At 42.3% G+C, this 144,179-nt stretch overlaps 2 protein-coding genes across 3 annotated transcripts in view; one reads left to right on the top strand and one right to left on the bottom strand.

Moving 5' to 3' along the window:
* Positions 1-7,062, top strand: part of SRPX (sushi repeat containing protein X-linked) — a 25,776-nt gene extending 18,714 nt beyond the window's left edge. The window contains exons 6-8 of the mRNA XM_026650264.2: positions 2,622-2,755; positions 4,373-4,494; positions 6,638-7,062. Coding sequence (XP_026506049.1) covers positions 2,622-2,755; positions 4,373-4,494; positions 6,638-6,818 — 437 coding nt within the window. The 3' untranslated portion in view covers positions 6,819-7,062. The remainder of the gene's footprint in view (positions 1-2,621; positions 2,756-4,372; positions 4,495-6,637) is intronic.
* Positions 7,063-24,853: 17,791 nt separating this feature from the next.
* Positions 24,854-120,403, bottom strand: LOC112104192 (synaptotagmin-like protein 5). 2 transcript variants are annotated; one of them, XM_026649994.1, is made up of 17 exons: positions 120,285-120,403; positions 98,568-98,783; positions 83,852-83,967; positions 79,324-79,456; positions 73,302-73,427; positions 65,670-65,826; positions 59,297-59,429; positions 55,094-55,200; positions 47,284-47,376; positions 42,124-42,189; positions 40,765-40,943; positions 38,428-38,530; positions 35,596-35,757; positions 30,696-30,804; positions 29,214-29,349; positions 26,773-26,981; positions 24,854-25,499 (listed from the first exon to the last, which is right to left on the bottom strand). In XM_026649994.1, the coding sequence occupies exons 1-17, from the start codon at positions 120,401-120,403 to the stop codon at positions 25,357-25,359; spliced, it is 2,307 nt and encodes a 768-aa protein (XP_026505779.1). In that variant the 3' UTR covers positions 24,854-25,356. The 2 variants fall into 2 exon arrangements, with proteins under 2 accessions (XP_026505779.1, XP_026505782.1); XM_026649997.1 differs by having other exon boundaries at positions 59,297-59,426.
* Between the last annotated feature and the right edge of the window lie 23,776 nt (positions 120,404-144,179).

Below are 144,179 nucleotides of genomic sequence, written 5' to 3'. Positions count from 1 at the left end.
TCACAAGTCTCTTGGTAATGCTTTGGAGCATATTGTGTATTGGAGAGGACAGAGAGAAGCCAACAAGCTCTGTGGTTAATTACCTGAAAGCTTCTTATTCCCCTCGCATCAGTTCTATCACATCTTTTTGTAAGTTTGACTCTCTCTTCTTTTTCTTCCACCGGTATCAGTGTGAACAGATTTTCTTACTCTGGCTTTTGAGTTTTCTTTCTTTCTCCTCTAGTTCTCATTCCACAGTGCTCTTTAGATACCAGTTCTTTGCCGATAAAATTGATTATCCAGGCTCATTGGATTACTGAATGCCCTACATTCTACTACTGACACTGGGCCCAGGCAGATTTTACAAACTGGATCCCACGTGGCATCTGGAATAGGTGGTGATTTTTACTGGATTGAGAGTGGGAGGGTAAAGCCACATTTTTTTTTTATCCATTAGAAATAACAAGTGCAATATTTTACCTTTCCTCTTCCCACACATCATTTGCCTCCTTTTGCAACGTTATCCTTGGATGAGGATAGTGTCTTACAATTATATAGTACCTTTAATCTCAAAGCTCTTTACAGGCTTTGCATTCTGGAGTCGTTACAGACAGCACTAAAGTAGAACATTGCAGCAACTGTTTAACTGCACCCAACATTTCACAACAGTTTTTTAAAAAGGGAATGGAAAACAAACTGATGACCAGTTGAAACCACATTAACTACAGAGGGTGAAATTTAAAAAATCACCTAAGTGACTTAGGCACATAACTTAGACACCAGAGTTACTCATGCACGAGTGAAAATTTCATCCAAAATCATGAAATCTGACAGCTTTAAAAAGCATTCTACATAATGCTTTGCTGGCTTAGGGGCAAAATTTCTCCATTACTGCTTCAGGGAATAGAATGAATAATAGATTCCTAAAGACTCTTTCAAATAAGTTCTGTTTAAGCTATAGAAACGTGCCCAGCATTGTGCAGTCCTCAGTATTAACTTGTGTTTTAAAAACTCAGGGAGGAGTATCTTCACATAATTCTCCAAATTAGATCACGTTCTCCAATGTTTTGTCCAGGCCAAATGCTGGATCCCTCAAGCAATCAGGATTCCACCATTTTCCAAACAAAACTATTCTACAATCTGAGAGATCTTGCCATCAGGAAAAAATATTTCTACTGCTCAACCTAAATTTTTTCCGTCCATGATGTGGTGCCTCTGTATACAACTCAAAACTGCACTGGTTATTTTTGCTATCATATCACTTTGCAAATGCAGATCTAGTCTGCTGTTCCTTATCTCCCCTCACCCTGTGTGAACATGACTCTTTCCTGGTTTCTATTCTTATTGTAGGTCTGTGTTTCATGTCTTTTTTATCTAGATGTATTGCCTTACATTTTCCCCAGCTGAATCTTATCTTATTTTCTGTCCATAATTCTAATCTCTCTAGATGCCATTACACTGGTTCATGCTAGCACAGTTTAGTGGCATCTCTAACGTTAATTAATGTGCTACTTGCATGTCCTCATCCAGATTGTTACTGCGGAAGCTGTTAAATATGATAGAATCCTGTGCCAACTCCTGCAGCCATCCCCTGCTGAGGGTCACTAAAAATCTTTAACCGCCAATTAGCTACCTTGTTGTCTATAATTACCCTTATTTATGGTCCTTCGGACAGTTTTCAGGTCACGACAGTGCTCATTAGCCAAGCTGATTGGCTCTAATTTGGCACATATATTCTCTGACTGTTTCAAATGCTCAATACTAAAAGCTAAAGTTTATTACACCTACCACTTTTCCACTTATTTTCTTATTCTGAAACAACCCCCTTCCCTCACCAATGTTGTTCATCTTGCAAGACTCCCCCTGCCCCCCAATAACTCCATGCTGCTTGTCTTTCATGGTCCATTTACTCTCTCGATGTTTAGAAAGTATTTTCTCTTAGCCTTGGCTCCATTATTGTACTCACGATAGAAGCTGGACCTCAGGTGCAGAGATTGTCAGGTTCACTCTTCCTTACCTACGGTTTCTTTTGTGTGGGGAGGGAGCACTATATGCTAGTTCTGTTTACTGAGGAACCTGATCTTCTTCGTTGCAGTAAAAGTTAAACAAGCTTTCACAGCTTTGGGTGGCACTAAAACTGTGTCTACACTTGGAGACATACTTGTGCTAGCTCTCATCCAGCTAGCAAGCTAAAAATAGTCATGTAGCCATGCAGCGGTGAGCAGCAGCATGGGCTAGCAGTGCGGAGTACAGACCCACGGGGTCCAGGTGGGTTTGTAGTCGGGGGCAGCTAGCCCTGCTCACTGCTGCCCGGGCTGCGATTTTGAGAGCACTCGCTCGATGAGAGCAAGTACGAGTACATCTGTTCGAGCTGCAAATCACACCCCCAGCTCCAAGCTTAGATAAAGCCTTAGAGAGAGAGGGGGACTGCTTGAAATCCTGGCCCCACTGCAGCCTATGGCAAAACTCCCATTGATTTCAGTGGGACCAGGTTTGCACCTTTTGACTTTGGCCCTTTAACATCCATACCCAGCCCCTGCATACCTCTCAGGGCATGCCTGTCCAGCTGAATAGTTGTGCCTGCTGAAGTCTGAAAAGGGTCTGTTTCTGGGAGCTCCACGGCTTTTGTTTTTTAATTCCAGCTATGAATATTAATGTTGCTGTGAGAACTGCAGCGGCCCTCTTGGATCAGTTTTATGAGAAACGGAGACTACTAATTGTATCAACTCCTACTGCAGCCAATTTTTTCTACAGGTTGCAATTGGGAATGCTGCAGGTAAGACATGGTCATTTTTTCCATTTTTTCTTTTTAAACTCGAGAGCCAGATCCTCAATTGGTGTAAATCAGTCAGTCTTCATTGACTTGCCCTCTCCCTGCAATGGAGCTATGCCCATTTACAGCACTGAGCATTTGGCCCAAGAGCTGCTAGTTTTGTAGTAAACGTGTTTGCAAGGCTCTGAAATATCATCAGTGTCAACATTGCTCCAAAGTGGACCGCTCTAATTCACTTTACTCATGGGTATAGTAGAGTTCAGTGGGGTAAATGAACCAAACACTGGCCTTCACGTGGCTCTAGTTTGACCCTATTCTATCTTCCCAAGAGAAATTAATGTTGTGCTCATAACCAGCTAATACCAGCATCACCATCCAGTTCTTAGCAAACTCCTGAAGGACTTTAAAGAAACCTCCAGTCGTTCTTGTTGGTAAGCTGTTCATCCATGTCAAGCTTGTGTTGGCTGTCTGCAAAAGTAACTAATACACCAGTAACCAAAGGAGCACAGAATCCAAATTAATCATCAGCCAAAGAATTGTTTTCTCGCTAGTCCTGAATGTAGCCTCAACGTGGTCCTGTTTCTAGGACTTGCAGAAAACGCTCCAAATTATTTAGTATAAACTCCAATAGTATTTTTTCTCAAGGTAAACTAAGACCAGTCTTTATAGAAGAGACACATCTTTGTGGTGTTTGCTCCAAAAACATGGAATGACGACAACAGTCTTAGTTATTCCCATTGAAATTAATGGGACTCAGGTGCCTAAGTACCTTTGTGAATCCCACCCTCAGGGCTTATCAGTTTATCTAACTGTAAACTTTACTCAGACTGTTGTCAGAGTTAGTGGCATGCAATAGGGGTGCACAAGTGCCCAGAAGAGAGAGAGATTGTTTGCCAGCCCAGGTGGGAATGGAGCCTTGATTGGTGGCCGTGAGGACTGTAAATTTACTGCCTGCCACCACTGGAACAAAATTCAGCAGTGATAATTATGTGTCAGTTGCAAATCTGGACTCCTGAACTTACTCTGATTTCCCCCCATATATTCCAGAAGCCAGTTGCGTAATGTAAAAAAAAAATTTTTTTAAATGGTGTTTCAGCATTTTATTTTTAAAACATGAGTGGCTTGACCAATTAATACAACCAAATTCTCAATTCCTAGGTGACTTTTTGACCAGGTTAAATTTAAGTGTTGCAATCCTTTCCCCCCCTCTGCTCTCCATGATCCTCAGACAATTTGGCATAAGAGAGCACTTTTCTATAGCGGGCTCACATTTCACATTCTTTGTTTGGGTGCCAGATTAAAGTGCTGGCACAATTTTTAATAGACTGGCATCTTTTCAATTCATTACCAAGACATCTAAATTGTACTTGGGTGGTCTCCCCCCCCCCAATAATCAGCTAAAAATCCATTAATGTAGCAGAACTGCCGCCTTCATGACTCCAGAAAACATTCTCAAGTTCCCACTGCTGACGTCTAAATTAAAATAAGAAAGCATTTAGAGAGAGCAAAGATTTGGAGCTCTGTGTAGAACATCACCTTATTGTGCATTTAATGTAAACAACTGTTATAATTAAATCCAATCATGATATGTATTCCTGGTTTTTCTCTTGACCCCTTTAGCCAGAGCAATGTGGTTTAGACCTCCGACATGTTACAGTGATCGAATTGGTTGGTGTCTTTCCAGCACAGATAGGAAGAATAGGAGTGAAGTTGCTGCCTCCAGCACTTGCTTTGCAACTCAGGTAAAATGAAAAATCTCACCATCATTCAGTTACACCTCAGCAGCTGTGGGTGTAATGTAGTCTTTTTTGTTTTTTGGATCCTTTTTATAATAGAACCTTGTTTATCCCAATATAACATTGGCAGTGAAATGTATTATGTGTATTGTTAGATCCTCTTCACACAAAGTGACTTATTTCCAAGAATGAATTTTATATAGACAGGGTGGTACTGAATGATATCGGGGAGGGGAGCAGGGGGTTGCTATCTGTTTTGTAAACGATTTGCAGCACAGCTAAGCCTCAGAGTTTGTTTGGTCCTGATTGTGCTCCAGCTACTACACAGTCACTGTAAGCTGGTCTTTGCTCTCTGTAAAAGGAATGTCGACAATTTTGCACAGATGAACTAGCACTTCAAAATGTTTCCTATTGAAACACGCTGTGAGCATTTGACTCTCACAATGTTCTCAGTTTTGTTGCCACTTGTGATAACTAGGTGGTTTGAGCAGCCAGGAAGACTCTTCCCACCTCACTTTCTCCTGCTAGTGGATTCCTCACAGAAGCAGTCATGGCACTAGTGTGCCTCTAGTCCTTTTCAACTGCAACAGCCTAGAATGTACAGAGCAAGCAGTGTGTATGTCTGTGCTGCACCTGGCCCAGCGATGGAGGCCTGTGAGTGCTACTTCCTAGTCTACGTAATAGACGTGTTTGGTTTCCCCTTGATTTCACAAATTACGTCGGGAGGATTGCACTCAAGCAGCAGTCACAGTCTGCCCCTCTCTCCCCCTCCCACCCCTCTGCTTCTCTTTCAGGCAGTGACATATGTCCCAAAGGGAAAACGGAACACCATTGTGGGGCTGCGCAGAGCCGCTCACTCGAGGCCACCCCCCCATCTCACCTCCCCATCTCACCTCCCTGCGCAGGGCTGGCCTGAGCCGCTTCCCTTAGCCCTGCCCCGTCCCTGCGCTGCTGCCTGAGCCCGTCCTCCCCCCGCATGGGGCTGGCAGTGCCGCTCACCCCCTCGCACGTTCCTCTGCACCCTACTTTTTTGACCAAAGCAGCCACTTGTCCCGTTTGCTCTTGCCGACTGATCAAGTTGGTTAGAGCAAACGGGACAAGTGTCCACTTCTGCCAAAAAAGTTGGGACAGCGGGACAGGGCTTAAACAAGGGCCTGTCCTGGGCCAAACGAGCTGTCTGGTCACCCTAGGCACTTGGGGTCTTTATCTGCTGCCAGCCCACCCCAGCCGAACCAGCCCTGCTATCTGTGTAGTGCTACTGAACACTGCAGCCAGGCTAGAAGTGGTTTCCCTTTGAAGTCCCCCTTTTAGGACTGCTACAGGCAGGGCCGCTTCAGAAGGGAAACCACCATGGCCTTGCCCAGCCTGCTTGTGGCAGTCAGCAGTCACACAGGCGCCTAGGCTGCTTTAATGGCACTAAGGCTGGACTGGGAGTGGGTTAGGCTTTCTCCCTTGCAGTAAGGGGGACTCGAAGTGCTGGGGGGGGAGGGGAGGGGGGAGTGCCAGAGCCAGCTGTGGGGGAGAGAGGCAAAGGGGCAGGTGTAAATGATTTCTTCCACACACGGACATAGGGGGCTTTTCTGTCATGCCAAATTAGGACTGATCCCTTTGAAGTCCACTGGCAAACCTCTTAGGGAGCAGATGCTTAAGGTACCGCTGTACAGTCCTTTCAGCAGCATGCAGAGTACATACACTACACTTCCCCCCAGCCCAGGTGTAAGTAGCAGTGGAGCTGGCGAGGCACTGCTTAGGCAAGTAAAGATGCCCCTGAGCCCTGTGGATACGTACCTGGCTTGTACCCCACCTGGCTCTCAGACCCAGCATAAAATGAAAGATTGCAGCTGCCTTGACTGTCCTTTAATGTAGTGGCACAGCCTGCAGCACCTGCAAGTCCCTGCAAGTGCCACCTGGCCTCCTGCTCTGAGAGGAAGAATATGGTGCTGGGCCTGCTAGGAGCTGTAGTCTCTGCAGGCCTCACCTCCCAGTGAAGCACAACTGTGGGCTGCATTTTGGAACTCTGGCTCCTGTAGCTTGGCCACCCCGGCCTTCCATCTCCTCCAACTCTTTCCTGCTTTTCACAACAGTGTTAGACGTTCACGGGGCCTTATGGGAATAAGGCTGTTCAAAAACCGATTTCCGAATTTTTCAGGTTGTTGCTGCGCATCCCCCATTATAACTTCAGTGTGGTGGTGATGGACAAGCACGGCATGGACAAAGAGCGTTACTCTTTCCCACCTACACCGGCGCAGCTCTTTGCGCTCATTGACACCTTCCCCTTGAGAAAAGAAGAGATGAAATTGCAAGCAGAAACTGGCCAGTCATGTACCTGATTCAGAATCATGGCGTTTCCTCTGGTAGTGAATTGTATGATCATCCCTAATCTCCCCCGGGGTGCTACACCACGCATGGCTTTTTAAAATCACTGATGTACAGATTTTGTGTGTGTATTTTTAAGTCTATTTTATTGTGTAGCTTCTCTGCATAGGACAGATGCATGATGCTTTTTTGAACTTTCAGCCATCTTTAGAGAAATTTGTACTTCGTACTACTCCCCTCTGGAAACCCTTGTACAGCTGTTAAGGAACCTAGTTCATGGCTCCAGAAATTATTTTGGACGTTTCATGCAGTGAAGTTTCTTTCTTACTGTTTATAAATCTTTTATTAATAAAATATTGTTTTGCAAACTCAGATAGTTTTGTTTAAAGGTCCTTGTGTGTATAAAAGCTGATCTCAAAACTAGGGGTCAGCCCAAACCAAAAACCCAGATCCAAATTCTTCTGGACAGTGCAATGTTGAAAATTTTGATCCAAACTTTGAAGCGTGGGTTTTCAATGCAGAATCCCTCAACATCACTAGTTATTCTCTGCTCCAGTTGTACAAAGCAGCTCTGAAGTGTAGTGTGCTTCATGCAATCTTTAGCTCACTTTCCGGAGTTTAATACAATTACAGTCATAAATGGTAGTTGACAGACAGATGACTAGGCAATGCTGAACAGTTGTCTTTTCCACAGAGTTGAAATTAAATGGAAAGCGATGGAAGGCTGTTGCAGATGGCAGGAGCTGCAGAAGAGAAAAGGAGGCTCCTGTACTGGCTGTCATCTGATTGTTTGGGGAGACACATGAGGGGTTGAGAGAGAGCAGTAAGAAATCCGGGAAAGTAGAACTCCAGCTGGAGGGTTTGTAAATCAAGGGCAATTTTAACTGGATCTTGAAATGAACAGGAAAGGCACTGGATTTGGGAGAAAGGGAGGGTGACGTGTTTGCACTTCATGGTGTATGAGTGAATGGAAAAATGTGTTCTCTCCGATAGACTTTGTTCATGTCCAATGAGCCTGTTAGAAGAGTCCTCTCATTCCTTCAGCTTGGAGCCAGACCAAGCCTTTGATGTGATGACGGGGATGCCAGACCGCCCACACTGCAAAACCTCACACAGAAGTGATCATTGCCAGAGCTGTGAAACCACTAAACTACAAATTATCAATTTAGGAATTAAACCATTCAGGAGTTTTATTTTTTCAGCACTATTACTCCTTCCTTAGGAGGGCTGGGAGTGTTAGACAAAGTTAATATAAGGTTTCTGCTTTTTAATAGGTGTCCCACAAGCCTGATAGTAGGATGCAAAGAATATCATTCCCATGGAGGCCAAGTGAGTAAAGCAGGAAAGTATATATACACAAGTTAGCTGAGGTACATCAGGAATACTCGTGCATTCCCTATAGTCCCAATGACGCAACTGATGATGCCTGAATGTCCATTTTATAATATCTTAACCTACAGCCTGAGGGCTAATTGCCACTTCCCAGTCTTGCATGCTAACAGAATGTGCTGTAATCTCTGGTGCTGGAGTAGATCCTCTTGTTTTATAAGCTTCTGTTAGGCCTGGTCTACACTACGACTTTAATTCGGATTTAGCTGCGTTAATCCGAATTAACCCTTCACCCGTCCACACTACAGAGCCAGTTAATTCGAATTAAAGGGCACTTAAAATCGATTTCTGTACTCCACCTCGACGAGCGGAGTAGAGCCTAAATCGATTTTGTTAATTCGAATTAGGGTTAGTGTGGCCGCACACCACCGAATTACTGTGTTTAAATTAATGGGGTAGTGTGGCCGCACACCACCGAATTAATGTGGTTAAAAACCGAATTAAGGTGCTTAGTGTGGCCGCGCACAATCGAATTTATACAACCTGTTTCCCAAATTCGAATTATCTAAATTCGGATTAATCCTGTAGTGTAGACATACCCTTATATGTGCTGAGATTCGGATTTGCCTTTCCACTAGGCTTCTGCAGCTGAGAGAACAAAAAGGGCAGTAGCATGTCTGTACCTAGCCTGTACAGGTAAATGTGTAACAGTTATCCGACATCTACGACGTGCCATTATCTTCTTTTTCTGCTTCAGCTCACAAAAGGAGAGCACCCAGCTTTCCAGGGCTCTTTGAATTACACGCTGCTGCAACTCCCTTTTGAAGTAAATACAGATGCTATTCATACAACCACTTAGTCAGGCTCTGAGGTTACGGCAATCCAAAACGTGACATCACTAGGCTCTAAAGGAAAATTGATTGAAGTGGTTGAAAATGTAGGTGCGCTCCTGATTGAAGCACATAAGTGTAGTTCTACATGGGCCATCTATGGCCCTCTTCTGCCTGATGAAAGCAGCTGCTCTTTCGCCCCGGATCACATAGAGATAAGGGACAATTGTTACTTGTTTGACATTTTGTACTGTGCTTGCTAATGCAAATGTGTGGGGGAGTTGGGTGCCTATTGTGCTCACCTTTGGCATCCGCTCCAGCCCCCACGTTCCGGGACCTCTGGTCTGCTGTTAGATAGCTCGTCTCTGCATTGACTGGAAATGCTGCCAGAAGGCAATGGTTTGGTCTATATCTTGAATTGCAGCCTCTCTGGAGAGAGCTTGGATTTGAAGGCCAGAAAGGGGTGTGTGGTCTCAACTTCACCACACCAAGGCTCTGAAGACTCCAGAAAGGTTAGTAGACTGAGGGGAAGGTCCTGAGCCTAGATGTGAAGACAGTTATTAGCAAGTGAGCAGAATTCCCTGTGCTGCTTTCCCCTTAGGAATAGGCACTTACACGTCCTTGAGATGTAGAAGGCAGAAATCCCAGGGAACAATTTGTGTAAATATAATAGAAACTGAGATCCGTTCCAGTACCCACACATTAAGTTGATCTACGCAGAAATAACATTGTGCAATGGTTCCGAGCATTAGAGAAACCGGTCTGACTCTAAATACCCATTTTGGTAGGCAAGATAGTTCACAAGCACCAGGAACAGAAAATTCCTCCCTCCAGAAACAGCATAGACTTGTATCTTTGCTCTGATACTTGCACATCTGTAGGAAATTTAGTAGGTTTGGCAGAAAAAGACATCTGCTACAATGAAAACTCTCTTTTAAAACATGGATGTGTGGTAGAGGATAGGGATGGTTTCCAGAAGCAGGACCCACGGAGATTTCCCGCCTTTTACTGAGGTTGGTTGGTTGTTTCATACAACAAACTCTGGAGCATAACCAGGGCTTCTACATCAACAGTACACTAAATGAGAAACTTATTCCTGTTCTGAACAGTAGCATAATAAAACAAAACCGAACATTTTAAACCAGGAAGACAGTTTACTTTGTCTGTAATCAGGGCCGGCTCCAGGCACCAGCTTCTCAAGCAGGTGCTTGGGGCGGCCGTTCCGGACAGGGGCGGCAGTTCCAGGTATTCGGCGGCAATTCGGCGGACGGTCCCTCACTCCGCCTGGGAGTGAAGGACCTCCTGCCGAATTGCCGCCGCAGATCGCGATCGCGTCTTTTTTTAGATCGCGGCTTTTTTTTTTGTTTTTGTTTTTTTTTGTTTTTGGCTGCTTGGGGCGGCCAAAACCCTGGAGCCGGCCCTGTCTGTCATAAACTAACGCCAAAAATCACAGCTATAATTGGTTGCGTTAGACAGCAATTTTTCTTAAGCTCAGAGCAATTTGTGGCATAATTTCCCCACACATGGTGGGAATCTAACTAGCTCTTTTTTAGGAAGAGAAGCCCCACACAGACACTTAGTACTTGAAATCTGAAGGGGAAAATGCAATGTGTGTTTCCTTATTGTTGAAGTCTGCTCCTCCCTCCATGAGGCCGGAAGGTTTTATATTTTGGATAATTTAAAACACAAATAACTTGTTGCTCTGATGTTGGACAACTCGCTAATAAAATCAGTTTGCAGATTTATTATAGCTCAGTACTTAGGCCTGGTCTACACTAGGAGTTTATGTCAAATTTAGCACCGTTACATCGAATTAACTCTGCACCCGTCCACACCACGAAGCTATTTAGTTCGACATAGAGGTCTCTTAAATTCGACTTCTGTACTCCTCCCCAACGAGGGGAGTAGCGCTAAATTAGACATGGCCATGTCGAATTAGGCTAGGTGTGGATGGAAATCGACGGTAATAGCTCCGGGAGCTATCCCACAGTGCACCACTCTGTTGACGCTCTGGACAGCAGTCCGAGCTCGGATGCTCTGACCAGCCACACAGGAAAAGCCCCGGGAAAATTTGAATTCCTTTTCCTGTCTGGGCAGTTTGAATCTCATTTCCTGTTTGGACATCGTGGCGAGCTCAGCAGCACTGGCAACGATGCAGAGCTCTCCAGCAGAAATGGCCATGCAATCTCAGAATAGAAAGAAGGCCCCAGCATGGACTGATCGGGAAGTCTTGGATCTGATCGCTGTGTGGGGCGATGAGTCCGTGCTTTCCGAGCTGCGATCGAAAAGACGGAATGCAAAGATCTACGAGAAGATCTCTAAAGCCATGGCAGAGAGAGGATACAGCTGGGATGCAACGCAGTGCCGCGTGAAAATCAAGGAGTTGAGACAAGGCTACCAGAAGACCAAAGAGGCAAACGGACGCTCCGGATCCCAGCCCCAGACATCCCATTTCTACGAGGCACTGCATTCCATCCTAGGTGCGGCCGCCACCACTACCCCACCACTGACCGTGGACTCTGAGGATGGGATATTGTCGATGGCCGCTTCCTCGGACATGTTAGCGGACGGGGAAGATGAGGAAGGAGATGAGGAGGACGAGGCAGTCGACAGCGTTTACAACGCTGATTTCCCCGACAGCCAGGATCTCTTCATCACCCTTACAGAGATCCCCTACCAACCGTCCCCAGGCGTTAACCCGGACACAGAATCAGGGGAAGGATCAGTCAGTAAGTGTTTTAAACATGTAAACATTTATTTTTAACAGAACAGGAATATTAACAATATTAACAATGGGTTTTGCATGATTACTTTGCCCTAGGCGCTTAACGTTTCAGTCCTTGGCAGTGCAACTACTGAAAAAAAATCTAACAATGTCCGGTTTAGCATGATTGTTCTGCCTGAGCCGGTCTATATGTCCGGGGATAGAGCTGAAATCCTCCAGGGACATCTCCACGAAGCTCTGCTGGAGGTAATTGGAAAGCCTTTGCATCAGGTTCCTGGGGAGAGCGGCCTTATTGGGTCCTCCGTAGTAGGAAACGTTTCCGCACCAGGAGACAAGCAAGTACTCCGGGATCATTGCCTTGCAGAGCATGGTGGCATACGGCCCTGGTCTTTGCAGGCTTTCCCGAAGCATCCTTTCTTTCTCCGTCTCTGAAATCCTCATCAGAGTGATGTCACTCATGGTGACCTGCTTTGAATTAGGTAGGGGAATGTTAGTATTGGGACTGCTTGCCTGTTCCTTTACAGAACTGTAACCGGCGGTTTACAGCCACACGGTGGAGGCGGGAGAGGGGCAGCATACAGGGATCTTTCCCTGGGACAGCCGCGAGTGGGTGGGACAGGGGCAGAGTTGATGCTTGCCGGATTGCTGGCAGCAGGGACTGGCATTGCTTTGAACGTGAAAGGAGGCCAGTGCTATTATTAAAGTTTTAAGCAGCCACAAGTCTACGGCTTACCATGTCGGCCTGCTACACAAATTCCGGTGTCCTGCCCCGCTTCTCTGATCTGCACTGCAAGACCCCAGGCACTGAATGCGAAGGCCGAAAATTCGACCTTGTCCTGAGTGCGCATGTGATAGGTGCTGTGCATAGTCTTGTTCACAGAGAAAGACTATGTTCTTTGTTCACAACGAAATTTATCGTTCTGAGGAATTCACTCTCTTTTTCCCATCCCACAGCTGCGACTGTCTCCCGACCTAGCCTGGCATCACACTCCCAGAGGCTAGCGCAGATTAGGCGTAGGAAGAAGAGGACACGGGAGGACATGTTCTCGGAACTTATGGGCTGCTCCCGAGCCCAGGCAGCCCAGCAGACCCAGTGGAGGGAGAACTTGTCCCAAATGCACCGATCACACATGGAACGGGAGGAGAGGTGGCGGCAGGAAGAACAGCAGGCGACTCAAACGCTGCTTGGACTAATGAGGGAGCAAACGGACACGCTCCGGCGGCTTGTGGGTGTTCTGCAGGACCGGAGGCAGGAGGACAGAGCCCTGCTGCAGTCTATCTCTAACCGCCCTCCCCCGCCACAAAGTCCCATACCCCCCTCACCCAAAGTCCCAAGAAGGAGGGGCGGCAGAGTCCGTGAAAACTCTCACTCCACCCCTGCAGACTGCTCAAGTACCAGAAGGCTCATTCCCCAAAATTTGATAAGTCCTTTCCTTCCCACCTCACCCAAGCCCCCGTCCAAGTTTCATCCCCCAGTTTCATGTGTAGTTGCTAATAAAAAAGAGGTTTCTGTTAATTACTGTTTCCATCATGTTCTTTTAGAGGAGAGTCTGTCTGAAGGGGGGGTAAGGGGTTGGTAATTGGACAGGACAGTCACCTTTACCAGGGTACAGAGGCGGGGGCAGGTTCAGCAGCAGGGCACACACACATTGCAGTCACTAGTTACCCTGGTCAGTCTGGGAGGTGGTTTTCATGTTATGTGTGGGGGGGGTGGGCTATGTGACTTTGTGGCAGAGGAGGACGGTTAGAGATCTTATGCAGCGGTCCTTATCCTGGATCACAGAGCCACGCAGCAGGGGATCTGTAACCGTCCTCCCCCTGCCACAAAGTCACATAGCCCCCACACACAGAGTCCCGAACAGGAGGGGTGGCAGGCTCCGTTGAAACAACCAGTCCACCAGTGCGGAGCCTGTCATTCCTGGAGTTTAGAAGCGTCCTTTGCATCACTACACTACACCCGCTCCCCACCACAGTCTGCGTCCCAGGTTCAACACTTTACCGAGAAAACAGTAATAAAGAAAACGGTGTTCATTAACAAAATTGAAGTGATTTTATTTTTAAACGTGTGTTGGAAGGGGGGGAACGGGGTATGTAACAGGAGAGGATAGTGAACATTTACTGGGTAAAGAAATGGGGGCAGGTTCAGCTTCTCTGTACACAAACTTAATAGTCACAGGTTACCCTGCTCACTCAGGAACCTAGCTTTCAAAGCCTCCCGGATGCACAGCGCGTCCCGCTGGGCTCTTCTAATCGCCCGGCTGTCTGGCTGGGCGTAATCAGCAGCCAGGCTATTTGCCTCAACCTCCCACCCCGCCATAAAGGTCTCCCCCTTGCTCTCACAGAGATTGTGGAGCACACAGCAAGCTGCAATAACAATGGGGATATTGGTTTCGCTGAGATCACAGCGAGTCAGTAAGGTTCTCCATCTCCCCTTGAGACGTCCAAAAGCACACTCCACCACCATTCTGCACTTGCTCAGCCTGTAGTTGAAGAGTTCTTTTTCAGTGTCCAGGGCTCCAGTATAGGGCTTCATGAGCCAGGGCATTAGCGGATAGGCTGGGTCCCCGAGGATGACTATAGGCATCTCCACATCCCCAAGAGTTATTTTGTGGTCCGGGAAGTAAATACCTTCCTGCAGCCGTCTAAACAGACCAGAGTTCCTGAAAACATGAGCGTCATGAACCTTGCCCGGCCATCCAACGTTGATGTTTGTAAAACGTCCCCTATGGTCCACCAGTGCTTGCAGCACCATTGAAAAGTAGCCCTTTCGGTTAATGTACTGGCTGGCCTGGTGGTCCGGTCCCAGGATAGGGATGTGAGTTCCATCTATAGCCCCACTGCAGTTTGGGAATCCCATCGCGGCGAAGCCATCTATGATGACCTCCACGTTTCCCAGGTCACTACCTTTGAGAGCAGTAGCTCAACGATTGCGTTGGCTACTTGCATGACAACAACCCCCACGGTAGATTTGCCCACGCCAAAGTGGTTCGCGACTGACCGGTAGCTGTCCGGCGTTGCAAGCTTCCAGAGGGCTATGGCCACTCGCTTCTGGACAGTCAGGGCTGCTCGCATCCGGGTGTCATTGCGCTTCAGGGCAGGGGACAGCAACTCACAAAGTTCCATGAAAGTCCCCTTCCGCATGCGAAAGTTTCGCAGCCACTGTGATTCATCCCAGACCTGCAGCACTATGCGGTCCCACCAGTCCGTGCTTGTTTCCCGGGCCCAGAATCGCCGTTCCACAGCATCAACATGACCCATTGCCACCATGATGTCCTCGGCGCGGGGTCCCGTGCTTTGTGACAGGTCTGTGCCACTCTCAGACTTCAGGTCCTCACCGCGCTGCCGTAGCCTCCTCGCCCGATTTCTCAGCATCTGCCTCTGGGAAAGGTGGATGATAAGGTGCGAGGTGTTGACAACGGCCATAACTGCAGCGATGGTCGCAGCGGGCTCCATGCTCGCAGTGCTGGCGTCCGCGCTGTCACTGACCAGAAAAGTGCGCGAACTGATTTCCCGCCGGCGCTTTCAGGGAGGGAGGGCGAGAGTGACGGTTGGATGACGACAGTTACCCAAAAGCACCCTCGACACATTTTTTTTACCCAGAAGGCATTGGCGGCTTGACCCACAATTCCAATGGGCAGCGGGGACTGCGGGAACTGTGGGATAGCTGCCCACAGTGCACCGCTTCCAATGTCGACGCTTGCCCCGTTAGTGTGGACTCACTAAGTCGAATTACTGTCCTTAGTGTGGACACACACGTTCGACTTTGTAATATCGATTCCACATATTCGATTTAAGTAAAATCGAACTACTCTCTTAGTGTAGACATACCCTTAGATGAGAGCGTGTCTCAGATTATACAGCATAAATAATGAAATCGGAGTAAAATAATTTCAAAAGAGAGTCCACTAGTAAGGTGCAGCGTTCTACCCTTCTTACTACTAACACACCATTTTTACACACACACACATTGTAACAAAGACAAAGGCTAAATTGTGAAAGTTGAACTCCAGGTTATTTAGTTTTAACACCATGTAATTTCTAGGCTCTGATCCTTACCTCAACCTTTTGCTCCCTAGATTGGCAGGGTTTCAGCACTGCAGGTGTGCCACACAGAGTAACTCCTTCATGTCATCTATCAGCACAGCCCCTACAGGCCACTTTGGCTGGAACAGGGAGAATCAGCTACTGCCAAGTTGGTGCCTTGTTCCTTGAAGAGGGAGTGGGATAGTCACCTTCAGGGGTGCAGTTCAGACCAGTGAGAAGTTGTGTCACCACTGGTATTGTAACCCTGAGTGCCACAAAATGCTGCTTCTACTTGGAGCTTCCTGCCTGGGGGAGAGAGACAGTCAGCCAGCAGCCGGCATACACTTCATGTTCTGTCTGTGGGACAGCTTTGATTCAACCTCTTTGAATTCAACAGCCTGCCAGCCGTTATCACAGACACACTCTTGTCTTTACCAGACTTGGTTGATGTTAGCAGGTGACCCCAACGCACCCCTAGTCCTGAACTTTCCTAAACCTGTGTGCTCTGCAATGCCCAGCTCTTTCCTGCAACATTCAGAGGAATAAGAAGCTCCCTTTGCTCCTTTAAAGAGAAAACCAAACAGCTTGCCACATCAATTGGAGTTAACATTCACTTTAATTCAAACACAGCACTGTTGGTATAGACCAGGGGTGGGCAAACTTTTTTGCCAAGGGCCACATCTGGGTGGGGAAATTGCATGCAGGGCTATGAATGTAGGACTGGGGCAGGGGGCTGGGGTGCAGGAGGGAGTGCGGTGTGCAGGAAGGGGCTCAGGGCAAGGGGTGGGGCAGAGGAGAGGTGCGGGGTGTACAAGGGGGCTCAGGGAAGGGGGTTGGGGTGCAGCAGGGGGTGCACAGTGCGGGAGGGGCCTCAGGGCATGGGGGATGGGGTGCAGGCAGGGGGCTCAGGTGCAGGGGGGGTTCAGGGTGCGGGCTCTGGCCTGGCGCCACTTACCTGGAGCGGCTCCGGGGTGGCAGTGGCGCACACCGGGGCCAGTGGGAGCTTCAGGGGAGGTACTCACAGGCAAGGGCAGCATGCGGAGCCCTCTGCCCCCCATCCCAAAGGGGCCGCAGGGATGTGGTGCAGGCCGCTTCTGGGAGCGGCGCGGGGCCTGAGATGCCACGAGGATGGCAGTCCCACAGGCTGGATCCAAAGCCCTGAGGGGCCGGATCTGGTCTGCAGGCTGTAGTTTGCCGACCCCTGCGTAGATTAATAGTAACAAAGTTTATCAATAAAAGAAGATAGGATTTTAAGAGAGTTCAATTATAAGAGAGAAAGTTAGAAATGATCAAGCAAATAAAAATGAAAACTTAACCTAGCAAGGTACAAACTTTGTTAAAGATGGTTTTCTCACCCATAGTCTTCCAGCAAGATGGTGGCTGACCCCACACTGCCTTGGGCAGAATCTCCTTCAGAAGCCCTAAAAAGCTGGTTCCTTTGTCTTCTTAGGTGAAAGAGAACTTTGGGTTCTCTGCCCCTTTCTTTTACAGTCCAGTGAACCTCAGAAATGGATTCATCTGAAGAATACCCCTTAAAGTAAAGTTTAGTCAAGCAGTGAGGAAGGCAACATGGAGTCTGGTGGTAAAGGAAACTTCGGGCTCTTTCTTACCCTGCTGGTGTTTGCTAAAATGCAAATTGTTCAGTTTCCCGCAGTCTCCCGTCTCCTTGTTAGTTTGATGGCCTTCTTTACTGCTTCTACGTAAGTTGAGGTAAACACACATTCCTTTGTTTAGGATAGACCTGTTTAACAACTCCCCCTGACCTGCTCGGCTTAAACACACTTTAGTCATAATTCCAGCACATATCCATAATTCCTAATACACATCACATAAGAATATTACTGACCAGTCAGTAATTAGTTTTTAAATGATACCACACAAGGCACATTTTGTACAAAGATTATTACAATAGTGTGTAGGGCGTGGACACGGGGGTTACAGACACTCCTATGGTTCTGTGACCTGTTAGAAAGGGAACATCAGCAGCAAGGCTACATGGCTTCAAAGGAGACCATTTTAAAACCTGCACATGGTGTCTCTCTATTGTTTCAGGTTAATTCCCAATCGCTGGGCCCCTCATCCACATCACACAAGAAATGATGGCCTTGGAGAATATTTTGATGTGTAGCTAATCACCACCCACTGCTGCTACAGCTCCCAAAGGAAACCATTTACAAGCAGAGAGGCCTGTAGCTCTGAAAGGAGTAAATGAACGAAAACAACTCTCACTCCAAAGCCAAACAAGCAGCCAATTACATCTGAATACAACTAGGCAGTAATACACAAACGTAGTGCAATACCACAGTGAAACAGGAGCTCCAGGAATGATGGTAGGTATTTATATTGCGCACAAAGCACTTGCCGTACAGATTAGTACTTACACGAGCACCCAGGTGCGACTTTTTTTTTTTAATGGGTTCAGGTCAGTGCATATGTATTGGGATTTACCCAGATAAATTGCAGTCTGGGGTATCCAGGGCTTCAGGTTAGGAAAAAGGAGAGGAAGTTATACATAGGGATCTGCAGGCAATATATTTGCCAAACAGACATGTCAGGTTATGTTTGCAGAAGCTGTTGGAGCCAGAGTGGGGCTGGAAATGGCTTAGCAAAGATCCCCTCTGTCATAACTGCTGCTAGCTTTTTATTTGCGGACGGCTTGAGGGTTTTGGAAGCCAGGCTCCCACTTCCACAAAGGCCTGAGCCAGCAGTGAGCACTAGTTCGAAAGGAATGGTGAGAAGAAAGAGATCGGCCACTGAGAAGCAGAGGCTCGCTGTGGAGTGACATATGTGAGCCACGCCAAGACGTATGAAGCTGACAGACTAGGCCTAGACTGCTGCGATAGCTCAGAACCAGGTGAGCAAGGCAGGCCCAGAGTGTCTCATCAGAAGATGAAGCTTTATTGGGGGTGGGAATTCTTTGCCTTGTCTAGTTTTTCAGTCAGATCAGAAGAACAAACCCCACTAACCTGGAAAAGCTAGCTGGGCAAAATAAGAGAACATTCACCTGGGCAAGCCAGAGTGATACTGAACAATCTAGGATGATGCAATTTCATTCCTACTGGTTTGTCCTGTGATGTGGCTGAAAGTGTGAATTAACCTGAAACAGAGTAGTGTTGCTTAAAAAGACATGTAATGATTAGTAATAACACTAAGCTGCAAGGTTAACCCTTTGAACACAATTGGACTTCCAGGTGGATGGCACCTTGAAATTGGACATATTTAGCAGGTTGGGGAGGGAGGGAGGGACTGGGTGCTTGTCAGAATGAGATAGTAGAGGATCCTTACAGAGGATTTAGGCCAAGATTTGTTCTGGTGGGTAGTGGAGAATAATGTATTCCTGGCTCAAACCAGCACTTTTAGACCTTCCTTTTCACAAACATTAAATCTACTCATAACAAAAATATAAAAATTAACATAAAAAGAGTAGCTAAGGGAGGGAGAGAAGACAAAGCAATAGCAGGAAGGAGAAGAGAAAAGCACACAAGAAGTACAGTGACATTACACCTATCAGGTCTTAGATCATAGCATACATTTAGTATTACTGGCTGCATGTAGATGAAGTCCCTTGTTCATCATTGTTAGAAAAGGGCAACAGCATGTTCGCTGTAAGGGGCCCAAGGGATTTGATGTAACGCATTTTAGCAGAGACGGGAACACAGCATCATGTTTAATTAGTTTTATTGTAAGAGAAAGAACATTGTATTTTACAATAACTACAAATGGGTTCACCATCAACCTTCTTCCACAGTCCACAAGTCTGAATGTACAGTACACAGGAAAGGACAAGAGCAAGCTGGGCAGGAAAGTTTTGGCTCAATTTTGGCGTAGCTTCTTATAATGCAATGTTGTTTAATGCTAATAGTGTTCATTTCCACTCTAATTGTACCAAATGGAGAGCGAGCAACAGAGAGTTTGAACAGGAAAGAATTCAGAAGAAGAGGACACGTGATATTCTCTAACCGTTGCAACAAAGACTAATTTTGTTGTTAAACAAACCCCAAAAGTAAGTAAAAGGGGAGCTCAAACATGCTGTCCAAAGCAGCCTAAGGCTAAAAAGCATCAAGTTCTCCAGAAGAGGACTAGAAGTATGCAGCTGTGTATAATTCATGGTCACAAATAAGAGCTATTGCAATAGCTAATCTAAATCATGACACCAGATGTGGGAAGGATAGATTCTCAAAAACAAACCAAAAGCCACTTGTTCACAAGTTCAGGCTCACACACTAGCATTAATATACACTATTTAGCTACATGTCCATTATCACCACCATGTCAGACAGCACCCCTCACCCACTGGGCACAGTGTTTGGAATCCGCTAACATGGTCTAGCGCATCTCATGGACAATGAAGGAAGAATACACCATTACTACTTAGAGTTTGCCATCCCCTATGGGAATTGCTCGGATCCAACCCCTTCCCACAGCCTGTATCCCAGGCCTCCTAAATCTTGCCCTCAGCATCTTTGAATATATATTATTTTTTTAAATCTAGGGAATAAAGTTCCCAATGTATTATTACCATTCTGCATGCAGGTCAGCTCTAAGGAAGAATCATTTGTTTGTTTTCTGGTGTTGGGTTGTGTGTTGGTGTTGTTGTTTTGCTATTGTTGCAAAGAGCTAAAAACCAGTATCCCAGGCTGGGAAATAAAACTTCAGTTCTCCTTTATAATGAGGAAAAGAAGTAGGGCCAGTATCAAAGTGGGCCTATGACTGCTGCGCACTGCCCAGGGTCCTTGCCATCTGAGGCCAGCATTTAGACGCAACCATGAATTTAAGAATTTGACATATCAGATGTGATCCTTAGTGGAGGATTTATTGAAGGCTACATGGAGGGGTGAGTGGGAGAGGGAGAACTATGGGAAGATTCAGGTGCAACCTTTATTGTAGCATGTGAGCTGATAGACAAGGTGACTGTGGTACTATGACTTTGAACCCCCTTTTTAATGGTGGACGTGATCCAGAATTAAAAGGAAAAGAAGATGGGATTGGGGAGGGGACACAGTTTCAACTGTCATCCTCCTATATTTCAGTCTTTTCAATCAATGATTTAGGATATTCAAAGCTTGCTTTGCTGTTGTACTTTTGTAAACTTCTTCCAGAACACTACTCAGAAGCGTGGCAAATTACACAGGCTAACCAAGCAGGGAAATATAGAACATGAGTCTACACAATTAAATCTTTCCTCTGAAAAGCAAGGGCTAGTTTTATGTCTCCCTAGTGTAATCTTTATCGAAAGGGCATGATGTGGTAAGGTTCCGACTTAATCAATGCACCATGATAAACGGCACTTGCCACCCAGAACCCTCCTCTCAGGTTTGCCAGCAAAAGCCCCTTGAGAATGGTGGCACAAAATCACTTTGCTGAGATGCCAACTGAGAAAGTGATGTTGGAACTTCTTGCAATGGGGTCACGGAAAAGCAATGACAGCGTGAGTCTTGAAGGACGATAAGGGGGTTCCCTCTATGCCTTTGCGATGCCCCTCCCATGGCCCATTAGCAAAGAAAAGGGGTGCGTTGATAAAATGTCAAATCGCATTAGAGACAAGATGCCTGGGCAATGGGCAGTGACAAGGCAGTATAAGGAGATGTTTATTGCTCTGGCTCAAGATTTTACAGTGATATTTGTATCTTTTATTATAGTTTTTAATGTTTGTAACTTCATGCTTTTTAAATAAGTCAAACCCACTGATTATTAGGGGAAGAATAAGGTAGAGAATGAAGCTTTGTAGTTAAATTGTTAGAAAAATACATATTTTATTATACTGCATTGTGCTTGACTTGTTTTATTTTTAAATCAATACTGTTAAAAATAGATTCTTCTTGTTCCCAAGTATTGTAGCTATATAAAACTGTGCTAAAGAATAGTTTAGAATTATCTACTGTGTCAAGTTTTATTATTCAGGACTAGAATTTATAACTCAGGGTTAAATGTAAGAGTAATTAGATTGAGATTTCTGTAGAAATCTGCCTTGAGTAATTGTTCATGTACTTTCAGTGCCACAAATCTATACACAAGGGAAGTTTTAACTTGGTCCCTTATTGGTAGGGTGACCAGATGTCCCATTTTTAAAGAGACAGTCCCTTTTTTTGGACTTTTTCTTATATAGGCGCCTATTACCCCCCATCCCCTGTCCCGGTTTTTTCACAGTTGCTATCTGGTAACCCTACTTATTGGCCATTTTAGTGCTCAGTCTGGTGACACACAGTACATAATGGCACAGAATTCTAAGCAATTAATCAAATATCTGGAAAACAAAAAGTCAGATGTGCAATCAGTTATCTTGTACTTTTCCCACCCCATACACCATTTATATAAAGAAGAGAACAAGTACTTAAAGGGTATTATTAATGTGACAATGTTTTCCACACACCAAATGCTTTCTACAAATGTACTGATCACACCATTGAAGATCAAAGCTTTCTAAATAGCTGCTGGGGTTTACAGCATTGATTCATTTAGCCCATGTGTGATAGGCATACATTAAAATAAAACAAAAACTAAACTGTCTGTAGTAAGCTGTGAGACACTCACTGCACTGCCCAGATCCCATCCATAAAAAACAGCAGCCTCCTAACGGAAATACTTCCCATTTGGAATTTATTGTCTTATTCCATATACTTAATATAAAACTACAGATAATGGATGGAGCCTCTTTATTATCTGGCCCATACTACTCAACCTTTTAGGCTAAGACTCAGGGTGAAATCCTGGCCCCACTGAAGTCAATGGCAAAATTCCCACTGTCTTCAATAGGGTCAGGATTTACCCTCAATCATTTTCTTTAGTTTAATAACTGTTACTTTTTTAAAATTTGGCCAAACACATAAATGAAAACAGAGCTTGAGCCTCCATGTCAGTGTAATGTAAACGCTCCTAAAACAAACGTATCTCTGTGATTTAAACCCCTTAGGAAATCCAGACTCTAAGTCCATTAAAGAGATGGGGTAGTTTAGGCCCCAATTATAGGGTATTTTTTGAGGGGACAACTGTTGAAGAAAACCCATTTTTAAAAGAATTATTGTGAAACTAAAAGAAACATTTAATAAAAGAGTGCATCGGGGTGTGTTTGCGTGTTTGGTTTCTGTGCTTAAAATTATACATTCCTCTGGGCTTTTGTGAACAGAAGTACTCCCACTCCCATGAAAATGCATGAGAATAGGAGAGTAAATTTGACTAGAAACAGACTAGTCTCTTTTCACTGCCCTAACTGAGTGAAATTCCAAAAGTAAACAAATGTACACAGCCAAATGGAATAAAGAAAATTACAGCCAGGATCTTCTAAAAGCAGCTACTGATTTTGGGTGTCCAATCTGAGCTGCTTTAAAGGGGTCAGATTATCAGAGGAGGTGTGTTCACCTTCCTGAAAATCAGAGCCCTTTAAAGCGTCTCTAATTCGGCACCCAAAATCACTAGTCACTTTTCAAAGTCTTGTCCTAGATTTTTAGAAATCTGTTTTAGTAACCTATGGTGTTCTTTGAAATGCAAACAAAGGAATATTTAAAAACATATATATTTTCCACCTAACATTACTACATTATTATTTTAACAGGTAACTTGTAACATGTTCAGCAGTTTCATGCCACTCAAGCCAAACCCAGAAACAGAACAGGTGGAAAAAATAAGATTATAAAGGAGAGAAAAGACATACAATTTGAAGGTTTTGGCCTCAATTGTAAATGGGAGATATAACGGTAGTGGACAGGGCATTTCTTCAGTTTCAGGTACAAAACTCAAGCTGTAGTTATTTAGCCATTAGTACTTCATGTCATAAAACCTGGGGCTTCAGCTGTTGCTGCATTGTGAATGGTGGGATTTTTACCTCTCAAATAAGCATGATTGTGGTAACTCTTCTTCAGAGAAAGCTTTAGGTTCTGAATTTTGACCGTATGAGAAAAAGAACAGAGAGAGAATCTGTACTTATATATGGGGTGGAGGTGACAGAGTTTTTTTATTGGTTTATTTTGTTTGTGGTTGCTAAATATTTTTCACAGTGATACTGTCTTGCTCCCCAAAGTAAAATGCTTGAAAAATAATTAAGGATGAGAATAGCAGTAGATGTATTTACTGTTGATGACAGGGAGCACAATTTTAATTATGTATCATTGAGATGAAATGTAATTTACCCAATTTATTGCTGTTTCTTAGGTTTGTATAAGGTACCTATCACCATAGCACACGAGTGCTGAACTTAGTGTATCACATAAATCTGCAAATACTGTACACGTTATATTTGATAAGGATCAATTATTCCTTGCTATGGTTCTGCTGCTGTATAAACACATAAGCAGGTATAGAAAACATTGTGCTCTGTACACATGGGGGTGTAGTTCTTAGCGGGCAGAAAATTTAAGCTTGGTGCTATTGAGACAAGGACAGATCTCATTACACACAAAGCAGTCTTTAGGAATCCAAATTAATATAGAACAACTATGCCATTTAACATGGAGTAACTGAAATCATAAGACAACATTTTTATATTAAAATGCATTAGTACTATAAGTGCAAGGACTCATATTAGTAACAGTCAGCAGCAAAATCTCATTCTAAATCATATCATGGTTAATAATTAATAAATCAGCAGGATATGCTTGAATAGGATTCCAACCCATTCAGAAAACTTCCCCATTTAAACCCCAATTCAGCAAAGCAGTTAGGCATACGCTTAATTAAATCATTTCCTTAAATGTTTTACTGAATTGGGACTTAGTCCATTAAACCTGAAACAGCACGTGTGGGTAAACGTCAGCAGCTCATCAGTTATGACAGATGTTTGAACTTCTCTCCTCTTCTGCACAGTGATGTCTGAATTATTAAATGAGTTATAAGCAAAAGTTATAATGCAGCCATAAGTAACGGTGCTTAGTTCTGGAAGCTGCTTAGGGATGTATAATAATCTGTTTTCATAAGAGGCTCTTTGATCTGGGGGAACCGTAGCTTGCATTCTGAACTGTGCACTGAAATACACAACACACGCATCACTGCAGAGTAGAGCATTCCTGTTATTTTATATCCACACATCTGCTGCCTATTTCTAAATACCCAAATAATGGCTGCTGTGTGCAGTGTATCAGCTTTTCTTGCAGTGATGCTTGTTGCAAGGCTTGCTGTCATGCACAGTTCAAATAACTGAACACGTAAACAGGGGGAAGGGATGTTGCTAATTATTCTTTCAGACTGCTTGGAATCTGGTGGTTTCTAATCTCATTTCAAATACCAAACTTTTGAGTTGCTTCAAATTGGCTTATACCATAAATAATTAGTCATCAAATGACTAAAGAATTTGCTTGCTCCATATTCTTCATGGATGTTGACACTAGTAGACCATATTTCTGTCTCTGAGACAAAGAAAGCTCGATTTATATTCTATATTCAGGTATCTTTCTTACTGACTTCAGTAGGAGTTTCACTAGGGTAAGGAGCATTGTCTTAAGAATACGGATGCACGAAAGTGCAGAATGCATTATAATCCAACTCTGGAGCCTTAAAATCCAAGGCAAAGAGGAGTCTTTCTTCCCCACTTTCGCATATGCAAAGTTACAACAGACTGAATTCCACTAACGCCAGGCATCCTTGTGGTACCCCACAACAGTTAAGAGTCACGTCAGCAAAACAGCTGGAGTTTATCCTTGTGCAAGCCATTTGTTCTCAGAGTCTGCGTTTTCCCATGCTAGATCTCAGCATTAATATACCTTCCACAGAAACTCCGGGATTGTCCATCATCGTTTGCCAGAGGTGCTGCTCTTCCCCGTGAGAATCCATCCAATCAACTTCCTTCCCGTTACTTACACCTGGCAATTGCAAAAACATGGAGAGTTTTGGCATGCTAGTGAGACATAACTTAATATGGCTCCTTATCTGTTTCAAGAAGGTATATGCAGTGTAGTTGTAGCCCTGTCAGTCCCAGGATATTGGAGTGACAAGGTGGTTGAGGTAATATCTTTTATTGAACTAACTTCTGTTGGTGAGCGAGACAAGCTTTCGAGCTTACACAGAGCTCTTCTTCAGATCTGGGAAAGGTACTAAGAGTGTCACAGCTAACTACTTATGCTAAACTATCTGTTTAATCTTCTATTTAGCTGTGACACTCTTAGTACCTTTCCCAGACCTGAGGAAGAGCTCTCTGTAGCTCCAAAGCTTGTCTCTCACCAACAGAAGTTGGTCCAATAAAAGATATTACCTCACCCACTTTATCTCTCTCAAGAAGGTACAGAAAGACAGCGTCTTCCTTCACTGCACTACTGTGTGCAAGACACTACTATCAAGCATGTGCCTTACAAAGTTTATGGATTTTTCTGGTGAGGAAGGTTTACACTTATCTATTGAGGAAAAAAACCTGGCAGACCATAAAAGGAAAATAAAGAACAACAAAGAAACCAGAAGTATTTCATACGTAAATGAACAAAGTTTTTTAGAAATATCTCAAAAAGAATGATGCAATAGAAACTGTAAAAGGTGATTTGTCAGCCTGGGTTTGGCTGGGTTTTTGTCTGGTTTTGCTGTAAATTCAGCATCTCCCCATTATAATTTTTAAAAAGAATCTATATAAGCTTAAAAAATAAATAAGTAACATATGTATCTGATTTCCTGAAAGACGTTGGATTGTCATCAATTAGCTGAACACTAAAGTCCTTTTGGTAGCCACAAAATAGGCATATCATGGGCAGAGGCCAGCAAAATTTCCCAACATGGCTCTATCCCACAACTACTGTCTTCCTAGCTGAGAAGGAATGGACGACTCTCTCTTCATAGCTGCCCCTTCATCAGCCAGAAGGGTTGCTGTGGAGTAACATGAAACTCTCATTTCTCACTCAGATGGGAAGAAGTGTTTCCATAATTCTCACAGTCCCAGTTGGCTTCGGAAGCATCGTTACAACAGGGTAGCAAACTAATGTCTCTCACTGGGTAGCACAAAGAAATAAGTTGCCTCTAGACTAGTAAGCCACCCTTTTTTCATTTCTCATAGTTCCTCTGTGCCCCATAGTCACAGCATTCCCATCCTTTATATGGCTATGAGCTATGTGCTGAAGAAAGTGAAGATTCCCAGTCAAACACGGCCCTTACCGCTTCCAGTGCTCAAACGGACACCTCCCAAAAAGATGTTACTGGAGAGTGACTCCTTGTCCCAGACTGTCAGTTCTAGGCATACGTTGTGTAGATCCGTAGGATTCAAGCTGCTGAAAGTGAAGCTGTGATTCCAGTGGGGGTTAACACTCTTCTTTATTACAGGAGTTTTATGTTTTGTTGCTTTGTTGTTATCTGGGAGCAGATATCTGAGGGGGACAGAAAGAAAGAGAAGGGAAAAAAACAGGTAGATGAGACTTCACATCAGTCATATTTATCATTTGTATTACTGTATCACCTAGAAGTCAACCAAAATCAGGGCCCCATTGTGCTGAGTGCAGTACAAATGCATAGTGAGAACTGTCCATTCCCTGATGACCTTTCCTTCTAAGTAGACAAAACAGAGAAAGGATGGAAGAAAAGAAGCAGTATTATCCCCATTTTACAGATGGAAAACCAAGGCAGAGAGAGATTACAACCCCAAATCAGCAAAGAATTTAAGTACATGTTGAAGTCCCATTGAAGTCAAGTTAAGCATATGCCTAAGTGCTGTGCTGAACTGGGACCCAAGTGACTTGTCCAGGTTGTCTGGCTCAGAGACAGGAATTGAATCCAGCTCTCCTGTATCCCAGGTTAAGGCACTGACCTTAACCACAAAACTCTCAATTTCAATGGGATTCCTCCTGGAGAACAACGCTTCTCCATGTAAATAAGGGTTTCAGATTCATGGTGAGAAACAACACTATTACATGATGATACACACATCTAACCTAACTTGGGCAAAAATAAGTGAGTGGTAGGGAAGGAACATTAGCAGCTTGTCAGTGGATGGTATTATCCCCTATGAATCGAAATAAGCTTATGTTTACATTTACACCAGAAGCCTAATTCCTCACTAAAACACAGAGCCTCTGATGCTCTGAAGTCTGACAATTTTTTCAATTCCATAAGCCTTATATTTTTACCAGAGTACTCTTTTCTTGAAACTCTGTAAACACAATATATTATTTTCAAAGTCAAAGTAAATCTCCCTAATCTGTACCTACCCTTCCCCCAGTACAGTTTATGGGTTCATCTCAGCTATAGAAAATATATTTTGAAAAACCGTGTAACCTGATGGAAAATAGTTTGTCCAAGGGAAATTGGTTCAAGCTCCACTTACATAAAACAACCCATGCCAGCAACAACAGATGTGTGTGATGAGCTAGCCAGAGACAGTTCACAGTGTCAGCAACAGCAATGTGCTGCCAATTCATAAACAAGGGGATCCAACAACAAAAATTCCCCTTAGCCTGCTGTAAACTCCACATCTCAAGTGTGTACAAGCTGCAGAGAGGAGAGTGAGGGACCAGACAATCTGTTTCTTTGTTTTCCTATTTTAACAAAAATGCTTTTCTCATAGTTGTAGCCAACCATAGAGAAAACAGCACCTGGCAAAGCAATGTAAAATAAGCCTATGGATTGCTCTTTGTGCCTAAAAAAAAATGTACTCAGTACATTGATAGTACAGCACTTGGATCATGTGAATGGGAGGTGCAGGGTGAAAACCTTACAATGAATTCTGGGTATATCTGCCCCAGGAAAACTTGCAAAAATACATTTGTCACTTGAGACAATTTGAGCTACAGCAAAAGCAAAACATTTTTCCTTCAGAAATATTTTTATAACCTCAGGAACAATTGACCACTCTTAGCTGGTCTGGAGAGGAGGTGAATCCATATGGGGCATCAGGTTAGTGGTGAAACTTTATCAAGGGGTTCACTTCAACCAAAACATGCAGACTATAACCAACACAACTATATGTAAAATAGGCAACTATGAAAGCTTTTATTGACAAGGACAATGGCAAGGAGAAACACTCTTGTCAGCTGTCCATATTTCACTCATTTACCACCTTGAGTGCCATGCTCACATTTATGATGAATCTAGTATAATCAGTCATGCAGGACTATGGTTTTTATACAAATATAAGTGTGTTCCTACAGCAAATATTTTCTGCTTATTCAGGGATACTAACTTCAGACTAACTGCTAAAAAATAAATAATATAATGAGGCATATGTATATAGCAAAAACTGACACATTATATATATGAAATCATACTCTATTACATAAATGTATATATAGTATGTATACATATATCACATACTCATCTTTTTTTTTAAAGTTTTACCTTTAATGTCAAATTTCAAAGCCACATTTTGAAGTCTACAAAGTAAAATTAATGCTCTGATTTAAAATCACATATTATGACCTAAATTTAAATATAGTGGACAAAGAGAATTTAAAGTAAAAATCCATTTTGAGGTGCAAGTTCTTTTTCAGGAGTAAAGTTCAGTAGCTATCAGACAAAAATGATATTGATCAGATAAACTAGGATTCAATGCAAAAGCTAGTTTTACTCTTGATGTGCTATGCAAAATATGGGAAAGTAAAAATTACCCTTTAACAAATGTGTCAGAAGTGCCTCCTGACTTCACAGCTGTTAAATTCTTGGCTTCCTTGATGAGGACCTCCAACATACCCCCAGAAGGCAGCTGTGTGTTTCCTTTCTTTCCTTTTTTTAAACTCTTCTTTCCTGTACATAAAACAAACCAACAACAAAATCAAGAACTTAATACTGCATAACCAATTTGGAAATGTAAGCCTTTTTGGACAGACTCCTGCCACTTGTTTACTTCAACAGGACCATTCGTGGAGTGAAGTACTGCTTGTGTCTACAATCTGGCCCTTTATCTGTAAACACAGTGGGGAAAAAGGAGGAGATCACCCAACACCTGGTAAAAAAATTTGACTCAAACATGGTCAATCCCTGACAGACATCACAGGGCTGGGCTATCCTAAGTCTCCAAGTACAAATATGGTAGTACTAATACATTGAAGGGAAAAGGTCAAGTTTTCTTTAAATCCTCTCCTCTTCTCTATTACAGATGACAAATAATACATTCTGAGTTGTGGCGGCAAAGAGACGCTCTTATCCAACAGTCTCCCCCCATAGGCAGAATCTGAAACATCTCTCTTAAAGCCTGATATAAAGACGTATATGGTACAAGTTCACTCCAGAAGAGAGACCTTGCTGCATGGAGTTTTTTAAATGATTTAATTAAAATCTAGATTAATGAATATAAAAATTGCTCAGATCCATGTGCTGTGAAGGCCATTCATTCACACCTCTGTTGTCACTGTGCTTTCTGAGTAAAATTAATACTTAAGAACTCAAGAAATCTGGGGCATACAAATTACAATATGGAGCAACTGGTTTCCTCAGACCAAAGACTATCAGATTATAGCAGAGGGCCTTGGAATTTACTGCTAATAAACTGAATGTAATTCATCTGAGAAAAGAGCCTAATATGCTACCCATGCTTGCAAAGTAGTATTGTGTCTTTTGGCATAAATTCCTCTTGTGCTCAAATCTCTCTGCCTGTGGTCTGTGTGTATACTGTGTGTCCAAGGACAGAATTACTATCTGGTCATAGCTACCTCTTTGGACCATCACTTCTCTGGACACTACTGCAGTACATGTAGTAACTAATAATATTTTCCTCCACAGAAACACTGCCCATTTCAGAGGACTATAATGGACCACCCTAGACAATTCTAATAGGCGCCTAAGGGATATAATTACAGTAGGAGTAATGGGATGAAACTGAGCAAAGGAAATCGTAGACTAAATCGTGTAAAAAGGTTCTGAACAGCGAGAGGAACTGTGCTAGCCTCATTACTCTGATCATCCATGTACTGTTGTTGTGCACAAAGCACAACAACAACTCTGGATTAGAGTATTGCTTTGGATAATGACCGTCCTAAACCATGGCTATTGACCAGCTGGGTCTTTTTAATGATGTCACAGCTGTGCAAGAACTCCTAATGGTGCATAAATGGCATCTCATTACTGGACGCTGCCATCAATGATCATTTTACCTTGAAACTGTCCGAGGGGAAGCATTAGGTTTTTCTCAGGGGGAATGTAGTGTAAAACAACTATCAGCTCTCCTTTATACTGAAGCCCGACATCTGCTGCAACCTCCAGCTGACGGAGAGGAAAGAAAAACAGAAATCCATCTAAGCTTAATTATTTACCCATTCATTTTCAATTATTTCTATTGTACAGGTAAGCCATGATATATGCTTAAATAGGTCATGCCACTGCACAGTGCTCATAGCTAATTAGCCCTCACTGATTGAATATAGACAGCCACATTTTTGAAAATTTCATAGTCGAGGGAGTGCAAAAAGCTCAGAAGAACAGACGTCATATGCCCTGCACTAGATGCTGTTCAGTAAACATAAACGGGAGAGAGAAATTCGGTTTATTAGAATGAAGAAAAATTCCAACCCATGTCAAGCACTGATTTACAGCAAACAAACAGATCCAAGTAAGCTGGATATATAAACTGTAGATAATTTAGGGCCAGATTCTGATACTAATCAACATGAATAAGGGTACCTTACTCCATAACTAGCCCCCATTGATTTCAATTGGATTATTCTTGGAATAAGGGGGCATAATCTGGCCCTGAAACAGAACAGAAATTTACAGATATAAATATTACTTCCCAAATATCTTTTCCTCTTCTTCCCAAACATCATTTCTCAACATTCTGCACCTCTTTTTCCCCATTACATTTCTAAATTCGTTCCAGAAGGAGTGTGCTCTATGCTTTTTTATAACATTAATCAAAAGCAATATTAGACTCATGTATTTTTTAATTTAAATAAGAAAATGGGTTATAAGGTCATTTTTAAAAACTAACTGCTTTTGTAGGCCTCCCCTACCCATAAAATTAATAAATCATATATCAGTAAACAGTGATTTCTCCTAGAGAAATGGAATACAATGGAGAAATTGCTCATGAAATACATTAAGTTCCCAATCCTGTGGAACATTTAAGCATGTACCTAACTTTGCTCACACAGGTAGCCCCATTGATGTCAATGGGACAACTCATGCAATCAGAATGTGCTTCATAAGCTTGGAACTTAAAGGTGTGTTAGATCCAGATACCTAGATCTCCTGGGCTTAATCTGCAGCAAGGGAGATTGAGATTAGCTATTAAGAGAAGCTTTCTAACTATAAGGAGGGAAGGCTCTGAAATAGGCTTCTAAGGGAGGTTGTGGAATCCCGATCACTGGAGGTTTTTAAGAACAGGTTGGACAGACACGTCAGGGATGGTCTAGGATTATTTGGTCCTACCTCAATGCAGGGAACTGGACTTTCTGACCTTTCAAGATCCCTTTCAGCCCTACAATTCTATGACTATGATACACGAAGTGCTGCCCAGTATGACAACACTGAGTGATTGGGCAATATGCTATGCCTGGAATTATATTCTGAGCACTGCATCAAGATACTGCACTGCTTATGAAATAATTGTATTGGTGAGAACTTACAGCCGAAACTTGTTCAACTTGCCTCCTGATCCCAATAACTAGGTGAAGAATTTTACTTTCAGGAAAAGAAATAACCTCAGAAAGATGTAAGGTGACATACAGAAGCTCAGCCTGCCTTTAAAGTTATACTGCAGGTTAAGACACTATCACCTGATGAATAAAAATATTTAGGGCTAGATCCTGCCATCTGCTCATACACAGGGAGGGGATTCAGAGGAAGGTGCAACAAACTCTATAGTGGACAACTGCAGAATAACCTGCCCATAGGGGAAAATTTCATTTTAAGACGAACCAAGGGATGCACCCCACCCATGTACTTATTCGAGACACTGATACTGACTTGGACTCTTTATACATTCCATGGGTGGCGTACCCGAGCCCACTTATCCACTGACGCTTTAAAAACTCCCGCACCCTAATCTGGGTCTATGCTGGTTATGTGATATGTATGTATCTTGTGATCCTTGTAATGGATACCTGTAATCCCTCATAATTCAAGCCGGACCCCAGATGTACAGTACCTTCCCTCTTAGCTTGTCTACATTTAATTTTAAACATTAACTTTAATAAAAAACTTAAATCCCTGTCTGCCAGGAAGCTTTATTATGCCTTGAAACATGTGAGTTTAGTCTCACAACTTCCCTGTGAAGATGGTCAGAATAATTTCCCCCATTTCACAGATGGGGGAAGTGAAGCACTGAAGTTAAAGCCCTAATTTTTAGAAGTGACCTGCTCAAATTACCCAGGAATTAACACACAGGTCTCCTGACTCCCAGCCCTGTGCTTTAACCCTAAAGTTATTCTCCTGACCATTCTGATCTAACCACTCTCCCCTTAGAGGACTGACCATCCAGCGCTCAGAGGACAAATGGATCTTAAAACCCTCAACTTTTTTATTAAAACAGCTGAATAGCTTCAGATTACAACAAATGTCAACCCTTAGCAAAGTTTAACTGGCGCTCTTGTCAGAGACATGGAGTTCATATTGTAGGACAGTATTCTGCCTAGCATATATATAAACAAACCAGATCTTTAATTCTGTTTGCAATAATTTGTCATTCAGAAAAAAACTCTTTTCTTTGCTTACCAACAAACTGAGCTACACTTACAGAATAAGAGAATCATAGAAATGTAGGGCTGGAAGGGCTCTTGAGTGGTCAACTAGTCCAGCCCCCTGACCTGAGGCAGGACCAAGTAAACCTAGACCAACCCTGAAAGGTTTTTGTCCAACCTGTTCTGAGAAACCTCCAATAAGGATGATTCTACAAACTCCCTTGGAAGCCCAGCCCAAAGCTTAACTCCCCTTATAGTTAGAATTTTTTCCTAATATCCAACCTAAATCTCCCTTGCTGCATATTTAAACCATTACTTCTTGCTCTACCTTCATTGAACGTGAGAAACATTATTTCTGAAAACATTATCCAGATCATCCTAGCGAGCAAATGAGACATATTCTAGTTCTCTTTTATCTGATAATAATGAAGCAGAATTAATAGCTCTTATAATGAGCTTGGAAATAATCAGACAGCATTTCCTAGTTGGAATGTCTGAAATGCTTAGACCTGATTACTTTTTGATCTGAGTGAAAGTGCTCCATCAGTGCCTTTGTTGTTATGATTTAAAAAAAAAATTAAAATGATGTGAAGCTGAACAGAGACTGAGCAACAAGTCTTACAGTCCAGTAGTTTTCACAACGTAACATTATGATCAGCCTGAACACAAAATGTGAGTGTATCTCATGTAAAATTCTCAATTCTAAATAAGAGCTAAACCCTACACTAGCCAGTTCTGCTACAGAGAAATAGGAATGCTGACAAATATGCCCTCTGCTCCAGGAATTGAGCCAGTTTTGGTCCCTCCACTACAGAAGGGATGTGGACAAATTGGAGAGAGTCCAGCGGAGGGCAACGGAAATGATTAGGGGGCTGGGGCACATGACTTACGGGGAGAGGCTGTGGGAACTGGGGTTATTTAGTCTGCAGAAGAGACGAGTGAGGGGGGATTTGATAGCAGCCTTCAATTACCTGAAGGGGGGTTCCAAAGAGGATGGAGCTCGGCTATTCTCAGTGGTGGCAGATGACAGAACAAGAAACAATGGACTCAAGTTGCAGTGGGGGAGGTCTAGGTTGGATATTAGGAAACACTATTTCACTAGGAGGGTCTCTTCCAACCCTAATATTCTATGATTCTATGAACTTCTCCAAAATCAAAACAAAAGATTTAGTTTTGGGTCAAATGAAATGTTTTGTTCAACCCAATACTACATTTTTCAACTTGAAAAATCTGAAAAAAGTTGTTTCGGGCCAACCTGAAATGATTTTTGATTTTTTTTTTTAATTTGGTTTGGTGGCTGAACCAAAAAATTGGTTACTCACACAAGCTCTACTCATAACCACCTTCCCCCAGCCTGATCTCTGCATGCTTAACGAGTTTTTGCTCCCTTCTTTGTGGTGAAGGGGAGCCTAGAAGATTAAGATGCTCACTTACTTTAGCTCCCTTGCTCAAGTGTAACAATCGTAAATCACATCATTTATTTGACAGATCTGAGTGAGACTGTTTCATGCTGCAGCAGCTGTCCCTGGTCGTGCTAGTCCGGGAGCGTGCGAGCCAGTGAACCTGGTGCCCGCTCTAGTGGTACAGCCATGCCAGAGAAGCTGCCCGCACAGGGCGCTGGGTCCTGTGAGTGGCGGCCTAGCGTGCGGCTGCTTTTGCCACTGCCATTCCCGATAGAGCCCTGCAGCGCCTCGGATATCCGCAGATATAAAGCGGGTGTCTGTACAGGGCTCTAGGATTCTGATTAGTATAACAGCGAGCATTTTAGAAGCATATAATCTTAACGTTTATAAACAGCTCTTTAAAGTTGTTCCAATTCCAAAAACAAACACTTTAGCCCTCTCCGGTGAGGGATACCATAAGTGCCAGAAGACATAGCACATTAGTTAAGCACTATAGATGCCATATTCCATAGAATTACTGTTTTGTGTACCAAATAGTATGATGCTATAACCTACCTGTTAATTCAATATGAATAAAAGAGCAATGCCGAACCTCACTACCACAGAAAATTGTTAAATACTTAAAACTGATGCATGAAGAAAGGTCTATTCCTTTAGCAGTGATTGTTTGAGAAAGATCCATTGTTTCATGTGCTATTTCTTTAACAGGTCCCTTTTGATTGTGTCTACTACTGGATGCATGTGTATGTTTATTCTTTTAATAGGTTTGGTTTTGAATAGGCATTCATATATACTGACATAGACAATATGTGTTGGTTTGTTAGAAGTGTTATTCCTTTCACAGGTCCATCCCAGAAGCAGTTTATTAGAAATATATAATTTTACAGCTACACTTCAGTGGGAAAAAACAAAACAAAAACAAAACCTCATTGATCTTGCTTTACTGTTATGCCACTAAAACTGGAGAGCCTCACCTTGGGTTGAAGCACAAACCATTCATCTGTCTGATTTTCAAAATTCCAGGAGTCCAAAGGAATTTCCACCTCCCCAAGAAAGCTGTTGTGCCCAAATCTGTCATAGTGCCAGACAGAAAGCTGGAGGGTCCTGGTCTCTAGCTGTGTATGGCTGATGACATACTATTGAAAGACAAACAGAGTGGAGGATCTATTTAATGAGAGTCAAGTCCAGTTCCATAAGGGCACTATATAAAAAACATACAACCTTATCTTCATAAAGTACATGGTAGCTGACAAATGAAGCACGGAAGAGACATTTGTTTTCTTTCCAAGTGAAGATCAATTCAATTGCAGAAGGCTATTATTCAAGAGAGATCTATAAAGGATAACTGTTCACTTTACAGCCTGCATTTATCTTTTTACATTATTGTTGTTGTCGTCACTTGTCTGTATTATTTCTTTACCAGATTATTTTAAGAAGTTCCCTTTGCAGTAAAAACTATCTTTATTTAATTCTTACACAGTAGCTTCCATGGTAATTAAATAGAACAATTAAGATAAAAGTCTATTCTATAACAAAGAGCCTTTATAAAAAAAAAAGTTGGCAGCACCGTATTGAACTTTCTAAAGTGTCCCCTCTTCTCAGTAAAGTATCTCCACATTTTTTCAAAAGCCCAAATGGTTACAAGTGATAATAATTAAAATATATATTAACTAGCAGATTGTAAGAGGCCAGCAGTTACCCCATTAGAATGATGAGACTTTGCCTTGAAGGTCTGAAAAGGCCAAAAGGATCGATTCTAAGATAGTTTTTAAATGATAGTAATGGGAACAGTTAGGACAAACAGTTCTTCTGCTATTGAATCTAGCTATTTAGCTCTTACTCACAAGTCTGATAAGCCATCTTTGTCAGAATATATATATATGAAATTTCATCAGATTGCGTAGATGGGGCCTAACAAAGTTTGGAAGGCATGTTAGGATTGTCCTAGAGAACAGCGTTAAATGTGATCTTTGCTAAATGGATACTAACTCACTTTTTCCCAGTGCAGACCAGACGCAACTATACTATAAACCATTTTACAAATGGTGCTATAAAACAGGTCCCCCCCTTGGTAAACAATCTGGCCAGAACAGGTGCATTTAGTTTGTGAAATGATTTTATAGCCAGATTAGGCCAACTACACTGACCAGAGAAGTTATATTAGCCCCTCTAACAGGAAACTTGTTTGAGCATATTTTTATTAGCCGCTATAGAAAAAAAACCACCCATGTTTAAGTATCTGGGGTGGGATTTTCAAAAGTACCTGAAGGACTTCGGAATATAAATGGGATTTGTGAGGTAATTAAGCTACTTTAGAAACTCCCATCACCCTTGGTTCCAAACTCATTGTAGAGGGTGTGACGTTACGCCCCATATCCTTCATAGAGATATTGTTATGAATATGGCATAACTAAGATGTTTTATGCAAGATGGGTCATGTGAGGTATCACTGAAAAGATTACTATCTACTGAATGTGTTTATCCAATTTACATGCATGTATCATTTCTGTATCTGAAGTCAGGAATATTGACTATGTAACAATTACAACTGTGTGTACTTGGGGGAACGCCTACAAGACAGTATGAAATCAGCCTCTATGAGTCATTAGGAAGAACAATAAGACTTGGAAGATACTAATCTCCCACCTTCCTGAGAAGCTTCCTGGGTTTCTGCACTACAAGGTTATGTGATAATGTCACCTGGTACGCAGTACCACCTTGGACACTGCTAGTATTTTTTCACTGGAAACAAAGAATTCCCGACTTATGTAAATTCTATTTAAGGCTGGGAAGTGGGTCAAACAAGGCTTTTCTCCATTGCCTCCCTGCCCAAGAAGGAAGACTGCTAAAAATACCTGAAGGAACAAAGGAACTAAGCAGGGGAAAGGCAAGGGCTGAGTCCAGGCTGAGACAGGGGTCTGGCCTGTAAAGAGACAACTGGAACTCTGAGCTGCAGAAACTCTGCAACCTGCCTAAACAACATTTAGGGTGAGAAATTAGTATCTGTAACCTGTTTTTGAGTGGTTTGTTTTATTTGCTCAGTAATCTGCTTTCTTCTGTTTGCTAACCCTTATAATCACTAAAAATTTACCTTTTGTCGTTAATAAGCTTATTTCTTGTTTATTCCAAAACCCAGTTTGTGCAATTCATATCGGGGGGGGGGGGAAGCTGTGCATATCTCCCTCCACATTGAGGGAGGGGGCGATTTTTATGAGCTTGCGTTGTACAGCTCTCTCTATACAGCGCAAGACAATATTATTTTGGGTTTACATCCCAGAGGAGGTGTGCACAGGAGTGCTGGCCATTCCCCTAGCTGAGCCCTCCCACAGAGAGCTGATCGCAGACTCAGTGTGATTCTACAGTTGGGTGTGTCCCTACTTGTGTGTGTGCTGGAAAGGAGCTTGAGAGCTGGTCACAGTAACACAGAGTGAGGGAAACCCAGGCTATGAGACAGGCGGGCTCAGTGGCACCCCAAAGGGGGGGTCCAACCCGTCACAGAGGGGATTTCAATGATTCTGAAACCGATCCCCGAAAGTAAAAATACAATAGTTGATTATCAAAAGTTATGTTATACCTGGAAAGGAAAAACAAAATAAAAACTCTCCCTCAATACTGAGAAGTCAAAAGCTACAATCACTATGACAGCTAGATATTTTAACTCAAATATTTCCATTTTTAGCATCATTTCCCAGTGTTTAAAATCAATTTCCCAATGTTTGGTTTATGGTATAAATAAATGAAATAAAAACCAAATTAAATTTAATGGCAAAGTTCAGCATGGATTACAGGCATGGCAGTGTTCTCACCTTTAGTGTTTCATTAAACTCTGGATTGGTGGTGTTGCTTTTGATTTTGGTCTTGCGTTTACTTTGGCGAGATTTGTCTGGCAGGAGGTATGCTTTGACATAGCTGCAGATCAAGAAGTAAATTATTACCAGAGAATAAAAACAACCAAGTCTGAGAGGGCCACCTGGCAAAACTACACCAGAAGTGTTCGTCAGGAAATCAATTTTTGCAGAATAATCCATGCATAAATATTAGAGAGAATACACTCAACAGGCAAAAGTGAGCTACATATCTACAAACACACAAATGCACAGAGGATTCTGACGGCATCAAAATAATCACAAGAGCAAAGATTAAGTAATTTGACAGTCCTGAGAAATACGTATAACTTTATTAGCAATTTCCTGTGTTGTAGTTTTTACATTTTTGATTGACCATATATGCTAATAGGCAAAACTTGAAATTATACAAACTCATCCTTTGGCCTACCTTCATATATTTGCAGGGTTAGAGAATTTTAGAAATTATTATTATTAGAGCTTGATTAATACATAAAAAAATTCTTAAATATTTTAGGCTTTTTTTAATTCATATACTATCATATAGTTTACCAAAACACTGGGTAGAAATAAGACATAAAAATATGGGTGTCAGAGGGAGAAACAAAAAAGACTGACCAAGCTTGGCACCTCCTCATTGCATTGCTTAGGCAATCAGATATTAAATTTGTTAACTTCCAGTTGAAGTCTAAAATGAATTTGCTTTGGTCATGTTCATCTCTTTTTGTGTTCACTTTCTACAAACATTCATGCAAATGAGTTTTACTAGCATGAATATTTTGGGGAAAAAAACCCACATTTTAAGTTTGCATTCTTAAATATTGGTGGCAGGGATTGAATTGTAATAGATCATTAATTGCTGAAAACTGATTGTGACAGTTGCAGTCCTCCAGTGAAGTAAAATAAACAATACCACGTGGTTTATGTGAGCAATCACAACTAAGCAGCATACTCAAATAGCAAAACAGAGTAAACAAAATTTGGTAAAGTTTTGTCAAGTAACTTTGAATAGCAGATTTGAGAAAGTCACGATCTGTCGATGGATATTCAGGGGGGGAAAAAAGCAAAATCATTCAAATAAATTACCTAGTTTATTTATGACAAATATTTGCAGAAACTATTCAAAATGAACAACATAATAGCCAATTGTTCTCTTGGCTCTTGTTCTATTTAAGGATAGTTGTGGAAACAGCTCATTGTTTTGTGGTAAGACTGACATTAATAGGGACTTCTCCTAGGACCATACAATTAACACTAGTTTGTTTGTACAGTGTCATGCTCTTGGCCTGGATCAGCATTCACGTCACACTCCCTGTCAGTACCTGCCCCGGGCTGGGGAAGCTAATGTTACAACCAGCAGACCAAATTCAGTGATGAATCCTGGTCACACTAAGAAGATGCTATTGGCCAAAAAGGCAAATTACAATTAATCCATGAGTGATTACTTTCTGTTGTCATCGCATAGGAGCTGAACTTTCCCCTACTTTGGAGAGCAGTAAGGCTGTGTATGCAGACTGGGCCCAATTCACCATAGTGTTATTCCAGTTGTACAGCAGTTCCACTGGTGTAAAAGTGAACTAACAGTGGTAAATATGGACTATTGTTCATATTACACTATTTTCCAGTAGTGGTGCAGTATCTATTTTTTTTAATTATAAAAAAAGAGCAATGAATAAAGTGGAACTTAGGATTTACCGGTATATTTGATTTTAGAAAGAGGCATATTTGGAGTGAGGGATGAAGGATGCAATTTCTTTCTCCTCTATAGGTTGTTTTTTCTGGCTGTGTTTTTATTACTAGGAAATGGCTATTTTAAATTAAGGGAATGTAGAGTTCTATAAAGGCGCCACACTAACACCTCTGGCAGATAAAGTCTTCTATCAAAGGCAGAGCAAACCTTCCCAACATTATCCCTCTAAAGGACTTCAACCTTGACTCTAGCAGTAAGAAATTAGTTCAGTTTCTGTGTCCATTCAGATCCCTTGCCCTTGTGCCCAAATTGCCAATAAAAACATGTCAATTATTTCCAAGTGTGATAATGGTTGTTAATCATATGAACTCTCGCCCATTACGAAACACACTGAAAACACTAACTCATTTCACATGGGATTCGAAGCAGTCAGAGTGTTATGGCTTCTGATCACTTGGGACCTAGAGGTGAAAGGCTTCATATCCCGTTACCAGTCCACATAGTGTAGGGCTACAATAAGTTCTCACATGCAGTCTAGAGATTCAAACTGTGCAGTAAGACTGACAGCACTTCTAGGAAAGGGTAAGAAGAAAATTCTCTATGCTTACGGATCTGTTCTTTGCTTCTTTTCATCTGCTATGGCCAGGTTTCTGCAGTTTTTTACCAGGATGTTGAGGGCACCCGTTTTGTAGCTGTAGCTGAGGTGGAGAAGTATTTCCCCACTGACCTTCACGTTGCCATAGTCCCCAGTTTCACTGTAAACACTCATCATGCTGTTAATGCTAGTCTGAAATAAAGACCAAAAGAAGACGACTTGGAAGCTCAATCATTCTCTTTCCAGAACCAGCTTTTTTCAAATAATGAGAGCCTTACAATTACTGTTCTGCTGAACCTGCTATGAAAACTAGGATATCAAAGGACGAACAGAATTACCACTTACTTGATATAGAAAGTTCTCGTTTGAATATTTGCTACTACCACCAAGATCTGCACCTGCGGCGGCTCCACCCGGGCCCGCGCCCTAGGCTTCAAGGCGCACCGCAGCGGCCCTCCTACTCGTTGTGGCGTAGCCCCCGCGGCTCTCATTGCCAGCGACGGCCGGGTATGGGCCCAACGCTCGGACGCCTCGCGGCGCCCATCTCCGCCACTCCGGATTCGGGGATCTGAACCCGACTCCCTTTCGATCGGCTGAGGGCAACTGAGGCCATCGCCCGTCCCTTCGGAACGGCACTCGCCTATCTCTTAGGACCGACTGACCCATGTTCAACTCAAACGAGAACTTTGAAGGCCGAAGTGGAGAAGGGTTCCATGTGAACAGCAGTTGATATAGAAAGGTATCACAATATCTCAAATGCCTACACAGTGTTTCTTCATATGTTGAACTCAAAATGATTTATAAAGGTGGTTAAGTTAGTACGATCACCATTTCCAGTGGGGCAACTGAGTAACACAGAGGTTAAGTAAATTGTCTACGATCACATAGCAAGTCCCAGGAATAGAGAATTGCCATACTGGGGCAGACCAATGATCCCGCTAGGTTAGTATGCTGTCTCAGACAGTGGTTAGTACCAGGTGCTTCAGAGGAAATAATATGATACCCCATAATGGAAATGACACAAAAACATATACAGTTTCATGGGCATTTCTAAGAGCATAAGCACGTGTCACAAATTTTTAAATTGTCCCTTATACAACTACTGGGAAAGAATTAAATCTTTGTAAGACAAAAATTAGTCAGTTTGTACATTGCAGAAACCCAAGGCATTTTAAAACTCTGGTGTACATTTTTTTGCTGGTTTTTAAATAATATTGATCAAAAACATATCTAACTTTTGGTGTCTTTAAATTGATGTAAAAAAAGCCTGTGTAAACCACCGAAAGAGTTCTCAGCACAAAGAAGGAATAAGAGGGAACATCAGAAAAGCAGAATGTCAGAAAAGCAGTTCACAGGAAGCAAGAGAACTCACAGTATCACCATCTGCGTCAGGTACATTTAAGTAGGAGCATTTCCTGTCAGAGCCTTCAGGAAAGTTCTTTCAGGAAGACAATGCAAAGGTCAAAAGAAAATAGCATTAGATAGCTGCAGTAAGAATTCAGAAAAGAAATGACAAGTTCTACAGACTAGGTGGTAGGTACAGTAGTGATGTGCTGTTAAATCACAGTGATACAGTACTTATAGCAGTGAGGCACTAAGCCATACCTAAATCCCGCTCCAATAATGAATTATATAATTGTGTAATGAGTGAAAAAGTGTCTCCTGCTTGTCTGCAGGAATACAGGTTAGTGACAAATGAAGACAGAATCTGCTGTATTAAGGTAGCACCAAACAAATTAAATGTGAACACCGACTCAGATTTTCATTTTGGTCAACAATACTGCAAACGCTAGTTAACTCTGTATTTGAATATTCCAATTGAAATTAGCGGTCTTGTGTGAAAATTTAAGCATGCATGCAAGTGTTTGCAGCACTGGGGCCTTCAGAAAAAACTAGAATTGTGATTAGAGCAAGCTTCTCTGAACACTTGTAGGTTGAGAGGTTAATTCGGTGGAGTTTTTAAGGGTATATGTAAAACAAAACCAATTTTTTTTCTGGTTTTCCCTTTACTATTCCTTTAAAATTGGCCTCCAAATTTTGTGGAAAAAATGCTTTTGGGTTTTTGTTTTTTTAACTGAAGTATTAAGATCAGGGGCCCGTTTTCCTCTTGTTGCTGAAAGACCTTGGGAAGATGTCTGAAGGATCTCACCAGTGAGGTCACAGGAGTTTATAACTTGATCACCAGCTCCTCTTCTAAACAACGAAGGGAGAATGTATGAGCCACAACTTAAGCTATAACCTCTTCTGACATTACTGGTTGGACCCTCCAAACATCTTGCTAAGGTCCTGCAGCAAAGAAAGGAAAGCAGGGACTAGTGTGGTTATTCTTGATATCTCAAATCTAAAACCAACCATTAGGAAATGTCTCTCTCTCTTTTTTTGTTTAAGAGAAAAAAACAGAGGTTAATTTTATACATCATAAAAGTGCTTTGGCTCTTATTGCTATTGGTGTGTTCTGTACTGCAGTTCAGCTTTAACACTATGGGGGGTACGGAGGTACCACCTTCCAACCAAAACCAGCTATTTGTAGCAATTCATACAAATTGGCTCAAACTTCTAGGCTAGGACTGGTTCAAGTCACCACGCAAGCATCAATCTACATTACTGCACAAATTAGATTTTCCTCTAGTCTCAATACACTTAGGGCTACATTTTCAAAGGGTGTTGCCTAAGGTGCACCCCTAATATTTACACACTTCTATCTGTTATGCACATAAAATGGGGTTATTCAAATTTGAATGAAATTATCCATTGTGTGCACGAAAATGTCCATTTACCCATGTAGCAGAAGTGTAACAATGTAAGTGACAGCCTTTGAAAAACTGTTCTTTACTTGTTTATGTTAAAATCAACACTTTGGGCGGGGGGGGGGAAGGACTGTTCTTTGATGAATCTGAGCCCATTCTTGAATTTTTTCCTGTGTTGAGGGGAATGAAAATAACTAAAGCAGTCACAGTGGAGCCCGGAAATCAATCAGAACATCCCTACATTGCTAATAAATCTTTAATAAAATAACAAAGACTAATTTAGAAAACATTTTATAGCAACTGAAATATTTCACTTCTTACAATAAAAGCCTTTTGTTTTGTGGGATTTACACTGGGAGTTGTGTTAAATATGATAAATGTGGCTGTTTAAAGAAAACTTACTCATGTAATGACTGTAAGTCTCAAATACCACTAAGAGTATCAGAGTGCTGAGCTTCATTTTACTAAACATCTGAGGCCTGTATTTATCAGCTTAGCATTTTATATCTTACTGGTAAAATATAAGACACTGGAACAAGGAATCATACTGATGCAATGGTCTTGACAAGTTGCTGTGTCCAGTGGAGGAACCCAAGAAAAATAACATCTCTTTTCTTTTAGCCCAAATACTGTTGTTTTGATTTTCAGGGCACTCTTAAGTATCTACACTCTAACCTCCTTACTCAAATTTCTATAAAATTAGGGCTCATTTGACATTTATAATATTATTTTGTGCCACAGTACGAAGTCATTAGTTTCACTATCAGAGGCTAAAATTCAGCAACAAGCAAATTACTTGCAGAATTTGTACAATGCTGAAGGATGAGATGCACAGAATAAACTAAATAAAATCAGAAAAGTGTGAGTATTAGAGATGGGGAATATTAGCAACAACATACACTCAGAGTAGGTCAAAACAGACCAGTAAAACTGATCCACTCTGGGGGGGGGAAGAGGGGGGAGAAAAGCTGCTTGCTGATAGAAGCTTTTCCATTAACATAGCATGCAGTGACTTTAATAAGCATGCTGGGGTGGATGTGAAGAGGAAAGGAGCACTGAGGCATGAGATCATCTCAGTTCTACTGCAGCAGGAAAGCTGCATTTAGATTAGGAGAAAGGTCAAAAGGAATCTATATAGAAAGACAAAACCTACTGCTGAAAGTACTATGGAAAATGCTCATTAAATACAGTTACCACCTAAGGGCCCTTACCAAGGGAAGTATTGAGCACCTACAACTCCAGTCTCAGTGTTCAGACCAAGGAAAGGAATTCATTTATAAAACCTATAGACTAGCAAGCTATAGGTTTTATAAATGTGTTGGCAATGAGTCAAATTCAAATTTGGTTAAGTGGGTATAATTCAACTGATTTTGATGGAGTTACAGTTGCTTACTAGGGTTGATTTGGCCTGACATGCCCAAGTCTCTTTTAACTCTGATTCCTTGAATTCCTTGAGACCCTGGAATAAAAGGGTTGACCCAGCTCTTTCTCCTTCCAAAGCAACAAGTTGAATTCCATGCTCACTATTGAATCACGTCTTTTGGAGGTGACCTTTACTGGAATTCTGTCTGCTTTGTGTGAAGCATTAAAAATACAATAGCACATTCCACAAAATAGAGTTCATTTCCTAGTGTCATGGCCCAAAACTTTCCTTTCCTTTATATCAAATGTCCTGATCACTAGTTCACCTTGCTACCACCCTCCAATCGAGAGATTGCTGCACTCCATTGGCACTGTGTATATTTGCTGCAATCTTGGGTCCAACAGAGCTACTCTGGCACAGGACCTAAGGCTGGGCAAGGATGGCTGTATGCCCCTTTTGCAATCCCCCATCCCTGGAACAGCTGGGGAGTTAATTAGTCAAATCTCAGGAGTGAGTTAAAACAGCCTAAGGATGGCTCTAATTTATGGTGCCTGCAGTGTGCACCACTCACGCCCCTTCCCCTCAGCATGCCTCCTATCTCAGGGAGTATAAATTGATTATGTAGTGCTGGTTACACCAACTCTACCCCATCTGGGATTCCCCTGCTCTAAGGGGATCCACAGCTAGCCACTTCAAACAAACTTAAGGTTGCTTTACACTGCTCGAATAGCACAACGCAGCCTTCTTAGGGCTAAGGATGTGGTTCACTGTCTATAGTTTGGGAAGTGTCCTCGGAATGAAAAGCTGTTGCAGAAATACACAATAGTTTACATGGAAAGCAGAAATGCTTTCAGCAAACCTGATCCCCAAATATCTTACTCTATGCATATGAAATGACTTGAAACATATGAGCCACACTGGGATTGTGTTGCATAGAGAATGGAATATATGTGGGGAGTCGGGGTCACCAGTGTACCAACTCCATGTGGGTTATGAAGCTACTGACACATAATGCAAATACATAAAATGAAAGCACTTGTATGTTGCAGGGAGCTTAAAAGGATGTTCAGTTTTTTCAAAGTGAGCCCAACCATTCACAACCCCTTCAAAGGATGCAATGAGAAGGAACAAAAGACAGAACACGGTGGGATCCTCTTCCAATGAAATGAAGAGGCTTCAAATCAACCACTTCTCTAGTCTAACTCTGAAAAACTGAGCTCGTTGCACACTATAAATCCCTATTTTTAATCTCTCCAGGTACAGAGAGATCACTTCATCACTTAGCAGGAGCTAGGGCTGCCAATTTTGGTTGGACATATTCCTGGAGGTTTCATCACACGACATACTATTTAATTAAAGATTAATCTTTAACTCCTGGAGACTCCAGGGCAATCCTGTAGGGTTGGCAACCCTAGTCAAGAGCCCGTGAGCAATGGCTACTGTTTACTCTCTTCTACTGTCACCCCCAGACAAGACCCCTCTCCCCCAACTATCAATAAAAAACTTTTCTATCGTAAGGATAAATTGTGCCCCTATCCGCTTCCCAACTCCTCAGAACTCAGGGAATTTCCACTGCTACACTTCAGCAAAACTATTAAAAAAGAATCAAGTCTGAGCATTTTCTTTCCGCTGTCTGGCACAATTTAAATAAATATAGACATTTGCTATCCTTGGTGTCTTGTGAAAGATGTTTTATCTTCTGAATAGGCTTGTCGGACAGTGGCCAGAAGTCAGGCATAGTGGATGGAAATCACACAACCTTCCGATAGTGGGACTGTCATTACAAGTGACAGAGGATTTTCTTTTAAAGCCACATTATCTCCTCATATCAGTACCAGCTATTCTAGGTTTGCTCATTTTGACAGAGCATCTAGATTGGCCAGATGTTTCAGGTTTCCTCCTCTCATTTTTTTTCATGTTGAAATTTCTCACTGTGCACATACAGCATCAGCCAAACAGATCACAGTTACGATTAATTACAGTTAAGAGCCTGATACTGAATGCCCCCTCCACACCTTCTTTTGAGTTCATTTCAAGGTGAGGGCACTCAGCACCTTGGGCAAAGTGCTCAAAACCGCTGGAGATCAGGTCCCAAGTCATTAGTATGCAGGGAGGACAGCTACACTATAAACAACAATGGATTTCTGCTTCAGTACTGATTGCAGAGAATGGCTTTTTAGCTTTACGGATAGAGATACTAAAAACACAATAACCAGAAAAATCACCAAGAAGTCAAAGTTGCTACTAAACAGCAGTAGGAAAGGCGGTCTGGATATGAATCATTACAAAAAATATCTAGTGAATGAAATGGAATGCTCAGTGTGTGTGCTGTGTCATTAGCCCACATCTACTTCAGCAAGAAACTGTTTGCTTAGTGACAAAGAATGAAGGAATTCTAGATGTTTTCCAATTGAGACCTTACTGTTGATAATCCAATTGCCAAAGGTCCACGATGTTTTAGATAATGAGAGGCCACTATGTCATCAGGGTCTTCCTCTATCTCGTCCAGGTAATCCTAACCGCAAAGAAAGAAAGTGTCATTCAATTACTGTAAGTCTGACTCCTTCCTTGGGTTTTATTCCATATTTTTCTGTTTAAGGAAGATTATGTCAACACACCTCCCAAACTCAAGTCTCCAGAGGCTTTTGATTTACACTTTCAACCACTTTACACAGTCACAATCAGTACAGCAGGAATAAAGGGCACTTCTGGCTCACCTTTCAGCTGTTTGAAAACTGTAAAACCTCCAGGCTTCTATGTCCCCAGAGTAGGAAATGGATTGTTATCTTACATGGTGGGGCACTGTGTTACGAAGTCAATTTCCAAGCACCCTATGTTCTCAGTAGTACACCTGAATTACCTTATTCTGCTATTACTGCTAGGCATCTTCACACACGCATTTAGGTTGGGAGATGAGGGACGGGGTAGGTGTTTTTCAAATCTTAAGAAAATAAATATGAAAACTGGATGGCTTTGGATACAGTAATGGGTTATGGAGGCTTCAACCTTTAGATCATCAACTAAGTTCAGCCCAAATCCATAGTGACCAAAAATTATTATTACCATTAACTAGCTATTCAGTGAGCTGAGTTTCTGATCTCAGTCCAGTTCCTAATGGACATGTTTACATAACAACTAATCCGCACCACTAGTACTATTAATTTGCATCCTTGTTGGCAGTCATAGCAGACAGACCAAGGACAGACTAAATATTAAAAAACAAAACAAAACAAAAAACTACTTTTTGACTGGTACTTTGAATGCTCCGAGTCATGGTTGGGGACATTGAAAGAAACGTGTCCTACCACTGTCTGTGCTGAACATAGCTGCTGAATAAACAGAAAAATGTGGCTTCCAGAAAAGTCAATTTGGAAATTTTCAAAAAGATTAAATTCACGGTTCTCTTTTATTCAGCATTATAAAATTTTAACAAAGAAATTATATTTTCACAGGGGTGTGCATACATATAAATTTGCATTTTAGTAAATTACCTAATTCTTATACCTTAGGCACATGGGTAGAAAATACAATTTGGTAATTATAAACTAAAACTATTAACTGAAACTTCAAAGCAGATGATTAACAGGAATGCTAGCTTTTGATAAAAAATTTAAAAAAACCCAAACAGAAAGTTACCATTCTATTATGAGTGGTGTGGAGACTTCACGGGTTTTAACAAACATTATAGATGTAACCAGAGTCTGAATGAGTTCTCCCAACACCTAGCTGGGAGGAGGAGAGACTTCAGGAGCAAACTGTGTTTACATGAACACACCCATTCTGCCTAAATATCCAGCAGATAGAGTGGTGTTGCTCAAAGTGATCAATTTTGGCTGGTGTTGGGTTACAAATCACTTTCGTACTGAATGCAGAGGTAGTGAAATGTTATCAATGTTGTTGTCTTTATTGTATGAATAAAGGGGAGCAAAACTGTGCTTAGCCTGTCCCAAATGAGGGGGTCACCCTCAGCTGAAAGAACCTTGTTAAACCAGGGGCTCGAATGCCAGACCTTGTGAAAGTAAGAGGGGTGGGGACAGGTGTCCCAGCCAGGAGATGTGGACGCTCCCTAAGGGTCCCTGGTCTGGTTTAACCTGTTCCTCCCCACTGTTCTAATGGAGCCTATTTAGCTCTATCTTTGAAGCCTTTGGTATTTTAAGTGCTCAAAAAAGCTGACTTGTGGGGACAGTGTTTCTGCCCAGCCTAAGAGCTGAAAAATCACTAAGCGCTGGGTGGAAGCTCAAGAGACTGACCTGCAGAGGTCATAGCAGAGAGGCAGGCGACTGGCTAACAGAATGAGTGGCTGGCCAGTGGAGTGGAAGTGCTCAGGTGGTGGAGCAAGCAAGCAAGCTGCCTTCTTCTTGGGTGGGCAGTGAACTCACACAGATGCACCTCTGAACCCTGGGTCCTCACTGACCAAGGACAACCACTGTGAGTGGGGTATGGTGAGGGAGCAGAGAGGGAACTTTTGGTTGCAGAACTCAGGAACATGAGGCGGAAGGCACTGTCCCATGGACTGCGCAGGGTGGGTGTCCTGCTCATAGGTTTATGAATCCTACTTGCGGCATTTCCCCTAATTAATGTTGGGTGACTTCCTTCCTTTCATTAAAAGTTTCTTATCTACACTCAGACTCTGTGCTTGCGAGAGGGGAAGTATTGCCTCTCAGACACACCTGTGACGTTATGAGTGTAATATAATATTTCATTGGAAGGTGACAGGGCCAGAAAGAGTTAATTAATTCACAGACTGACCTGACCCATGGGTGAACCTTAAGGACTAGTTAGGAAGATAGGTAAATGAATAGAGTTTTGAAATGCAAGTCTGCATTGTTAGAGATCTCAAGGGTGGATGTTTGCTCAGGTCTTGTGATGTAAGCAAACAAGTCTTGTCTATTGCTATAACTTTAATTCAAAGATCTAAAAAGGAATATTAACATTTATGATGATACTTGAGTGAAATAGTATTATTGTCTATATGTCTCTTTGAAGGTTGTGGTAACCTGTATCTGAACTGTTTAATGGATAAATTACCCTGTGCTAATTGCCAGGATGTTTGGAAGGAGAGTTAAGCCTATTGTTTTCTCAGGCCGAAAGGCTGCTGGAAATGTATAAGAACCCTGGGACATGATACTACTTCATCTCAGATCTGCTTTGGGTTTCAAGAGGGGGAAACCTTAAGCCACAAGGATTGAGATCCCCAGTCATTGACTGGAGCCACCCTGAATATGGACATTGGACTATAACCTTGGACTATATCTAAAAGCTTGTCAACTACAAGCTCACCTCTTCTATGTATCTGAACCTCAAGAATTGAATTCAAGTCTGTATGTATATTGATCTTTTAACCAACACTCTCTCTCTTTTCTTTTTTAATAAATTTTAGTTTAGTTAATAAGAATTGACTATAGCGTGTATTTTTGGTAAGATCTAAGTTATAATTGAACCTGGGTATGTGGCTGATCCTTTGGGACTGGAAGAACCTTTCCTTTTATATGATGAGATAAGAGTTTCAGTGATCATCATCATATCTGACAGGTGTGTCTGGACGGAGGCCTGAGGCTGGGTACTTTAAGGGAACTGCGTTGTTTGGACTTTTAAGTAACAGTGAGGTACCATAGAAGCTGTTTTGTGCTGGCTTGGTAAATCTAAGTATTGGAATAACCACCAGCGTTTGGGGTTTGTCTGCCCCGTTTTGTTTGCAGTTCACCCTGATTGAGTGACCTCAGCTGGCTCCCACAGGCAGCACCGTCACAACACCCCAGGGTGGTGTGTAATTTTCCCAGGTTACTGGGTGGGGACTTAAACCCCTAGATATTGAACCTGACACTGGCTGCTGCTGCTGGCTCCACCTGGCAGAAGGGTTACATAAAGGTTATGACTGACATTTTCAAAGCTGCTGCCATTAGCTTTAATGGGAATTGACCACCCACATCTCTTAAGCAGAAGTTTTGAAAATTGGAAGACAGCAACCAAATTCCCCTTAGGGCTTTGAGAATCCCACCCTACATGCTGATCTAAACTACTGTTGTCTTTCTTCCAAACCAAACAGACGCTTCTCTCCTCCAAGCTCAAGTCTCACGGCTTTTTATGCAGGCCAGGAGAACAGAGTGGTAACTGGGCATGTAGGGAAGTGTTGTGGGTTAGAACTGTTAACATTTGTCAATAGATTCCCAGTTATTGCATGGGCACCTCAATTTCAGACAAAGGGTATATGTCTGACTGCAGCTAATAGTGAGCCTCCCAGATAGACAAGCTTAAGCTAGCTTGGCTCGAGCTAGCATGCTAAAAGTAGCAATGCAGATGTTGTAGCACTGGCAGAGGCTTGAACTAGCTACCCAAGCTCAGATTCATGGCATTGGGTGGGCTTGAGAGCCTGAGCCTGCCACCCATGCTGTTAAGTTCACACTGCTATTTTTAGCATGCTAGCTCAAGCCAAGCTAGTGTGAGTATGTCTACAAAGCTCACTGCCAATGGTGGTGAAGACAGACCCACAGAGGGCCAAGTCCTTCACAGGTATAAATCAGGCTAGCTCCCTTGACTTTCCCTCTCCCCACTGACTTCAATGGAGCTACACTGCTTTATACCAACTGAGAACCTGGCACAGAAATAAGCAGACTCCTCCAAAGGAGGTATTCTTATCTCCTGCTAGTGCAGGAGTTATATTGAAGGAGCAAATACAGAGACACAGCCAGAACTATTTTCTCCCTCAAAGTTATATATAATACTGTGACGTGCAGTCTATACGGTTTTATAAAAATATGACAATAAGTGAATATAATGTAACTGGGATATGCTTCATGCAAAAGGTCTCTTGTAAGGTATCATTACAAAGCTTATAATCTACTGAGTGTGATCATCCTATTTGTATAAATGTACCACTCTGTATCTAAAACTAGAAATATAAAATATAACTCTCAGGGCCTATTGTAATTATGCAAAGTGTGGGCCATTAATGGTGGTTTGGAATCTTGATGACTCCCATTAACCAGGACCGTTGTCTGCAGATGGCTGTGTTTTATCTGTGAGTCTTCCTGTATATGTGTGTGCTGGCAAGTGGGTAATGAAGTCTTTCAGTGACATGTGATCATGTCACCTGAACTGGAATCCATCTTTAACCTGGTGCTTTTCCAGTGAGGGAGGGTGGAAACCCAGAGGGACAAAGGGTTCCCACCTTATGCAAAAGATATATAAAGGGGTGGAACAGAACAAAGGAGGTGAGGAGCCATCATGAAGATTCCCCTAGCTATCACCTGAGCTGAAACAAGAGCTGTACCAGGGGAAAGAATTGTGCCCAGGCCTGGAAGGTGTCCAGTCTGAGGAAAAAACTTACTGAAGCATCTCTAAGGGTGAGATTATCTGTATTTAGTTTGATTAAACATAGATTTGTGCATTTTATTTTATTTTGCTTGGTGACTTACTTTGTTCTGGCTGTTACTACTTGGAACCACTTAAATCCTACTTTCTGTATTTAATAAAATCACTTTTTACTTATTAATTAACTCAACGTATGTATTAATACCTGAGGGAGCAAACAACTGTGCATATCTCTCTATCAGTGTTATAGAGGGCGAACAATTTATGAGTTTACCCTGCATAAGCTTTATACAGGGTAAAACGGATTTATTTGGGTTTAGACCCCATTGGGAGTTGGGCATCTGAGTGCTAAAGACAAGCACACTTCTGTGAGCTGTTTTCAGGTAAACCTGCAGCTTTGGGGCAAGTAATTCAGAGCCTGGGTCTTTGTTGGAGCAGACGGGAGTGTCTGGCTCAGCAAGACAGGGTGCTGGAGTCCTGAGCTGGCAGGGAAAATAGGAACAGGGGTAGTCTTGGCACATCAGGTGGCAGCTCCCAGGGGGGTTTCTGTGATCCAACCTGTCACAAATACATCTATAGTTTAATGAAAAAAAATGATAAATAGTTTTTGATTGCCCAGCAAATAAATGTGGTGTATGAAACTTGGATCAACATTTTCAAACTTGGGTGCCTAAATATGGCTTTGGGTATCTAATTTCAGATAGCCATGCTTAAACATTTTGGCCATCTCGTCCTCCTTGCCAAAGGAACTATGAAAATCTAACCATTAAAATCTGTAACTCACCTTATACAGACTGAGAGCACATTCTTGAAACCAAAAGATTGCTTGGAAAGCTAACATTTCACCTCAGACTCTTTCATTTGCCAGCAGAGCCACAGTTCATTTTACACAACAGCAGCAATGTTTCTCAAGGGTGCTATAGAAGCACAGCCACATAATTGGTTACTGTTGCTTATTAAAGTTAGAAGTGGTAGGAGACTAAGTAATCTTCATTCTCTCTGTCAGGGTTATAAAAATACACCTAATCCAATTCCTTCTACTAAAATAGCTGAGGAAGTTGTGAACAGTGTTTTGTATTACTATAAAGTGGCTGAATAGGTGTTTCTTAATAGACCTTTAAAAACTAATTCAATTTGCTCTGATACACTTTTGAAATTGCTTCTTTTAATTCCCTGCTTTTCCATGTTCTGACAGAAGTATTTTTGTCAGTAACCCAAATGCACACAACTAGAGAGTTCTCTCAACTTTGAAGTGGACACCACAATTAACCTTTTTCCCCAGTGCTCCTTGATACATGTATTTCACAGTATTCAGATTTTAAAATCTATTTGGAAATTGCAACCAAGAAGCATCATAGAATCAGAGAAAGAAAAGAACTATCAGTTATCCAGTCCATCTCCCTGAAAATGGAAGACAGTGCCCTACCAAAATCACCACCAGCTGATTGGTAGCAAGGGAGGCAAATGCCCTCCCTCACTCTTTCAGCCCAGTTCATCCAGGCAATCTGCTTCTCGCATCCATGCAGGACATCCCCCACACCAACAGCAGCTGCCACTATCCAGGAACACACACTTCAAAGGCCAGCTACCACCACCAGCTGGCCAGGAGTAAGGGAGATGTAACCTTTTCAGCCTCCAGGAGTTGATTCTTCATTTTGCACACTACCCCTGAGATGCCTCTCCCCTCCCACACCACAACCTAAAACACTGTGAAGGCCACAACCTTCACCCCACAAGCACAACATTACTGCATCCCCAGTCTCTTTGGGACAAGGGCTCCCGGGGTGAGTGTTTCTATCTTACCCCTTGATACCAGCATGGATGTCTGTGTGTAGCTACAGGTGACACGACATGATTGCCTGGATTATTTTTTATAACACAGTAGTGCCCATGAGGCCCAATCAGGATGGGAGCCCCATTGTACTAGGTGCTGTACAAACACACAGAGACATGATCCCTGCTCTGCAGAGCTTACAATCCAAGAAGACAAGTGACATATGAAGGGGCGGGGGAGAGGAATATAAGTCAATACATACAATTTTATATATAGTTGAAAATTTTAAAAATAGTTATAAATACATAAAACAAGAGCCAAATAACCCCAGCTGTCCCTCACACATCATTAACTTGTTGATTTCTTATAGGCACTAAGGCCCAGGTGGGACTTGGATATATTTTAAGGAGGAGTGGGAAATGGTTTATGGATCAGTTCAGGGAGGGCAGTCTATGTGCAAGGGGAAAACATGGGAGTGGGCACAGAGATGTTTGTGAGAAACTGAAAATAGTAGGAGGTGACTGGCATCACTGGGGAGCAGAGACAGGGAGGGTGACGTGTTGCAAGTCTGGAACAGACAAGCAGAGAGGGACAAAGTTGACGGGCTTTGATACTGAGGATAACTCAGTATAAAAATAAAAAATCCAATAAAGCAAGAGTTAGTGACGATCTGAAGTGTGTAATGTACTACATGAATGGTATTCTAAGATGAGACTCCATCCACTTATAAACTAAAAAATTCCCAGGTGAATAGCTATTGTATCTACCATAACTACAAAGAGCTTTAACTATAGCTATTACTTGGAATCAATCCATACACATCATGCTTGGAAGGTAATGTTGCCCAAGGATATCATCTGTTAACTGTCCACAAAATTCCACACAACTGAGGCACCTTCTTAACAAACTGACTCCCAAACACATTTGTCTCCATAAGCCCAACACTCTTCTACTCCAATTTGTAATATTACTGTAGTGTGCGGTGCTTTACAGTCTGCAATGATTGCAGCATAAGCTAGATGCAGACCTGAATTTATACAAGTCTGAGTTCATTCTCGTGCAGAACTAGTTTAAAGATTATGCTGACTTCAGAAGCTAGAATAATCATTTTTCCACCCTGTGAGCTTTAGTGTCATTTCTAACTCACCAGGTCCTGGTCTAACGCGTCTGGTACAGATTTACTTCTTAAGCTTACAGCATCCTTGTTTTCTTCTGAGAAAGACCCACTCAAATCTATCTCAGATCTGCTGAGATCTGGAAAACAAAGGGGAAAGGAAGGTGTTCATTAATACATAATTTATACAACAAATACTATTCTTTTCATATTGTCACTTTTTAGTAGTTGTTACTACAACACCAAAATGTTTTTTTTTTAATCAAATCATAATAATCTTCATCAAGGAAGTTGTGCCATGGCACCCAATTGCGGTATCTGAGCACCTTCAGCTGAATGATGGAAAAATAATTTTTACCATACTATTCAGCTTTTTGGATACCTCCTTTCCCTCAGCACTATTATGTGCTATATGGTTCTGTCCCCTATGGGTCACACACTATTCAACCTTTGGCTTCCTCAGGCAGGGCCACCTGCTTGGGTCATTATGATATCAGGAACATAGGCAGCAGGAGCTCTGGATGAATCTACATGTTCATAATGACTCCTGCAACCCTTCACCTCAGCAAATAAGAAAAAAAAACCCAACCCAGAGTCCAAGTTTCAATGTTGAGTAAATAATGATACTGTGACCCTGGGAGCTCCTCATACCAACAGGCCCATGGAGTATACCCATTATCATCATTTTGCCCATGATGTAATAAACGGGTACCCTGGTATTACCTTTTGAAGTAACTCACAACAGGCCTGATACACTCATTGCCCCAACACACTGTCGTCATGCTATTCATTTAAGACGTGACTTGTAATATATCATTTGAAAACTAAGAACATGCTGGTCATTAATGTCACTGTGAAATGTAGTTAACACCACCTTATGTGAAATTATGGATACTCTCTGATATTATGTTTTGGAGTCTGTAAACAGACAAAAGGAGGTAAAACTGGTGTTTTCCTAGACAAAAGAATCAGTGTTTCCTCTAATTTTTCCCACCCATGTGTGGAATGAATTTTGTTATGCGTACCAATATGGAGGTGATGTGTGACAGGGATGAGAGGTTTGGGATGCAGGAGGGTGCTCCGGGGCTACGACAAGGAGAGAGGACTCCCCCCAGCTCTCTCTCCCTGCAGCAGCACCTGGGCTCGGGGGGAAAGTCGCCTCTCCCTGCTGTGGCAGCAGGATAGGTTCCCCTCCCCTGGCCAGTTTGGGCCAGGGTTGGGTTTGGGCCGGGGAAGGTACAGGCTGCGGCAGAGTTGGGGCCAGGGGAGGGGCGCTTTGGCCACAGCAGGTCTGGGCTGCTGCGGCTGGGTTTGGGCCGGGGAGGGGCACCCCTCCCCGGGCAAGTCCCTGGGCGAGTTCCCTGAGCGCCTGCACGGCGCTAGACAGGCTGCTGCATGGCCGCGCAGCTTAGAGGGAACTTAGAATGGAATGTGTATTTACTTGTCTGACCTGCTTGATCACAGGCAGAGGACCATGCAACTATATTTACATATAAGGTAAGCAAAGCAGTCAAGCTAACAAGCAGGAGAGAAGACCGCTTAACCATCACAATGAGGGACAGAATCTGCACCCCAGGAAGTCTTCCTGGCTCTTGAGACAGAGACAATGAACGTTGGTCAATATAAAGACAAGCAAAAGCAGTTTTGGTTATCCATCACCGGGGAGAACAAAGAAGCCAGCGCTTTGTATCTATGAATGATGGGTCCTCCTGCTGAACTAGCTGGTGACTGCTGACAACTTGGTGTGAGTAAGAAACTATGTTAGGCAATGCTAGATCCTGCTACAATTACATTTTAGACACTAGAAAGTGTGTTATTTTTGTTTTGTTTGTAACCCTTTCAGACCTCTTTCACTCTTGCTTGACATCACTTAAATCTCTGTTCTTTGTTAATAAAACTTAGTTTTACTACAAACCGTCTCAGTGCTGTGTATTAAGGTGGCTTGTATAACCCCAGCTGAGCTAACAAGCTGTTGTGTGTACTGGCTCTTTGGAGGCAGCAAACTTAGTGTTGCCTCTGTGAGCATCCAATCAGAGAGACTGGGCACCACAGGGGAGATGGTTTTGGGGGAGACTTGGGACTGGAAAGGTTGCTAGCACTATCTCGCAAAAAGTAACCAGACTGGTGGAAGGCAAGTTGTGTGCAAGTTGTTGGTGTCAGGACTCTGAGCCAAAGCTGCACAGCACAGCACAGAGAACCAAGATGACAGGGCAGGTAGTGACAGAATCCCTTACTGGTCTGGGCGAACCTCCAGAACATCACAGACACCAGGAGGCAGTGAAGGTGCCTATGTTTGGTACTGCTGATTCCCATGTGGAGAGGAGAAGGGAAATCTCTCTGGGACATGGGAGGTCCTGACTTACCAGCTAATGGCAAATGGTGTAAAACATACTGGCTGCTTTGTGGAAGGATTTTCTTAGTTTTCTCCTAAAGAATACTCCACGATGCTGCTGTTCCCCATACAAAGGAAAGAAGGAAGTCCCTTTAGGTCATGGGCCGAGGGGGCTTGGAAGTTTTGATTTGATCCCTCCACCCTGGGATGTAGCTGGTGCTGGTTTGGGGAAGGATTTCTCTAGTCCATCTTCGAGATTATTCAATAGGAGAGGAAGCTGCTGTGATTTCTTTCAGCTTCCTATCTACCTTGGTGAAATGAAGCCAGTTATCAATTTCAGGGAGACTTTATTGCATCAGGTAATGTGAGAGGGAGAATCCCTCCTTGCACAGAGAAAGCAGCAGTAGAAATGCCTCTTCCTACAGATGCAGTGCCTGTTCAAAGGCACTTTGCTGCTTTCAAGCAGGAAAAATCTAAGGTGAAGAACATAGCGTCTTTGATTAGCTCTGTGGGATATGTTACCCACTCTCTGGTACAGGCTAACCCCAGCTGAAACAAAGTGGCTGAGCCCTGCTGTGATTCACAGACTGGCTCATAAATCTGAAAGGCTGAACAGAGCAGATTATGGGGATGGCTGAGTGACAGGAAGTGAGAGGATAAAGGGACTTCTGACTTCAGTTTCAAATGAGAAAGAGAACAATCTTCACCAGTTCCTGTAAAATGGCTCTGAGTGCACCTTATTGTGTCAATGTCATTTTGTCACCATCCTCCAATGAAAGAATCATTTTATCTGTCCCTTTGCAAGAGGTAATGACAGGGTAACAGTTTATTACATCCTGGGCAAAATGAAAATAATGGCTATACTTCACAGACCTGATTCTCCACTGTCCTGCATGTTCTGAGGCCATATGAACTTGTGCCAAGGGAGTGTAAAATGCCATCAAACCAGAATGGCACAATTATACACAGGTGCACATGACCTCACAAGGTCAAGTTTATTAACTGATGGACTCTCTCAGGAAAGTACCACTGAGCACAGAATGTTCCATTAGCTGAGAACTAACACAGATGACATTACATGGGGTTAGGATCTAAATTCCCTCTAAGCTGTGCAGCCGTGCAGCTGACTAGTAAGCGCTACACAGGTGCTCAGGGCTGCGGCAGGGAGAGATACCCCTCCCCCAGCCCAGGCCCGGCCCAGACCTGCCGCGACCCAGGGACAGGTACCTGTCCCCGGGCCCAGCCTGGCCCAGATCTGCCACAGCCAGGGGAGAGGCGCCCCTCCCCCCCCAGCCCAGGTGCTGCTGCAGGGAGACAGAGCTGGCGAGGAGTCCTCTCTCCCCACCGTAGCCCCAGGGAGCCCCACTGCACCCCAAATCCCTCATTCCCAGCCCCACCCCAGAGCCCGCATCCTCACAGCCAGAGCCCTCCCCCTCCCCACACACACTTCAACCCTCTGTCCTAGCCCTGAGTTCCTCATCCCTGGCTCCACCCCAGAACCTCCACCCCAGAGCCCTCACCCCCCCGCACCCCAGCCCTCTGCCCCAGCCCTGAGCCCCCTCCCACACTCGGAACCCCTCGGCCTCGGCCCCACCCCCACCACATGAATTTTGTTATGTGCACCAATATGGAGGTGATGTGTCACACATAACAAAATTCATTCCGCACATGGGTGGGAAAAATTAGAGGGTACACTGGTTAGGATCACAATTTTTCCCATATGAAACAAGTGAAAGGTATTTTCTTTCCTATTATAAACCTGATATTTTTTAAATTAACAGGAAACTCAACTGTTCTTATATTTGACCATCTATTACACATTAGAACAACAGAAAAAAAGGGTGGGGGAGGCCAAATGAATAATAATCTCACAGAAAGAATTAGGACTACTAATGAACATTTACCTGATGCTAGAGATGCCCTAGAAACTGCTATTGAAGGTGTTCCAGATGCATTCCTATGGTGTCTCTTCACTAAATCTTCAGGTACACTTTCACTTGCAGGCACAGAAGCGCCATTTTTTAAACCAGGATCCTGCTGAATAAGAATAATATACATTCCATAAGTATTGAGCCATATAATAGGAAGCTTATTTATGGTCATCATTACAGTCTAATTTCCATAACCCAAAAGAACATTACAAGTACACGATCACTTATTAAATATTTGTATTATAATTAATCAGCATTGGGGCCCCGTTGTGCTCGGCATAATACAAAGGGAAATGACAATGCAATCCCTGCATACAACCTAAGCTTTCAATTTAAGGGGACAAGTGGGGCAGGAAGGGGCAAGGAATACAATAAAATTTGTCATTTTTCAAAATTATAAATATACCTGATCTACACACAGTTTTTATACAATACAGCTTTGTTAGTTAGGAGCGTGACTCATCTGACATAACTATAGCGGTACAAATCTTAGCCTGGACACAGTTATACTGGTATAAAAGTAGTTTATACCAGTACAGTTCCTATAAGTAAACAGCTACAGATATAACTGTATCCGCACTAAAGGGGTTATACAACTTTTGTGTATAGACAAGGCTATAGACAAAGTAAGTGCCAATTTACTTATTTGCCCCTGAGCCAAGCCATCATAAATTGACTGATTTCTTATAGGTGTCATGGTACAGGTGGTTCATAAGGAGAGATCTGAAGGAGAAGAAATGGTAGAGCCCTTACAGATGAATTCAAGGAAGGCATTCTGTGCATAAAGAGCAGCATGGAAGAAGGTGCAGAGAGCAGCTGACAAACACACAGGAATCTAACACGTACAGAAATAAGAATATTGTAATCAAACACATGTCATTACCAATTATTGCGCAAGGCACTGGCACAGACACAAAAGAAGGCAGAATCCTTGCTCCGAATAGCTTTTACTCTCAGAATATAGACAGTAGATAGGAAAAGGGGGAACAACAAAATATTAAGGTGGCCAGCCGGTGATGTAGTGGTTGGCTACCTGCTGATAATGTAAAGTTTTTAACAACACAAAGGTAAACAAATTTCTCCTACCCACAATCTATCTGTCTTTTGAAATTTTAGAGTGTAAAGTCCTTGGAACAGAGACTGTGCTCTCTTTTGTATTCGGATAGTACCTAGCACATTGTGGGTGCTATTGGATATATATGACAACATAGGTTTGATAGCATATGCTGGCTCATATGAATTTGTGGGTTTTCATTGTTAAATATCCCTAACCAAAAAGACTAGGAATTGTTCTAGCCAAGAATATGGAAAGACATCCTGTTACGTTAAGGGCAGGGGAGCGGGAGAAGACTACATCGCAATTAAAAAAACAACCTTTGGTGCATATATTTGTAACTACAAGAACTACGAGAGAACCATAGGTAACATGAAGGAAGCTTGTCATGATATCACTATCTGTAGACAGATTGCAATGGCCCACCTGTAGCAATCTATCATGGGAGCCAATGGGAAGAGAGGTTCCTGCCTTTACAGTGTCCCTGACTTTGCTAAGCATCACAGCTGTATAAAATGAAGTGGCAACACACTAACAATTAAAAGCTTTCCCTACTGCATGCCAGAACCAGGCTAATGGAAATATTGCTTATTAGCAATCAGACTGACTATTGTGACTCATTTCTGCAGCTCAAATATGGTTAGCACTTGCAGCTGAATCTCTTTATGCCTGCCTTTGACAGCTGTGTATTCAGGAAAGGCAGGTCGTTCTCTTTCAACAACACAATGTTAACTCACTAACCAATGCTCAGCACAATTGAGATGAACATCTTGGAGCTCAAAGTGAAGTTAAAGTGGTATTTTTATAATCATGTGGAAAAGCATCACTGAGACAACTGAAGGTAATTTTGGCTACTGTCTTCTAGGCATTTGCAGGCACTTTTTTCCATTACAATTTTTTTTCACATTATCAATTCAAATATATGCATAGTAAATATTAAAGCCGCTAGTCAATCAGTTTGACAGATAGTACTCTAAGTGCAGGAGAATAAAAACCAGAACAAGAAACTATCTTGATGGACAGAGTGAATCTCAAAAGCTTGCCAATGTTTAGTTAGTCCAGTTAAAAAGAAGACCGCATAAGATGTAAGGGGGATTTATATATATCTATATACAGATAAAGTAATATCTTTTATTGGACCATCCTATGTTGGTGAGAGAGAGAGAAGCTTTTGAGCTACACAGAGCTCTTCTTCAGGTCTGGGAAAGGTATTTTCAGTGTCACAGCTAAATGCAAGGTAGAACAGATTGTTTAGCATAAGTTGTCAACACATATTCTAAGGGACCATTCAAAGTGAAGTGGCTCATTAACTCCCCTGTAGTCATAGAACAAAGTCCGCTCTCTCTCTCTCTCTCACACACACACACACACACACACCCCTCTTCAGGAAACATTTAAGTGTCAGGTGGGATTAAGTTAAGATAGGGAATCACAGTCAGTGCTAGTACAAAGGCTGCAGTCATTGCAAAATCTAAGCTCGGACAAATCTCAAGGATAGTTGCCTTCCTGAAAACATAAATGCAGGATAATTATTATTACATCCTTCTCATATCAACATTTGTGCACAGGGCAGAAACTAGACTCTTCCATCCCTCTGTCATTAGTTGCTGTTTCGATTTGCTCTATACTGTTGGGATCAACTGTTCTGCCCTCCTTGCTAGTGGTTGTTCTTAAGATTTCTCTTAGGTGTCCTTGTTTCCTCACCACTAGTTGGTTTCCACTTAACAGCTTCATGTGGGAGTCTGGGTGTTGGCAACTGGAGTATTTGCCCCAAATATGTACAGCGCTTCCTTCTGATTCTAGTGGAGATAAGCTGATTGTTGGTGATTTGTCTCATCTTTTCATTGGTGCTAAAGTCTCTCCAGCCAATGCCCAGAATCTTTTGTAGACACTTAAGTTTTCTATCTAACGTTTTAATAGCTCACTAGCTCTCACAGTTGCATGTTAGCACTCTTGAGATTACATTTAAGCTGAAAATTCTCAGTTTTGTTTTGGTAATGTATATCTTTAATTTCCATAGTTTGTTGAGTTTAGTGAATGCTGTGGATGCCTTGCCTAGCCTTGATGTCACTTCTTTCCTGAGGTCTCTCTTGGCTAGTATATTGGTTTGCCAACCCTCTAGGATTGTCCTGGAATCTCCAAGAATTAAAGATTAATCTTTAATTGAAGATTATGTCATGTGATGAAACTTCCGGGAATACGTCCAACCAAAACTGGCAACCCTACTAGTATAGTACTGTCCAGGTAAATGAATTGTTCTACTTCCTTGATGTTTTTGCTTTCTATTACGATGTTACTGCTTGATGTCTGGGTTTCAAGGATGTTTGTTTTGGTGTCACTGATTTTGAGCACTGATTGGCCTTCGCAAAAGCATCTGCATTCGTAGCTTTTCAGGAGTGTTGCTCAATAGCATGATATCATCAGCAAAGTCTAGGTCTTCTAGGCATTTGCCATTACCCATGACATGCCAATGTTTAGGTTGCTAATGCACATCTTCATTATTCAGTCTATGGCGATGCAAAACAACAGCAGAGATAGAATGCAGCCAGGCTTCATGCCAGCATCCACAATGAACCACTCTGTTGTTTGGTTTTTCACCCTTCCATAGCATTTTGCTTCACTGTACAACGCTGTGATGATGTTGATGACTTTAGCTGGAATTCCATAAGACTGAAGAATATTCCACAATGTATGCCTATACAGGCTGTCAAATACCTTTTGGAAAAAAATCAATGAAATTGGTAAGGGGAGCCTGGCATTGTATATGTTCATCTTCTACAGTCCTTAGTGTGAATATCTGATCCATACGTGTGAATATCTGATCCACACATGATCACTTGGGCCTGAATCCAATCTGTTCTTCCCTAAGCATTGCATCCACTGCCTCTTTTATTCTGTGTAGTTGTAGTATTTGTAATAAAGATGATTTTTCCCTACAAAAGAGAGTAGTGTGACTCCTCTCTAGTTGTTACAGTCAATAAGATCACCTTTTTTGGGCAGTCTGACAATAAATCCATGTTTCCACTGGTCGAGGGGGAGTCTCTTTTTCTGAGACTTCGCTGAACAGCTCTGCCAGTTTCGTTAGTCTGGTAACGTCATGTGCGCTTAGCATTTCTGCTGTGATTTGATCATCAACCTCAGCTTTGTTGTTTTTCAGCATCTTGATTGCAGCCTGTGCTTCTGATATCTCTATTGGACTGATGTGGAGATCAGGATAATTAGCTGCTATAAAACATTGTAAGTCAATTTTGGAATGAGAAACTTCCATAGATGTTAAGAATTTGTACTAATTAAGCAGCAGTAAGAGCAATTTTCTTGATCACATTGCCCTGCTAAATGACTGATGGGGGTTATATCTTTTACCCAACACAACAGAACTATGTGAAATAAAATTGTACTAAAAGACTGTATTCCAGCCTAGCACTTTCAATACCTGCACAAGTACATCACCGCTTATAAACCGATGTCATGTAACAGCTATCAGTTCTTATCAGGTACCACCATTTTTTTTTAAAAAGCAACAAAACAGAGATTGACATAAGAATATTTGTAACAGGGGGGCTTGGAAGGCCAGTTGGCCTACTGGTTGGAAACTTCCTGCTTCTGTGGTCGAGGTGCCTCAGTCTTTAAGGAGGAAGGTTAGTGGGACCCGGGCCCTCCCACTCCACCGGGTCCCAGCCCAAAGTCCTGTGTAAGTCAACCCCTGAGTAGAGGAGCTCTCAGCAGGGAGTCTATGTCCACTGCCCTGGGCTACTTCCCACTGTTGCCCCTTCAGTATGGGGCATGGCCCCTATAGTACAAGTTTCTGTGAAGCTTGTCTCTAGTATTGCCCCCTCATGGACCCTGGGCGGTGTCCTGCTGCGGTCCCAGCTTCCTCTGGCAGGGCAGCCATACGTTTGGTGAGGTGGGAACCCCCTCAAGATCTCAGTGCTTCGGACACCCAGGCTCCTTGTAAGCCGGGTGCTCCTAGACCTCTTTTGGCCAGGAAGATGGTGCTTGGTTACCGGTGGCTACTTCAGGTAGCAAGCTAGTGATCCTTCCCTCAGGTAGGGAAGCAGCTAACTCCTGCCTCTTTGACAGTCAGCCCCGAACTGAGCCAGGCTCCCTCCTTCTCTCCCCCTCCAGGCCTGGCATTGGCTGCAGGTGGAACGGGGCGAGGCTAGCTGGGCCCAAAGGCTCTCTTTAACCCCTTCCATGCTGATGGGCGGTTTCTCTGCTTCACCACACTGTTGTTCAAAAATCAGGACACACTTGGAATTGTGAGGCGAGGACCTGACTGTGATGGAACCGCTCAGCAACCTAGCATTTGTGCAACAGTGATTCGTTAGTACTACAGATCAAACTTGTCCTGAATGAAGGAGAGAAATCTTTGGGAAGACTCACTATCCCAGAAGAAATGACACACCAATATCAGGAGGACTCCTTCCCTGGGACAGACGTTCATTTATGGGAAGAAAGGAAAAGGTCCTTCCTCTCATTCACTCTGCCGTCATGCTTTGGCCCTGCCAGGGAAGGCTGATATGGCATTCAAGAATGTGGTAATACCTCTCTGAGGGAAAGAGGTGGTGCTTCCTCCCAGGGCCTTAGAGAGCTTAGCACAGCATCCAATTCTTAACTGACCCTTTGATCACTAATCCTGGACAAAGGTACAAAGACATTTAAAAAGCTAGGCCTAGAAACTGCTTGGATGTTCCCTTTCATGCCCAGTGCCACCCAGAGGAGTTTTGGGAGCAGCTTTAAAGTCCCAACTGCCTGGAGCTCCACACAGTAACCACAACAGAAGCAGGTCCTTCACACCTGTACCAGCCTCCTGATGTCAACAAAGCCTTCGAACTTGAACTCTTGTGACTCAGTTTTTCTCAGCTGGTTGCCTACCTGCCTCTCCTGTCAAATTCCTTCTGTTATCCTCCCACTATTTTCCTTCAATCTTTCCCTTCACAGCTTCCCATGGGTTAAAACCTTGTGGAAACTGATGGGTGTGGATGCGCCCTTACATCTTAAGTAGTAATTTTTAACATTTAAGTAATAACGGTCAATAACAGGACATTTTAGAATGAGAAAAATGTGTGTCAATCTGAAAAACAGGTCATTGATGGTGAGTTTAACAGATTTCATTACGGTGAGAGACTGTCAATTGTCACAACAGGATTATGGAATAAATAGCATTATCTTTGGCAAGTTTAGCCTTTATTGGTTGCAAGCTGATCAGATATTGACTGTGGTGTGTACGGTTGTGGTGTCAGTGATATCTGAAGGGGAGATGTGTGCAGTTAGTAGCATTGCCACATTTACCCTGCCGTAATCTGAAGTCATGCTGCGTGTGCTCAGTGCTGGTGACCTCGGATGGACTGGAGTGGAGGCATTGCTTCGGTACCCAGAGCTCACTGTGCCTTTCATGTTACCGGGAAGGGTCTCCGCGTCATTGTTGTTCAGCGAAAGAGTACTCCCCCTGAGGAGACAGGACAAACAGATCCCTGATTTCAAAACATTGGCAACACAGCAAGTGGGGAAAATAGGAAACAAAGTTTACTAGAACTATCTTGTACCAGATAAGCTACATGTGATCTACTTTAAGGGTGGATCAGCTACAAACACCACATGGAAACTATGAATCTATATCTGGTGGCATGGAAGGGAAGAATTAGGTGACGGTTGGTTGGAGATATTGTCTGTATACATTGCTTGATGCATTTATTCTCAGAATTAGGAACATTTTAAACATGTCTCTGGCATACAGCATTAATATAATCCAAGAACTGCACAAGATTTGTTTTCCTGCATGTTTATTTCATAAGTACACTTATTTCCAGCAGCTGATTCATTGCTCCGCACATGGCATTCCCCATCACACTGTCCCTTGCTTTGCAATAGAAGTTACTGCAGCATGATGGTTCTGGATGCACCTGCAGATTCTTTCAGTGCCAACAGACACTCCAGGTGAGTCGGCTGGCTCAGCTGCTCCAAACCTCTCCATCTGTGTGTCTATCTGTCTGCTCCTCAAGAGGGACAATGCTCCGCACTGTCCCATTTGCCTTGTAATGAGAGTTCCTGGCCTGAACAAGCCGGCAGTTCCTACATGACTCAGCTCACTAGTGAAATCACACCACATTTTTTTGCCAACCTTGCAGTCATTCAACAAAACTGACAGAAAGAAACAGCGTTCAGAATACAGGAATCTGACTATTAATACTCAGTGTTATCATCTCTAAATGGGCACTGATCCAGTAACTCCAGTCCCTGCCACCAGGAAAACCTGATCACAGGAGACACTGTGATTACAACAGAAAGGTGACGGAGGGAAAACATTGCTAGAACTGAATTGACATTTTCACCCATATAAACAAAATGTCACTAGCCTGCTTAATAAATCTTCAGGGGTCTGTTGGCGTCCCCTTCATGCTAGACATGACACATGAGGGACACCTTCGCTTGGTTTATCCTGTCATATCATGTTTTGAATAACTGCACTGAAAACCTCTTTTGCCACACTGGTGACTTTTATAAGAGCCGCCGCTGAACCGAGGAACAAAATTCTTGACTGTGACAGCTCATGTCCCTCTAGTAACTTAAGTTAGAATACAGACTCATGAGACCAGTGTTGTATTCAAACTGAACCTATCCTATTTGGAGAGTTGAATACCCCTTAATAAGAAAAACACTTTGATGGCTTCTTATCTGTGAATGTAAGACTAAAATACTCTGCCACTCCAAAGAAAATGAAATATTTTAGGAACAGTGAGGAGGTGACTGTTGTGTACCGAAGACCCCTTGATTTTAGTTCAGTGATGGCTCCATTATAAATTAAATAAATATAAATTAATGGAGATATCCCATCTCCTAGAACTGGAAGGGACCTTGAAAGGTCATCGAGTCCAGCCCCCTGCCTTCACTAGCAGGACCAAGTACTGATTTTGCTCCAGATCCCTAAGTGGCCCCCTCAAGGATTGAACTCACAACCCTGGGTTTAGCAGGCCAATGCTCAAACCACTGAGCTATCCCTCCCCCCAATATTATCTTTACGTGTTTGTGAAAAGTTCGTATCAAAGAATAATTTTTAGGGTTCTCTCCCAACCCCCATTGCCCCATTGATTTATATAAAGACCTGACTCAGTATTGTTAGGAAAGAAAGCTAAAACTATTCTGTGTCAACTGTATTCTAGTGTTGCTGTTGGGTTTGGATTCTCATACCTCTCAACTTTCAAACTTGCAATACAAAATAACCAGAATGTGGAACACTTGGGTTTTGTTGCATGTCACACCATAACTGAAAGATTGTAATGGATTTTAACTAATAAACCTGTTCTTTAGGATGTTTTCTCACTATGTGAATTAAAAATAAAAGTTGTTAAAAAAGAAAGCTTGAGAAACAAATTCCATAATGTGTAACCATAAGAAAACCTATGTGCATCATCAACCGGATTTGAAACCAGGACTTTCAGACACACAGTGGGGGGAGGGATAGCTCAGTGGTTTGAGCATTGGCCTGCTAAACCCAGGGTTGTGAGCCCCCTCCTTGAGGGGGCCATTTAGGGATCTGGGGCAAAAAAAATAGTTGGGGATTGGTCCTGCTTTGAGCAGAGGGTTGGACTAGATGACCTCAGCCCCCATCAGCTTGGGGGCCCCGCTCTGAATCAGCAGCAGCCAGGGCCCCAGGCATGCGGGGCGGCACCCCCAACACTACTAGTTCCTGCGCCTATGTCTTCCAGGACCGAGCACACCGGCCAATCGCACTGGCCCACGGGGCCCCCCCAAAGCGCAGGGCCCAGAGCGGTCACCGCGATTCACCCTACCCAAGGGACAGCTCTGCACCTAGGGTCTTGGATGAGATCATGCTCAGGTGGCTAAACTGTCCTGCTGCTCACACAACCATGGCTACACTTCTGTTTTTAGCATGCTACCTTGAACAGAGCTCGCCCGAGTATGTCTACTCAAGCCAGAAATTGCACGTACCAGCACCAGTGTAGACATACCCTGGGAAGGGAGGCAGTCCTGCAGTTAGAGGAGTTGTTACCAACATGTTAGCCAAGCACATAGATTGGTGTTCATTCAGTCTGAAACAGCAGGGCGGCTAAGTAAATGAGATTTACGTCTCCATTTTGGAGACCTTGGTTCTTTTACCGTTTATGCTAGAAGTGACCTTCTGCAGCCTCACACTGAATTGTCAAAGATCCATGTATCTTTGTTGGGCTGGAGCAAGCCAATGTAAGAAGGGAGCTCATGACATCCTGGCTCTCAGACCAGTGCAGCTTTCCCTAAGCCAAAGGTGTTGGAGCGAAAGTGTATTCACATTCTTTTCTTCCTTCCCTTTTGTTGAATATTGTTTGCTTTGGCAAGGCTGCTGAAAGAGGAGGCCAATTTATTCAAAAACGGCAACAGAGAAAAATCCAGGACATCGTTGGTGTTGGAAGAAGCTGTTTAAGATTTTTTTATTATGATGATGATTATGATTTTGCAATTCCAAGCAGATGTATAGGATGGTTAAGAGAGATTTTGATGCTATTTTTAACAATTAGTATTTAACTCTTTAAATTAACAACAGAGTATACATAATAAATGTACCTTATGTATGTGGCATTGTTACTTTTTTAATCTGATAAGATATGAATAAGATACTATACTGTAAGCATCAATATGAGCTCTTCCCTAGTCATTCCAGACAGCACTATCTCAATGAATTCAACCTTTCCTATAGGCAGTGAGGTAATTCAGTCAACCAAACGGAGTCCCTCCTGAACACACAGACATGTCAAGATGTGCCTTTAGTAGCTCTATTGATACAAGCCACTGATTTGGACGGTGAGGCTGAGATGATGGATAGAGGTGAAAATTGCCATGCTGAATCAACACTGATGGAAGAAATCCTGAATCTTGCCTCTGGCTGAGGCCACTACTTGATGTTTAGACCAATGTATGACCCACCAGAGCATTCCTAATGCCCATGGCCTGCTTCAACACAATATACTAGTGGCCAATTCATTAGCATTTTGTCGTCATGTTTACATCATTTTAGTTTACATAAGTGTATAAATAGACAATACTATACATAAAAACAACCTGTCTAAATACATATGAAACAAGCTGAATTTAAAATATAAATCAATACAGGTGACTTTAAATCTTATTAAAATATGTAGACTCTATTTGGCCCATACAAGGTTGTGCTCGGGTTCATGTGACCCTCCTGTGTCATAAGGTTGGGCACCACTATTTTAGATGAAGCCCAAAGGGAAAAGTACTTTTGAAGGTTTTGATGAGTACCTGTAAGTTTGCCCTCATGTTTACCCTCTCTCTCTCTATCTCTCTAAGGGTACGTTTACCCTGCAAGTGAAGGTGAAATTGCAGCCCAATAGGCATACTCATGCTAGCTTTAACCTGGCCAGAACAGGTAGCTATAGTAGTGTAGACATGCCAGCATGGGCTAGAAACCAGACCAGAAGTCTGCTAGAGGCTCTGGACATGTACTCTGGTTGCTAGCCTGTGCTGCCACATCTACACTACCTTTGTCACAGGTATGCCTATTCATGCTACAATCACACCTTCACTTGCACCGCAGACATAGTCTAAGGCTACATCTACACTATATGCTCAGGGTGTGATTCCCTTGCTTGTGTACGCGTACCCACACTAGCTCTGACTGAGCTAGTACAAGTATAAATCGCAGTGTAGCCACAGAAGCACGGGTTACGGCAAAACAGGGACAGTTTAGCCATGCTGAGCACATATACATCAGTTTCAGGCAGATTTGTCCTTGGCCTGGCTAATCCATGCCTCTACAGCCACTATCCCTGCTACCATGACTACCCTGCTACTTATACTCATGCTAGCTGAATGGGAGTTTGTGCGAGTATGTGTACACAAGCAGGGGAATCACACCCGTAGCTCGTAGCCTAGACACAGCCTAAGCTTTTGTACCATGCTCACTGCAGCATATCGAATACCCACTGCAAAGTCTATTCTGCCTGCTTTGCAAAACACATACTACAGAAGGGAACTTTAATGAAGTGGGTGATCTACTTCTTGTTCTATCTTTGGACATTGCATCGTATCAATGCTAAGCAGTAAGATAGATTCTTGAAAGCAAAGCTCTGTCACCTCCATCCTTCCAGTTAAGCAGAAAAAAATACAGGTACAAAACAAAAAAGAAACAGCAAAGAGCCCACATCTGTTCTAATAAAACTTCAAGGCACAAAAGGTCCAATTACCTAAAGGAAACTGCATTTGGATTCTAGACAAGAGTTGACTTTGAAGTTGGCCTGGCTAATGAGATCTGTTCAGAGTGAATAAAAGCAGATTGATGTTTACAGTCTCCCTGAACTCTCCCAATTTTTCACCTTCTGCAGTACAATTAATAATTATAGTCAACAAATCAAAAGCCAGGAGGGAAATAAGTTGCTTGTTTAAATAATAGGACTCATCTGTAATTCATCAATTATTATGATGTTCTTTTCACATAATACCATTCACAATGAACTTGTCAGAATGCTGCCAAGAAGATTAATATTCAAGCCGCTGTTCATTTAATTGGCTTGGAAGTTTCGTATTTAAAAAAGCTACAGTTTTATGTTTATTCTTGGAAAAACATAAATATTGTGGCAGTTTTTTCCCCATCATCTGGGACCAGATTTTCAAGAGAGCTTAGGTCCTATTTCAGGCAAAAAAATAAGTGGCCAGATCTTAAAATCTATGAATTTTGAAGGCCAGAAGAAACCATAATGATCATTTAGTTTGAACTCTTGCATAACACAGGCCCAAGAACCTCACACAATAAATTTCTATATCAAGTCCATAATTTCTGGTTCAGCTATAACATATCTTTTAGAAAGACATCCAGTCTTGACTTAAAGAACTCAAGTGAAGGACAATCCACCATATACCCTGGTAAGTCGTTCTAATGATTAATTACCCTTGCTGCTAAAAATGTGCACCTTCTTTCTATTCTGAATTTGTCTAATTTCAGCTCACAACCACTGGATTTCATTATGCCTTTTTCTGCTTACAATGGAGTAGAAAATGGGTCTGCTCTGCAGTGCCCTCTTCAGGGCCACGCCTGGTACAGTCGTACCAGGCCCTCCCACTGGAGTCTGCAAGGGTCTGCCTCTATAGCCTGTGCTGTAACTCTGTGTCAGTCTCTAAACAGTCATGTAACAAAACTGCAACTCAGGATTTGGCTCTCTGCACCTTAAGACAAAGACGAGGGGGAAAAAAAGACCCTGAAATGCAAGTGCTTATTTGCAGCGCTTAGGTCAAGGCCCTGGCCTGGGGTTAGCCCTGAGGAGCTCCTCCTCTGTCCCAGTCTCATCCAGCTCTGCCCCGACCAAAAGCAGGCATGCCTTCTTTAACTGGCCTTCTGGTTCTTCACTGATCAATATTTCTCTTGGCCCTTCTAGGCCTCTGGAGGACTGTCTTGTTGGTCACCTGGTCTGAGTGGATTTTCCTTGGGCAACAAATGTCAAGGTGCTGATGCCTCCAGCAAGAGACAGAGAAGGTCTGACAGACCCCGTCACAATCAGGTGCTGAGGTCTTTTAGCAACCTGGCAGCAAGTTCTCAATTGGAGCAATGTGTCATAGCTACCCTGAGGTATGACAATTTACAGCAGTTGATTATGTGCCCCCTTACCCTTATTGCAAGGGCTGAGTGCTACAAAAATCTAGTGGTTTGTGACTGCTTGTTTGGAATTACCATCACAGTGCACCAGGGGGCTGCAGGCCTTGCCCAGCACCATCAAACAACCAGAAAAACTCACTGCTTAACAAAAAATTAATAATAATTTTTAAAAGTACTTTCACATGTTCTCTGTTCATTCTGTTGCCTTTTTATGGAACGAATCTTGTGGTATGTTAAGAAAACACGTTACAGAGCAGTGAGATCAATTGCTCTCATTAGATAATGAGGACAGAACAAGCAGTAAGGATCAGCACAGAAAATTTACTTACAGTTGCATAACTGTTCTTGTTATTAATAGAACAAACTGCTCTGGGAGACTATGGAATTCCCATCACTTCAGATATTCAAAGCTATGTGTAACACTGATCTATAACGGATTGCTCAGGAATAATTAAATTATTTTTGCCATGGTATGAGGGATGGATTTGACCCACATGCTTTAAGGATACCAGCATGGGAGTTGGGAGCAGACCATTCTTAGTGAAAGCCCTGGACACTGGAATTAGTTCCACCCTTCGCCCCCAGCACCACCAGAGTTCATGTCTGTGGGGATGGTGTATTTCCACTTGTAGGAAATAAGGAAAACAAACCCATCCAAGTGTTCAAGTGCTACTGTATATACGTTTTGAGTTGCTAAAGAATATTGGAAATTTCCGTTTGAGCATAAAGTGAAATTACACTATTTTTCAATCCACATCATAAGATTTCTAGGCAGGTGAAATAATCAACATTGAGTGAACACAATTTGTATCCAGCATAATTTGTGGAAATTATGCAAATAAGAAAAGTAGTAAATATCAGCTGGCCAAATTCTGGATTTATTTTTGCACATTACAAAATCTGCATTCAAAATATGGGCATCAGGTTATTTAATACTCAACAGTATTATTGTTTGTAAACGGGCAATAACGGAGGTCTCTTACACCAGGAAAAACTGATCAAGGAATTAGTTAGAATCAAAATAATTATGGAAAGACTATGGAAGTGAAACACTTTAAGAGCTCAACTGACATTTTGCCCAAGTTAGATACTGCAGTCAGCTTTATGCTTGACTGACTACAGGCTCAGTTTTGCAAGGTGCTGGGCAGAGTTGGCCAAAATAAGTGACCAAAAAGGACAAAATTTTCCTGAAAAATGTTGACATTTTTCAACCAGCTCCAGTAGTGCTGAGCACTCAAGAGCGCAAAGGGCTACACAGGACTGCTCAGTGCCTTTCTCGATCAAGCTCTGAGCTATCATCAGACTTCTCTGTCCCTTACCTGTCAGAACAGGGAGTAGACCTGACACTGCGTAAACTTTGGGCATCAGCCTCTGAACTGCTGCTTCTTCCATCTTCAGCTTTCACACTGGCGATTTCTCCTTTGGTCACTGCCCTGATGGCCTTCCTGAGGAGCATACATTAAAAAAATAAAACCGGGTGAAAATGTAAAGCACACAACACTTAAGCCAATGTTACTTTTGTGAGATCTTTCCTATTAGAAAAGAGAGCAGGCAATGGTTCTGATAGCACCATGCTGTGCTTCTAGGGGCTATGTGTTTTGAGTATTGCTGAGGTCAAAAATGGACGAGGCAGTCACAGGTTTAGTAAAATGCTCACCTATCTCTCTGACTCACATAAATAATAATAGTGCCGTGTATATTACAGTAGCAGTCAAAGCATGCCAGGAGTTGTACAAACACATAAGAAGAGACAGAGCCTGCCCCAAAGAGCTTATGAACTAATTAAAAAACAAACACACACAGAGGCGGAAAGGGGCATGAAAAAGTCCTACTTAATAGCAGGATGACTGTCAAATAATTGTGGCTGAGCTGCAGACAAGACATGGAAAATTGCGGAAAAGTAAAATGGACCTATATTAATTGCAGTAATTTGGAAAAGCCAGAGAAGACTTAGGGCTGGTCCACACTAAGCCCCCAGTTCGAACTAAGATACGCAACTTCAGCTACGTGAATAACGTAGCTGCCGTCGAAGTATCTTAGTTCGAACTTAAAGGTACTTACCGCGGGTCCACACGCGGCAGGCAGGCTCCCCCGTCGACTCTGCCTACTCCTCTCACGGAGCAGGATTACCGGTGTCGACGGCGAGCACTTCCGGGATCGATTTATCGCGTCTAGACAAGACGCGATAAATCGATCCCAGAAGATCGATTGCTTGCCGCCGAACCAGCGGGTAAGTATAGACGTACCCCTATTTGTTAAAGAAAAATTTGCTGGAACAATATAAACACTCAAGTATTACATTATGCCTTCTAATTTTTTTGATAATCAGACATTTTGCTGCAGCTATATTACAATCATTAATGCACAGGGCTGACAGCAGGAGCCCAGCCAGAGTCCCTCTGTCAGCCCCGGGCAGCTGGCAGCCAAGGCTCCTACTGTCAGCCCTGGATGGCTGATAAAATTGCAGTGGAAGCCGAATATTGCGGGATCTGCAAATCTTGCAATATTGTGAATTGAATAGGGCCTTAGGTATGACATACAATCAATGTGGTCAGAGTGACAACCTCAGCTAGTAGAAGTTCTGATGGCACTAAGTATCATGTTAGTTCCTTTTGTTTCCTTTTTATTGGTTGGGGGTGAAATAGGTGGGTAATGAGGTAAGAAAGGAGAGGAGCAAGAAGGGATAAGCTTGAGAGAAAGAGAGAAGAATGGGAAGATGGCGTAAAGTAAAGCAGACAGAAAAGGAGGAGATGATGAAAAGGGGAAGTGGGAGAGTCCCGTGTTGTCTGGAGCAGAATTTTATCATTCCCTCCCACCTCCCAGAGCCCAAGGAAAGATGTCTTGGGTGATGTCAGGAATCTGAGAGTCTGAAGCTGGCTCCTGTTATGGCTGCTAAGACACCTTAGTTAAATTTGCTGATGGAGACTCTACATTCTATATTAGCCATGTTGCAATAACAAATCTAATTGTTCCCATGGCTTTTCAAAAAGCTGTGTAAAATCACTCATGGTGATTGTAGGTAGTGCTTTGCTCTGATCTTCCAGTTATAAGATCAATCTCCCATCATCAAATATACTGCAGAACTGTTTATCACAGAGGGTGACTTATTGGTAAGTTAATACTCCTTGTTTTTCTCTTCTGGCCCTCTTACATAGCTGCTAGATGCACACTCAGTAAGCTGACAGACAGGCCCAGCGTCTTTAAGGAGAGAAGATCATCCAAGATAAAAGGGATCTCAGAGCTTCTGGAGGTAAGCTACTGTTGACAGCAGATGGAGAACCACTTCCATTTGGCAGCATAGCCCTTCCTTGTAGAGAGCTTCCTGCTGCTAAGGATGTACTGTAGCTATTCAGAGACGACCTCTCTCTAAGCCCCTGATGGAGGGAGGCTGGGTTTGGATGGTTGGTTCTGCCCTCTGTTCTGACACAGGTACAGATGTATGAATGGGCGAAAGGCCACCAAATTGTCTTGGCCACGAAGGTGGTGCCAGGATTATTGTTGCCTTGTCCTGCTTTGACCTTCTTGAAGACATGGGATAATAGATATATATTAGCGGACCTGACCACTGTACCAGAAAGGCATTCTCCTGGAGTTATGCCTATGGGCACTTAGGAGCTATAGGCATTTCTTGTTTGCTTGGGTTGTAAAGAGGTCCCACAATGGGAAACCCCACTGCCAGAAAATGTCCTGCACCACTGAAGAATGGAGCTCCCACTTGTGATCCTGGTGGAAATGCCTGCTTAGGCTGTCTGCTAAGGTGTCCATTGCTTCCAGAAGGTGCACTGCCAAGGAGGTTATCCAATGCCAAATGCACCAGTTCCAGAGCACGGCTGCTTCCATGCAGAGTGGGGCAGTCTTCATTTCTTCCTGTTTGTTTACACAAAATACAGTAGAGTCGTGTTGTCTGACATGAGTTAGACATGTGCGGACTGGATGAAGGGTAGGAACCTCTTGTATGCTTCGTGCACTGCTGAGAAGTCTGATGCTTAGTTTTATTCTTGCAGAGTCCAGGACCCCTGAGAAATATAGTCATCCAGGTGCACTCCCCAGCCCAGAAGAGAGGCATCCGTTATGAGTGTCTTTGTGGGTGGTGATAGGGGAAACACAGGGAACCCCTATGCAAACAGTCTCTTTCATTTCCCACCAGGTGAGAGAGGTGAGGATGTTTGGAGGAAGTGAAACTTGTTTGTCCAGGGCATCTCTGCTTGGGAGCATAGACTGTCCACAACCATGCCAGGAGGCACCAGAGGTGGAGCCTCATGAAGGATATCACCTAGGTGCAGGCGGCCATGTGACCTAGAGGGACCAGGTTGGACAGGACTGCCATCTGGGGGCTGAGTCAGAGCTGGGTGATGATGTCCCTCATCATGCGGATTCTGTCCAGTGGTAAGTATGCTTTGACCAAAGGGTGATCTTGGTGCACCGTAAAGGGCAGGACTCTCTTGTGAGCTGGATGAATGTCTATATGAAAATATGGATCCTCCAAATCAAGGGCCACAAGTCAGTCACCTTCATTTAGGGATGGGATTATTGAGACCAAGGTGCTCATCCTGAATTTTGAATGGCGTATAAAGACATCAGCTGGTCCAGGATTGGTCTTCCAGCCCCCCTTCATTTTGGGTACAAGGAAATATCTTGAGTAACCTTGTCCCTGTGTTGAGAAGGCATAGACTCTACTGCCCATAGCTGAATTAGAGAGTTCACCTCCTGTCTGAGAGACCTCTTGTGAAGAAGGATGGGAGGGGCGTTTTGGAGAAGGAGTAGAAAAGAGTTCTATGGTGTAGCCTATCAAGATTTTGTCTAGGACCTATCTGTCCAACATGATATGGTGCCGCATTGGGAGGAAATGGGACAGGCAGCCATCAAAGGGTGTGGGGATAACTGGTGGTGCGGATACTAGTTGACATCTTTCGAGCATCCCATCAAAATACTTTTTCCACAGGAGGCTGTGATTGAAGAGGGGAAGGTGATGGTGCACTGTGACTGCCATGCTGTATGTGTGTCACTTCCCAGGGAGCTCAAAGGCCCTTTGATGATAGATGGGCTGAGAGCCAGGACAGGATCTACGAGTTCCTCCTGTGCACCAGATATATATCCCCAAGGAGTGGAGAGCTGCACAAGACTCTTTAAAGGAGTGAAGTGACTCATCTGTTCCCTCGCTGAACAGGTTGTTACCTTTGAAGAGGAGATCTTTTACTGTTGCCTGGACCTCCTTGGGGAAACCTGAGGGTTGCAGCCAGGAAGCCTACCGCATCATGACCAAAGTTGTCATATCTGCTTGCAGGGACAATCTGTCAACCAATTTCCCCTTGTCAAGGATGGCCTGGAACGGGAGACCCCACTCCGATAGCAGCTTATTAGCTAACTCCAACAGCTTGTTGTAATTAATAAGTCATACTTGGACATCAATATCCGGTTATTCACTATATGAAATAAAAGGCTAGCTGATGAAAAATTCTTCCTGCTGAAGAGATCCAGCCTGTTGGCATCCTTGACTGAAGGACTGGTGCAGCGTGCTGCGTTCCATGACAGTCTGGACCATGAAAGAGTTCGGATTAGGGTGGGAGAACAAATATTCTGCCGCTTTGATGAAACAAAGCTATTTTTGTCTGCCCTTTTTGGGAGAGTGGCGCAGGTGGCTGGAGTGTGCCCCACCACCTTAACAGCTGCCAATATGGCCTCATTACCAGGAAGTGCCACCTTGTCTGAAGGATGTCCAGGAGCTTATGAGTTGGATCTTGGACCTCCTCCAAGGGGATCTGGAAGGTTTCTGTAATCCTTCTTAGGCCTTGTTACTGTCTATAGTCATCTGGTGGCAAGAGTGAGGCTGGTGCCACTTCCTCATCTGGAGAGGAGGAGGAAGAAAGTGCTATCGGTGGATGCAACTTTCCTCTTGAGTCCCTGCACTGGGTCAAAGTCAGTGACAAGATACCAGATTCAGTGAAGCTGCAGTCTGACCCAATATGACAATTCCCATGTTTTCCTAGCTTTCTCTGCAATAAATCTTTCCCCTTTGGAGTTGATTTGTCACTTGAAATATTGAAATTTTAACCATAGCAGATTTTCCCATTTGGGGGTGAATTGCAATAAAAAGGGAAGATAAGAAACAGGCATAAATCAGTTCTCTAAATATTTAGTTACTGTGCTACTAAGTGTTCACAGCAAAGACAGTAAATGCTCCACTCCACTAAGGAGGCAGACTTTCTGTATACCTTCACCATGGCTATTATCTGCATGAACTGTAATTAAATGCAACTTTTAGAGCCACCGATTCCTTAGGGTGTATTCCCTTCATCTGCATAGGAGTACTCAGAAGCAGCAGCTGCTTCTTTTATCCAACGTTAATGAGGCAAAATCAAGTGAAGTTTCTGATTGATTGTCAGAGATCCAGTTCACTCCTCTATTTCCTTGACCATCACAGCCCTTATAATTTACATACTCAATATGCTGTAGATGCACCTGGACAGCAATTCAATCAGTAGTAATTAGCAAACTCTTAACCAAGTGCTTTTCCTATGAAGAGTGACCATAGGATCTATGTTCCATGTCAAAATTTGCTCAATTTACCAGTAAAAAGTTGTTTTTCTAATTGCAAGCCTGGCTAACTCAGCCCACGATCCGAAAGTTAAGCTGAGTTCTGTCCTCCTCATGGATCAGTACCAATTTATGCCCCAGTGACAACTATGCAACCCCACAGCACATATATCATTCACTCTTTACAAACATGTAGCCCCAGTTGCCTTATGACACATTTTATTGAGGGGATATTCTAAAGATAATGGGGTTGCACAGATGTCACTGAGGCTGTAATGTGCCCAAGCACTATTTTTATTTACTGAAGATGATTCATAAAAGGAAAACATAGCTTTCAGATCACAGGGTGAGTTTACAGAGCTGGAAGTTCGGGGCAAAACATCATTTTATTTGTAAACTGAGCTAATTTTATGTGGAAGCCACTCAGAGGAAACAAACATGGATCTTCAAGGTTCCATTTTTACAGCCATTTTTCAGAGTAGAAGCACACTTAGAGATACTTCAAATTCAAAGTGTAACCTCTTACCAGGAGGAAAAATCCAATAGTTGCCATTGCCTTTTGCTGTTACCTTGTAGCAAAAGGTAATTATAGCTGCATTTCCTAGGAGACTGCAGTCTAATTATAGCAATTGTTTCAAAGCAGATTGTTTCTAACCCTGGGAAATTTTGGTCTGATCTGCAATACTGGAGAGAGAGAGAGAGAGAGAGAGAGAGAGAGAGAGAGAGAGAGACTGGAGAAACTCAAAATAAAATCTTCTCAGAGGTGCTATACTCTGAATTATCAGTTTCCAAAGTTCAAGGCTTTACCCTATCTTTCTGGGTCCACTGAATATTGATTTCTGCCCACTTGTGGAGGAAGCTGGGGTATCTGGCCTTTGCTCTGCATTCTCCTGGGCGTGATCTTTGGCTTGTCCTCCTTCTTTCTTACCGGAAACAGTATCTGAAGGAGAAAAAAAAAATATTCCGAGAAATAAAGGCAACATATGCCAAGTGTGCATCTGATATAAATAGAATATCTGTTTTTAACTAATAAAAAACCTGTTCAGACTATCACAAAACCATTTTTGCATAGCTTGGTTTCTTTTTTAAATAAGAAAGCATCACAAAAGTAACCAATTTTATTTTAGTTATTTTAGAAATTTGATGCAGGTGGGTTGTTGTTGGTTTTTTCGTTTGTTTTGTTTTTCAACATTTCCATTGGATTATGCCCCCAACTTTGTTGCTAATTAATAAATTAAATAAATTTAGAGATGGAGGAACATGGAAAAATACACTTCACAGTTTATAGCTCTTCCTGTGTTAAGTGAGAGAGAGCACATTCTCTGCATTAAAAATGTTTTCAACTGGGAGGAAAATGTGGACAAAATGCCTTGGACATTACTTTTTCTTCTCATTATACATCTAACAAAAATATAAATACACAAATACAGCAATAAAAACAAAATATACATCTCAATATCTTGCATAAAATAAAGACAGAAAACCATGAATGTTAGTCATGTGCCAATGGACAATTCTTGAGGTGGCACACACACCAGAAAGGTCAGTATTTTGCCAAGTAGAATATCAGAATTCATAGTAATTATTTTTAATGGCACCCAGCCTCCTTCTTCCTAAATACACTTAGTCACTGTAACTTAGCTACTGAATATGATAAACACTACCTGGAAATACAGGCTGTACTTAGATGGTGGCACGTGGGTGAAGTGTTAAAATAGTTCAGCTGAGAGGAGGGACCTTTGTATTCAGAAATAACTCCTATTCCTTAAGCTGGTGAAGCTGTAGTGGAGGTGAGACATGCAGGCAGCTCTGAGGAATGTAATATGTGTTGGATCAGTGAAGCAGACCACATTATCCATGTGTAAACATGTTTGTGCATGTGCAATGGGTAGCTAGGTGATAGGAAAGTTTGAGTTCCATGGGTGGGGGGGGGGGGGGGGAAGCGGTGGCAAAGATGGATAGTTAGTGTTTAGAGGTCAGCATAATTCAGGCTGGAATGTCTGGAAGTTAGGATCCAGAAAGTGAAATTTGAGAGATCTTGCACTACTGAATAATTTGTCTTTGTTTATTTAGGTCAAGATCTCATATAAATTGTAAGCTCTTCATGGTAGAGAGAGTGTTCTTTTCAATGTTCTGTAAAGTATCCAGTACTCTTCAGACCTTAGTTGCAAAATAAAAAGTTGACATAATTACATAATTACTATTCAAGTTCAGTGATAATTGGGAATTGTTTAGGAACACGTTACTAGATGCCAAAGAAGCCACAATCAAGGAAGAAGGCCATATTGGTTAAAAATATGACTGGGTTTAGAAGGCAACTATAAAAAAAATAAAAAAAAATTAATATATAACAAATGGAAGAAAGGGGAAGTTGATAGTAATGAATATAACTGTAGAAAACTGAAAAGGGAACCAAAGGAACAAGGAAAAATCTATGGCCAATGGAGTTAAGGACAATACAGAGTTTTTAAAGTATATTAGGAACACAAAGAATCTGAACAATAGTATCATTCCATTACTAAATGGAAATGGTAGAATTACACCTCTACTCCAATATAACGTGACCCGATATAACACGAATTCAGATATAACGCGGTAAAGCAGTGCTCCGGGGGGAGGGGAGGCTGCACACTCCGGTGGATCAAAGCAAGTTCGATATAACGCGGTTTCACATATAACGCGGTAAGATTTTTTGGCTCCCGAGGACAGCGTTATATCGGGGTAGAGGTGTATCAATAATAATGAAGAAAGGCAAAAATCTTCAATAAATATTTGTTCTATACTGGGGGAGGGGGAGACTATGTAATCATGTCATATGATAACACTCTCTCCATTCCACTAGTATCTTGAGAATGTTAAACAGGAACAACTAAAGTTAGACAGTTTAAATCAGCCTATCAAGATAATTTGCATCCAAAAGTTTAAAAAAAGCTGGTTGAGGAGCTTGGACTGTTAATATTGATTTTCAATAACTCTTGGAACATCAGGGAAGTTCCAGAAGACCAGAAGAAAGCTAATGTCATGCCAATATTTTAACAAGGTAAACAGAATGACCCAGGTAATTACAGGCTTGTGAGTTTGACATTTATCCCAGGCAAGATAATGAAGCAGCTGATATGGGACTTGATTAATAAAGAATAAAAGGAGTGTAATATAATTAATGCCAATCAGCATGGGTTTATGAAAAATAGATCCTGTCAAACTAATTTGATACTTTTTTTTTTAAAGATCAGAAGTTTGGTTGATAAAGGTAATAGTGTTGATGTAATAGACTTAGACTTCTGTATGGCATTTGACCACACAACATTTTGTTTAAAAAGCTAGAATGATACAAAATTAAGATGGCACACATTGAATGGATGAAAAACTGATAAGTCTCAGAATGTAACTGTAAACGGGAAAATCATCATCGAACAAGTATCTCTCTAGCGGGGTCCTGCAAGGATTGGTTCCTGGCCCTTATGCTATTTAACACTTCTAGTAATGACCTAAAAAAAAATATGTAATTATTACTGATAAAGTTTGCAGAGAGAGTGGTAAATAAATGAAGAGGGCACATCACTGATACAGAGATATCTGGATTGTTGGTAAGCTGGGTGCAAGCGAACAATGTGTGTTAATATGGCTACATGTAAATGTATACATCTAGGAACACTGGACATAGGCCATACTTACAGGATGGTAACTATTCTGGGAAGCAACAGATCTGAAAAAGATTGGGGGTGTGTGTTGTGATGGATAATCAGCTGATCATGCTGTGGCCAAAAGAACTAATGTGATCATGGAATGCATAAACAGGAGAATCTCATGTCATAGAATCATAGAATATTAGGGTTGGAAGGGACCTCAGGAGGTCATCTAGTCCAACCCCCTGCTCAAAGCAGGACCAATCCCCAACTAAATCATCCCAGCCAGGGCGTTGTCAAGCCTGACCTTAAAAACCTCTAAGGAAGGAGATTCCACCACCTCCCTAGGTAACCCATTCCAGTGCTTCACCACCCTCCTAGTGAAAAAGTTTTCCCTAATATCCAACCTAAACCTCCCCCACTGCAACTTGAGACCATTACTCCTTGTTCTGTCTTCTGGTACCACTGAGAACAGCCGAGCTCCATCCTCTTTGTACCCCCCTTCAGGTAGTTGAAAGCAGCTATCACATCCCCCCTCATTCTTCTCTTCTGCAGACTAAACAATCCCAGTTCCTTCAGCCTCTCCTCATAAGTCATGTGCTCCAGCCCCCTAATCATTTTTGTTGCCCTCTGCTGGACTCTTTCCAATTTTTTCCACATCCTTCTTGTAGTGTGGGGCCCAAAACTGGACACAGTACTCCAGATGAGGCCTCACCAATGTCGAATAGAGGGGAATGATCAAGTCCCTCGATCTGCTGGCAATGCCCCTACTTATACAGCCCAAAATGCCGTTAGCCTTCTTGGCAACAAGGGCACACTGTTGACTCATATCCAGGTTTTCATCCACTGTAACCCCTAGGTCCTTTTCTGCAGAACTGCTGCCTAGCCACTCGGTCCCTAGTCTGTAGCAGTACATGGGATTCTTCCATCCTAAGTGCAGGACTCTGCACTTGTCTTTGTTGAACCTCATCAGGTTTCTTTTGGCCCAATCCTCTAATCCTCCTTTAGGAGTACAGAGGTTATTTTACCTCTGTATTTGGCACTGGTGCGACCACTGCTGGAATAGTGGGCATCAGAACTGGACACAGAATTCAAGAAGGATGATGATTAGTTGGAGAGCGTTCAGAGAAGAGCCACGATAATGATTAAAGGTTTAGAAAACATACCTTATAGTGATAGACTCAGGGAGTTCAATCTGTTTAGCTTAACAAAGAGAAGGTAAAGAAGTGACTTAATTACAGTCTATACATACCTACATGGGGAACAAATATTTAATAATGGGGTCTTCAATCTAGCAGAGAAAGGTAGAATATGATCCAATGGCTGAAAGTGGAAGGTAGGCAAATTCAGAGTGGAAATAAGGTATACATTTGAACAGTGAGAGTAATTAACCATTAGAACAGCGTACCAAGTATTGTGGTGGCTTCTCCATCACTGGCAACTTTTAAATCTAGATTAAATGTCTAACAGATTTGCTCTAGGAATTATTTTGGGGAAGTTCTGTGGCCTGTGTTATGCAGGAGGTCAGATTAGATGACCACAATGGTCCCTTCTGGCCTTAGAATCTATGACTCTATTAAAAGTAGTGACACAGGCTATGAATTCTATAATATGAAGGATAAAACCCACATTTGGTAAAAACATTTTGACAACTAGGTTTAAAATACAAGTCTAAACAGAGAACAACTTTTCTTGTGTGTTATTTTTACCTGGGACTTTGCGTAAGATGGACTGTCTGACAACATCAGTTCCAAGGAGGTTGGATTGTTTGAAGCGCTTTGCCCTCTCTTCAAAAAACCATTCACCTGTCACTATCCTTAGCTGTCTACATGAGAAAGAAACAAAACAAAATGCACACATGAACTGATCCAACCAGCCAAAATTGTTTCTTAAATCCTCAGGACATTGTCCACCCAACATGCACACATACAGCTATGGATCACAGTCACACAGTACAAGCTAAAGAATCAAAAATTAGCTTGCAAAGAGTAATATAATAGAATAGATCTGGTAGAAAAATTGTGAAAACTCCCTCTTCCCAAAGTGAAAAATGGCTTTTTGGTTAAATGGAAGCTTGCACAAAAATTGATTTTTCATCAAAATTTTCATGGTTTCAGGAAAAACTGGAAACCAAAACATTTTTGATCATCAATAGAAGTTAGAAGTTCGTGGGTTTTTATTAAGTGTCCAATAAACATTTCAGATTTTAGTTTATAATGCCTCCCCCCCCCCCCAAATGTTTTTTAAGAGATGGGATACATAGGAGGAGAGGAGAGCAGGGTCAGAAGTGAGGATTGGGCAGAGAGGAGCAGGAGGCATAGGCTAGGGCCACAGAAGCAGAAATCTCTACTAGGGCAACTCCCACCAGACTCTGTTCTCTGCAGAAGCTCTGCTTTGTTTTTTGCAGAAATGTTGGAAGGTTTCTCGTGAATGAGGCAAGGGACTGCAGGAAGAGAAAGGAGGGTCTCATGATTAAGGCAGCTGAAGGTTGCCCTGGGGAACTTGGATTCTATAGCTGCCTCTGCACAGATGCTGGGCAAGAACAAATTTTTCACAGGTGTTCCTCATTTTCTGGGTAAGCAATATGAGACCTGGGATCTGATTTGCAGAAGTGCTGAGCATTCACAGCTACAACTGAAAGCAATGGAAGCTGTGCTTCAAACATGCATAATGCTAAGTACCCTGAAGAATTAAGCCCTTAGGTATCCAAAATTAATTGGATTTCTGAAAATTTAGGCCTGAACATCAATGAGTTTCAGCTCCCCAGATGTAAAATTGGAAAAATAATATCACCTGATCTCACCAGAGCATTGTGTAAGGTAATCTGACGTTTACACCAGCTACAAATCACAACCCCAGCCGCAATATAGACATAACCATACTGGGTGTCTCTTCATTTCCAGAGGCCCTGTTTAGTCATAAGTGAAAAGCAGTTTGGTGGTCCCATTCTAGCTCACATTACCACCAAAACTGAACCAGATATGTGGCTGCTGCTTAGAAGAGGCCCAACACTATCTGGAAGAGCAGCATTTGGCAGGTCTGCAATGAGGTGTGCTAGCAGAATTGTACAATGACGCTTACCCAGTGCCTGCTTGCCACATGCTTGGTTACTGACTGCTACCAGCCCTCATTTTTAGGAGGAACAGAGTCAATCAAAACATTTTTTAAAGTAAAATAAATAAGCCTGATTTAAAAGGCTGTCATCTCATAACTGCTTAATACTAATAAAAATCACTACATACAGCATACAAAAGCATTTTTTTTATTTATGGAAACTAGTTGGAGCGGAGGAAGGAGTTACTATAGGCTACATTGAATCTTGAGTGTCCACTGGCCTTCATAGCTATTTAAAAACTACTCCAATAGTCCTTCTCGACACCTGTAAACCCATTGAACTCAACCCTAATACTGGGAGGCATTTCCAGTAGTGCATAATCTGGCATTGTAACAAGGAGTGGTCCATCTCAATCCTCAGGTGCCCCAGGAACCTCTCAGACTCTGCCCATTGAGTGGCAACTTCCTGTGATTTATATTCGCCAATGCCAATACTGTCCCATGTATATACAATGCTTTTCTACCTTTAGCCCTTTCCTGCAGGGCTGAGGAGGAACAGAGGTCTCTCTTCCTTGAGATCTCTGCACATACTGGGTTGAGCTAGCCCTGGTTACTCCTTCTCTTCCCCAGTACTTTCCTCCTGTGTCCTTCTTATACCCCTCTGCTGATGGACTATTGGCTCATCCAGCCTCCCAGCCTGATCAGCCAATTAGCTTACACATCCCCAATCAGCCTTCTCCAGGGGAGCTGATTGATGCCTAAGTGATCAGAGTGCTGGGCTCACCAGCTAGCTCCCAGCATTCTGTCACAGATATAAAACCACAAAACAGCTGTACGCTTCCATGGCTCCACTAGCAACTCCAACTGTACCAAGAAAAATCTATGCACTAAAATCACAATTTTCCCTCTCTTGGACAAGAATTATTCACACACACACTAACAATACATTTTAAGATTACCGACTTTAACAGTCCCCAAGCTAATCTATGGGCTATATTTCCATCATTCTTAGCTTGTAGTTTATGGAGAGTATCACATCCTACATCCTTTGGCTGACAGAACTACTTAGCTTTATAGTTCTCGGGCCCTTATAAGAATTCATCCTTGAAAAGTCAAGAAATGTGTAAATTCAGTCAACATTGATTGACAAAATCCTTAGTACTCTGAACTTTGTACACCCACCCCAATGAACTTTTTAAATTTTGAATAAAAGTTGGTGCTACTCATACATAAAACATTAATGTCTGTAAAGCATTCTTCCAGTCTGTTAAAAAGCCTCTTTTTGAAACATTTTCAATTGAGAGCACCTGTGTAAATTAGCTACATGTTCATAATAAAGAAGTTTCATGATAACTACTGATCTGCAGAATGCTGCTTCTCTGAAGCACCCAGAAAGATGTCCAATCCTGGTATTCTATTCAGGCAGCAAAGCAGTCCTATTCTGTGCTGTTATTTTCTGTAAGATATGTTATCGATGCTAATTGCTAGCTTTGCAAATGCAAATGACAGTAAATGGTTTTAATATGCTTAAGTATTGCCACTCCCACTGACATCTCAATGAATACCATCAAGACATGATTAGCTGCAATGTGCAACCAATACTCAATTTCAAAGTATACAAGACTAGACAAAAAACACTTTCTCGTTTTATTCCCCATGGAAATATCACATGGACACATCACCTTTTGCTATAATTTCTGTAACAGTTAAAAGCTTTTGAGTACAAAATTGCACGTTGTGTAGAGCTAGGTGACTACAAGTATTTCCCATAAATATTCACTCAAAACACTGATTTAGCTTCATTTGTGTTCATGACCAATTTGTGCTTGAGTACCACAACATCCTAACAAACAAGTTTATTCTCCTGTTCATAGAAACAGCAAATATTTTCATTTCTTTTTCTAATTGTTTCTTCTGCTTGCCCTTTTTCTTGGGAAAGAAAGGACAGGATTTCCCGGCAGTGGATCCATGGCAGTGGATGGACATTGTATGACAGAATTTTCCTCTACATTTAAAGAAAGCCTAAGTAACTGTTACTGTTTCAAAATCTTACACGACTCCAGCAGAGTGTGATTTTTCCGGACCTGCATTCATTTACAAACATATCAGATAAAGAGAATCAGATTTAGTTTGTGTGAGAATGGATACGATTACAGATGATTTCAGGGCATTGATCAGTACTTCTTACTCAGACAAGACTCCAATTTAAGAGAGAGTTTTGCCTGGGTAAAGTCTGAGGAGTACTGAATAGGGCTCTATTGTCAAGAAGAATTCACACTAATGCAATTCTCTCTCATCCAATTATAGATTAAGTTTATTTAAGCACTACCAGAATAGGTTAAAAAAATAATAAAAATCCAGACATATGCCTGCAAATGTGATAATGAAAGATTATTGCCTTATCTTTTTCTTTGCAGCCTGTTGATGACAATGCAAAAACAATTAATAGAAATCAATCAGTTATTGTCCAAAAGGCATTCAGAAAACCATTTCCACTCAATTTTTTTGTTTATTTTCTAAGGATGTTTGCTTAAAAACAAAACTGACTATTCATTGGAGAACACATAACTTCTGGTTAGCAGGAAGAACAATTTTCCCCTGGGTGTGATAAAAATATATATTGTCACTATTCACCAATAGCATGATCTTCTGTGGGTGCTAATTCTTCATAGTAAGGCTTAACATAAGTTTAGTACTCTACATCTGTCTTACCTTTGACTAAATTCCCATTGCAAACTGAACTACAAAGTTCATTAACTCTTTCCAAGGTTACTCCCGAGTTTGACAATGAAACCCCAAAGTGCTGTTTCCCTCTTACTCGCACATCTTATTTTCCCAAGTCTTGTACCACCAACACTTCCCTTGATCCAAGAGAGCTGGTGCACTCCTTCCAAACCACACACTCATAGATTCATAGACATTAAGGTCAGAAGGGATGATTGTGATCATCTAGACTGACCTCCTGCATGTTGCAGCCACAGAACCTCATCCACTCACTCCTGTAATAGACCCCTAACCTCTGGCTGAGGTACTCAAGTGCTCAAATCATGATTTAAAGACTTCAAGTTACAGAGAATCCACCATTTACACTAGTTTAAACCTGCAAGTGACCCGTGACCCATGCTGCAGAGGAAGGCAAACCCCCCCCACATTTTTCGCCAATCTGACCCAGGGGAAAATTCCTTCCCAACCCCAAATATGGTGACCGGTTAGACCCAGAGCACGTGGGCAAGACCCACCAGGCAGACACCTGAGCAAGAATTCTCTGTAATAATTCTGAGCCCTCCCATCTAGTGTCCTGTCTCTGGCCATTGGGGATTTTTGCTACAAGCAGTCCTGTCATACCATCCCCTCCATAAATGTGTCAATCTCAGTCTTGAAGCCAGTTAGGTGTTTTGCCCTCACTGCTTCCCTTGGAAGGCTGTTTCAGAACTTCACTATTTGGTGAAGAAATCTGTCAGCTATCACATCCAGGAAAATCTGACCCCCAAGTTTACAGATTCATTAAAAATCCTTGCTATTGGACTTGCAATTCCATGTGTCAGTTCCTTTAATATTCTTGGATGGAGATTATCCAGGCCCCCGATTTAATCCCATTAAGCCGTTTGAGATTGACTTCCACCTTGGATGTGGTCATTTCTACCTCCATATTCATGTTCCCATTAGCCACCCTGCTACTATCCCTAAGGTCTTCATTAGCCTCATTAAAAACTTCCAGTGGTTTGCCAGGTGGGTAAAGCCAACATCCCCTGCACTGCCATACAAGTGTTGGGGCTGTCTCTAGTCACAATACAGAAACAGGCAAAGCCCCATCAATGAGGATTAGTGGAGAGATTACCCTGGAGAGTAGATCCTTCAGGAATCATCAGGTAATAGTACAGATACTTATTTTAGTTGCAAACCCTTAACACAGCAGAATCTGGAGAAGTATGGAATGAAAATGAAAATGGACGAGTAACTCTTGGATAACCCAACAGGCTCAGTACTTGCTAGCTAGTTAGAATTCCTTGAAGTCACCAATGCTAGGTAAATGGCAGGTGAGGATCATATAAACCTAATTTAATTTTTGTTTTTGTAGCTTGCATCAGGGGCTCTTAGAGTTCTGAAGGCCCTTTTTATTGTTGTTGGGTGCACATTAATAAATACGGTAAATTACAGACAGACTGGCATAAAAGATGATTTTGTCTGTGATACAAAATGCAAGAGTAGAATAATGGTTGACATCATCCTGAACCTTTCGCTGTGATGCTCTTCAAAACTAGGACTCTTCCTTATTTGGTTTGTGAAGCAGATGCTCTTTGCTTAAGGCTAAGCCTCGGAGATATTTTAAGCCAAATTTCCCATCAATGTAACTCCAGTTACGTCAATGAGTTACACCAGCAATGAATTTGGCCCACAATTTTTTCCCCTTTATCTGTTCAATTTATCGTGGGGGGGTGGAGGGAAGAAGGAGAATCTTTTCTGTTTTCTTTTTAAATAATTATAAAGAATGTTATATAATGCATGAAAGATGTTAGACATAACATTCTATACGAGCATGGTGGGTTGTCAAATAAAAGGCTCAAAAAACAGAGTTTACAGTATTTTTGGCTATTCCATTCATAACAAATTGTAATGCCAGACTCCCACCACCATCCCAACTTGCAATAATGCTACTGTGAGAAGCTGATCATAGGATAGCTAAGAACAGTTCATTTAATCAGAAAAGGCAATTCACTGAATCATCAATACTCCCTCCAAATGGCGCATAAATGCAAAATGTACATTTGGATCTTATTGGATGTGGCAAATGTCTAATATAATTTGTGTTGCCTGCAAAACAAGTAGAAGCTGCTGACAGACGTTCCAATTTATTTTTGGCAACAAATGCTCTTGGGATGTTTCATCTAAATTAAACCATTAATAGGGCTGGGCAGTGCTTTGGTGAGATTTAACAACTCTCCTGTTTAGTGGTTTACATCCTTCTCATCTGGAAGAAACTTCATTGTGAGATCTACATGACTGCTTACATGTCTAACAGATTCCTGGTAATAAGCAAATCCTGTCTGTTCACTGGTTCTCAATCCATGACCCGCAGACCACTGGTGGACTGCAGATGAGTTTTGGGTGGTTTGCCAATTGGTTGCCTGAAAATTAGCCATCCAGCTATTTGAAGCATGATGAGGGCTGCTACTTTGTTAAATAAAATAACCTAATTTCCATTTATGAGAAAGAATGGAAGAGTTAACTATTGTAACAGATCCTTTACATGACACATCTAACACCTCCACATAAGGATTTTTTTCTTAGGACACTCCTGCTGCAGAAGCTACTAGCACGGGGTCGGCAACCTTTCAGAAGTGGTGTGCCGAGTCTTCATTTATTCACTCTAATTTAAGGTTTCGCGTGCCAGTAAAACATTTTAATGTTTTTAGAGGGTCTCTTTCTATAAGTCTATAATATATAACTAAACTATTGTTGTATGTAAAGTAATAAGGTTTTTAACATGTTTAAGAAGCTTCATTTAAAATTAAATTAAAATGCAGAGCCCCCCGGACCGTTGGCCAGGGCCTGGGCAGTGTGAGTGCCACTGAAAATCAGCTCGCGTGCCGCCTTTGGCACACGTACCATAGGTTGCCTACCCCTGTACTAGCAGCACTACAGCTCACACTGTTATGGAGCTGGTGCCCACCTGCAGAGGCCCTTGCTCCTAAGGTAGCTTGCAGCACTGCAGCTATTAAGGACTATTAAGGACTTAATTCCTGCTTGCTAGGTCACTGTTCCTGAAAATGCAAATTGAAAGCTAAACAGAGATGGAGTGGAGATGTTAAAGAAGCCATTTCATGCTGGTTTGAGCAGGCAAGAAACCATGTGACTGTGCAGTATTATGAAGGACTTGAACTATGTGACAGTACAGCTAAAAACTATAAATTGTATTTTCATTCACCACTCTAACCAAATTGATCATATTAAGCAGAAGCTACTGTATTTTAAAATCTAGATGCATCATTACCATCACTTTAGCTTTATATGTTCATGAAACTGACAAATTTGACATAAACATGACAAGTATGTATTTAATATATAGTTGGTGGAACATACTTTTTTCCTTTTCAAAAGTGGTGCGAGGCATGAAGAAGGTTGACAGTTACAATTCCGATGCTATTTTACATTGGGAAGCTGGTGCCCAATTCAGATTGTAGCATTACCTGATTGGTAATGTTTAAGAAAAGCACTGTAATAAAAGTTTATACCTCAGTAACTTTAGAACTGCTTTCCTGTGAGATAGACTAAACCCATTCTTCTCCTTCAACACAGCTACAGAGTTTATGGATGGTTCAAAATAGTTCGACTCATAACATTGATTTGAACAGACATGCCTGAAGTAAACAATAAAAGTAAAACCCATCATCTGCTGCATGAAATGTGAAGAATAAGGACATATGAATCCTTACCAAGCATTTGACTTCCCTGGCCAAGTCTAATGCCAGGCATAGTGAAAGAAAATCATAAGTAGACAGTCATAGCAACTGACAGGTTGAACAGGCTTGGAAACCTCAGTGTCACCACCTTATATCTTTGTCTTTTTCATCATCAATGCAAATTTTTTTTTAGGATCTTGAGTCACAGCAGCCTTGATTGTTAAAAAGCTCATATCTCATAGACCATATGTATAGAAAATACTTACCTTCTAACAAGGCAAGGGAGTCCAAGGGTTAACCGTCAGACACCCATATACTACCACTTTCAATTTATAGTGAACAATTTACGGAAAGGGCTTCAGGTTACAGTAGCTTAATCCTTTATCTCCTTTAGGAGCATCAGATCCATTTACCTACACAAATATTTTTTCATTCAAAATATAAAATGAATTCCTAAATCTGTCTTGAAGTTTGAATTTAATAATTGCATCTCACATTCCAAAACTAAAACTGAAGAACTAGAAATGAAACTGTCTCTTGCACTCTATTATTTTCAGACACTGATAACTGTAACAAGATGGGAGTGTTTTTCCTAGCAATCTATTTTTCTTTCTCCCAGTCCTGACGTGGGACCAAACTGCACTGTATGACTTAGATAATTTTTCACTATATTTAATGGGACACCAAACCAAAGCTTTTAGAGTATTTTTTTAAACTGACCTGAGATCCAAATTCACATATGAAAACATGATATTCTTTTACTTACACCCCTCCAAAAGCCAACCTCTGGCATTCTCAATAGCAAGTGTAGTGATAAAGAATACCCTTTCAATGCATTTTGTCAAAGTAAGGTTTGGATGGGTTCTCCAGTGTAGTGCCAGATAGAGTGTATTGCGACTAATAGCTTTAGTGAGCAAGCGAGTATGACAGCAATAACTTTATCTGTCTGCTTGCTCTTACCCCTATCTTAAATGACTGGGAATGTTTTAAAGAAAATCATGCACAATCATAAAATCATAGAAGTGTAGAACTGGAAGGGACCTCGAGAGGTCTTCTAGTCCAGTCCCCTGCACTCATGGCAGGACTAAGTTTTATCTAGACCATCCCTGACCGGCATCTATCTAACCTGCTCTTAAAAATCTCCAGTGACGGAGATTCCACAACCTTCCTGGACAATTTATTCCAGTGCTTAACCACCCTGACAGTTAGGAAGATTTTTCCTAATGTCCAACCTAAACCTCCCTTGCTGCAATTTAAGCCCATTGCTTCTTGTCCTATCCTCAGAGGATAAAGAGAACAATTTTTCTCCCCCACTCCTTGTAATAACATTGATGTACTTGAATCAGCTGGGTGCTGTACATTTTATTTGGGGTCTCATCTGAATCATCAGATATTAGTAATCAATCTACATAGTCCTGTGTCCTGAACTAAATGGCTCAATAGTGTGAGCAATTATTAAACATCTTATAGTCCTTTGCAACTCTATCACCTACCCATTCCTGCCAAGGGAGGTTGCGTTTGGTAGCAAACTCCTCTAGAACTAAAGCATAACACAGCTCTGTGGGGTGTCCATGCCCATTTAAATTTAAATATGATATTTTTCAGCCTTCCCTTCCCCTTCCTGGTGTGTTTCCTAATTATTAAATTGCCAGATAATCCCAGAGGTTTCCCCCTTTTTCTTTACAAGAGTGACTATGCACTTGAAGCTACCCATTTACTAGAACAGATCAGGAATTTTCTACTGAAATATTTTTTCCAATGGAAAATGTGGTTTCCAGAAAACAGAAATTTTCTGTGTGAAAATGTCAATTTTGCAGAGAATTTTCAATCAGGAAAACATTAAAAAAGTCATTTTTGGGTTGGGCCAATCTGAATTGAAACATTTTGGTTTGCTGAAGTGAACTGAAACATTTTGGTTTGGACCACTTTCATATTAAGTTGTGTCTGTCTGAGCTGCCAGAGTGCCTCATGAGTGTCGTAGCTTGGGTGCCTCACGTACTTCAGTCTCCCCTCTGTGGAACTGCCACATTAGTCAGGGAGGCCCAGGACAGGAATAGACCATAAAAAATATAGTCCAGTCATTGAGTCTAGCCCAAATAGGAGAATGGGGACATGGGGCACCTGAACTACAACCCCTGTAAGACATTGTGGCAGCTCAGGCAGACACCGTTTAACGTTGAACCAAACGAAGCATTTCGATTTGGTTAGATGAACTGCAACAAAACATTTCCACATCAAAATATTTCTTAGCTTTTCGCTCAGGATGAAAACAAATGTCTAAATAGTGGAATTTCTAGTGGGACAGAAATTCATCCATCTCTACAATTTACCTCAGAAGAGTTTCAATTGGACAAGCAGGTTGTTGACAGAACTGTGTGCTGTGACAGAGAACAAGAGCTGTACCAGACCCCCAGTAAAGCAGAGTAGTTAACTCTGGCTTCCCTTTCATCTCCCATTGCACAGCTACTCAGGGAAAAGCTATGTGAATGGCTGATGGGGAACCAGAGGTAGGAGAACACCTAGGGGAGGCAGGGCTCCACACCCAGGCTCTGTAAACTGGATGATGAAGCTGGGGCTGATCAGAACTTTTACTTATGGTAACTTGCTACAGTTTATGGTTATTGAGATTAGCTCCTGCTGATAAAACTCTTGTTGATAACTACTATACAATCAATCCACCATCTTATACACCCACACATACGTGCAGGCGCGCGTGCACACACACACACACACACACACACTTTTCTGTGGGTTTGCTTCCACCCAGACTATTTGCAATGTGCTTTTGAGGAAAGAAAAAAAAATTGTGTAATTATTTAAAAAAAAATAAAAATAAAAGAAAAAGAGAGAGAACCAGGCAAATTGTCACTGAAGAGTCACTGAAATTAAAAGCAATAAGAACCACAAGGAAGATTTTTGTGTTAACTTGTTTGAAATTTCTCTGTTTTTAGGCTCGCTGTGTGCTATGGAAAGTAATTAACATTACTGATGACTTTTCCTGTTACTTGGAGACAGAATACTTATTTCAAAGATGCAGATAAAGCTCCTCATTTCTGCTATGTACTGCTATGGAAACTTGGCTGTCCAGGCATTTAACCTCACTTATTTATTCATTCCACAGGAGTAAAAGATATAGGCCATACATATATAATTAGGAATATTTATAGCCTGAAGTTTCAAACCAAGCTTCCTGGCATTTTGACAGCAGAACAGGGCTTTCCCCAACCTATCGCTGGCACCTTGTTAAACAGGTGTGTTTAAAACACAAACTGACCAAAGTTTTATTGACAAAATTTTAGTAAATACACCAAAAAAACCCTATTCAAATGGAAAGTTTCAATCCAAGGTTAAACATTTCTCAGTTACTATTCATCTGAGAAAACTATTGATGACAATTGGCCCTTATGCAGGAAGGCGAGAAGGAGAGAAAACTCTTTGAAATCCATTAGGGATCTCACAATACCGATTCAATTTATCCAGGGAAGTACTTAAATACTACAGCGATTAAAACTATAGAAGACATTAAGTTTATGAACAGGTGACTAAATACTATATTTAGGCTTGATATGATTAGATTTTTATCAGTAAATGTCAGTAAACGTTGATTTCACTGTACACACACAAACCAGCAAAAAAACATTTCCATCAATAATAGTAAAAAATGTAAAGATAGGCAAAGTATGAAAAATGCTGCTTGAGAACTTATACAAATTAAATATCCTTAAATCAAACCCTAATATTTTGACATGTGATGTTGACAATTTGTGTTTTAATGGATATAAAAGTTTAACTTTTTGAATATCAAGGTCTACTGCCCTCCCCCCAAGTTCCCTCAACTGTGAAAATTCAAACAGATAAAATTTGGAGGAAAAATGCTTAAAAATGAACAGCAATATTATCCGTCAAAATTATATTCACAAAATATTGAATTCTGCCAAGCTTAACTACATTGTATTACACATGGTGGCAGAATTAAGAATGTGGGGCAACCTTAGCTTTGCATTTCATGATTTCTGGGTACTTTTGCAACCTTGATCTCTGCCAATTAAAATGAGGATGCTCCAGATGACAAGATAACTAATTCTCTTGTTCCTGATCATGAATAATAGTGTTCATTATCTGTTTTCTAATGATGTATAGTTCTTTTGGAATACAATTTGCATATAAAGTTAGGTTTCTTTATGTTGTATTTAAAAATGCTTGAGGATCTCTCACTTTTTTATATTTAAATTTCCATCCAGAGAGTTTGATGAAGTTCTTCATTAGGTGATTTTTCTTCTGAGGGTTCTAGAATGTAGTGAATGTATTGTAATGGCCATCTCCCTCCCCCCATTAGTGGGGCTGAAGGCAAGTGTGGTTTAAGAGAGAGGCTGGGGCAATTAAAACAAAGTAGTGTTCTGGGGGAGTTGGAGCTGCCTTTTGCCAACTCTGGGAAAGTAGATGCTATTGTGGTGGTTTGACTGTACAAAAGTTTTGTTGGCGTTTTTCGACATGGTCTCTCCCCTCCTTCCTCCAGATACTCTGATGCTACAATATTATTCTTTCCATTTGTCTGATAAGTAGTTACAACATTTTTTTTAAAACTATAAGAATTTTTAAATAATTTGCAGACAAAGGCAGTGTATTCATAATTTGCCTCATCTTTCTCCAGATTTTTTGACATTTGAATGGAAAGCCACTGTAAGTATTAGAATAGTGCTGAAAATCTGTCATGGACTACATGACAAAATGTCTTCTTATTGCACAGGAAATGCCATGGTTACCTCTGACATAATGGGTAGGCAGGACTGAGATATCAAACTAGGGAAATCAAGAGGAGTGAAAGATGGAAGGAAGTTTATTAAAGAAAGAGACAGAGGTAACTGACAGGTGATGTTCAGATTTTCTTTCATGGCTATGTGTTTTGGCAACCATTTAAATTAGAATATCTACTCAGATCAGGGAAACTCTACAATACACTCATATGTCCAGCCATGATGGAAAAGCATAGATATTTTTTTCAGTAAACGCACCAATAACAATACTTTGCTGTACCATAGTAGGCTTTCCAATGACTTGAAGAGAAATGCTTTTGAAGCTTACTGAAGAAAAAAATGGATGATTCAAGCGTAATGAGATACTGAGCCTTTCACCTACAGATCATGGATTAAAATGATGGACTACACGGGTAACGACTAACGGTCTTTCTTGTCCAACAGCAGCTTAATGTCCTATGTGCGAAGAGCTGGGTGATCTCATTTCATAGCGGATAGGTTTACACATCCAAAATAGAAGTTAATAGTACACAGGTGACCATTTCAGCAGAAAAGTCAAGAATTAGATGACCAAAGAGCCAAGCACTGAAGAGCAGTGTCTAAACTGCCCCCTCAGTCCTACAGGTGGTCCCTTTCAAAAGAAAGGCTAAGTCATATTGGTGGGAGCAGGATAGAGAAGCTTGAGTAGCTATTGCTCGTGCTGTATCAGTCTTATGGATAGACAAAATTTCATTCTTCAGGGGGGTCAAATTTGGAATCTTCCATGAGTACTAAATTAAATTTAGTTTACAGAAGAGAAAAAAAACCCACTTTTGCCAAGATCCAAGCACAATGAAACTACCATGAAGGAATTAGACCCCTTATACAGATCCACACCACATAACTGAAAAATAACATTAAGAGGTTTTTGCCCCTCTGTTCACACCTCTTTCACTCCACGCAACCTGCATGACTAACTGCTCCCTCATGTCATATTCTCACTCATATCGGCGCCTTCTCCCTTCTCCTGCCATCACATAACCCTCTCCTCATTCGAATGCAATTATTTCAAAATGCCTAAAACCCTAGTCTTCCCTGCAAAAAAATTAAATAAGATGTCTGAAAATACAACTGAACAAATCCAAACTAGAACTGTGGCAGTATCAAAAGGTATGAAAATCTTCACTGTCCAATCACAGTGTTCTTAGTTGCATCCCATCTCCCATTCTTCATTAGTACACTGTCTATTTAGATGGTAATCTCTTTGGGGCAGGAATTTATCATTACTTGTCTGCAAAATGCCTTCTGCACAGTTCAGAATATACAAATAGATACCACCTGCTTGTAATAAGAACCTGTTCACTACATTTAAAAAATCTAGGAGTAAAACGGTACTTTATGAATTGTATAGTAAAAGTAAAATTATGCGTAATGCTGATACATCAGTCTAGCAGATTAAGCAAGCGATACTGTGGTGCCGTAAAATACATACAGACATGCTGTAACTTTGAAGTGCTCATATGCAATTCTGTTTAATAATGACTGCACTGAGGATTGCTTAGCAACATTTGATACCACACTCTATATTCTAACAGCAGAAAAGCAAAGGTTGACTTGCCTGTACATTTGACAGAATGCCATTCATTTCAGAACTCTATCTAATTCTATAGGCATGGGGAGATGTTTTACATTAAAGCCTTTTTAACAGATGTGGAGGTGTTAATATAACAGAGGCTAAGGAGACAAGAATAAAAGTGTTGCTGAAAGTACTTTTACTCTTATTTTTGCAGCCCTTCTCTTTTGCAAAATAACAGATCATATTAGACTGAACATCCAGGGACTTTACGTAGTTTTAGTTGTAATATTATTCAATTATTAGGTCTGTTCCTTTATAATGTAAACAGATGTATTACAAAACAATAATCTTCACTTATTTTCAGCTCATTCACACCTGTGGTTTAGCATCTGTGATGCTAGGAGCACTCTTTAAAAAAGCCATAAAACAAATAAACAAAAAATCCCAGCAACAACAAAAACAACAAGCAGGTGCTGAAGAGAAGATGATGAAATAAATATTGCTGAAAATATAAGCCACCTAAAATAAGCCTTTCCCCTTCTATGCCTGCTGTGTTATGCCCTTGTGTTAAAGAGTGAGGAAGCAGCAGCAGAAGCAGCATAAACGTATTTATTACACAGATGGCTTCTAACTCCATATTTACAAAAGCTTCAGAACTTACGCAATCTTGGCACACACAGTGCACTTCCAGTTCCCATCAATTCCCAAAACACGACACTTGTTGCAAACTGTGAGTTTGCATTCTTGGCACTGGTCCCCCCTGTCAAAGATTAAGCCCAGGTTTTTCTGACAGCGAACACAGACCCTGCCGCGGTCCTGTCGGCAATGGCGGTTTCCACCTTTTCGTCTCACTTCCAACAACTCATTCTTCAATTTCCTGGAAATAAAAAATAGAGGGCACTTTAAATCTGAGATACCACTGGGATCATAACATTTCATGGTAATATTCTGTATCCTCTTAGGTTCAAGTAACAGAGTCTCTAGGCAATGTGTATAAAATGATAACAGGATAAGAGTGCTAAGCACTATAAAAGACAACAGTAAAGAAGAGCTATGCAAATTTAAGTTATATTTTCACACCAAACCCCTTTACAGACAGACATACTAATTACACAACCACCCCACACTGAAATGCAGCCCTACATAAGATAAAATGCACCAGTTATTTAGCAGGTCACAACACCACCATACTTTCAGCTATGAAAAAGTATAACCTAGCCAACTGGAAACTGCAAGGTATATATAAGGAGGCAAAATGTAAATGCCTTAGTATAAATTTGGCCAGGACATTTGGGTTAACATTTCTAGATATGTTCATGGAGGATAGATCCATTAATGGCTATTAGCCAGGATGGACAGGGATGGCGTCCCTAGCCTCTGTTTGCCAGAAGCTGGGAATGGGCGACGGGATGTATCACTTGATGGTTACCTGCTCTGTTCATTCCCTCTGGGGCACCTGGCATTGGCCACTCTCGGAAGACAGGATACTGGGCTAGATGGACCTTTGGTCTGACCTAGTATGGCCCTTCTTATGTTCTTAACATGACTGTCCTTGCAAAAAATACTAGGCAGTTAATACAGATCCTGTGGTCAAGGCATCTGCTCTAAGGTTATCTGGAAGAAAAATCTCCAGTATCCACAGTGTCATCTAACATTATGCTGAGACATTGATTAAATAGTACTTATTCAGAGAAGAAAGCCAGTTAAGTTCCCACCACCACAAACACACAGACGATTATGAGCCTAAAGGTTCAGTGACAGATTGAACAGTGCAGGAACTGATCATTTCTATAGATCAGAAGAAAAAGAGGAAGAACTATTTCTTTTTTACTTTCTATTATCAAATTAATTGAGGAAAATTAATTATTAATGTATCTGATTAGGATACATTTATCATGTCACAATAAATATTTGGAGAATGGCATAACATACATGATATCAAGTATCAGAGGGGTAGCTGTGTTAGTCAGTAGCCACAAAAACAACGAGGAGTCCGGTGGCACGTTAAAGACTAACAGATTTATTTGGGCATAAGCATCTGAAGAAGTGGTTTTTTTACCCACAAAAGCTTATGCCCAAATACATCTGTTAGTCTTTAAGATGTCACCAGACTCCTTGTTGTTTTTATAACATACATGGTGTTATAGGTTTTGATACCAGTGAACTTAAGACAAAATTAAGACAACACTGCTTTGGCTTCTTCAATTATTTTTCTTTTAACTAGCAGGGCTGATTGCAATTTTGATTTTCTTTTCTGAAACAAGTATAATAGGCTCAAAATACACTGTTCCTTTATCAGTATTCATCCAGGGGAGCTTAGCATTGGGTGCCTAACATAGTGGTATATAAAGTGATTTAATGTGCGATAGCTTAGAATCAGTGAGACCAATAGTGGGTATGAAACATTAAAATGATCGTGTGCACAGACCCCTTCCCCAGCTGTTCACACAATCTGTAAAATACAAACTCACCCTCTTCCTGAGCTTTAATAATAAAGTAAGCAACAAGGTAAATGATCAAATCAAACATTCTCCCTGGGCATGCTACTCCTAGGGTTCCTCCCTCAACCCACATTCTTGATCTCTGCCCCACCCCCAAACTACCACTCCAACCTCCCCTTTTCAAACAAGACAGACAATGAGTCACCTGCTTCTGAACAGAATCTCCTTAGTCCTTTTGCAGCAGGTTCAACACCTGCTAGCAGGCAGTTTCTCAAGCAAACACCAAGCACATCACAGATCGCTACTGAAGAAACAACTTCTATCATAACAAACATGACCTAATACGCCGTCAAGCCTACTTTTCCAGAGCTAGTCACCACTAATGTTTTAAGGGTGTTGGTGTTTATTTTTCAGAAGTCATACAACAGAACTAGCTAGTATACCAATGTACAGAGACATGTAAAAGAAAAAACTAAGAGTACTATAATGATATTGTATGTGTGTCTAAAATTAGAAGACATCTTCTATACCAGTGTGTATAGATTTATGGAGCTTGTACACTGGTCACATATGCAACACTTTAAAAGTAATTAAAGGGGGGAAATTATGTATTTCACCTTAAATAATATCTAGTTCTGATATACTATTACATTGTTACTAGAGACAAGAAATTATTAGAATCTGCAGGATATAAATTTAATCTTTGAAAAGTGACTGTATTTCTCCATATGTACAACCTCCCATTGAAATCTGTATATGGATCTTTCCATAGATGCAAAGGCAATCGTTAACTTTAATTACTAAGCAAAATCAACTTCACATTCAAAGGGCATTTTTAAGGTCTCTCCATGAGAAAGCAAAATTCTACCACTCAACCCAGTTCCAGGGTCTGGGACTGTAGCACAGCACAGCTATTCTAGCTTACAGGCTGAAATAGCAGCCTCAGCCTCTCTGCACCAGTTGTGCCTGGTGCTGGGATCAGGAAAGTATATGAGGTCCATAGTTCTTTATTACTCTTTGGTTTCGCTTCACTCATTAAATAGCCTATGTGGTTCCTGTATGAAAAGAAGCTGACTAGAGGTGAATACCATGAACCATCCACCAGGAGTACTTTCTCCACTGTGATATACTGCATATATTGTTTAAAATCATGATGTGACTGATAAACGAACTAAATTATTTCACAGTAATTCAAATTCTGATTCTTCAAGCTCTAATCTACTTAGTTTATTTGGTAGAAAAGCACATTTGGTGTGAGCAGGATTATGCTTCATCCAAATAGTACATTCTCTATTACTTTTTATAATTTATGTCTATTTGTTAACACTTTGGTGGGAAACTTGTATCCCTACTATAACAACATTTAGGCATGGTCTACCCTACACAGGAAGGTCAACGTAAGGCAGCTTACATCAATCTAATAATGTCTGTATACAGGTCCATTCCGCCAACATAACTCGCCTGCTACATTGACTTAATTTATCCATCTCCACAACAGATGTAGCGCTTCAATTGATGTTGTTAGGTCGACGAAGAGGCAGTGTAGACAGTGCATTGTTTACGTCTACTTTACTGGCCTCCAGGTGTCCCACAGTGCTCCACTGTGACCGCTCTGGTGAATGTTTTCAACTCCTCTGCTCAGCAGCCAGGTACACAGGGAACAGCCCCTCCTCTGTTAAAGCCCCAGGAACTTTTGAGTTCCCAATTCCAGTTTGTTCAGCATGGAGAGCTTTCCTTGGCTTACAGCTGAAAGTGTGGCCTTCAGCTCATCCTCCACACTGGTGGAGAGGCTCTCTCAGATAAGACAAAGGCGAAAGAGAATAGGGATGATGTGTTTAATGAGATTATGACCGCCTCTGGGACAGTGGACACCGAGCACTTTCAGAGAGAGAAATCCTCCACGCTCTCTGCTCTGTGAGCAAGACAGCAGCCCAAGAGAATGAGGTGGCCTGCAGCAGGAGATGATGGGGATTCTGAAGGAACAGACAGACATGTTGAGGCATCTGGTTGACCTTCAGGAGAAACACCTTGAGGCTAGACTCCCTCTGCAGCCCCTGCAGAACGGCATTCCTGCATCGCCGTACTTCCCCTCCCCATCTCCCAAACATTCCAGGAAGAGAGGGGGGCAAAAGTTATATCCCTCCCACTCCACACCAGAGGAGGGTACTAGCAATAAAAGGTGCACATACAATAATCTTTGACAGGCAAGGCCACTGTATTTAAAAGACAAGATTATGGTGTTTTCCCCCTTCTAATTTTACTCTAAAGACTGTCCAAGGTTACATTATTTTCCTGATCTTTCACTTCCAATATATTTGTGCAATAAAAGTCAAGGTCCTGAGAATGAAATAATCTTTACTACATCACACAATAGGGGAAGAAGAGGTCCAGGGAAACTAAGGAAACAGAGCAGATTTGCTGGAGACAGAAACCCAGCAAGCACAGCAAGGTTCACAGTATGGGAAGGCACAACTCAAGAACAGAACACATTACTGTGGGTCATCACTAAATCGGGTTTTTAAAGCATCCCTGAGACACATTGCTCCACGCGGAGCTCTTCTTATTGCCATGCTATCTGGCTGCTCAAAATTAGCAGACAGCCTATCCGCCTCCATACCCCACCCTTGTGGAAACTTCTCACCCTCTGCCTCACAGGTATTATGGAGCACACAGCAGACAGCGATCACCATGAGGATATTGCTTTCACTGAAGTCTAACCTAGTAAGGAAACTGTACCAGCAATTCTTCATGTGGCCAAAGGCACATTCAACCACCATTCTGCACCTGCTCAGCCTATTCCTTGCTGCTGTCCAGGTGTCCGGCTGCATGAGCCATGGGAGTAAGGGGAAGGCTGGGTCTCCCAGGATCACTATTCGCATTTCAGCGTCACCAATGGTTATTTTGTGGTCCCGAAAGAAAGTCTCTGCTTGCAGCTTTCTGAACAGATCTGTCTCCTTAAAGATGCGAGTATCATGCCCCTTCCCAGACCATTCCATGTCTATGTTGGTGAAATGGCCCCAGTGATCCACCAGCGCTTGCAAAACCATAGACAAGTATCCCTTTCTGTTTATAGGGCGCTACACAACGGCAAAGGAATTACAGCACAATAAGCCCTGGCAAACACTACCTTGTTCCCCCCGTGGAGATGCTTTCCATTTCAATTACTGCTAGCACTGGTCATTAAGAAGGTGGACGGAGATTTTTATGGGTCACCTTATTTGGCTTTGTGTTGGTTTTTATATTTTAGTGTTCTGGTATCTTCAATGTCACTTCAAATGGTTGTACAATGGTTGCCAAGTGTCTCAGTATGTATTTGCTCCATACACACAATTATTGTTTGTGAAGTGCACTGCCATTACAGTGTCCTCCACTTGCTATATACTTTCACTTTAAGAATTGTAACCGGTGTTTTTGCATTATAAATAGATTTACTGATTTGTTTAGAGTTGTAATTATTTCTTACAACACTAAACAAAGTTCACTTATAGAATGTGGCAGGCAGGTCCGAGCTGACATCTGAAGAATATCTCAAGTAGGATTGTCCAATAACCAAATATTCTGTTCAGGTGAAAGTCCCCAAAAAGCCTGAACAAAAAAAATTGTTTCAGGTCAACCCAAAACAAAAATGTTTTGAAGTTTTCAGCGAACTGAAACATCAAAAAATGTTTAATTTCATGTCAATCAAAACATTTTGGTTGACTTGAAACAAAATGTTTAGTTTCAATGTCAAGGCTTTTAAAACATGTTTAAATTGTTTTTTAAATAAAATTGGAAGTTAATTTGTAATAAAAAGTCAACACGTTTAGTTGCTGAAATGGCAAATGAACCATTTCAACATTTCTCATTTTTTTTCTTTATTTGAATAAAATAAGATGCCAAAATGGACCCAAATTCATAAACTGTTTCAGTTGACGTGAATCTGCATATTCTGGTGAAAAAAAGGTTTCACATGAAAAATTTTGCCCAGCTCTAATCTTGCGTCTTACAAAGTACAGCAGAACATACATAAAACCCTATTCTTTCAGCTAATGAAAGCTTTTTTTCCCCCCCCTCCTGTCCAGCAGAAAAGGAGAATAGTCAATATGATGTATTGAGGACTGCATAGGAACTGCAAGAGAAGGGTTTTTTGGTCCTGCTTGCAGGCTAGAGGGCTCTGTAGGAAAGCATCTATCAGAGTGAGTATGGAAAGAGACTGCTTCAAGCAAGTTTGGGTTAAGTAGTGTCTCATCGTCTCTTGCTGATTTGGGGTCCTTGTGTGTTATTGCTCTGAATTCTAAGAAATAACATAGTGTTACGCTGCAACCTTCCAGCCAGGACCGGCTCTAGGCACCAGCAAAGCAGCATGTGCTTGGGGCAGCACAATTCCAGGGGCGGCAAAAAACCTAGAGCCGGCCCTGCTTCCAGCAAGAATATTTATGTTTTTATCTAACTTCTCTGTGTGTATGCAGTGAACATAAAGCGTCAGGACAAAAATCCTTATTCATAAATATTATAAAAAGAAATAGCCCAACTTCAGTAAGTCATTCCACATAAGTAAACTCTCTGAAGTGATGGAAAACTTTTTTTTGCTGAAGTTGCTTTAGCAACAGGCAGCGCTATTTCAGAATCTATATACATAGATAGCTGTACTCATGGAGTTTAATAAAGCCAGTGCATGGAAAAACTGCTTAGAGTCCACAGGCTTTATTTTTTCTAGATACTCACCAGCCTGAGTTTCTGGATTCTTGCTTTTCTCTCCAGCTCATCCATTACCTACAAACTATCATTAATAACCTGAACAAGCACTAGTGAGTTCTAGCCCTGCCTCTCTGCTCCTCTGTGATAATGTGTGTGTCTTGGTATCTCAGGATTCCCAAACGGTGCTTGGTTGACCCTTTGAATAGAAAGGTGTGACTTTTCTTGCCTTCCTGTGATGCTACGCCCCATATTCTTCATAGAGATATGCTTATAATATGAATATGGCATAACTAAGATATGTTTTATGCAAGATGGGTCAATGTGAGGTATCATTGGAAAGGTTATGATTTACTGAAGGTGATTATCCAATTTGTATGCATGTATCATTTCTGTATCTGAAGTCAGAAATATTGACCATGTAATAATTACAACTATGTTTTTACCTGGGAAATGCCCACTGGACAGTATGCAAACAGCCTGGATGGGCCATTAGGAAGGATAATAGGGCTTTGAAGATGCTAATCTCCCTCCTTCCCGAGAAGTTTCCTGGGATGCTGCTTTAACACTTCAGGGTCAGGTGATCATATCACTGGTACCGGACATCATTTTGGACTTCTGGTATTTTTCCACTGGAAGGGATGGGGGTCAAAATAGGAAACAAAGGATTCCTGCCATATGTAAATCCTATTTAAGGTGGGGAGTGAGTTAATCTTGGCTCTTCTCCATTGCCTCCCTGCCCAAGAAGGAAGACTGCTGAAAACACCTGAAGAAACAAAGGAACTAAGCGGGGGGGTGGGGGAACCCCAGGCGAGAAAGGTCAGCCTGTGATGGATATAACTGCAGATTTAAGCTGCAAGCAGTACAGTTACCTTCAAGAAACTCTGCAACCTGCATAAAACAACTTTTAGGGTGATAAATTACTATTTGTAGCCAATTTTTTTAATGTATTAAGCCTAGTTTACATGTTTGTTTTATATGCTCATTGGTCTGCTTTGTTCTGTTTGCTATCCCTTATAATCACTTAAATTCTACCTTTTGTAGTTTTTAAACTTATTTTGCTTAGTCTAAAACCCTGTTTGTGCAATTCATAACTGGGGGGCAAAAAGCTGTGCATATTTTCCTCCACATTGAGGGAGGGAGCGAATTTCATGAGTTTACTCTATATAGCTCTCTATGCAGCACAAGACAATATAACTTTGGGTTTACACTCCAGAGGGTATGTGCACCAGAGTGCTGGGCAATTCCCCGAGTTGAGTCTTCCCACACAGAACTGATTGCAGACACTGTGTGATTCTACAGCTGTGTGTGTGTGTGCAGCAGGACAGGGTGAGGGAGCCAAAGCTGGTGGAATGGGCGGGCTCAGTGAGATCCCAATACGTCAGGTGGCACCCCAGAAGGGGGGTCCAACCCATCACACCTTCCCATCTAAATCAGGAGCTTTTAGTGATTATTAGCATAATCACCCAATATTTGTGCAGGTGCAGCTTTGGGGGCAGCAGGATAATAATCTCTGACCCTCCAAACACTTTGTATGTTCACGTTTTATTCAATATTGCATAGGCCTGTTCAATTCTATATGGTAACTCTAGGGTTACCATTCGTCCGGATTTACCCGGACATGTCCTGCTTTTTGTGTTAAAAATAGCGTCCGGGGGGGAATTTGTAAATCACTAAAAATGTCCGGGATTTCCCCCCCATGCAGAGCGAGGCACGGCTGGGAGGGCTGCAGGAAATTCAGCTGCTCGCATGGGGCTCTGGCTGCCAGAGCCCTTCCCCCGCAGCTTGCCGGGCTGGACTCCGGAGCAGCTGTAGAGCTCCTCCTCCCCGCCCCCCACCCCCGCATTCTGAGCCGGCCGGCCTGCCGGGCCGTTTGCATCGGGCCTCGGCAGCTCCTCCTCCCCTGCTGCCCAGCGCCCCACTCCGGCAGCACTGTGCGGGGGCAGGGACCAGGTTATGTGTTGCGCTGGGGAGCGCAGCCACGTGTCCGGTGCCGCACAGAGCCCAACACCATGTTCTGAGCGGCAGGGTAAGGGGGACAGGGGGCAGGAGAAGGGGCAGGGAGATTTTGGAGGGGGCAGTCAAGAGACGGAGGGGGGGTCGGGAGTTCGGGGGGTGTGGAGAAGGTTTTGGGCAGTCAGGGTACAGGTAGGGGGTAGGGTCCTGGGGGGCATTTGGGGGGGGGGGCTTAGGAGGGGGCAGTTAGGGGACAAGGAACAGGGAGGCTTAGGTAGGGGGTGGGGTTCTGGAGAGCAGTTAGGAGCAGGGGTCCCAGGAGGGGGCAATCAGGGGACAAGGAGCAAGGGGGGGAGTTGGGAATTCTGGGGGGGGCTGTCAGGGGGCAGGGGTGGGGAGAGGGATCGGAGCAGTCAATGGGACAGGGAGCAGAGGGGTTTAGATGGGTCAGGAGTTCTGGGGGGGGCTGTTGGGAGTGGTTGGATGGGGCGTGGGAGTCCCAGGGGTCTGTCTGGGGGTGGGGGTGTGGATAAGGGTTGGGGCAATCAGGGTACAGGTAGGGGGTAGGGTCCTAGGGGGCCAGTTAGGATGGGGGGGGGTCTCAGGAGGGGGCAGTCAGGGGACAAGAGGCAGGGAGGCTTAGGTAGGGGGTGGAGTCCTGGGGGGCAGTTAGGGGCAGGGGTCCCAGGAGGGGGCAGTCAGGGGACAAGGAACGGGGGGAGGGTTGGGGGTTCTGAGGGGGGCGGGAAGTGGGAGGGGCGGGGCTAGGACGGGGCTCCTCCCGTCCTCTTTTTTGCTTGCAGAAATATGGTAACCCTAGGTAACTCCACAGGAATCTATACCATTCACTGCCTGTTTTTTCTGGGACCTGAATTCTTCCCACTAAGCACCTGTCTGTACCCTGCACAGGGGTTCACTCTATCACTGAGAACAGGTCCATTAAAGGTGACCCACATGGGATTTTCTATTCATACTAGTAGGCTATATGAAGAAGGCCTGAAAGCTGCTTCGGGGGGTGGGGGGGGAAGGGGGAAAGGAAGGGTTAATTTGATTGATTGTTTGATCTTAGAAATAGCTAGCAGGAAAGTCAGCTCAGTTGCTCCCCAGCTGCTGGAGGATTTGGGGGGCTCTCAGTGGATGTATATTAGCTCTCAGATCTTAATTGAAGGGTTAAGAAAGTTGAACCTCTAGCAAGAGCTTCATTTCCCAGCAATGTCAGTCAGTCATTGCAGTTATATCTGTTGAAAACCGCGAAATTTAAAGTGACTAAAAATCCCCTCCCCTCTCAATTGCTCAGCGGTTACGGTCTTGGCTCTTGTGCGGTCGCTATTTCAAAGGTTGTCCAGTCACCATAGAGTCTTACAGGATGGAAAGGATCTGAGTTTCTAATATAAAAATAAGCCCAAATGTAACCCCTCACAATTTTCATGCCTTCTTTTTGCATTATAAAGCAGCAAAACTGGGCACAAAGTCTTTTTCTGTTCTGCACAGCACCTTTAAAATGTAGAAATCCCTTTGGGTCTCAGCACAAATCAGTAAGCAGTTCTCCTCCTTAATCAAAGTGGAAATGTTTCCTCTGAGGTTAACATTTCCTATCTTGGCTAAAGTGTCAGTCTCTCGTTTGGTACTATATTTAAAGAGGCAGTACCCTTATTTTCTAGTAATTCCATCTGTTCAGTAATTCCTATTCTTTATCCAATACAAATTCTTGATTGATGGCATTCATTCTGCGAAGGCTGCTCATCTTGCAGATTGACTTTTTTTTAAAAGTGTATTGCTGTCTTAAAAGCTTTCTTCAAATCCTGGTAAAATAAATTGCCCCTCAACTTCCCTATTGACTTATTCATCAGAAAACATTCAGGCAGATGTGTTGGTCAGAAGCTTTGCTTTGAGATTCCTTGCAAAGGCTATTGGATTGAACCACAGACAGATTGTAACAAATGGGGTCACATTTCAGAATATGAAGAATTAAGTGTTCCAAGGGCGAGGAAGAGTAGGAGGAGGTAGATGAGTCATCTGAAAATAATCCATCATCACAGCAGCCTCTAAACAACCACTGCATAGCTGTGACCGTTAAACATTACTGAAAAGGGATAACAAATGTAACACCATCTCTTCTACAGGCAGCACAGGAGGCAAGTTTTCATAAATTCTAAAGCAATAGACTCTCAAGCTAGCAGTTGGACGCATTTGTACTCACACATGATATACAAGAAATAAAACACGACCAAAACATTTTCTAGGAGTACAAAGAGAATCCAAAGGAAGGCAAACCCAGCAGAATCCCATTTATCAAACTGCTGGGAGAAATATCCTATAATACCCCTAAGGAATCTAAATTATCTATAATATTAGGGGTTTGATAGAAGAGACAAGTATTAACATCTGTCTCTGCTAACACTCAGCTATTCTTTTAAATGCAAATGGTATATTAAAAAACACTATCACTTCAGAGGGAACATACCAAGTGCACTGAAGATGCATTTTGTTTCTTATACCCAATAACTAGGCAGCGCTGACATAGGTAATAATCTAAACCTTTCTAAATGGAGCATAAAATCAAGGAACATGCCCTCATAAAATATCAAAGTGGAAGGCAGAATAGTCTTAGTATACAGCAAATTTGATAAATGACTCAGAAGAGCAAGGGTGAGGATAATAGATAATGTCCATGTGATAAGGAACGCTGTAAAACATGATGTCTCTTATATCACCACCTTTTCCACCATGGCATGCAGTTTTAATTTAAATTTTTTTCCTTTTTCTTCCTTACACCTTACCCCCACACCCTAACTTTTCAGAACTACCTCACTTTGAAAAAAGTAGTAGAGTCAGTGTTCCAGTTTTCCTTTTGCCACTCTAATTGTTCCAAAGTTTGCAAAGTTATGAAAAATTGCAGACTGAATTAAGAAAAAGAAAAAAAAACTAGACATTCAGTGCATTGTTAGTGCATTCACTGGGGAAAACAGGGTGGGTGGGAAGAGGGATGACAAAAAAGAGTGAGTTCATTCCATAGCCTTGGATCAGCCCCCAGAAAACTATGTCTCCTGTACATCTGAACTTCTACCCTTATGGTAGAAAATTCCATTATGCCCGAGGAGCTGAGTTGCCAGCCAGTGTCATCATTTGGAGCTGTTGGTGTTTGAGCTATTCTGGACCTAGGCCATACACAGGCTGAGGAAGCTAATTCAGCCCTAGCGTAACAGAAGCAGCTATAAAGTGACTCTGCCTTCCACCAGAATGATTTCCAGCATGCAGACCCAGTACTTGGAACTGGATTTGCTTCTCTACATTTTATCTTGCGTTGGATGGGATGATGAAGAGTAAAAATTAATTTTTATTAAGAACCAATGTATGAATTGATAAACTAATAATGATTTCAAGTGGCATCTCACCACACTGAAAATCAGGCCATTTGTCTGCCTAAATATGGTTTCAGGTGCTCAATTTTCAGGAACCCAGGTGTGAACATTTTGGGCTATTCAGTTTGCTTATATAATTATTTGATTTATATTATAAAACCTGGTTTTGAGATGTTTGATGAGTTATTTTGGATAGCATGCATGTTTGAAGTGGGCAACAGGAATAGTGGAAATGCAAAGGGAGTTTTGGAGTAAGACCAGGAATTAGCTAAGGGAAAAGGAAACTGAAGGAGTAGGGTGGTAGAAAAGGGAAAGAAAAGGAGGGAGGTGGGGGAGAGGAGGCAGATGAGAAGCATGAATGAGGAGAATGATATTGTACAGCAGAACAGTTGCAGTGAAACCAATCACCAATGACAAAACAGAAAATAAGAAAATAAAAAACTCATCCAAGTTTCAGAGCTGAATGAATGTGATGGTATCAGAAGCTACAGCAATCCCTCTCGGTTGGTGTGGGAAGCAAACTGGTGGCTGGAAAGCTCTTCCCCAATGTCCCCTCAACTACAGCAGTGCCGGCTGCTTTGGGCTAGTACCACCAAGGTCCAACCTTCTCAAGCTCATGCTAGCTACTTCTGCTCAGAGGAATGCAAACCACTGGGCCCGGAGTCTCAGGGTATCCTTTGGATCCTGGTTCCAAGATATATTGTTGTGAATTTGTGGTAAGAAAACCCTTTTAAAATGCCTGCTTATAAATTCTTCCCCTTCTATAGTGCAGAGATACTGTCAGACAACTGAAAACAGCAAATGAGATCAAGAAATTATGTTGTACTCATGCACTTTTAGGCTTATTTTTTGGAAACAAGATGGAAATATATTCTCGTTGGAATGTTAAAAACCCTCCCAGCAGAGAAGGAAGGTGGTAAGAAGAAGAAAGGGAAAAAAGAGAAAGTTTAAATTATCACACAGGAGGAACCTTTGGCTGCCAGAATTTTTAAAGATAAAATTACAAACTATGTTAGCAAGATGAAATACCTTCTGAGTTACAAACTGTTGGATCCTTACTATATGTTGGTAGAATCAATGGTAACCCCAGTACGATAAAAAAAGCCACACAAGTTATTAATTAGTTCAGAAATGGAACATTCTTAAATTTTAAATAGAATGGAGACCGCAGGCATCTGTGTTTATGGTACTAGAAATAGTAACTGTTTATACAAAAGAAGTATCTTAATTCAAATAATAATGTACTAATGGAGCAATTTACTTGTCAAATGCAATAGTTACCAATCAGCTTCTCTCTTCCCAGGCACATATGAATGAAACATACGGTATCATATAAGGTATATTTTCTTTAAAGAACTATTAATCAGTCTTGCAAAAACATATACTGTACACAGTGTATACAATCCATAGTATTTTACAACATTTGCCCTTACAAACACCCCTCAGATACATCACCTGACAAGTCAATTTCCATGCACAGATAATTTCTCAAAATCCATTTAAACTCACTTTGTGAATTTTCCAATAGTTGCCAGATAGTGGTATCTGAGAGAACAGTGCTGTCCTATATTTAGAATATGCTGATATTTTAAAATACTTCTATTGTACTGATTGATAAGGAGTCTTTATTCTAATTGGCCGCCCTGACCATGCAAAATCCTTGCCAGAGGAACTGTTGAGTGGACTTGGCCAACTAAACTGCCGCTAGGAGGCCAAGAGGGGATTACAAAACACGAGTAATAACTTGATAGCATTATGTTGGGAAAGGCTCAAGTTACTTCCCTTCTCCGTTTTCTGTGTTCAGCTATTATTCTATTACTTTTTCTTTAAACAAGATCCAGAACTTTAATTCCTGTTTCAAGAATAAAAAGAAGCTTTACATTTAAAAGCTCGATGTAACAAAGTATTAAGAGATGCACTAGGCAGGATATGTGCCCATATGTTATAGCTCAATGGTACTATATTAGTGGTAGGTTGAATGCTCTGAATATATTTGACCACATCAGCCCTCTCTGCATCTCTCCATTGACTCCTTCTTCTCTATTCCACAAAACGGCTATTTGACTTCACTTCCAAAGTCCCTCAAGGTCTATCTTCACCCTACCTATGACCTCTCCTTTAGTATCAAAAGTTCGACATCTGCCTCTGATCAGCCCATGATGTCAGTCTCCATCGCCCACTTGTTAAATTTAAAACAGGCACCTTCAGGGCTTTCTCCCATGCCGCCCCTCACTTGTTTCCTTGCACTTGCCTGTTGGTCTGTATCCATCCGTTGTTTCTTGTCTTACACTTAGATTGTAAACAATTTGGGGCAGGGAGTGTTATTCTTGTGTGTGTGTACAGTGCCCAGCACAGTGGGGTTTGGGTCCATGATTAGGGCTCCACAGCCACTACAATAATACCAATAATACATAAAAATCTTAAATACAGCATGTGAATTGAGCATCTTGCCAGAATGAAAAACAAATCTAATGCAGAAGACCGTGTTCTTCTGTGAAATATGTTTCGATAAGACACACACACCAGATTGCACCAAATGACATCCCAAAGACAAAACATGTTCTTCAGAAGTATATTTATGAGCCAAGGATAAAAGATATCCTTGCCAGGGATAATTTAGCTGCATTCAGAGAGAGTCATGATGAACTTTCCCTGGAGGTAGGGAAATCCACCCAGCTCCCTGTTCAGATCCAAACCTGGCTTGAATATATTGGGAGACTTTTTAGGGTCTTGGAGTTTGATGTTATCAGGCACAGTGAGCAAAACATGTTTGAGGGACGATTCTCCAAATAACCTGAGGGTCTTGGGTTCACTAGTTTCCCTGAAGTCGCCGGAAGGCTGTGTGTGCATTCCACTGAATTTAAAATTTATTTTTCCAAATGGTTCCTCTTAATTATCAGGATCCTCACATTAATTTCAGATTTCAAGCTGTTCTTAAGGAGGTCTTCTCCCACCAAACAAAAAGCCAATAAATCCTCCAGTCGGCCCATATGCAGAAAACGTTACCAGTTTGCACCTTGCCAAGACACATGCCCACAATTCCACACTCAAAGGGTCAGGCAGGTAGGGTTTTTAAGTGACCATAAAGGGACAAGAACTTAGCCCTACCATCAGAGCTTGAGAAGCCAGTGGCCTACTGACCTACTTGAATTGATACAGGAATCTTTGATAGGAGCATAAGCATGATAGCACCTTCTGGGATAGTTATGCAGCTCAAAATTCCCCATCAGTGGCACTTCTGCAGAGCCTAAACTCCCAACCATGAGCTTGCACTACTAACAGGGCTACTCTCTAGTTTGCAGCATCCCTGTCCATCACTATTAAGGCTGAATCTGCTCCAAAGGTAAACACCGTGGCTAGAACAAACTGTCTCCCAACTGTTGCTGGGTCTGTACTTCCCTCCTTCAGCTCAGTGATATAACAACCATGATCAGAGCAAATTAAACACAACTGCCAGGGTTGGAGATCTGCCTTCCTGCCTCACTCCTACATTAAGTGAGCTAGGCGAGGCTTAGGCAAAAGGAAAAGCTTTCAGTTTACTCTGGTTGCCACATTTCCCACTGGGTAAAGAGGCTGCCAACAGCAATGGGTGCACTGCATTTACTCTAGTTACTTCATTTACCTGCAGAGGGTGAGGGTGAAAAGACAGTTAAATGGAGAGAACCAAAGAAGCAAACGGAAGGTCCAGAGCAGAGCCGCAGACATGCCACTTCTACGCTGAGCTGCATGCAATTCTGGGGAGGGGGGGCCGCCACCACTACCCCACAGCTATAAAAGTTTAACTGGATCTATATCGAGAGACCTCGGTGGGATCTGAATACACGTGTCTGTGACACTTGCCAATCCAAAGAGAAAAACAAGTCACATCCTGGCCTTTGAATACAGAAATAGAAACAAACAAGCACTTGAATTCCATCTCCCTTTGCAACTTGGTATATCTTGCACACTCTAAACCAGCCTCCCCCTGACCAAGTGACACATATAAATGCATTATAAACTTGTTTGTCGGAGCCAAACTACACAAAAATTTAGGTAGGGGGAAGAGGGAACATCAAAATTTTCAGAGGATGGATGCTTAACTGAAACAAATACATTTGAATTGTCACCTGAAATATCTGCATCCGACCCCCACTGAACCCCACTGTCCTTTGTCCCCACACAATTCCCTTCCAATTCTAACTGTGTGTAATCTTTCAGGAAAGGAGAGGTCTACTAACCCTCATGGAGTCTCTACACCTTCTTCCAGGGTCTTTTGAGAGCTAGCAGGCAAGGCTGCTACCCTAAAATCTTGGATGGCAAAACCCCTTCCCCTGAACACTGTAGGGGAAAGCAGCACTGAGCTATTCCTTGCTGCTACTACTGACACCGTGCTCGCTCTCGCTCATTGGCTCTGAAGGAACACACAAAACATAGCCACTCTCTCTGAGGCCCAGTCTACACTACGAGTTTATCTCGAATTTAGCAGCGTTAAATTGAATTAACCCTGCACCCGTCCACACAACGAAGCCATTTACTTTGACATAAAGGGCTCTTAAAATCGATTTCTGTACTCCTCCCCAACCACGGGAGTAGCTCCGAAATCGACATTGCCATTTCGAATTAGGGTTAGTGTGGCCGCAATTCGACAGTATTGGCCTCCGGGAGCTATCCCACAGTGCACCATTGTGACCACTCTGGACAGCAATCTGAACTCGAATGCACTGGCCAGGTAGACAGGAAAAGCCCCGCGAAGTTTTGAATTTCATTTCCTGTTTGCCCAGCGTCGAGAGCACAGATGACCACGCAGAGCTCATCAGCACAGGTAACCATGCAGTCCGAGAATCGAAAAAGAACACCAGCATGGACCGTATGGGAGGTACTGGATCTGATCGCTATATGGGGAGAGGATTCAGTGCTAGCAGAACTACGTTCCAAGACGAAATGCCAAAACATTTGAAAAAATTTCCAAGGGCATGATGGAGAGAGGCCACAATAGGGACTCACTACAGTGCCGCGTGAAAGTTAAGGAGCTCAGACAAGCCTACCAGAAAACCAAAGAAGCAAACGGAAGGTCTGGGGCAGAGCTGCAGAAATGCCACTTCTGCGCTGAGCTACATGCAATTCTAGGGGGGGTCGCCACCACTACCCCACCCCTGACTGTGGATTCTGATGAGGGGTTACTCTCATCCATGTCTGAGGATTCTGTGGACGGGGGGGAGGAGGATGAGCTTGCGGAGAGCACACACCACTCCGTTCTCCCCAACGGCCAGGATCTTTTTCTCAGCCTGACTGAAGTACCCTCCCAACCCTCCCAAGGCGTTATCCCAGACCCTGAAGCCATGGAAGGGACCTCTGGTGAGTGTACCTTTGTAAATATAAAACATCGTTTAAAAGCAAGCATTTTTTAATGATTAATTTGCCCTGAGGACTTGGGATGCATTCGCAGCCAGTACAGCTACTGGAAAAGTCTGTTAACGTGTTTGGGGATGTAGCGGAAATCCTCCAGGGACATCTCCATGAAGCTTTCCTGGAGGTACTCCAAAAGCCTTTGCAGAAGGTTTCTGGGCAGTGCAGCCTTATTCCGTCCTCCTTGGTAGGACACTTGACCACGCCATGCTAGTAGCAAGTAATCTGGTATCATTGCATGACAAAGCCTGGCAGTGTATGGTCCCGGTGTCTGCTGGCATTCAAGCAACATCCGTTCTTTATCTCGCTGTGTTATCCTCAGGAGAGTGATATCGTTCATGGTAACCTGGTTGAAATACGGGAATTTAATTAAGGGGACAGAGGTGACCATTCCTACTGGGCTGTTTGCCTGTGGCTGAAAAGAAATCCTTCCCTGCAGTTAGCCAAGCGGGGGTGGGGGGGCATTGGCACTGAGCTTTTCACGTTTGGCTAGCAGGGATCTTCCCTGATACCAGCCACGCGGTGGGGGGAGGGATAAAGCGATCATCCCAGAGAATTGGATGGGGGGGTTAGTTTGGTTTCTGCTGCTGCACGTTAACAGGAAAACCACAGCACTCAATGGGCTTTGCTTGGTATGTGGGAAAGGAGGGCGCTGCTTTTAGGAAGGTTGCAGAAGCCAAAAGACAATGGCTTCCCATGGACACATGCAAACCGAATTCTGTTGCCAGGACCTGCGTCTGTGATCTCTAACACAAAAGCCGCAGGCACTGAATATTAAGATGCAAAATGCGACCCTGTACCGAAATCACATGTGCTATGTAATGTGAATAGTGTTGTTCACAGTGAAAGAGTATAAGCATTGTTCTGTGAAATGTATCTTTTTAAATACTTCTCTCCCTTTTTTCCCTCCTGCAGCTGCAAATTTTTCAAGCCTCCCTCCTCCGTCCCGAAGGCTATCTCAGATAAGGCGGCGAAAAAAACGCATGCGAGACAACATGTTTTCTGAAATCATGCAATCGACCCGCGATGGAAGAGCTCATCTGAATGAGTGGAAGGACACGGTATCAAAGTACAGGAAAAATGCCAGTGAACGTGAGGCCATGAGGGACGCTCGAGATGAGAGGTGGCAGGCTGCAATGCTGGGGCTGCTGCGTGATCAAACGGACATGCTCCAGTGTCTGGTGGAGCTTCAGGAATGGCAGCAGGATCACAGAGTGCTGCTGCAGCCCCTGTATAACAGCCCTCCCCCCTCACCATGTTCCATAGCCTCCTCACCCAGACGTGTAAGAATGCAGGGGGGGAGGCTCCATGTACCCACCCACTCCACCCCAGTGGACAGCCCAAGCAAAAGGCTGTCATTATTTTGAACTGGCCTTTTCCTTCCCTCCTATCCTCCTCCCAAACCCCACCCGGGCTACCTTGTCAGTTCTCTCCCTATGTTTATAATAAATTAATAAAGAATACATGATTTTTAAACAATAGTGACTTTATTTCCTTTGAAAGCAAGCTGTGATCGAAGGGGGGAGGGTGATTTGCCTACAGGGAATGAGTCAATCAAGGGGGCGGGTTTTCATCAAGGAGAAACAAACAGAACTTTCACACTGTAGCCTGGCCAGTCATGAAACTGGTTTTCAAAGCTTCTCTGATGTGCAGCGCTTCCCGGTGTGCTCTTCTAATCACCCTGGTGTCTGGCTGCGCGTAATCAGTGGCCAGGCAATTTGCCTCAGCCTCCCACCATAAAGGTCTCCCCCTTACTCTCACAGAGATTGTGGAGCACACAGCCAGCAGCAATAACAATGGGAATATTGGTTTGGCTGAGGTCTGAGCGAGTCAGTAACGTGTGCCAGCAACCCTTTAAACGTCCAAATGCACACTTCACCACCATTCTGCACTTGCTCAGCCTGTAGTTGAACAGCTCCTGACTATGTCCAGGGTACCAGTGTATGGCTTCATGAGCCATGGCATTAAGGGGTAGGCTGGGTCCCCAAGGATAACTATAGGATGTTAACATCCCCAATGGTATTTTCTGGTCTGGGAAGTAAATCCCTTGCTGCAGCCGTTTAAACAGAGTAGTGTTCCTGAAGACGCGAGCGTCATGAACCCTTCCCAGCCATCCCACGTTGATGTTGGTGAAACGTCCCTTGTGATCCACCAGTGCTTGCAGCACCATTGAAAAATACCCCTTGCGGTTTATGTATTGGCTGCCCTGGTGCTCCGGTGCCAAGATAGGGATATGGGTTCCATCTATCGCCCCACCACAGTTAGGGAATCCCATTGCAGCAAAGCCATCCACTACGACCCTGCACATTTCCCAGAGTCACTACCTTTCGTAGCAGCAGCTCAGTGATTGCTTTGGCTACTTGCATCACAGCAGCCCCCACAGTAGATTTGCCCACTCCAAACTGATTCCCAACTGACCGGTAGCTGTCTGGCATTGCAAGCTTCCACAGGGCTATTGCCACTCGCTTCTCAACTGTGAGGGCTGCTCTCATCTTGGTATTCTTGCGCTTCAGGGCAGGGGAAAGCAAGTCACAAAGTTCCATGAAAGTTCCCTTACGCATGCGAAAGTTTCGCAGCCACTGGGAATCATCCCACACCTGCAACACTACGCGGTCCCACCAGTCTGTGCTTGTTTCCCGGGCCCAGAATTGGCGTTCCACGGCTACAACCTGCCCCATTAACAGGATGATCTCCAAAGCGCCGGGGCCTGCGGTTTGAGAGAATTCCATGTCCATGTCCTCATCACTCTCGTCGCCGCGCTGCCGTAGCCGCCTCCTCCTCGCTGCCTGGTTTTGCAGGTTCTGGTTCAGCATAAACTGCACGATAATGCGCAAGGTGTTTACAATGTTCATGACTGCTGTCTTGAGCTGAGCGGGCTCCATGCTTGCCGTGGTATGGAGTCTGCACTGTTCACCCAGGAAAAAAGGCGTGAAACGGTTGTCTGCCATTGCTTTCCCGGAGGGAGGGGGAGGATGTACCTAGAACCACCCGCGACAATGTTTTTAGCCCCATCAGGCATTGGGATCTCAACCCAGAATTCCAATGGGCAGAGGAGACTGCAGGAACTATGGGATAGCTATGGGATAGCTACCCACCGTGCAATGCTCCAGAAGTCGACGCTAGCATCGGTACGTGGACGCACACCACCGAATTAATGTGCTTAGTGTGGCCGCATACACTCGACTTTAGACGATCGGTTGCCAAAAATCGAATTCTGTAAATTCAGAGTAATCCCGTAGTGTAGACATACCCTGAGAAGAGTGTCAAAATAGCTTTGTTTAAACCTTTTGAGCGCATGGGATCAGTTCAAACAAAATAGCAGAACCAGTACCAGGCAATATCTCTAACTCTACTTGAAATACAAAAACATTTGCCATACATTTTTTCAGTCACCTTCAGTGCAAGAGTTAATCGGGCCATCAATAGAAAAATGAACCTGGTAACATACTAGAAAATAAGTACTTTCATTTTTATTGTAGGATAACCACTATTTTCTGTTTTACCAAAATTCAATATTAGTGCCTAACTGATGACTTCCTATTCAAGGTGAACACAGGCAGAGGCAACGATATCACAGATTTTGTCACTTTGAGACTGACGAAACATTTCTGTGGGAATCAGACATGAATGCTGGGATCTTAAATTTGGAATGAACAATAATCAAGAGAATTTGTACATATTTCAATGCAAAGTATCAGATTTCATTATGCCATAATTTTAGCACATTTAAAATGTTCTACAAACGTATTAAGACAATCTTATGGCAAATTTCCAAGGTATGCCATAGATCTAGGTATCATTAATTCTCAGCATGCACTGGCATTCTGTTGCAGATTAGCCTTGCATGAAGAATATTCCAATTTAAGAAACAACACAAAGAAACAATAAACCTACAGAATTCATTTCTGTGTGTTAACAAAGAGGTACTGGATTTAAGTTTCCAATTACTCTCCCCAGTCTTATACCCTGTAGCTATGCATGCGTCACACACATTTACAAAAAGATGCATTAACTAGCATTTTCCTCCCACCTCCCACTTCCGCCATACTTCTATTTGCATGAGACTAGAGGAGCAATTGTGCTGAAGTGCTAAAGTCACTCCTGAAATGCAGGACTCCCACATGGCAGTGAAGAGACTCTCAAGTCAGGCCCCAGTCTTAGGGTTGCCATCTTCATAATATTTAAAACCTGGACACTCCAGCAGGCATGCCAGAACCTCCCCTCTCCTCTTCCCCTGTCCCCCAGCCCAGGTTGGGAGGGTCTCACCTGCGGAGCTGGGGCTGGGAGTTGCAGGTGCCTGACACAGGTAGGAGGCAGCCCCGGTTGAGTAGGGGCTGGAGTGGGTAATGAGCTGGTGCTTCCCCACCTGCAGTAACTGGACTTTGGGTGTCCAGTCAGCAGATCTGCCCGGACACTGTCAGGTCCCCTTTTCGATTGGACTTTCTGGTCAAAAACCAGGCACCTGGCCACCCAACCAAGTCTGCAATATTCTAAGAACAACTCAACCAAGAGAGAATGAAAAAAAAGCAATTTTTTACAAGAAAAATGTTAAAAGATTACCTTATCCTCTTATCTTCCACTTTTTTCAAATACTCATCTCTCTTCAGTACTCCCAGTATTGTTTCCCTCTCATGTTCCAACAAAAATGACAAATTGATGATCTCCAGGTTTTTTGACATGATTCTTCAATAGTGATTTTTCCAACAGTTGGGTTTTCCAGAGAATGAACTGTTTACTGCAAGTTTCAAAGGCACGTTTGTCACACAGGTACAAGATTTACAAGGTCACCAGAGAGCCTGACAGAGAGTTCTTTATTAAATTAACCAGATATCAAAAACATGTGGCCACGTCTTCCAGCTGCAGGAGAGAAAGGTTGCTGCTGTGTTCTCTACGAAATTCTCTCATTTTCCTGATTACAGAATGTTCATTGCATCTTTTCTGGTCTTCCTTGACATGCTGCAAGCCTTCAACCCACATTCACAGAAGGTGTCTGAGTTAATCTTTCAACACATCAACTGTCGCCTGAAGCCACCCAACAGCTGGATATTTAGATTCAAACTATCTGAAAGTCAAAAAGAAATAAAAGGAAGTGATTTTGACATTATCCTGGTCTCATCTAAGAGAAGCTACATGAAATAATGGTTTGGGAACGGCAGAAGAATCAATGTCTAACCACCTGCAGACAAACAGATTGCCCCTAGGGTCATCTATGGCCAGTGCTTTCTCTTTGCTACTATTTAGTCTCAAGTGTATGAATATCATCATGCAGGTGCCCCTCCTTGTGTAATTTCATTTGCAATTACTCTCTGGTTGTGGAAGTCCTGAATTTGTTAAACTCACTTTGGACTTGATTTTGCTATTCTTATAATGATTAGCACCATGCCACACAAATATTCCACAGATTTCAGTGGGACTACTTGGATAGAAAGGTACTGCTTAAATGAGAGGAGGGATGGCAGAATTGGGCACGAGAGGTCTTCCTGTGCTCTAAGGATATCACATTTCCCTTCTTTCCTCTTCCTCCTTCTCCCCCTCCCCCACCCCACTCCCCAGCCCCACACAGTAGAACAGAACAACAAGAATCCTGAATGTCTATATCCGAGTACTAAACATACCACCGTTCCAAACACTTTGCCTCTGCTTCATGTGGTGCATGACAAGATAACTAAAATTTTAGGGCTGTTAACCTGGAAGTTCTAATCACTGTCTCACAAACTGGAATGGTGTCTCATTGAAGGAAGGCATGACTGATACAGAGCCTATTCATTTAAGATAGAAGTATATTTTTATATTTGTGAGAATCTTTTCAAAGGTTGATCTAGTCTGAGTGTGTTGGGAAAGTCTGATGTTGGAAGGGGATGAGAGGCTGGGTCCAATGGAAACATGCAGAGCTGGTATACAGTACCTGCAGCTTTCCTTCCTCATTAAGCCTACTCTCCAGTCACTTTTGAAAGCTTCCCTTGCCTCTCTTGCATCTTCCATGTAAGCAAAAGGCCAATGGCAAGTGGTACGGAGGTGGAAGCAATACAAATGAAGTACAGCTAAAGTGGACAACAATTGACCTGAAGAAGAGCTGTGCGTGGCTTGAAAGCTTGTCTCTCTCTCACCAACAGAAGTTGGTCCAATAAAAGATATTACCTCACCCACCTTGTCTCAACAATAATAGGGATAGATAACCTAATGCTTCACCACCTAGTCACCACCAACGAAAGCAAAGCCACAATACTGGACAAAATGAAAAATTCCTTTCCACTAAATTACTTAAATCTAGCAACAGAAATCCTGAAAAATTAGTGTTCAAGTGTGAGACCCCCCCGCCCCCTCCCCCGTTTGGCGGTGAACTTACTAGTAAAGCAAGTAAATGTCACACTTTCAGGAGATTCTGCCTTGCACTGACTTCTGTTACCACTGGGATTACGTCTGACATTTCATAACCTCTTCTCAGAATGATGTTAAAAAAACCCACCTCAGATCAATGAAAAGCTTACATGAGCTATATACAGCTCCTGTACAGAATATTGCTTTTTCTCTGAAAGCAATTCAGTTGTAACATTACAACAGCAGTGTTTTTATGGGCTGAAAGTGCTGTAAAAAAAACAAACATTGGATCTTAACAGTACTACTGTGATTCAAATAAATATATTATCATGACCCCTTTTGTGGGTGAAGAAAGTAAGACAAAGAGGTCAAGTGATGTGCCCAAGACACACAGCAATTTCGCGGCAGAGTCAGGAATAGATTTCAGGACTGCCCCACTCCCATCTCTGTGCTTATCCCTCTTGGAACACGGGAAACAAATATTTGAGTCATGGACCAGAATATCTCCTTTGTCCAGATTTCAGAGTAGCAGCCATGTTAGTCTGTATCTGTAAAAAGAACAGGAGTACTTGTGGCACCTTAGAGACTAACAAATTCATTTGAGCATAAGCTTTCATGGAAGTGGGCTGCAGCCCACGAAAGCTTATGCTCAAATAAATTTGTTAGTCTCTAAGGTACCACAAGTACTCCTGTTCTTTGTCCAGATTGTGATTTTAAATACCATAAAAATAAAATAATTTAAATATATTTTTAAGCAATTTCACAATGATTAATAACAACATGTTTGATGTTACTTTTAAGAGAAAAACACCAAAAATTAACTGTTTCTTCTAATTTCCACTCTAAAGTGCACTTGAAGAAGCCTCTGCTCATGGTTGGCAGAAGGAGTAGCTGAAAAACATAATGCTGAGTTATGTACATAATTTGCATTTGCTGGATTCCATTTCAGCATCTATGCCTTGGCCATGCCCCACTTCTACCCTAACACATCCACTTTTCCTCTCTCTAAGCCAGACTCATTTCAGTGTGCTGGGAGTGCCTAAGTGTGCATCCACTGCTGAGTACTGTGCACATCTCCTCCTGCTACATGCAGGTGCTGAGCAAATGGTGACTGCTCATTCTTTGGTTCCTTATACTTCTTAGCAATACTCGGTAGCCAAAAAGACGGAGCCCTTTAAGAGCAATTACTTCTAACATACGAGTTGCATGTGCAAAGTAATATTGCAGTTCTTACAGGCCAACATAAAGCCATATTACTGTATTTGTGCAGCTGGGAGACTGGAAAAAAATATGGAAAAAAATCTACTTGCAAAGTGAATGTCCCATTACCAAGCTTTAATCCCACAAGCAATTCTTTCCGGAAAGCCCAATTGAGCAAATCCTAAATCTAATTCAATTCAGTTTACAAACTGGGGAGTTCATAGATTCTAGGACTGGAAGGGACCTCGAGAGGTCATCGAGTCCAGTCCCCTGCCCTCATGGCAGGACCAAATACTGTCTAGACCATCCCTGATAGACATTTATCTAACCTACTCTTAAATATCTCCAGAGATGGAGATTCCACAACCTCCCTAGGCAGTTTATTCCAGTGTTTAACCACCCTGACAGTTAGGAACTTTTTCCTAAGGTCCAGCCTAAACCTCCCTTGCTGCAGTTTAAGCCCATTGCTTCTTGTTCTATCCTTAGAGGCTAAGGGGAACAAGTTTTCTCCCTCCTCCTTATGACACCCTTTTAGATACCTGAAAATTGCTATCATGTCCCCTCTCAGTCTTCTCTTTTCCAAACTAAACAAACCCAATTCTTTCAGCCTTCCTTCATAGGTCAGGTTCTCAAGACCTTTAATCATTCTTGTTGTTCTTCTCTGGACCCTCTCCAATTTCTCCACATCTTTCTTGAAATGCGGTGCCCAGAACTGGACACAATACTCCAGTTGAGGCCTAACCAGCGCAGAGTAGAGCGGAAGAATGACTTCTCGTGTCTTGCTCACAACACACCTGTTAATACATCCCAGAATCATGTTTTAATATACTAATACTAGATATCACCGAAGATAGGATTCAGAGAAAAATTAGGCATTAATGTGGATAATGAGAACACACATGATTACATTGGATAGGGTAACTCATGCCCACTACCAACTGACAGGTCAGGTTCTACTCCCATGGGCAGGTTATCCATTTTGTATTTTCTTACTCCTCTTTCAAAAGTGTCCACTGATGGTTACTTTCAGAAACAGGAGAGTGAACTGGATGGACCCCTGCGATGACAATTCCTGTGTTCATAGCTGCCTGTCTGCACTGTAAACTAGTGGGTTAATGCCATCTGTATCCTGCACAGAAACCGTTACAGCTTTGTTTGTGAAGTCTATTGAAACTGATTTAACTTGTGTTACGGAACATCTTCTGGAATATTATAATATTTACCAAGTGGGCAGCTGGGCACAATTAACAGGTACATTATCCAGATTTAAAAGGTATTTGTAGTTAAAGTCTATTCTTGTGTAAAACCTACCATCGGTTAACTGTTCAGTGCCACATAGTTCTCCCATTACACAGCCGTAAAAGTTTCACTCTATTTGAAAACTGTTTTTGAATCTTTTACAGAAGTAGTCTAGGGACAAATCCTTCAGTCCTTACTCATGAAAAAAATCTCCCTGATTTCAACAGTGGCTTTACCTGAGTAATGACCGCAGGATTTGGCTCCTGTTGATGTACGCGTCACCTAAAGTTACTGTTTTGCTCTGGTTTTATATTTACAAAATATTCTACCCTATACAAAAATTGTTAAACTACTTTTATAAAACACTATTCTCTTTCCTTCTTACCTACGGCCAAGATTATGGGCTGATTAATGCTGCAGCACAGGGGAATAAGGGGATGCAAGGCTACCTAGAAGCCCTGGTCATGGACATGGACCAGGACCAGGCACTAAAGAAATACAAATAATAAAACAAACAAAACAAAATAAATACCACCTGTGCCAATAGCCCTCATTGCAGGTTGTAATGCAAGGGAAGGAGGAGGGGAACAGCAACCTCCTCAGGACCTCTATTCCTACCCCACTCTGGTGTGTGGGCAGAACCCGCAACACACATATCAGTGCAGCTATGCCAGAAGAAATATTCTGTGTTAGGCAGAGTCAAAGTCTGCTTCCTGGTTTCCTTGCCACCAGCTTCAGTGGGAGGCGTTATCTGGACAAGATATAGGTTCTACCCCCCGAATCTCAAGTGGGAACAGGGAAACTGGGAAGTTTCTTGTGACCCTGTCACAATCTGGTTCCTGGGTTGCTCCTGGGATAGTGACAGTATTTAATTTGATTTACAAAGTCTTGGACAGTTCCACAATTGGAACCATTGGATTCAGCAGCCAGATCATTTTTCTAAACAGTAGGAACTCTGACCATACCAATTTATTGATGGACATCAAGGTCTCAGTTCAGCGAGGTATGTAAGCACATACCTAACTTTAAGCACACGAATACTCCCATTAGCCTCACTGCAACTACTCATGTACTTTAAGTTGGAAGTGTACTTCAAGGCCTTAACACATTGGGGGAGGGATAGCTCAGTGGTTTGAGCATTGGCCTGCTAAACACAGGGGTGTGAGTTCAATCCTTGAGGAGGCCATTTAGGAAACTGGGGTAAAAAAATCTGCCTGGGGATTGGTCCCATTTTGATCAGGGGGTTGGACTAGATGACTTCCTGAGGTTCCTTCCAACCCTGATATTCTGTGATTGGAGGCCGAGTAAGGAGTAACTAACTGCTATTGAGTCTAGTCTGGGTTTGATAGGTCCTGCAAGGGCCAGGGTTGAGGATTGTTTCATTTAGTATTTTCACCAGTGGTCTGGAAAACATACATTTGCCGAAGATACAAAGCAGTAGCAAATGATTGGGAGAAGAGAGAGAGAGTTCAAATGGAACAAGGGATTATTCCAATGAACAAGAATTAAAATAAAATGAAATTTAAAAGAAGAAATCAGATTCAAGCTAGTGAGTTCTCCCCCCCACAAAGGGAAGAATAAGTGAGCACAGTTAAATTCTGCAATTAACATTAACAGTCTTTTATGACTTTTATATTTAGGTTTATTGAATCACAAACTTTTAATGTCCTGGTTTTTAAACTCAGACTCTGCTCACTTACAAACGCTTGGGTTTGGCTACAACTACAGTGTTCTAATAATGTTTTAGACAAACACATCTGTTGGCAAACTTAGGGTTAGATTGCAGCTAAACGATCTACCCTGAGTATGGGGCAGCAGGAAGTAGTGCTGCCCTGGAGCAGCTCAGTCACGATCTGCCCTCTTGGTCTCCCTTGCTTCTCCTGGGGGTTGGGGGAAGTAAACCGTACCAGGCTTACCCCGGCCATAGTGCAGTCACCCAGCTTGCTGGTGCAGCAATGCTGACAAGCACTTTGAGGGGTGGAGGCAAATGTGGGGCAGAGGGGAAGCAATGAACCTAGGCTCCACCCAGTCCACACCCTCCTTCACTCCTCCACGAGGCACAAGGTGGAAGTAGCAGCTCTGTCTCTCCTCCTGTGCTGCAACCACTAAGGAAGCACTTTACACTCCAGTGTATGGCTATTGATGATAATGCCCTGAAATTGGACAAAGAGTCTGAGTATGTCCTAGTGAGTGAACCTGCTATTGGGTGAGACTAGCGGCGTGAGCTGAGGGATGTGCTGCCCGCCACTTCCCGCAGCCCCCATTGGCCTGGAGCAGCAAACCGTAGCCAGTGGGAGCTGCGATCGGCCGAACCTGCAGACATGGCAGGTAAACAAACCAGCCCGGTCCGCCAGGGGCTTTCCCTGAACAAGCGGTGGACTGGCTTTGAGAACCACTGATCTAAGCAACTCTAAGATTCTCTTAAAATGTTTGTTGAGCTTTTATTAGGCGGCCCCATGGCTGGTTATCTTGCAGTTATCTTCTTCTCAAGTGGAATAGAGATTTCACACTAAGCCAGCCAGAGGATTTGGTGGTTTTTTAGATGACAAATTAGGATACAAGGAGGGATATGAAGTCCCCCACAGATTGGGCTTGGTTTTATTCTACCTTTTCTTTGGGCCAGAGCCTCCATTTCATGGACCAAAGAGCTGTGTCTATCTACCTGGGGATTTTTGAGGCACTAGGAAAGAAGGTGGAACCAGCAGAGTGGCAGAATGGCAAACTAGAAATTGGCAGGCCTTTCAATTTGTTTTTGTTTTTTTAGAGGGGAGGAGTAAAATAACAGCTCACTTTAGCTACTAATACATACTCCCTATTAGCCACACCTCTGCTGTGCTGAAAGGTAATTTCTGGAGTATGGACCCTTCCACTGTAAGGCTGTAGTTAGAAAAATAGGTTTCAGTGTAAGGTTTTGTAAATGAAATGTCTTGCACAGCCACACAAATATTTGCATGCATACATGACAACATATGCTGCAAGTGTCCACAGAGATCACATGGGGGGGAGCACTGGCACACTCCCCACAAAAGGAGAAACTTGACCCATGCAGATGAGAGTTTATTTAAAAAGCCAGTACTCAGTAGAGAAGGATATGCTACTGGAGTGAACGTGTGCAACCATGGGCAGTCACAATAATCAAGACATAATGGTCCTCCAATCCCTTCCCCATAAGCTCCTTGACCAGAAGTGGATGATGACTAGCTCCTAGTGGGGAAGGATAGCTGGATGTGCTATTGCCCCTACCCACCACCACCAGAGACTTTTGAGGTTCTCCCCCCAGGACAGAGTTTTGAGAGATAGGAAGGAGAATGAGGGAGAAGCAGGGACATTCCCAGGGTATGTCTACATTGGAGCTGGAGGTGTAGTTTTCAGCTCAAGGAGACATATCCTCACTAACTCTGCTCAAGCTAGCACACTAAGAATAGAAGTGTAGGCACAAAAGTGCAACCAGCAGGAGAGGCTCGCCAGCCCAAGTACAATCCCGTTTGAAACCCTAGGTACATCCTCAGGTGGATAGCCCCTCCCATCACATGTGCTGCCACAGCTCCATTTCTATTTTTAGCACCCTTGCTCGCTCAGACATACCCACTGATCTGGGATTTCCCAGGTCCCCGTGTCCAAAAATTAGGAGTAGGCAAGCAACTCCATTGGCCCCCTGTGGGCTACGCATTAGTGTGGGCAGCAGCAAACAAAGCCTAGGTCTCCCCAGCAGGCAGAATGTTACAGCTCAATCATCTCTGGGCCAACTCAGAGAGAGAGAGAAGGCAGGGACAGTCCAAGGGCCATTGAGAGCACCCTCTGGATGGACAGGGTATGTGGTGTGGTGATTACCCCCATAGTTAGCTTCCATCTTCAGAGAGGCAGGTTTAAACAAGAGTGGCTGCTTCATGCAGAAGATTCTGCGGTGGGAAGCAGGATGAAGCCTACCCAAATCCCCACAAAGGTGAGACAAATGCCTTCCCTTACTGAAGAAGGTAAGGAACAGCCAAGCATTACTGCGGCTAAGACCCCAGCCGAAAGTGGGGATATTAAGGCAGTACTGCCTAGTATATGATTCCTGTTCAATTTCACACTCTGGGTGGTCACCTCAGGATGAGTATTTTGCACTCAGAAGTCAGCTGCCTCTTCAGTCAGAGCCAGACCCAATTTATTATTAAAGGCAAATTAAGAGATGTGGGTTTTATTGAGTGCTGGAGAATTCCGTAATCAGTGCAACGGGGTTTTTTTTGTGTTTGTTTGTTTTTTGGACGGAATGATTGGATGTCAGATTCAGACCTGAAAGTTGACTGCAATGCATTGGGAGGCATCAGGTCTTGCACAAAACAAAACTTTGCCTCCATAAAAAGCAGCAGCTGTTGGTCCCTGTTATTAGGATTAGCATGATCCAAACCTACCTTTCAGCACATAGCACACCACTATGGGCCATTCCAGGAATGGAATTTTGTGGACCTAGACCCTTTCCTCCCACAATCCCCAGAGGGAACAGACAAGTTGTCCCACAACACCCTGCAAATGTGAGTACAGAGCAGCACAGTGAATTGTAGTGCTATGAATCCTGGGATACCTGCCCAGAGAGCTGTATTGCTTGTCATGGCGAAATGCAACGGATATGTGGGGTATGACAGCACAATGATGTGGTTGCATTATCGCGGGTTACATGGATTAATTTACCCCATGACTTGCATGCAGTAAAGATACAGCCTCAGACAAGTTCTTAGCCACCAGAGGAGCCACCAATATTTACAAACACAACTGCACATGTGCTTATATACAAAATTAATCAGGAATCTTATTTGCATTCCAGAACTCCCTCACCTAAAATCTCCCATGTTTCTTGGGTAGAGATCCTCTGGATTCTAGGGGAATATATGAAGGGGGAGCAGGATGAAAATGTAGTCTTGATGAACTTTCTCACTGTCGCCACTATCAAACAGCTCTTGTTATAAGATATCCCTCCTGCTTCTAAACCATTGTGATTATTTACTTAGAAGTCTGTGCGTATTCAATGACTTTATGATACAGCATCACTGACTATGTTTTTGGTATGCACACTAACATGGCAGTACTGGAACTCAGGTGTCAAAACTAAGGCAGCACGCCTTCACTTTCACTGAGGCCAGACCTACACTGCAAATGTTTGCCTGGACAGTAATGTTGGTTAGGGGTGTGGTATCATACATTTCTATACCGGCAAAAGCCCTTGTGTAGATGCAGTTAACAGCAAACTCACTGCATTTGTGGAAATGGTATAAGCTATACAAGTAAAGTCACTCTTTTGCCAGTATAAGCTGCATCCCCACTAGGAGGGGTTTGCTGATATAGCTATACCAGGCAAACCTTTCTAGGGTACACTAAGCCTGAGCTATTCAGACAGAGCTTGAGGGGCTCTTTCATTCCACTTCGATCTATCAAGAAAGAACTAGAGCCCATTCTTGAACTTTTCTACATTTTGGTGTAATTCCTAACACCAATAACTTAACATGCTGGCTTTGACACTACAGTACCAAGGGCACCGATACATATATTAACTTTCTAGACTCCAGTTAAAACACAGCAAGTCTGTATACACCCCAGACTCATTCACTGGGAAGTCAAAAAATGACATCTAGAACTAGGATAACATAATTAGCTAAACTCTCAAAAAGCACACCATGTCTACAACTATCTATTCGTTTAGGACTTTTGCCTCTTTCTCACAATCCAGGCCAACATACAATTCTACACAAGAGAAAGAAAGGACTGTCACTGTCATTTCTAATAAATGCCCGCAAAATCATTAAAGTTATATACCATACTAAGAACTTTAACACATGTAAATCTTACCTTTTTTAAAGTGTAGCGGCTGGCTCACCTGTTTTTCTGTTCTAACTGTGAAATACTGCTATAGGTACAGAATGCTATATACAGGAACTAGAAAAACCAGCCTCACTTCCCCCAACAATCTATTTGCACAATGCACACACCCAGCTGTGCAACGTAATGTTTGCCAGCAGCAGTCATTCAGCTACCAAAGTACCAGGAAATACTTGTTGTACTAACCCACTGAGTTTTCAAAGGAACTAGAAGTGGCTTCTTCCTTTAAGAGCCTATTTGGCAAACTCTGAAGTGAAGTGGCACAGTACCTGTCAGAGGAGAATTATTAATTTCTTGAAACAGCAACTGGGTTAATGGGACACAGATCCCTGACTGGGGCCTCCAGGTGTTACCATAATATAAATAATAAAACTAACAGTTACTACTTCTTTCTTTTCAAGAGACTCTGACATGGGCTTTGAGTCCTTTATATGCAGCATGGGGAAGAAATACAGACTGACAAAATATTTACTAAATTAATGAAAATACCATGCACTCCTCTGGCAGTAACTGGCAGTAACATTATTTGAAATTGTTAAAAGTACAGAATAAAGTTCACTCATGTTAACATTACCGCATTACTATGAATAAAAGCCCATAAAGGTATGCTGAAACCTCCAACTTCTTAAATGAGTATCACCTACTGTAGTTAAGTATTATACATTCTAGCAGTATGTTTGAGTTCAAAATAATAAGAAAGTCTCGCATCACATTCATCATGCAAACATAAGCATAACTTGGAAACTGTCCTTTTATATCAGGAATAATGCCAACTTTCTCACACTGTCTTGGCAAAGCTCTTCCCATTTACCTACAAGATGACTACTCTTTCCATAATCAGAGCCAAAACCCCACAGCGGTGTCTAATTTCCAGCACAGGGATGTACATATATGTAATAAAGTTTCAATAGTAATAATGTTTGAAGATTTAGAGTGCTCTGTTAGTGGTAATTAATTCTAACGCATCCCACTTTACAGTTGGAAAAAGTAAACAAAAGGTTAAGTGACTTGCCCAAGGCCCATATTAATGACAGAGCTGAGATTGAGCACAGTTCCTGACTCCTAGCCATTTGTTCACTCAGCTAGACTCTGCAGCCTCTACAGTATTGCCATGTGCTTATTTGGAGCTATTATTTTAAGGCTTCTAAAGGTTTCACTAGAAACACACAAAACCCACTACAGACACAACAAACTGTTCAGTTCCAGTGCAGGACTTCAACCCTACCCAGCTCCAAAAAACATCACAGTACAGTTTAACGTACGAATTGAGTATATATATTTTGACAGTGCACTTTACAAAAATACAATTTAGATAAACAGTAGTAAACTGGAGCAGTTCTGTATTACTGTGTTCATAGTACCTACATATGTGACTAAATATTATGGAGGAGGGTTCCTAGTTGCTTTGGAACCAAAGGACACTATTTACAGAATCTATTGTGATATGAATAATTTTAGTGTTTGGGACACTGAACACACACAGTGAATGCCAATTAAACTAGCTAAAATATCCAAAGAACTTGGGGGTGGGGAGGGGAGAAATCTAATACCTGAGCTGACATTGCCATCAACTTTATAACGTCCTCCTCCTCTGAGCATGTCTGCCTCTGAAAATTAACACAATTCTCACAGCTTTGCCACCCATCTAGACGCCTCAGCTTCTGGATACACAAGTAATTCCGCTCCCCCAGATGGAAACGCCCTTCTCCGTCGATGGCCAGCAAAAAGGCCAGACCCACTTCAGACTGAAACTTGAGGGAACATCTACACAGCAATGAAATACCCATGACTGACCTGGTCAACTGACTCGGACTCTCAGGGCTCAGATGCAAAACTGCAATGTAGCCATCCAGGCTCCAGCCAGAGCCTAAGCTCTGGGACCCCGCAAAGGGGGAGCCTGAGCCCAAATGGCAGTTTTTAGTTCCGCAGCCCAAGGTCCCCAAGCCCGAGTTAGCTAACCAGGTCAACTGCAGGTGTTTAACAGCTGTGTGGATGTACTCAGTGACCCAGGCGTTCCGGAGCTCCAGACTGGATTACTGTGTTCGCTCTGCCTACCTAGCTCCGTTGGGGGGTGGGGAGAAGCTACAGTTGGTTCACACCACAGCAGCCCATCTGCTCAGCTAAGACAGGCCATTCAGAGCTCATCACTGCAACACTCTGCTCTCTTCATGGTCTCCCCAATTAACACTGGTCAAATTCCAAGTTTTAGCCCTCACTTTCAGTGTCCTCCACAGATGCGGCCCAAGATACCTGTGGGATGACGTCACCCTTGTGTTCATGACCCCCATCACAGCGACAATGGAACCATCAATGTTAGAGTGAAACCCTGCAGCTCTACAGAGGACAGAGTTTTCTAGGTCACTGGCCACGAATCTGGAACTCAATCCTAGGAGACAGCAAGATGACCATGAACCTTCAGCTCTTTCAGAACAAAATCCAGTCTTCGCTTCTTCAACCCAGCCAAACAAACGCAGTCGTGTGCAGGAGGGAAAAGGAGGTAGATATATCTGTGTGTGCACCCTTCATCATTCTGGGAGGTGCCCAGACACCACAGTGTTTTAAGAACTTAGACAAGCAGCACCAAGATCCTTGGTCCCATTGAGCCACCTGAGCAGCTCAAAAGCAATGGAAAGTCACTGTAACTGGCCAGCTGGCAATTCCCCTCCCATAAAGATAGTACTGAACCAGCGATATCCCACCCATGGCCTCTGGCATGGGGAGCATCAGGGACACAACTAGGAAGAGAAGGCACATGTGGAGTGCTGTTGTGCTCCAAAGATCCAGGGCTGGTGAAACAATCCTTTCAGAGCCATTAATAGCTGACGGAAGTTAGAACAGCCTTGAGGGACTGAACTAACTCCTAACAGTCCCAGAGGCAGTGGGGACCCACTAGTGATATAAAGCCACCTTTGTGAGCATGTCCCCAGCACCAGATTCTCAGCAGAGTGCAGCTCAGCCAAACCAGAAGCCCAGGTCATAGATTTCACACTGAAATACACTAAGCCTGGCTTGAGTTTTGCCTTTGTAATGAAGCTTGAAACCAAACAAAACTCTAGTTTCATTATCTAAGTACTGCCCAGCTTTAACTGCTACATTTAAAAACAAAGTAGGAGGTGGGGAGGGAATCCACAAGGTGACAATTTTTCTCCTTTTGTTTTGCTCACCACTGAGTAAATAGAGTTCATTTTACTGGCTGAATATTCAACAAAAAGAGACTGCGTATCTCATAATGCAAATGAAAACAAATTCAATGTCTGCTTGTAAAATTAAACAAAAACCAAAAACTATCACCACCATAAAATGAAGGAAGAAAAAATGTTTTTCATTTGCTATTGCAAAGCAAAAGAACATCTGTGTGATGTGAAATCACCCAGAAAGAAAAAGCTTAGGAAATGAGTCACCTCAATTTTATCATTTTGCTTGCAGCACTTGTTAAAGCAGCATTTATACAGGGCTCCAGCTTACCTTGTTATGTTTAAACTATATCCTGTCTCTTGTCACTTTTTGTGATGAAATGCAAATGCAATGAATTTCACTCTGGAAGGGGGTAGATTTAAAACAACACCATGATGCACAGCTTGTATGAACATTCTGTTGAACAGCCTGCAGTATATCTGAAATACCAATGGTTAAAATACTAATCAGATGTAGGGGTTATAATTCTAATCAGCAAATGGAGTTTGCTGATATTGGATAGTTTACTTCAAAGTACACATAAGGACCCCTCCTCATATTAAAACCAGAGTTTTAGTTCGGCCTTTGGCAGTTAGAATTTACTATTTGATAATAACTTCACTTGGGTTGGAAAATAAGCAACAAGTACAATAATATGGAACTTTCTGACAGATTCCCTTCTAAATTTTGTTGAGTTTTCCCCACTATATCCCTATAGTACTCCGAATGTAGAGAAAAAGTGAGGGTGTACTGTATATTATAGTCTGAGGTGATTTGGTCCAATGGATAGGGCACTGTGCTGGGATGCAGGAGATCACCACCAGGTCTGCCACTGACCTGCTGTGTAGCCATGAGAAAGTCACCTGACTTTTCTGTAGCTCTGTTTCCCCTCTCACTGTTTATCTGTCTTGTCTATTTAGATTGCAGGCTGTTCGGGGCATGGATTATCAATTATTATGTGTATTTGTACAGTGTCTAGCACAATGGGATCCCAATCTATTTGGTGCCTCTAAGCTTTACTGTAACACTAATAACAGGAAGGTGTTTGACATGATGTACAGCTTGTACAGTAAAACCAGAGAGGAGAATTACATTCTTTATTTAACAAGATGCTTCCATCTGCTCTGTTGTGAAAGACGCCTGTTTCATTCAGTCAGCCAATCACTTACTGCAGAAGCTAAAATAAAGACGATTTCTTTGACCATAACAGAATGGTTTGTAAAAGTAGTGAGTAGAGTTGGTCAAACATTTTCTGACAGAACAGTTTTCTGTCAGAAAATGCTGATTGGGTTAAATTAAACTTTTAGTGGGAACATATTGAGTTAGTCAAAATTTTCAATGGGAAATTATCAAGACAGTTCATTTCAACTTTATCATTTTGACTTTTATGTCATAATATAAAAGTCAAAATGTTCCAAATAATACAGTCAAAACAAGAACTTTTGATCTTATCAAAATATTTCACAAAAAATTCCAAGATTTTAACTTTTTGTTCCAATTCAGGCTGAAATTTTTCATGTGAAAACTTCAATTTTGCCAAAAAAAAAAAAAAAAAAAAAAAATTTTCTATTGGGAAAATTAAAATGATGGCTACACCCCTTCCACCTGGAAGACTCTTATCAATTTCACTTTCTGCCTCCAGGGAGAAAGTGAAATTGACAAGAACTTTCCAGGTGGGCAAGGAGCCAGCCAAAAAATTCCATTTCAGTTCTCCTGCAATGGAATTTTTCCAAATTTGTCCCACAAAGAATGTCATTGTTTTAATTTTTTTTTTTATCCCAGTCAGGACAACACTTTTCCCCAAAAACCCTGAAATTTTCCCTGGGATGGAAATTCCATTTTTCAGCTGGCTCTAATCCTCCCTTTCAAAACTAGAAGCTTGTAGTTACAAATATTTAAGAACTTAAAGAAAGATTCCCATAAATATGTTCCTGCAGAAGAGACAGTACTATCTGTTTTCAGCTAGGATGTAAACGGTGAAACCTTTCTCCACGTATGCTGATATTTCTCAAGTCAGAATTAATAAGAACCAAGTATAAAAAATGATTCATCAATCCCATTACAAAATCTCAGCACACTGTATAGAAGAACTAAAGAGATTATTTTTATCTTCAGGTCGATGAGTAGAAATGCTACAAAGAATATAAGCTACAGTAGTTTTAATACTCATTTTGAATTTGAACACAATGCCAGTTTATGATAATTTTCAAAACACATAAAGGTCAAAGGCAGGACGGAGGCTGGGGAAAAAAGCTGGAATGGAGTCTTTTTATCTCCAAACACACATTAAGAATAAGTTAACTGACAGATTTAAGTGGGACTTCAACATCTTAGAGAGGTCAGGTAGACAATATTTAACCCTGCAATCATGAGTCATTTTTTGGTTATTACTTGTTTAACCTATCGAATTGTCATGTTACAACCAGCAGACACCACTCGTGGCACATTTCTTTTAGTGAAAGTTGTTGTAAAATTGAGTAACAATTGTAGAAAGATGCCAAGGGTACAGATTACCAACTAGAAAACAAAAAAGATTTATTCTGACTACAGGAGAAGAGACGAATTAGCCAATCAAAAGAATTAAATGAAAGTACAGTTCCATATTTATCCATTGTAGAATTCAAAGTTATGTCCAGCTAGAACTGCAATTATTTAATTAATTTGGAATTTCTACTACCCTTCAACTGTAGCAGTAATATAGGCACTGTTTTCTAACTAGGGGGGCAGAGGGGTTTCCACATGGCATTAGAAAATACCAACTAAAATTATTCTGATTGAATTTCTTTTATATCGAGGCAATGGAACTATGACAATTAATTATTAGAAGAGAATTGTGCAATATGATATTTTGGAAGTTGCATGTGATTATGTAAATAGAACTATAACACCACATAGGTGCAAGTTTCTAAAATTAAGTCTATGCCTGCAAACTTAACTGTGGCATTCCCTTACTTGACTGCCTAACCATACAACCATAACATTTCCTTAATGGATCTATTGCTATAACATTGTGTAGTATGTTGGCTCCTAGACAATGGCAGGATCCAGTTTTTAATGGGCTTTAACATTGTACACGTAGTATTTTTAAGAGTCTTATCAATTCTCCAGAAGAGATTTACTACATAGGCACAAGTCAGGTTTGTGTATCAGCAATAGCAATAAAATATGTAAGATAAGAGACTATTAGGAAGTTTATTATCCTGTTGCTTCTCTCATTAAAAAGAAACAGCTTTTATCTTGCTGAAGTCCTAAGCAATAAGGACCTGGTCCAAAGCCACTGAAGTCAAGGAAAGACTCATTGAGTGCGAGGGGCTTTAGATTGGGCCCTAACAACAATAAAATCATAATAAATAAAAGTCAGCTCATTTGCTTCAGCAGAACACTTGCTACAACATAATAAAGGCTATGGTTATGTCAAAGATTTAATTGAGTGTAGCTTGTAATTACTCCCTCAAGGTGAGTCCAAAAGGCTGATGCTGACCCATGGTGGACCCCCACATAGATCTGTGCCCTGAATGTTGGGTTGAAAGGCCAGGAACTAACAAGATCAGTATACACTGAACACTCAGATTTAAGTTTAGGGACTGTAGAGGAGAGCACCTGATAAGAGACACCACTATTCCATTTCAGAAGTGGGACAGTCAATACAGCCAAGTACAATGCTGTCCGGTCATATTTTCAAACTTCAAGGCAAAAGAGTGGGAGAGGAACAAAACTGTCTGGACGTCTTTAGTCTAAATCTCAGAATATCATAGCATCCGTCCGCAATCATGTGACAAATGTACGGCTGCAGTCATCACTTGAGTAAAGTGTTTAAAACCCAGACACACTAAATTTTGAAGCTGGAAAAAATTCTTAAAAAAAGAACATTTTGTAGGTAAGCAGTTGGTAGCACATAATCTCAAAGTGGTACTGAATTAGCACTCCTGATTGCTGCCACGCGGAATTTACAATGCCTCTACTTCCATCACCAAATGATAGCAGTAAGCATTGCTTCCACAGACCAGCTCCTGGATCCTCCATGTTAGTCACCAACTGCTGAGGGGTGGGGAATTAATAGTATCATTGTTCTCCCAATAATTTAGATTTTAAATTTAACATTCCACTTTTCATGGGAAGTGTAAATAATAGTAAATGTTACCAAGTATACTTTTTTGAGAATTGAACGTTACATTTAATACTTGTGTTACTTAGGCTACAGAAATAGCTACTTACTTCCAGACAGCAACTGTAAGGGCTAGTTTTAAAGCTAGATTTAGGTTTTGCTTATCCTTCAATAGTTTCTCAAGGCTACGCTACTAGAAACCTGAAATAAGAGACCCAAACTTTAGGGAAAGGATGTTGTTAACGGAATCTGAAACCAAATCTGAATGTTGTGGCCACCCCTGATCTCTGCAATACCAAAACCTTGAATCTCAACACTGCCAAATTTTCAGGTTTGGGGGAGGAGAGAGGAAAAAGAAAGAGTAAGAGGCCAGAGTCAAAATCTGGATTTTGCAGATCAGGCACCAGCTCAGAGTTAAGCCAGGATATCCCTTTTAATATTTATGGAAAGCTGCACATCCATGACACACACTCACTTCCATTAAAAGGTTTTAATGTTAGACTGAAGTGAAAAATATGATTCCCCAATTCTTCTCTCTGCAGCTTGCACTAACCTCGTAAGACCACTACCCTGGCAGCACTCAGTCTGGCAACACTAACACAGAGGAGCAATAATGACACCATGATAGAAGCACTGAAAGACATCATCACAAGAAAAGAGGTGTGCTGCGGACACAAACAATGGTAGCACCAGTGACAGCCTCATGATGAAATGGAGCGCCTTTGTGGATGTTAGACCTATTGCTAAACTCCTCTGCATAAGCACACATTTTCTTCCTGCAGTGTTAACAGGTAGTTCTGCTATATGGGAGCTCCCAGACAGGAGTCAGTCGCTTTCTAATTCTTTTACCTGAACATGTATTTGCCTGCATAATTAGCATATATATATGCAGAACTGGACAAAAAATGGCTTTAGAAAACTTGTGAAGTACAAAATTACAGGATACATAGGACTGAGTACTTCTTCTAAAGTAGATTAATTTGTTCCCTTATAAAGTTAATAAAAGTAGAACCACCTCAAGAGGAAGAGTTTGATTTGATAGCAATATGCAGGTTTAGGACCCTCTTCCAGTTTTCCAGACACAGGGATTAGGTCCTATCCAGAACTGTTTTAAGTAGTATCATGAAAGTCACATGAACCAGAAATAAACCTGCTTGCATGGATCCCAAAGGTACGGAAAATAACTATACCTTGCATTGTTTATTTTTCATAGGTAAGGTAAGACACCTTATTTCTTTGAACGTGCATTGACGTACAGTATCAGACATTTTAACAAGGGCTGTTCAACTTGCCCAGAACTTCAATCTTTACAGAAACTGGAGCAGGTGACCAGCTCCTTGGAAAGAACTCCTCACCCAGGACAATAATGCATTTAACTGGAACTGTCCGCTAGGTTTTTCCTCCCCCTTGATGAGGGAGGCATTAAATTGATTCTAAATCAGCTGATTCATTCTGCTTCAAACCCCATTATTCTGGAGGTAAATTTCCTTTGGCAGAAGAACACGCTGTTACTCAGAGCTTGTTGGAAAACTCACTAAACTAATATTTTAAAATAATATTTGCCTCTGGTTTGGTTTTCTAGCTTCTGCTAAAAAGTAAAAAATGATTAATAACATATTTGTGGATGCACTCTAATACTTCAGCCTAGGAAGAAATAAGGCAATACTTTCCTATCAAACATGATGCTCCAAAGCCTGCCTATGAATACAGTAAAAATACACAGGCTACTTAACAAGACCTGCCACATAGTTATTAGGGTAGATGTGCCCATAGTAGATTAACAATAAAGATTCCTCCAATCATATCAGTTCCCTGAACTCTTGAAGTAAAGATGGAAAGAACTAGCTGGTAAATGCAATCTCCTTATCATAGGTTATTCTGCTCAGTCAGAAAAGTGGATTGTGCACCAGTCGTCAGTTTCCTGAGGTTTGTTGCCAGGAGAGGAGAGTACTCATGCTTAATAAGGTGATTCTGAACATTTATCTCCAGGTAAGGCAGCTCAGGTTAATAATACTGGCTCTGTATAAAGCAGCCACAGATCCAGTTCTTGACACAGAAACAAAATATATACACCAATGAAAAAAGTGAAAAAGTTATATACTCTTGACTCATTCTGTAGGGCCTTAATGTCTCCAACATAAGGTTATGAGCTGTCCTGTAGAAGCACATACAGACTTGGCATCCCCTTGCATACATTGTATAAACAAGAAAGGAACAATGAGAAATTTGGTAAGCAGCTGTTAAGGAGTATTTGGGACATCGCAGGGGTTATAATGGCGCCTGGCATCTTTGATCTGAACCCTCTCTGTTCAGAGTGTATCCTTCAGTGACACAATGGTTCCTGTCCAAAGGAGAGACTGCTACCCTCTTCATGCTTGTGGCCAGTGACAGGCTACCACTGACCTGCCTCCTTACAAGAGGGCATTGATAGCATTTGCCTTAAAGGCATCAGCCAGTGCTCTTTCAATCCACAGTAGCCCAGGCAAAGCCAATTTGTTATATTTTAAAGACATAACGGAAAAAAAAATTAAACTCCATCTGTCTAGCAGAACACCTAGAGAAAGATCCTGCAAACTTTTCTATAAAATCTTTAGTTACATAGAAAAGAAAAAAGGTTATATTTTATATAACCTAGAATGGATAAATTGGTTCCCCCTAACTCTGCTCCGAGAAGCCGGAATGTTATGTCTGCCTCCTAAACTCAGTCTTCCCCCCCACCCCACCCCCCCCCCAGAGTTCAATCCCCTAAAGACCTTTCTGATCTTTATACATGAAATCAAAAATTAATTTCCTTTCCCCAGCACCACTGTACATTTTAACTTAATCAAAATGTATCATCTGGGGATGTTTGTGTCCTGTCAGTTACATATATATTTATTAAGTCATGCCCAGTTCATAATGTTTTCTCTCTCCAGAGCTATAATTCTCAGATGCCGGAGATGGCCTTATAGCCTCCAGCAGGCCTTTCATAGTCTCCTGTGTGTAAGGCCACAAAAGGAGCTCTCAACAGTGGACCCCCCACTCAAGCAAGGAGAATCAAAAAGAGGTTACCAGGATCCAAACTGATGAGGCGGTCAAGTTAGTCAGTGCCTAGACATCAGTTCCAGAGGAGTGTGGAGAAGAAGTGCCAGCTGGGAGTCTCTGAGGGCCTTAGGTCAGAAAGCACAAAGGAGGACTGGTGCTTCCTATCTGTCTTTTGCTTATGTCCCTCTGTGATGAGTCATCTCTGAGCCTCAGCTGGTGAGTGTTCTGAGCCAGATGAGTCATCCCTCAAGCCTCAGCTGGTGAGTCATCTGAGGTAATTACCTGAGTCGCAACATAGGCCAATGCCAATCAACCAACCAGGGCCCAGCCGATCCACAAGCAGGGGCCTAACCAGGTGACCCCAAGGCAGCTATATAGACTCCTAATGGAAGCAGCCACTCCAGGCTGCTCAGTCACTACCTGTTGGGAGATTTCCCAGTTGCCTGGTAGTTCTGACAGACTGTTCCAGCCTGTGTCCATTGCTGCTCCTACTCCAACCTGCACCTGTTCCTGCTGCTATTCTGGCTCCAGCCTCAGCTGACTACCGGGCTATCCCGAGTCACTCTTGTGAGGAGATCTGCTTCCTCTTCTCTTTCCTTTCACCCTGACAGGCATCTGCAGTGACTTGTGGTGCCAAGACAGAAGCATCAGAGGACAGAACAAAAGGTGGTGCTGAGGCTAACTTCCAAAAGAAGAGTAGGTACCGAGGTGGGCTTTTCTTACATCAGCACCCAAAGCTACTGAGGCCTTCATAGGTAATGCCAGTTTGGTGCCACTTCTGATTTAGCCAATGATGGTGGTGATGGGCAGTGCTGGGTAAAAGATTTGGTCCCAGCATAAGACTGAAGAGATTCTGGTCTGTAGCCTCATGACAGAAGACGGTGCTGAGACCAGAACAACAAAGTACATCTTGGGTCCTGTGTCAAAAGAAATTCGGATGAACGCTGGTCTTGGTATCCTCAACAGGCCCATCAGGGTTGCAAGCTGTAGGCTTTGAGAAGCCAGATGAGCCTGAAGCCTCAAATATCTCTAAGTGAGTGTGTGGCAACCTGTACATTGGGTTACCAAGTGAGCCTCCCTCAAATATAGATGGCACTGGAAATGTATCCTGGTATCTTGTATGATCAAGAGAGTGCACCTCCTGCCTGCTGAAGCCCTTACAGGGCTTGGGGCCCAACATGGACCTAGTCAAGGACCAAAGACTCCCAGGATAAGGGCCACCTACGTATACTAAACTATCCTTCACAAACTAACTACAAGAAATAAAACAACAACAATAATAATAATCTAGACTAAAGGCAAGTCTAGTCCCAAAGATACAAAAGATGTGTGCCATTCACTCTCTGCAGCAGCTGTGAAGTAACTGGGGCAGTGATGGGGGTCACTCCCTTATATAGAGTAAAGCAATGATATCACCCTCACACAAAAATCTCTCATGCACCTCCAATGGACGTGGCTTTTCAAGGCAGTTCGGCAGCTTGACCATTTGACACCATTTGTATTTCGAACACCAAATTGTTTACAGTTTCAGATCCCAGTTGATATGATATAGTTTACTTCCCTCAGTTTTTCTGGACAGCTCAGCTAGTCCAAGAGGCATTAAAAGAACTAAAAGATCTGGAAGGTGGATTTCCATTGTTTCTACCCACAATGTTAGTTACTCTCCAAATACTGGGAAGAGCAGCAGGAGGCCAAAGTCATCCAGTCAGGGTATGAGTATGTAGATGAAGTGGCAAATGACACTAACCAGGAAAAAGACATTGTAGAGCATATAGTGATACTATATAGCTTGACTCTTTCTCAATGCCTTTTTGCATCCTCCTGTCAAGCGCTGCCAGGCACTCTGGTATTTTGCATTATATTAAAATGTTCCACTCCAACCTTTACCTTTTCATTGTGATGGCCAGAGTCCGTTTATACCACCAGATACGAGATAAGATTCACTGAGACAAAGTGTGGCATTTAGCCACAGGTCAGCACTTGGCACGGGGGGGATGAAGTGCTGCAGTAAGAGCTCTCGGGAGGACAATCCCTCCCCAGATGCCCCAGTGTGCATAGGGCAGGCTGCATAACTGGTCATCCCAGAGCATGCCATTGGGGCAGGGGGGGAGGGATCTTGGCAGTATGGCCCACCTGAACAATGCGCACTTGCAGGTACACTTTGGTAGCAGTTACGAGTAACCCTTGAGAGAACAGCATAGAACAGCAAAGGGGCTTCTTGCCTTCTCCTCCACCTGTGACCCTATCTCAGTCCCAATTATAATCTGGCCCTTAAATCAGCAACACATTTTGGTAATTACAGATACAATTATAAAAGCACGTGTATCAGTTTATCCAGGCACACAAAGTTGCACCTTTTCATTGATCAAATACTGCACAGAAATTGGACACATACCCCTTAAAACACCAACATTCCAAAGATAGCATTTCTTTACAGATGAAGTAATTGTATGTATCATGCAGTTACTAGTCAAAGTGTCAGATACCCTGAGAGATTACACGCTGGCAGTGAAGAACAATTTCAGCCTCAGGCCAAGCAAATCTGTGCTTTTTCTTCAAGCAGTGTATAAAATACCAGCATCAACCCACTCAAGCTGAGCCTGTTTTGTTTTGTCCTACCCCCTACCTCCACCCCGCCCCGCATTCATTAGCTTCTCAGTCTGTTTTTGCAAAAAGCTAATTTTCATTAACTTGGGAAAAGATTTCCAGAAGAATTCCCACAATCCCTTTCCCCCATGCATCCATGCTTATCTCCCAACAAGATCCAGGATGTGCACCTCCCAATCCCATGCTAAATATAACTGGGAGGGAAGGGGATTGGCAGTGATTTGCTCACCCACCACTCTGGTCCTAGGGAAGGTGGGTCTTCCCTCTTTGGTAATCAGGGGTTGCTGAAATTCTGCTCTCCTCAGCAGGTACTTCAAAGAGTTTCTACAGGTAGGCTTCTGCCCTTGGAAATTAGGGTCCTCCCGGCAGCCAAGAAGGCAGGAAATGAGAATAAGTCTGTATGGGAGTTCGATGGATTCTGGGGGTGTTTGGAGGAGGAGGAGGGAGGGGTAGAAGGTTTGTTGTTTTTTGAGGGAGGAGCCCAACATTTTTGATGGATCTAGACCCTATTTAGAGCTTAATCCATTACTGCTCTTGCTGTCTCTCTCCTCTCGCCAATGGTAAGAGCATTCATTTCTAGACCTGACCTGTTGTGAGATATCAGCACTTAAAATTCCAAGCCCTTGATTGGCAGAAAATCTTAGAAAATATATTAGTACTATTTTTTCTGTTCTTCTGGGGCCTAGACTCCTGGTACTTAAAAGAAATTAGTCTTGCCATGTAGGTGGAAGGATATAAAAATAAAACCAACCCTTTTTTTAAAACAAAGTTTCCAAACTAACTGTTTCTGAAAAATGTAGAATAAGCAAAATAGAAATGCTGTGGTATGTAGAATGTATCGATACTAGTTTGGGATGACCATAGTAACTCTGGCTCCATCACTTATGAATGATACAGCCATCCCAAATTCAAGCCAATAAAACTTACAGGTGTGT

Source organism: Terrapene carolina, unplaced genomic scaffold (genome assembly GCF_002925995.2).
Source record: "Terrapene carolina triunguis isolate 2854851 unplaced genomic scaffold, T_m_triunguis-2.0 Scaffold24, whole genome shotgun sequence".
Classification (NCBI taxonomy): Eukaryota; Metazoa; Chordata; order Testudines; family Emydidae; genus Terrapene; species Terrapene triunguis.
Note: the sequence above shows the minus strand (reverse complement) of the source record. Positions and strands in the feature narration are given on the sequence as shown.

Bases quoted from the DNA above. Each gene is read 5' to 3' on its own strand.
- LOC112104192 (XM_026649994.1), bottom strand. From the start codon at position 120,403: ATGTCAAAAAACCTGGAGATCATCAATTTGTCATTTTTGTTGGAACAT. The intron at 73,428-79,323 runs GTAAAGCCTTGA...TATGCTCCTCAG, and splicing joins AGTGGACCCAGAAAGATAGG to GAAGGCCATCAGGGCAGTGA. The intron at 65,827-73,301 runs GTAAGGGACAGA...CTGTCTCCTCAG, and splicing joins TCTACTCCCTGTTCTGACAG to GGGGAGTACTCTTTCGCTGA.